At 36.1% G+C, this 120,153-nt stretch overlaps 3 protein-coding genes, 1 long non-coding RNA gene and 1 other non-coding gene across 8 annotated transcripts; 4 read left to right on the top strand and 1 right to left on the bottom strand.

Moving 5' to 3' along the window:
- Positions 1–340: 340 nt before the first annotated feature.
- Positions 341–77,983, top strand: LOC145736954 (carboxyl-terminal PDZ ligand of neuronal nitric oxide synthase protein-like). 4 transcript variants are annotated; one of them, XM_081991513.1, is made up of 11 exons: positions 341–629; positions 682–787; positions 31,996–32,413; positions 47,686–47,757; positions 47,808–47,900; positions 50,477–50,638; positions 62,709–62,877; positions 69,871–70,007; positions 73,501–73,704; positions 73,765–73,914; positions 76,976–77,983. In XM_081991513.1, the coding sequence occupies exons 3-11, from the start codon at positions 32,306–32,308 to the stop codon at positions 77,684–77,686; spliced, it is 1,806 nt and encodes a 601-aa protein (XP_081847639.1). In that variant the 5' UTR covers positions 341–629; positions 682–787; positions 31,996–32,305; the 3' UTR covers positions 77,687–77,983. The 4 variants fall into 4 exon arrangements, with proteins under 4 accessions (XP_081847639.1, XP_081847640.1, XP_081847638.1 ...); XM_081991514.1 differs by lacking the exon at positions 682–787; XM_081991512.1 differs by lacking the exons at positions 341–629; positions 682–787; positions 31,996–32,413; positions 47,686–47,757 and adding exons at positions 62,067–62,176; positions 62,229–62,653.
- TRNAS-GCU (transfer RNA serine (anticodon GCU)) lies at positions 42,364–42,445 on the top strand. Its single transcript has one exon. It is a non-coding gene; the product is annotated as a tRNA-Ser (tRNA).
- A 10,842-nt stretch (positions 77,984–88,825) lies between the features above and the next one.
- LOC145736965 (uncharacterized) lies at positions 88,826–89,522 on the top strand. The gene is made up of 2 exons (XR_014180152.1): positions 88,826–88,967; positions 89,034–89,522. It is a non-coding gene; the product is annotated as an uncharacterized LOC145736965 (long non-coding RNA).
- Positions 89,522–107,109, bottom strand: LOC145737278 (transmembrane channel-like protein). The gene is made up of 12 exons (XM_081991913.1): positions 106,943–107,109; positions 106,642–106,891; positions 106,403–106,591; positions 96,472–96,764; positions 96,226–96,417; positions 95,920–96,168; positions 91,658–91,727; positions 90,912–91,599; positions 90,708–90,858; positions 90,361–90,661; positions 90,081–90,300; positions 89,522–90,036 (listed from the first exon to the last, which is right to left on the bottom strand). Exons 1-12 carry the CDS (start codon positions 107,107–107,109, stop codon positions 89,540–89,542), a joined length of 3,267 nt encoding a protein of 1,088 aa, XP_081848039.1. The 3' UTR covers positions 89,522–89,539.
- Positions 96,663–101,869, top strand: LOC145736960 (pancreatic triacylglycerol lipase-like). Its single transcript, XM_081991529.1, has 6 exons — positions 96,663–96,965; positions 97,020–97,162; positions 100,790–100,925; positions 100,983–101,096; positions 101,148–101,344; positions 101,400–101,869. Exons 1-6 carry the CDS (start codon positions 96,832–96,834, stop codon positions 101,630–101,632), a joined length of 957 nt encoding a protein of 318 aa, XP_081847655.1. The 5' UTR covers positions 96,663–96,831; the 3' UTR covers positions 101,633–101,869.
- Positions 107,110–120,153: the final 13,044 nt, after the last annotated feature.

Below are 120,153 nucleotides of genomic sequence, written 5' to 3'. Positions count from 1 at the left end.
AATGTTAAGATAAATAAAAACCAAGTGAGCTCATTCTGGTTAGGAGTTATGACACTGGAAAACTGGAAAGCGTCATTTTTTAAATGTCAATATGTCAAAAACCGTTGTAGATAGATATAAGAGATATCTTTGAAATTTGAAATCAACTATACAAAAATTCAATAATATACAGGGTGTTCCAATTAAAATAAGTGACAGAAAGATGAAAAGATTTTTCCAGTTTGTGTACGGTGGCTAACCCTGTATACAGAGTGTTTCAAATGAATGAAACTATAAAAATGCAAAAATTGTCAATTAAGTCTGATGGCACTTTATTTTAATAGATTGCGTCCTCTAGCGGACAGTACGGGCAACTGTTTACGGTGTGGGTGAGAGCGCTACTTTACCGGCTGCTGCACTTTGCTAACGCGAACCGTCAGATGTCGCCTCCACTTCTCGTCGTTTACCTCGAAGCAAACCTGTTTGAATTTCGCAAATGTTGGCAAGTTGACAAAAGGCCGGGGCCCAAATGTGGAGTTTGCTCTGAACTTCGGTTCGGTTTGGTGCGGGGCCCAACGAAAACGTAAACCGCTAACATAACCCCAAAAACTCGTGTAGTACAATTTGGTGAATTCGGTTTCAAATCACAGGTAAATCAGGGTTTAAAAGGGTGGTTAAAGTAGTAAAAACGTACTTTTTCAGGACAAAATTTGGTGTATTAATGGCAGCAAAACAAAGTCTATTTTAGTTCACAATAAACAAGCAAAATTCTGAAGGTCCTGATGAAGGTAGAACAAACAGAGAGGAGGTAAGTTAGAATTCATCTAGTTGAAATGCTATAACAGCTTTATCTGTTCATTGTTATGCTATAATACCATTGAATTGAAGAGTGCCTTCTATATGTGTCCTACAGCAAACAAACCAACTTGGTGTTTGTCAAAGTGACGTTTGATTAAAGTAAAAACAGCCTCAAAACCCAATTTCAAGTCATTTTTCATCTCAATTACCCCAAAAAACCGCTTTTTTTTGTTTTCTGTCTTCTTCCTTATAATACCATTAAATTGAAGAGTGCCCTCTATATGTGTCCTACAGCAAACAAACCAACATGTCGGGTGTTTGTCAAAGTGACGTTTGATTAAAGTAAAAACGGCTTCAAGACCCAATTTCAAGTCATTTTTTCATCTCAATTACCCCAAAAAAACCGCTTTTTTTGTTTTCTGTCTTCTTCCTTATAATACCCTAGAATTGAAGAGTGCCCTCTATATGTGTCCTACAGCAAACAAACCAACATGGCGGGTGTTTGTCAAAGTGACGTTTGATTAAAGTAAAAAACGGCTTCAAGACCCAATTTCAAGTCATTTTTTCATCTCAGTTACCCCAAAAAACCGCTTTTTTTTGTTTTCTGTCTTCTTCATTATAATACCATTGAATTGAAGAATGCCCTCTATGTGTGTACTACAGCAAACAACCAACATGGCGGGTGTTTGTCAAAGTGACGTTTGATTAAAGTAAAAACGGCTTCAAGACCCAATTTCAAGTCATTTTTTCATCTCAATTACCCCAAAAAAACCGCTTTTTTTTGTTTTCTGTCTTCTTCCTTATAATACCCTAGAATTGAAGAGTGCCCTCTATATGTGTCCTACAGCAAACAAACCAACATGGCGGGTGTTTGTCAAAGTGACGTTTGATTAAAGTAAAAACAGCCTCAAGACCCAATTTCAAGTCATTTTTTCATCTCAGTTACCCCAAAAAACCGCTTTTTTTTGTTTTCTGTCTTCTTCCTTATAATACCCTAGAATTGAAGAGTGCCCTCTATATGTGTCCTACAGCAAACAAACCAACATGGCGGGTGTTTGTCAAAGTGACGTTTGATTAAAGTAAAAACGGCTTCAAGACCCAATTTCAAGTAATTTTTTCATCTCAGTTACCCCAAAAAACCGCTTTTTTTTTGTTTTCTGTCTTCTTTGTTATAATACCATTGAGTTGAAGAATGCCCTCTATGTGTGTACTACAGCAAACAAACCAACATGGCGGGTGTTTGTCAAAGTGACGTTTGATTAAAGTAAAAACAGCCTCAAGACCCAATTTCAAGTCATTTTTTCATCTCAATTACCCCAAAAAACCGCTTTTTTTTGTTTTCTGTCTTCTTCATTATAATACCATTGAATTGAAGAGTGCCCTCTATATGTGTCCTACAGCAAACAAACCAACATGGCGGGTGTTTGTCAAAGTGACGTTTGATTAAAGTAAAAACGGCTTCAAGACCCAATTTCAAGTAATTTTTTCATCTCAGTTACCCCAAAAAAACCGCTTTTTTTTGTTTTCTGTCTTCTTTGTTATAATACCATTGAGTTGAAGAATGCCCTCTATATGTGTCCTACAGCAAACAAACCAACATGGCGGGTGTTTGTCAAAGTGACGTTTGATTAAAGTAAAAACAGCCTCAAGACCCAATTTCAAGTCATTTTTTCATCTCAATTACCCCAAAAAACCGCTTTTTTTTTGTTTTCTGTCTTCTTCATTATAATACCATTGAGTTGAAGAATGCCCTCTATGTGTGTACTACAGCAAACAAACCAACATGGCGGGTGTTTGTCAAAGTGACGTTTGATTAAAGTAAAAACGGCTTCAAGACCCAATTTCAAGTAATTTTTTTCATCTCAGTTACCCCAAAAAACCGCTTTTTTTTGTTTTCTGTCTTCTTTGTTATAATACCATTGAGTTGAAGAATGCCCTCTATGTGTGTACTACAGCAAACAAACCAACATGGCGGGTGTTTGTCAAAGTGACGTTTGATTAAAGTAAAAACGGCTTCAAGACCCAATTTCAAGTCATTTTTTCATCTCAGTTACCCCAAAAAACCGCTTTTTTTTGTTTTCTGTCTTCTTTGTTATAATACCATTGAGTTGAAGAATGCCCTCTATGTGTGTACTACAGCAAACAAACCAACATGGCGGGTGTTTGTCAAAGTGACGTTTGATTAAAGTAAAAACGGCTTCAAGACCCAATTTCAAGTCATTTTTTCATCTCAGTTACCCCAAAAAAACCGCTTTTTTTTTGTTTTCTGTCTTCTTCATTATAATACCATTGAATTGAAGAATGCCCTCTATGTGTGTCCTACAGCAAACAAACCAACATGGCGGGTGTTTGTCAAAGTGACGTTTGATTAAAGTAAAAACAGCCTCAAGACCCAATTTCAAGTCATTTTTTCATCTCAGTTACCCCAAAAAACCGCTTTTTTTTGTTTTCTGTCTTCTTCCTTATAATACCCTAGAATTGAAGAGTGCCCTCTATATGTGTCCTACAGCAAACAAACCAACATGGCGGGTGTTTGTCAAAGTGACGTTTGATTAAAGTAAAAACGGCTTCAAGACCCAATTTCAAGTAATTTTTTCATCTCAGTTACCCCAAAAAACCGCTTTTTTTTGTTTTCTGTCTTCTTTGTTATAATACCATTGAGTTGAAGAATGCCCTCTATGTGTGTACTACAGCAAACAAACCAACATGGCGGGTGTTTGTCAAAGTGACGTTTGATTAAAGTAAAAACAGCCTCAAGACCCAATTTCAAGTCATTTTTTCATCTCAATTACCCCAAAAAACCGCTTTTTTTTGTTTTCTGTCTTCTTCATTATAATACCATTGAATTGAAGAGTGCCCTCTATATGTGTCCTACAGCAAACAAACCAACATGGCGGGTGTTTGTCAAAGTGACGTTTGATTAAAGTAAAAACGGCTTCAAGACCCAATTTCAAGTCATTTTTTCATCTCAATTACCCCAAAAAACCGCTTTTTTTTTGTTTTCTGTCTTCTTCCTTATAATACCCTAGAATTGAAGAGTGCCCTCTATATGTGTCCTACAGCAAACAAACCAACATGGCGGGTGTTTGTCAAAGTGACGTTTGATTAAAGTAAAAACGGCTTCAAGACCCAATTTCAAGTCATTTTTTCATCTCAGTTACCCCAAAAAACCGCTTTTTTTTTGTTTTCTGTCTTCTTTGTTATAATACCATTGAGTTGAAGAATGCCCTCTATGTGTGTACTACAGCAAACAAACCAACATGGCGGGTGTTTGTCAAAGTGACGTTTGATTAAAGTAAAAACAGCCTCAAGACCCAATTTCAAGTCATTTTTTTCATCTCAATTACCCCAAAAAACCGCTTTTTTTTTGTTTTCTGTCTTCTTCATTATAATACCATTGAATTGAAGAGTGCCCTCTATATGTGTCCTACAGCAAACAAACCAACATGGCGGGTGTTTGTCAAAGTGACGTTTGATTAAAGTAAAAACGGCTTCAAGACCCAATTTCAAGTAATTTTTTCATCTCAGTTACCCCAAAAAACCGCTTTTTTTTGTTTTCTGTCTTCTTTGTTATAATACCATTGAGTTGAAGAATGCCCTCTATATGTGTCCTACAGCAAACAAACCAACATGGCGGGTGTTTGTCAAAGTGACGTTTGATTAAAGTAAAAACAGCCTCAAGACCCAATTTCAAGTCATTTTTTCATCTCAATTACCCCAAAAAACCGCTTTTTTTTGTTTTCTGTCTTCTTCATTATAATACCATTGAATTGAAGAGTGCCCTCTATATGTGTCCTACAGCAAACAAACCAACATGGCGGGTGTTTGTCAAAGTGACGTTTGATTAAAGTAAAAACGGCTTCAAGACCCAATTTCAAGTAATTTTTTCATCTCAGTTACCCCAAAAAACCGCTTTTTTTTGTTTTCTGTCTTCTTCATTATAATACCATTGAATTGAAGAATGCCCTCTATATGTGTCCTACAGCAAACAAACCAACATGGCGGGTGTTTGTCAAAGTGACGTTTGATTAAAGTAAAAACAGCCTCAAGACCCAATTTCAAGTCATTTTTTCATCTCAATTACCCCAAAAAACCGCTTTTTTTTTGTTTTCTGTCTTCTTCATTATAATACCATTGAATTGAAGAGTGCCCTCTATATGTGTCCTACAGCAAACAAACCAACATGGCGGGTGTTTGTCAAAGTGACGTTTGATTAAAGTAAAAACGGCTTCAAGACCCAATTTCAAGTAATTTTTTCATCTCAGTTACCCCAAAAAACCGCTTTTTTTTGTTTTCTGTCTTCTTTGTTATAATACCATTGAGTTGAAGAATGCCCTCTATATGTGTCCTACAGCAAACAAACCAACATGGCGGGTGTTTGTCAAAGTGACGTTTGATTAAAGTAAAAACAGCCTCAAGACCCAATTTCAAGTCATTTTTTCATCTCAATTACCCCAAAAAACCGCTTTTTTTTGTTTTCTGTCTTCTTCATTATAATACCATTGAATTGAAGAGTGCCCTCTATATGTGTCCTACAGCAAACAAACCAACATGGCGGGTGTTTGTCAAAGTGACGTTTGATTAAAGTAAAAACGGCTTCAAGACCCAATTTCAAGTAATTTTTTCATCTCAGTTACCCCAAAAAACCGCTTTTTTTTGTTTTCTGTCTTCTTCATTATAATACCATTGAATTGAAGAATGCCCTCTATGTGTGTACTACAGCAAACAAACCAACATGGCGGGTGTTTGTCAAAGTGACGTTTGATTAAAGTAAAAACGGCTTCAAGACCCAATTTCAAGTCATTTTTTCATCTCAATTACCCCAAAAAACCGCTTTTTTTTGTTTTCTGTCTTCTTCCTTATAATACCCTAGAATTGAAGAGTGCCCTCTATATGTGTCCTACAGCAAACAAACCAACATGGCGGGTGTTTGTCAAAGTGACGTTTGATTAAAGTAAAAACAGCCTCAAGACCCAATTTCAAGTCATTTTTTCATCTCAGTTACCCCAAAAAACCGCTTTTTTTTGTTTTCTGTCTTCTTCCTTATAATACCCTAGAATTGAAGAGTGCCCTCTATATGTGTCCTACAGCAAACAAACCAACATGGCGGGTGTTTGTCAAAGTGACGTTTGATTAAAGTAAAAACGGCTTCAAGACCCAATTTCAAGTAATTTTTTCATCTCAGTTACCCCAAAAAACCGCTTTTTTTTGTTTTCTGTCTTCTTTGTTATAATACCATTGAGTTGAAGAATGCCCTCTATGTGTGTACTACAGCAAACAAACCAACATGGCGGGTGTTTGTCAAAGTGACGTTTGATTAAAGTAAAAACAGCCTCAAGACCCAATTTCAAGTCATTTTTTCATCTCAATTACCCCAAAAAACCGCTTTTTTTTGTTTTCTGTCTTCTTCATTATAATACCATTGAATTGAAGAGTGCCCTCTATATGTGTCCTACAGCAAACAAACCAACATGGCGGGTGTTTGTCAAAGTGACGTTTGATTAAAGTAAAAACGGCTTCAAGACCCAATTTCAAGTAATTTTTTCATCTCAGTTACCCCAAAAAACCGCTTTTTTTTGTTTTCTGTCTTCTTGTTATAATACCATTGAGTTGAAGAATGCCCTCTATATGTGTCCTACAGCAAACAAACCAACATGGCGGGTGTTTGTCAAAGTGACGTTTGATTAAAGTAAAAACAGCCTCAAGACCCAATTTCAAGTCATTTTTTCATCTCAATTACCCCAAAAAAACCGCTTTTTTTTGTTTTCTGTCTTCTTCATTATAATACCATTGAGTTGAAGAATGCCCTCTATGTGTGTACTACAGCAAACAAACCAACATGGCGGGTGTTTGTCAAAGTGACGTTTGATTAAAGTAAAAACGGCTTCAAGACCCAATTTCAAGTAATTTTTTCATCTCAGTTACCCCAAAAAACCGCTTTTTTTTGTTTTCTGTCTTCTTTGTATAATACCATTGAGTTGAAGAATGCCCTCTATGTGTGTACTACAGCAAACAAACCAACATGGCGGGTGTTTGTCAAAGTGACGTTTGATTAAAGTAAAAACGGCTTCAAGACCCAATTTCAAGTCATTTTTTCATCTCAGTTACCCCAAAAAACCGCTTTTTTTTGTTTTCTGTCTTCTTTGTTATAATACCATTGAGTTGAAGAATGCCCTCTATGTGTGTACTACAGCAAACAAACCAACATGGCGGGTGTTTGTCAAAGTGACGTTTGATTAAAGTAAAAACGGCTTCAAGACCCAATTTCAAGTCATTTTTTCATCTCAGTTACCCCAAAAAACCGCTTTTTTTTGTTTTCTGTCTTCTTCATTATAATACCATTGAATTGAAGAATGCCCTCTATGTGTGTCCTACAGCAAACAAACCAACATGGCGGGTGTTTGTCAAAGTGACGTTTGATTAAAGTAAAAACAGCCTCAAGACCCAATTTCAAGTCATTTTTTCATCTCAGTTACCCCAAAAAACCGCTTTTTTTTGTTTTCTGTCTTCTTCCTTATAATACCCTAGAATTGAAGAGTGCCCTCTATATGTGTCCTACAGCAAACAAACCAACATGGCGGGTGTTTGTCAAAGTGACGTTTGATTAAAGTAAAAACGGCTTCAAGACCCAATTTCAAGTAATTTTTTCATCTCAGTTACCCCAAAAAACCGCTTTTTTTTGTTTTCTGTCTTCTTTGTTATAATACCATTGAGTTGAAGAATGCCCTCTATGTGTGTACTACAGCAAACAAACCAACATGGCGGGTGTTTGTCAAAGTGACGTTTGATTAAAGTAAAAACAGCCTCAAGACCCAATTTCAAGTCATTTTTTCATCTCAATTACCCCAAAAAACCGCTTTTTTTTGTTTTCTGTCTTCTTCATTATAATACCATTGAATTGAAGAGTGCCCTCTATATGTGTCCTACAGCAAACAAACCAACATGGCGGGTGTTTGTCAAAGTGACGTTTGATTAAAGTAAAAACGGCTTCAAGACCCAATTTCAAGTCATTTTTTCATCTCAATTACCCCAAAAAACCGCTTTTTTTTGTTTTCTGTCTTCTTCCTTATAATACCCTAGAATTGAAGAGTGCCCTCTATATGTGTCCTACAGCAAACAAACCAACATGGCGGGTGTTTGTCAAAGTGACGTTTGATTAAAGTAAAAACGGCTTCAAGACCCAATTTCAAGTCATTTTTTCATCTCAGTTACCCCAAAAAACCGCTTTTTTTTGTTTTCTGTCTTCTTTGTTATAATACCATTGAGTTGAAGAATGCCCTCTATGTGTGTACTACAGCAAACAAACCAACATGGCGGGTGTTTGTCAAAGTGACGTTTGATTAAAGTAAAAACAGCCTCAAGACCCAATTTCAAGTCATTTTTTCATCTCAATTACCCCAAAAAACCGCTTTTTTTTGTTTTCTGTCTTCTTCATTATAATACCATTGAATTGAAGAGTGCCCTCTATATGTGTCCTACAGCAAACAAACCAACATGGCGGGTGTTTGTCAAAGTGACGTTTGATTAAAGTAAAAACGGCTTCAAGACCCAATTTCAAGTAATTTTTTCATCTCAGTTACCCCAAAAAACCGCTTTTTTTTGTTTTCTGTCTTCTTTGTTATAATACCATTGAGTTGAAGAATGCCCTCTATATGTGTCCTACAGCAAACAAACCAACATGGCGGGTGTTTGTCAAAGTGACGTTTGATTAAAGTAAAAACAGCCTCAAGACCCAATTTCAAGTCATTTTTTCATCTCAATTACCCCAAAAAACCGCTTTTTTTTGTTTTCTGTCTTCTTCATTATAATACCATTGAATTGAAGAGTGCCCTCTATATGTGTCCTACAGCAAACAAACCAACATGGCGGGTGTTTGTCAAAGTGACGTTTGATTAAAGTAAAAACGGCTTCAAGACCCAATTTCAAGTAATTTTTTCATCTCAGTTACCCCAAAAAACCGCTTTTTTTTGTTTTCTGTCTTCTTCATTATAATACCATTGAATTGAAGAATGCCCTCTATATGTGTCCTACAGCAAACAAACCAACATGGCGGGTGTTTGTCAAAGTGACGTTTGATTAAAGTAAAAACAGCCTCAAGACCCAATTTCAAGTAATTTTTTCATCTCAGTTACCCCAAAAAACCGCTTTTTTTTGTTTTCTGTCTTCTTTGTTATAATACCATTGAATTGAAGAATGCCCTCTATATGTGTCCTACAGCAAACAAACCAACATGGCGGGTGTTTGTCAAAGTGACGTTTGATTAAAGTAAAAACGGCTTCAAGACCCAATTTCAAGTCATTTTTTCATCTCAATTACCCCAAAAAACCGCTTTTTTTTTGTTTTCTGTCTTCTTCCTTATAATACCCTAGAATTGAAGAGTGCCCTCTATATGTGTCCTACAGCAAACAAACCAACATGGCGGGTGTTTGTCAAAGTGACGTTTGATTAAAGTAAAAACGGCTTCAAGACCCAATTTCAAGTCATTTTTTCATCTCAGTTACCCCAAAAAACCGCTTTTTTTTGTTTTCTGTCTTCTTCATTATAATACCATTGAATTGAAGAATGCCCTCTATGTGTGTACTACAGCAAACAAACCAACATGGCGGGTGTTTGTCAAAGTGACGTTTGATTAAAGTAAAAACGGCTTCAAGACCCAATTTCAAGTAATTTTTTCATCTCAGTTACCCCAAAAAACCGCTTTTTTTTGTTTTCTGTCTTCTTTGTTATAATACCATTGAGTTGAAGAATGCCCTCTATGTGTGTACTACAGCAAACAAACCAACATGGCGGGTGTTTGTCAAAGTGACGTTTGATTAAAGTAAAAACGGCTTCAAGACCCAATTTCAAGTAATTTTTTCATCTCAGTTACCCCAAAAAACCGCTTTTTTTTGTTTTCTGTCTTCTTCATTATAATACCATTGAATTGAAGAGTGCCCTCTATATGTGTCCTACAGCAAACAAACCAACATGGCGGGTGTTTGTCAAAGTGACGTTTGATTAAAGTAAAAACGGCTTCAAGACCCAATTTCAAGTCATTTTTTCATCTCAGTTACCCCAAAAAACCGCTTTTTTTTGTTTTCTGTCTTCTTCATTATAATACCATTGAATTGAAGAATGCCCTCTATATGTGTCCTACAGCAAACAAACCAACATGGCGGGTGTTTGTCAAAGTGACGTTTGATTAAAGTAAAAACGGCTTCAAGACCCAATTTCAAGTAATTTTTTCATCTCAGTTACCCCAAAAAACCGCTTTTTTTTGTTTTCTGTCTTCTTCATTATAATACCATTGAATTGAAGAGTGCCCTCTATATGTGTCCTACAGCAAACAAACCAACATGGCGGGTGTTTGTCAAAGTGACGTTTGATTAAAGTAAAAACGGCTTCAAGACCCAATTTCAAGTCATTTTTTCATCTCAGTTACCCCAAAAAACCGCTTTTTTTTTGTTTTCTGTCTTCTTCATTATAATACCATTGAATTGAAGAATGCCCTCTATGTGTGTACTACAGCAAACAAACCAACATGGCGGGTGTTTGTCAAAGTGACGTTTGATTAAAGTAAAAACGGCTTCAAGACCCAATTTCAAGTAATTTTTTCATCTCAGTTACCCCAAAAAACCGCTTTTTTTTGTTTTCTGTCTTCTTTGTTATAATACCATTGAGTTGAAGAATGCCCTCTATGTGTGTACTACAGCAAACAAACCAACATGGCGGGTGTTTGTCAAAGTGACGTTTGATTAAAGTAAAAACAGCCTCAAGACTCAATTTCAAGTCATTTTTTCATCTCAATTACCCCAAAAAACCGCTTTTTTTTTGTTTTCTGTCTTCTTCATTATAATACCATTGAATTGAAGAATGCCCTCTATATGTGTCCTACAGCAAACAAACCAACATGGCGGGTGTTTGTCAAAGTGACGTTTGATTAAAGTAAAAACGGCTTCAAGACCCAATTTCAAGTCATTTTTTCATCTCAATTACCCCAAAAAACCGCTTTTTTTTGTTTTCTGTCTTCTTCCTTATAATACCCTAGAATTGAAGAGTGCCCTCTATATGTGTCCTACAGCAAACAAACCAACATGGCGGGTGTTTGTCAAAGTGACGTTTGATTAAAGTAAAAACGGCTTCAAGACCCAATTTCAAGTCATTTTTTCATCTCAGTTACCCCAAAAAACCGCTTTTTTTTGTTTTCTGTCTTCTTCATTATAATACCATTGAATTGAAGAATGCCCTCTATGTGTGTACTACAGCAAACAAACCAACATGGCGGGTGTTTGTCAAAGTGACGTTTGATTAAAGTAAAAACGGCTTCAAGACCCAATTTCAAGTAATTTTTTCATCTCAGTTACCCCAAAAAACCGCTTTTTTTTTGTTTTCTGTCTTCTTTGTTATAATACCATTGAGTTGAAGAATGCCCTCTATGTGTGTACTACAGCAAACAAACCAACATGGCGGGTGTTTGTCAAAGTGACGTTTGATTAAAGTAAAAACAGCCTCAAGACCCAATTTCAAGTCATTTTTTCATCTCAATTACCCCAAAAAACCGCTTTTTTTTTGTTTTCTGTCTTCTTCATTATAATACCATTGAATTGAAGAGTGCCCTCTATATGTGTCCTACAGCAAACAAACCAACATGGCGGGTGTTTGTCAAAGTGACGTTTGATTAAAGTAAAAACGGCTTCAAGACCCAATTTCAAGTAATTTTTTCATCTCAGTTACCCCAAAAAACCGCTTTTTTTTGTTTTCTGTCTTCTTCATTATAATACCATTGAATTGAAGAATGCCCTCTATATGTGTCCTACAGCAAACAAACCAACATGGCGGGTGTTTGTCAAAGTGACGTTTGATTAAAGTAAAAACAGCCTCAAGACTCAATTTCAAGTCATTTTTTCATCTCAGTTACCCCAAAAAACCGCTTTTTTTTGTTTTCTGTCTTCTTCATTATAATACCATTGAATTGAAGAATGCCCTCTATATGTGTCCTACAGCAAACAAACCAACATGGCGGGTGTTTGTCAAAGTGACGTTTGATTAAAGTAAAAACGGCTTCAAGACCCAATTTCAAGTAATTTTTTCATCTCAGTTACCCCAAAAAACCGCTTTTTTTTGTTTTCTGTCTTCTTCATTATAATACCATTGAATTGAAGAATGCCCTCTATATGTGTCCTACAGCAAACAAACCAACATGGCGGGTGTTTGTCAAAGTGACGTTTGATTAAAGTAAAAACGGCTTCAAGACCCAATTTCAAGTAATTTTTTCATCTCAGTTACCCCAAAAAACCGCTTTTTTTTGTTTTCTGTCTTCTTCATTATAATACCATTGAATTGAAGAATGCCCTCTATATGTGTCCTACAGCAAACAAACCAACATGGCGGGTGTTTGTCAAAGTGACGTTTGATTAAAGTAAAAACGGCTTCAAGACCCAATTTCAAGTCATTTTTTCATCTCAGTTACCCCAAAAAACCGCTTTTTTTTGTTTTCTGTCTTCTTCATTATAATACCATTGAATTGAAGAATGCCCTCTATATGTGTCCTACAGCAAACAAACCAACATGGCGGGTGTTTGTCAAAGTGACGTTTGATTAAAGTAAAAACGGCTTCAAGACCCAATTTCAAGTAATTTTTTCATCTCAGTTACCCCAAAAAACCGCTTTTTTTTGTTTTCTGTCTTCTTCATTATAATACCATTGAATTGAAGAATGCCCTCTATATGTGTCCTACAGCAAACAAACCAACATGGCGGGTGTTTGTCAAAGTGACGTTTGATTAAAGTAAAAACGGCTTCAAGACCCAATTTCAAGTCATTTTTTCATCTCAGTTACCCCAAAAAACCGCTTTTTTTTGTTTTCTGTCTACTTTGTTATAATACCCTAGAATTGAAGAGTGCCCTCTATATGTGTCCTACAGCAAACAAACCAACATGGCGGGTGTTTGTCAAAGTGACGTTTGATTAAAGTAAAAACGGCCTCAAGACTCAATTTCAAGTCATTTTTTCATCTCAGTTACCTCAAAAAACCGCTTTTTTTTGTTTTCTGTCTTCTTCCTTATAATACCCTAGAATTGAAGAGTGCCCTCTATATGTGTCCTACTGTAAACAAACCAACATGGCGGGTGTTTGTCAAAGTGACGTTTGATTAAAGTAAAAACGGCCTCAAGACTCAATTTCAAGTCATTTTTTCATCTCAGTTACCTCAAAAAACCGCTTTTTTTTGTTTTCTGTCTTCTTCCTTATAATACCCTAGAATTGAAGAGTGCCCTCTATATGTGTCCTACTGTAAACAAACCAACATGGCGGGTGTTTGTCAAAGTGACGTTTGATTAAAGTAAAAACGGCCTCAAGACCCAATTTCAAGTCATTTTTTCATCTCAGTTACTCCAAAAAACCGCTTTTTTTTGTTTTCTGTCTTCTTATCAAGAAAATGCAGCATTTTGGACCAATCACACACTAAGCCTGTCTGTCAACTGTCATTTGTTACGTCAAAAATGGCGGCGGTTGCCGTTTTCAAATTGAGTTTTTGAATTTATCAAATTTCAGCCTGTTTGTGCGGTTCTTGAACTTTTGTTTGGGCTTCAAAGTTATGTGGGAAACTGTAAGAAAACAAGAGAAAGTACCGGCGTGCCACTTATTTTCCAATTTTCCGGTCTAACGGTGAATCCAATCAACAATCTTCATTCTTATAAACGAACGGAATGCATTTTCCACTTCTAAGTTAACTGGGTAAGGTATTTGACGTCGTCAGACGAGTATTTCCGCTTTGCTACACCCTTTTACGTCTCGGTTTGTTTATTTATAGTTTGGTGCATCCAGTCACTTTCTGGCCTTCTACGTGCTTAGGTAGGCCCTTAAGGGCAAAATCCCCTTAATACAATCTTGTAAAGGATGAAATTGCCTACAACTTTCATTCTTTACATATTTTTGTAGCTCCTTAAATAACGGAGTTACGCTGAGACAAAATAAAGTTACTAAAAAAAAAACATTTTACTGCATCTAGTCAATTTTTGACCCTGTAACTCCTTAAGGAGACCCTTAAAGGCAAAAACACTTTAATACAATCTTGTAAAGGATGAAATTCCCTACAACTTTCATTCTTTACATATTTTTGTAGCTCCTTAAATAACGAACTTACGCTCAGTCAAAATGGAATTATTTAAAAAAAGCACAGTTTGTTGCATCTAGTCAATATTTGGTCTTGTAACTCCTTAAGGAGGCCCTTAAGGGCAAAACCTCCTTAATACAATCTTGTAAAGGATGAAATTCCCTACAACTTTCATTTTTTACCTATTTTTGTAGCTCCTTAAATAACGGAGTTACGTTCAGTCAAAATGGAGTTATTTAAAAAAAACAGTTTGGTGAAAAACACCTTAATACAATCTTGTAGAAGATGAAATTCCCTACAAATTTCATTCTTTACATATTTTTGTAGCTCCTTAAATAACGGAGTTACGCTTAGTCAAAATGGAGTTATTTAGAAAAAGCACAGTTTGATGCACCTAGTCACTTTTTGGCCTTGCAACTCCTTAAGGAGGCCCTGAAGGGCAAAAACATCTGAATACAATCTTGTAAAGGATGAAATTCCCTACAACTTTCATTCTCTACACTTTTTTGTCGCTTCTTAACTAACGGAGTTACACTCAGTCAAAATGGAGTTATTTAAAAAAAAGCACAGTTTGGTGCATCCAGTCACTTTTTGGCCTTGTATTTCCATAAGGACTCCCTTAAGGGCAAAAATACCTTAATACAATCTTGTAGAGGATACAATTTACCACAACTTCCATTCTTTACACTTTTTTTGTAGCTCCTTAAATAACGAACTTACGCTCAGTCAAAATGGAATTATTTAAAAAAAGCACAGTTTGTTGCATCTAGTCAATATTTGGTCTTGTAACTCCTTAAGGAGGCCCTTAAGGGCAAAACCTCCTTAATAGAATCTTGTAAAGGATGAAATTTCCTACAACTTCCATTCTTTACACTTTTTTGTAGCTCCTTAAATAACGGAGTTATGCTCAGTCAAAATGGAGTTATTTAGAAAAAACAGTTTGGTGAAAAACACCTTAATACAATCTTGTAGAAGATGAAATTCCCTACAATTTTTATTCTTTACATATTTTTGTAGCTCCTTAAATAACGGAGCTACACTCAGTCAAAATGGAGCTATTTAAAACAAAAACAGTTTAGTGCACCCAGTCACTTTTTGGCCTTGCAACTCCTTAAGAAGACCCTTAAGGGCAAAACCCCCTTAATACAATCTTGTAAAGGATGAAATTCCCTACAACTTTCATTTTTTACCTATTTTTGTAGCTCCTTAAATAACGGAGTTACGTTCAGTCAAAATGGAGTTATTTAAAAAAAACAGTTTGGTGAAAAACACCTTAATACAATCTTGTAGAAGATGAAATTCCCTACAAATTTCATTCTTTACATATTTTTGTAGCTCCTTAAATAACGGAGTTACGCTTAGTCAAAATGGAGTTATTTAGAAAAAGCACAGTTTGATGCACCTAGTCACTTTTTGGCCTTGCAACTCCTTAAGGAGGCCCTGAAGGGCAAAAACATCTGAATACAATCTGGTAAAGGATGAAATTCCCTACAACTTTCATTCTCTACACTTTTTTGTCGCTTCTTAACTAACGGAGTTACACTCAGTCAAAATGGAGTTATTTAAAAAAAAGCACAGTTTGGTGCATCCAGTCACTTTTTGGCCTTGTATTTCCATAAGGACTCCCTTAAGGGCAAAAATACCTTAATACAATCTTGTAGAGGATACAATTTACCACAACTTCCATTCTTTACACTTTTTTTGTAGCTCCTTAAATAACGAACTTACGCTCAGTCAAAATGGAATTATTTAGAAAAAACAGTTTGGTGAAAAACACCTTAATACAATCTTGTAGAAGATGAAATTCCCTACAATGTTTATTCTTTACATATTTTTGTAGCTCCTTAAATAACGGAGCTACACTCAGTCAAAATGGAGCTATTTAAAACAAAAACAGTTTAGTGCACCCAGTCACTTTTTGGCCTTGCAACTCCTTAAGAAGACCCTTAAGGGCAAAACCCCCTTAATACAATCTTGTAAAGGATGAAATTCCCTACAACTTTCATTCTTTTCATATTTTTATAGCTCCTTAAATAACGGAGTTACACTCAGTCAAAATAGAGTTATGTAAAAAAAGCACAGTTTGGTGCATCTAGTCACTTTTTGGCCTTGCAACTCCTTAAGGAGACCCTTAAGGGCAAACATACCTTAATACAATCTTGTAGAGGATGAAATTCCCTACAACTTTGATTCTTTACACATTTTTGTAGCTCCTTAATACACTTTCTGTCAAGTGATACAAGTTCAAAACAATTATTATTCGAAACTTGGAAAAATGACGGAACCGGACCGTGAAGATGATGGTTTCTGGTCGGTCGAGTACCAATTTTTTCTGCGTTATCTTCGGGTGCGTTGCACCCAAACTGCACCAGAACACCTGACCCCGTGACGATGATAATGACCGCAAAATCAGTCCTACCATCACTATTATTGGCCAAGGTATACCATGTGTGTACCACAGCTGCCCGTCGAGTTTACCCATCTGCAGTTCTTTGCCCTTTGCGCGCGACCATTCAAGGTTCCGTTTCTCACCTTTTTTTCCCACATCCTAGACAAAGATAGATTCCGTATTAACTGTCAAAAGTATAAATTTGACAGGCAGAGTGTTAGAAAATGTGGTTGGGTTCTCTAGAAAACTGTTCCTACCCTGAACTAATCAGAATTTGAAAATTTTAAAAATTGAAATTTTGCCGCCCTTCTACCGCCTCCGGGGGTGGAAGGAAGTGGTGGGGTTTGTTTGCCGTCCCATTATAACCCTACAGCCCAAATTTGAAGTAAATCACTTAAACCGTTAGGGAGATAGAGCAAAAAAACTGTACCACCCCTTCCTCAAAAACGGTTTTCGTCTTGGATTGGCGGCAGTTTAAGTCAGAAAATTTTGAAAAAATTTCTGTGGGTTTTCTGGGCGACTGTTCCTACCATAAAACAGTAAAAGTAAGTATAACGTAATTGCTAGCCTGAAGATTTGATTTGCGCAGCTACGATGCAATATGGCAAAAACGGGCATAAAAACGCTCGTCTTGAGGTTTGAAAACGGTGTTTTCCTCCCCGATTTCGTGTTTTCTTATTATCGCCCGCGGTGGTAACCGTAGAACTTTTTTCTTTCGCGATTTATCGCCGAAAACACAATAAAAGGGGGGAAATTGCCTTTCTGTACTCTGCTCCATCCCCATTCTGCAGCATTATAGTTTTTCTCCAAAATGGATTTGATCCATTGTGAGGTGTATTTTACAATATTTCAGCTTTTTCGTCTAAATTTGATTTGACAAATTTTCCTAATGCTAGGGCGAAAGTGATTTTGGAAAAATGGGATTTTTTGAGTGGTTCAACATCACCGTAGGCCAAAAACTAACCAAAATATTGACAATTAAAATTTTGAGACAGTTTTTAAGAAAATATCGAGTTTCTGGTCCTCAAAATGAGTTTTGTGGAATATCTGCTAAACTAGTAAAGATACGGAAAAAGTTCAAAGAGTAAAAAATGCGTAAAAAAGGTCAAAGACACCGAATCCGGACTCTGAACCGGAATTTTCCCACTGGAACTGTATACAGGGTGGCTCAACTCAACCCATTGCACTATTTTGGCTCACCCTGTGCGTCAGAGGCTACGAAAGTGATTTTGGAGCACTCCACTAGAAAGAGGAGGAAAAATGGGATTTTTTGAGTGGTTCAACGTCACCGTAGGCCAAAAACTAACCGAAATATTGACAATTCAAGTTTTGAGGCACTTTTTAAGAAAATATCGAGTTTCTAGTCCTCAAAATGAGTTTTGTGGAATATCTGCTAAACTAGTAAAGATACGGAAAAAGTTGAAAGAGTAAAAATTGCTTAAAAAAGGTTAATGAAACTGAATCGAGACTTTGAACGGTTAATTTACCACTGGAACTGTATACAGGGTAGCCCAACTTACTATTTTGCATTATTTTGGCTCACCCTGTGCGTCAGAGGCTACGAAAGTGATTTTGGAGCACACCACTGGAAAGAGGAGGAAAAATGGGATTTTTTGAGTGGTTCAACGTTACCGTAGTCCAAAAACTAACCGAAATATTGACAGTTAAAGTTTTTGAGGCACTTTTTAAGAAAATATCGAGTTTCTAGTCCTCAAAATGAGTTTTATGGAATATCTGCTAAACTAGTAAAGATATAGGAAAAGTTCAAAGAGTAAAAAATGCGTAAAAAAGGTCAAAGACACCGAATCCGGACTCTGAACCGGAATTTTCCCACTGGAACTGTATACAGGGTGGCTCAACTCAACCCATTGCACTATTTTGGCTCGCCCTGTACGTCAGAGGCTACGAAAGCAATTTTTGACCACTGCACGGAAAAGAGAAGGAAAAATGTGATTTTTTGAGTGGTTCAACGTCACCGTAGGCCAAAAACTAACCAAAATATTGACAATTAAAATTTTGAGACAGTTTTTAAGAAAATATCGAGTTTCTGGTCCTCAAAATGAGTTTTGTGGAATATCTGCTAAACTAGTAAAGATACGGAAAAAGTTCAAAGAGTAAAAAATGCGTAAAAAAGGTCAATGAAACTGAGTCCAGACTTTGAACCGCAACTTTCCTACTGGAACTGTATACAGGGTGGCTCAACTCAACCCATTGCACTATTTTGGCTCACCCTGTACGTCAGAGTCTACGAAAGTGATTTTGGAGCACACCACTAGAAAGAGGAGGAAAAATGGGATTTTTTGAGTGGTTCAACGTCACCGCAGGCCAAAAACTAACCGAAATATTGACAATTTAAGTTTTGAGGCACTTTTTAAGAAAATATCGAGTTTCTAGTCCTCAAAATGAGTTTTGTGGAATATCTGCTAAACTAGTAAAGATACGGAAAAAGTTCAAAGAGTAAAAAATGCGTAAAAAAGGTCAATAAAACTGAATCCGGACTTTGAACAGCAAATTTCCCCCTGGAACTGTATACAGGGTGGCTCAACTCAACCCATTGCACTATTTTGGCTCGCCCTGTACGTCAGAGGCTACGAAAGTTATTTTGGAGCACACCACTAGAAAGAGGAGGAAAAATGGGATTTTTTGAGTGGTTCAACGTCACCGTAGGCCAAAAACTAACCGAAATATTGACAATTAAAGTTTTGAGGCACTTTTTACGAAAATATCGAGTTTCTAGTCCTCAAAATGAGTTTTATGGAATATCTACCAAACTAGTAGAGATACGGAAAAAGTTCAGAGAGTAAGAAATGCGTAAAAAAGGTCAAAGACACCGAATCCGGACTCTGAACCGGAATTTTCCCACTGGAACTGTATACAGGGTGGCTCAACTCAACCCATTGCATTATTTTGGCTCACCCTGTACGTCAGAGGCTACGAAAGCAATTTTTGACCACTGCACGGAAAAGAGAAGAAAAAATGGGATTTTATGAGTGGTTCAACGTCACCGTAGGCCAAAAACTAACCAAAATATTGACAATTAAAATTTTGAGGCACTTTTTTAAGAAAATATCGAGTTTCTGGTCCTCAAAATGAGTTTTGTGGAATATCTGCTAAAATAGTAAAGATACGGAAAAAGTTCAAAGAGTAAAAAATGCGTAAAAAAGGTCAATAAAACTGAATCCAGACTTTGAACCGCAAATTTCCCACTGGAACTGTATACAGGGTGGCTCAACTCAACCCATTGCACTATTTTGGCTCACCCTGTGCGTCAGAGGCTACGAAAGTGATTTTGGAACACACCACTAGAAAGAGGAGGAAAAATGGGATTTTTTGAGTGGTTCAACGTCACCGTAGGCCAAAAACTAACCGAAATATTGCCAATTCAAATTTTGAGGCACTTTTTAAGAAAATATCGAGTTTCTAGTCCTCAAAATGAGTTTTGTGGAATATCTGCTAAACTAGTAAAGATACGAAAAAAGTTCAAAGAGTAAAAAATGCGTAAAAAAGGTCAAAGACACCGAATCCGGACTCTGAACCGGAATTTTCCCACTGGAACTGTATACAGGGTGGCTCAACTCAACCCATTGCATTATTTTGGCTCACCCTGTACGTCAGAGGCTACGAAAGCAATTTTTGACCACTGCACGGAAAAGAGAAGAAAAAATGGGATTTTATGAGTGGTTCAACGTCACCGTAGGCCAAAAACTAACCAAAATATTGACAATTAAAATTTTGAGGCACTTTTTTAAGAAAATATCGAGTTTCTGGTCCTCAAAATGAGTTTTGTGGAATATCTTCTAAACTAGTAAAGATACGGAAAAAGTTCATAGAGTAAAAAATGCGTAAAAAAGGTCAATAAAACTTAATCCAGACTTTGAACAGCAAATTTCCCACTGGAACTGTATACAGGGTGGCTCAACTCAACCCATTGCACTATTTTGGCTCACCCTGTACGTCAGAGGCTACGAAAGTGATTTTGGAGCACACCACTGGAAAGAAGAGGAAAAACGGGATTTTTTGAGTTGTTCAGCGTCACCGTAGGCCAAAAACTAACCGAAATATTGACAATTAAAGTTTTGAGGCACTTTTTAAGAAAATATCGAGTTTCTAGTCCTCAAAATGAGTTTTGTGGAATATCTGCTAAACTAGTAAAGATACGGAAAAAGTTGAAAGAGTAAAAAATGCGTAAAAAAGGTCAATGAAACTGAATCCGGACTTTGAACGGTCAATTTCCCGCTGGAACTGTATACAGAGTGGCTCAACTCAACCCAGTGCACTATTTTGGCTCGCCCTGTGCGTCAGAGGTTACGAAAGTGATTTTGAAGCATACCACTGGAAAGAGGAGGAAAAATGGGATTTTTTCAGTGGTTCAACGTCCCCGTAGGCCAAAAACTAACCGAAATATTGACAATTCAAATTTTGAGGTACTTTTTAAGGAAACATCGAGTTTCTAGTCCTCAAAATGAGTGTTGTGGAATATCTGCTAAACTAGTAAAGATACGGAAAAAGTTCAAAGAGTAAAAAATGCGTAAAAATACATATTGAAGTATATTATGGAAGTTTCCAGTAATCAAGGAGTGTTATTTCACGTACAAACACCAAAACACGATTATGCAAACAAGTCAACAGGAAACTGAACGTTTCCTGCCTTCTTATTGTTATTCAAGCCGCAAAGTCGATTGGGTAATTTGAATACTTGATCAAACTTGAGGTAATTCATAATATGGCCGTTGCCCCGTCATCAAAATGGTGTGATTCAAAGAAAATCCTTGTGAAACAAGCCTAAACTTCTAAAAGGTCTTGATTATTGTTTATTGAACACTAATATCGAATCTGGCACGCCTAGAACGGTACAATTTTTGGGTTATTTATAATCCCCACGTTTAATAAAGTCGACTAACCGTATCGTTTGTACGATTTTATAACCGTCATCCACTTTGTTCATTATGCAAGTCCTTTTTAAATTTTTATCAAGTTAATATAGAAATGTAGGCGTTTCCTATATTAGTTCTATGCATGTCAATTTTGTTATGTAAATTAGTTGAGATTTCTTCTAATGAAAACTGATAAAATACGTATTTGAAATTGTACGGTAAATAACTAGGGATGAGGTAAAGTATCGATTGGTTTGTTCAGTTTAAAACCTCACCAACCATTTAACTTGGAGTAAAATGCCCAGTAATTCCTAATAACTCTCAATTACCAACCTAACCTAACAATACCCACTAATTTCCTGAATAAACCACAACTGAAAAGTCTAACAAACCTTATAAAATTAAATAAAAAAAAAAAATAAGTAGATTTTAAATGGGACACCCTGTATTTTTTTTTAATTTTTGTTTTCTACCTCAAATTCTAGACATATTTCGTGTATTAATGTCACATCCTCATTCTGAGATATTTACCATTTTACGTGAAAGGTAGTAGCAAAACTGTGGAAATACAATCAATCATTAAGGTCGATTTTCGCTTGCACTAACTGGCCAACATAACGCCAAACCCATTAGGATAGTGGCTGGGTTTCAGGCAAATTTGACCCTTACGAAAATAGTCATTTGCGAAAACAGTTTTTCCTGAAATTTCCTAACAATACGTCGTGGTAGATCTAGTAAGTCACGTGACCGTGTTTTCCTAATTTTCTAAGGTCAAATTAGCCTTTAACCAGTCAAAAATGTTTGTGGTGCACCCTGTAGCTAAACTGTAAATTGCACGTGTATTTGTAGCACTTTGTATATACTTTTATATGTCGATGGACAGTCAATGAAATGAGCTTTCCATTGACGTATAAAAATCGATTGGTTAGTGGTACCGTTTGTTCGCTAGAGGGCGTCAGCGTTGACCAATTTTTTGGGGTATCTTTTTGTTTAATCCTCAAAAACTCGCTTAATTGCACTATTTTTAGTAGAGTTTTATACGTCAATGGACAGCCAATGAAATGAGCTTTCTAAAAATGTTCTTATTTGGGTTGATAGGTTGGACGGTTTAGCCACTAGAGGGCGTCAAAGTTGACTCATTTTTGTATGACGTTTTTGGTGCATCCTTTTGTTCACTCTTGAATAACGCAATTATTTGTAACATTTTTGGCAGAGTTTTATACGTCAATGGATAGCCAATGAAATGAGCTTTCTAAAAATATCCCAACTTGAGTTAATAGGTTGGACGGTTTGGCCACTAGAGGGCGTCAAAGTTAACTCATGTTTTCATGGCTTTTTGGTGCATCCTCTTGTCTAATCCTCAAAAACTCGTTTATTTACACTATTTTTGGTAGATTTTTATACGTCAATAGACAGCCAATGAAATGAGCTTTCTAAAAATATCCAACTTGGGTGAATAGGTTGGACGGTTTGGCCACTAGAGAGCGTCAAATTTGACTCATTTTTTCATGACTTTTTTGGTGCATCCTCTTGTTTAATCCTCAAAAACCCGCTTAATCGCACTATTTTTGGTAGATTTTTATACGTCAATGAACAGCCAATGAAATGAGCTTTCTAAAAATATCCCAACTTGGGTTAATAGGTTGGACGGTTTGGCCGTTAGAGGGCGTCAAAGGTGACTCAATTTTTCATAACTTTTTTGGTGCATCCTCTTGTTTAACCCTCAAAAACTCGGTTAATCGCACTATTTTTGGTAGAGTTTTATACGTCCATGGACAGCCAATGAAATGAGCTTTCTAAATATATCCCAACTTGGGTTAATAGGTTTTACGGATTGGCCGTTAGACGGCGTCAAAGTTGACTCATTTTTTCATGACTTTTTTGGTGCATCCTCTTGTTTAACCCTCAAAAACTCGGTTATTTGCACTATTTTTGGTAGAGTTTTATACGTCAATGGACAGCCAATGAAATGAGCTTTCTAACAATGTTCTTATTTGGGCTGATAGGTTGGACGGTTTAGCCACTAGAGGGCGTCAAAGTTGACTCATTTTTGTATGACGTTTTTGGTGCATCCTTTCGTTCACTCTTGAATAACTCAATTATTTATAACATTTTTGGTAGAGTTTTATACGTCAATAGACAGCTAATGAAATAAGCTTTCTAAAAATATCCGAACTTAAGTTAATAGGTTGGACGGATTGGCCACTAGAGGGCGTCAAAGTTGACTCAATTTTTCATAACTTTTTTGGTGCATCCTCTTGTTTAATCCTCAAAAACTCGTTTATTTGCACTATTTTTGGTAGAGTTTTATACGTCAATGGATAGCCAATGAAATGAGCTTTCTAAAAATATCCCAACTTAAATTAATAGGCTGGACGGATTGGCCACTAGAGGGCGTCAAAGTTGACTCAATTTTTCATGACTTTTTTGGTGCATCCTCTTGTTTAACCCTCAAAAACTCGCTTAATCGCACTATTTTTGGTGGAGCATACTAATGTAACGTCCAGTAATGCCTATTCCCAAGTAATTCCTACACTTTGTACACCATAATGCCCCTAATGGTGGTTTACTCCTGGGGAAACACAAACATGCTTCCCTTTTCGTATATGACCAAATAGGATGCAGGTGGTTCCATTGTATTTGTGCAATATCGCATAAAGCCAGATGGGCAATTTTTGCCCGTTTCGATTAATTGCACCATTTGTGTAATGCGTTTACGGTCCAAGTGTGCAATTAGGTCACCCGGCCTGGGAAATGTTTAGTAGGAATTTATCAAGAATGCTAAATTGCTCAATAAAATTGATATAATTTAGGAAAAAAAACAATGGGCCTGTCCCACAATTTTGTTTTATTTCATAACTACAAAGACGGATTGAAAATATTATACCCGTATTTTTTTGTTTTCAAAAATATTAAGTCTAAATAAAAAAAAAATGATGATAAAAACTACATTAATCTCATGTTTAAAACGCCCGCCGCCGGTGACGTACTACACTATCAACCAATCAGCGACAAGAAGTGAAACAGTTGGCGTGCAACAGCCAATAAAATCGCCCAGAGTTACGTACGTCACATGCGCGCCAAAACAGATCTTTTAAATTTAATGGACAAATTCAAACTAATGTAGGAACATTTACGACCATAATTTTTTCTTCAAGAATATGAAAAATTAGTTTTTTGATCCTATTCTTTCGATTCCAGTCATTAAAACAAAAATTAATCATATGTGGGATAGGCCCATTCAAAACCCTAGTCCGGTCCTGTAGCTTTCCTAACAAGTTTAAAACGCTTTCAATTGTTTTTTTTTTCGGTTCAACTAGTATCAGACTAGCCAGGACCGGCCTTGACCATTATTTTTCATGGCCTCGCTTTTTATCAGAGTTGAACGAACCATACCAACGAGCACCCAACAAGTTTGAATTGTTTGATGAGAGAATGGAACCTGGTTAAGAAAATGTGAACAAACTCCTTAACTCTGGTCTCGTTTGCGTTTAGATGGTTCGATGCACCATCCGACAATTACGCCATATTTTTAAGTGTGCATAGGTTTCCTTGCACCGCACCACCTTCAGGTACTGCCTACTCTCGACCAAACACGTTTGGAACCCATCTTGGTACCATTGGACTTGGGAGAAAGTCCCGTAAACGGTTCGTGTCCTTGACATTCGACCGGGGACGAAAAGTTCTGTTAATTTAAGGATAATTTGGACAATCTGTCAACAGCGCGGTCTCAATCAGATTGCGCCAGTCGTTTATATGTGATACGTATCACGTGATGGAATAATTCAATTTTTGACCTGGCAACACTGTAAAGGTCAGCTGACATTGTCAAAAACAGTCACGTGACCTTCAAAACGCTGTTCAAACTTTGGAAAATTGATAAATTCAATTTGGACAGTTGTACAAACTTAAATAGCAAAATACACGTCACGTGACTTTGATAATTCAATTTTTGAGCTTGCAACACTGTAAAGGTCAGTTGACACCTGTCAAAAACAGTCACGTGACCTTCAAAACGCAATTTAAACTTTGGAAAAATTGATAAATTCAATTTGGACAGTTGTCAGTTTGACAACTGTCAGTTTGACAGTTCAAATCAGTGCTGCCATCTGACGTTAAACGAGTCGTTTGCGTGGGTCTCAGGTGGGACAAAGGAGAATAACTTTTTTTTAAAATTAATTACCGTTTAAACGTTATAAACAAATTGATAAGCAAATATCTATCTTCTGAGGCCCTTTAGGACAAAATCCCATTCTGATGATTTGGTAGCAAATTAAATTTCCTACAATTTTTATTTCTTGACATTTCCTTGAAATTTGCCAATTAACCGAGTTACAGAGGGTTGAATTTTTGTAAATCATTATCAGGACATTTTGTCCCTACTAAACGTTCCCAAGCAAATATCTATCTTCTGAGGCCCTTTAGGGCAAAATCCCATTCTGATGATTTGGTGGTAAATTAAATTTCCTACAATTTTTATTTCTTGACATTTCCTTGAAATTTGCGAATTAACCGAGTTACAGAGGGTTGAATTTTTGTAAATCATTATCAGGACATTTCGTCCCTACTAAACGGTCCCAGGCCAAAATCTTTCTTCTAAGGCCCTTTAGTGCAAAATCCCATTCCGATGATTTGGTAGCAAATTAAATTTCCTACAATTTTTATTTCTTGACATTTCCTTGAAATTTGCGAATTAACCGAGTTACAGAGGGTTGAATTTTTGTAAATCATTATCAGGACATTTCGTCCCTACTAAACGTTCCCAAGCAAATATCTTTCTTCTGAGGCCCTTTAGGACAAAATCCCATTCTGATGATTTGGTAGCAAATTAAATTTCCTACAATTTTTATTTCTTGACATTTCCTTGAAATTTGCGAATTAACCGAGTTACAGAGGGTTGAATTTTTGTAAATCATTATCAGGACATTTCGTCCCTACTAAACGTTCCCAAGCAAATATCTTTCTTCTGAGGCCCTTTAGGACAAAATCCCATTCTGATGATTTGGTAGCAAATTAAATTTCCTACAATTTTTATTTCTTGACATTTCCTTGAAATTTGCCAATTAACCGAGTTACAGAGGGTTGAATTTTTGTAAATCATTATCAGGACATTTCGTCCCTACTAAACGGTCCCAGGCCAAAATCTTTCTTCTAAGGCCCTTTAGTGCAAAATCCCATTCCGATGATTTGGTAGCAAATTAAATTTCCTACAATTTTTATTTCTTGACATTTCCTTGAAATTTGCGAATTAACCGAGTTACAGAGGGTTGAATTTTTGTAAATCAACATCAGGACATTTTGTTCCTGCTAAACGTTCCCAAGCAAATATCTATCTTCTGAGGCCCTTTAGGGCAAAATCCCATTCTGATGATTTGGTAGCAAATTAAATTTCCTACAATTTTTATTTCTTGACATTTCCTTGAAATTTGCCAATTAACCGAGTTACAGAGGGTTGAATTTTTGTAAATCATTATCAGGACATTTCGTCCCTACTAAACGTTCCCAAGCAAATATCTTTCTTCTGAGGCCCTTTAGGACAAAATCCCATTCTGATGATTTGGTAGCAAATTAAATTTCCTACAATTTTTATTTCTTGACATTTCCTTGAAATTTGCCAATTAACCGAGTTACAGAGGGTTGAATTTTTGTAAATCATTATCAGGACATTTCGTCCCTACTAAACGGTCCCAGGCCAAAATCTTTCTTCTAAGGCCCTTTAGTGCAAAATCCCATTCCGATGATTTGGTAGCAAATTAAATTTCCTACAATTTTTATTTCTTGACATTTCCTTGAAATTTGCGAATTAACCGAGTTACAGAGGGTTGAATTTTTGTAAATCAACATCAGGACATTTTGTTCCTGCTAAACGTTCCCAAGCAAATATCTATCTTCTGAGGCCCTTTAGGGCAAAATCCCATTCTGATGATTTGGTAGCAAATTAAATTTCCTACAATTTTTATTTCTTGACATTTCCTTGAAATTTGCGAATTAACCGAGTTACAGAGGGTTGAATTTTTGTAAATCATTATCAGGACATTTCGTCCCTACTAAACGTTCCCAAGCAAATATCTTTCTTCTGAGGCCCTTTAGGACAAAATCCCATTCTGATGATTTGGTAGCAAATTAAATTTCCTACAATTTTTATTTCTTGACATTTCCTTGAAATTTGCCAATTAACCGAGTTACAGAGGGTTGAATTTTTGTAAATCATTATCAGGACATTTCGTCCCTACTAAACGGTCCCAGGCCAAAATCTTTCTTCTAAGGCCCTTTAGTGCAAAATCCCATTCCGATGATTTGGTAGCAAATTAAATTTCCTACAATTTTTATTTCTTGACATTTCCTTGAAATTTGCGAATTAACCGAGTTACAGAGGGTTGAATTTTTGTAAATCAACATCAGGACATTTTGTTCCTGCTAAACGTTCCCAAGCAAATATCTATCTTCTGAGGCCCTTTAGGGCAAAATCCCATTCTGATGATTTGGTAGCAAATTAAATTTCCTACAATTTTTATTTCTTGACATTTCCTTGAAATTTGCCAATTAACCGAGTTACAGAGGGTTGAATTTTTGTAAATCATTATCAGGACATTTCGTCCCTACTAAACGTTCCCAAGCAAATATCTTTCTTCTGAGGCCCTTTAGGACAAAATCCCATTCTGATGATTTGGTAGCAAATTAAATTTCCTACAATTTTTATTTCTTGACATTTCCTTGAAATTTGCCAATTAACCGAGTTACAGAGGGTTGAATTTTTGTAAATCATTATCAGGACATTTCGTCCCTACTAAACGGTCCCAGGCCAAAATCTTTCTTCTAAGGCCCTTTAGTGCAAAATCCCATTCCGATGATTTGGTAGCAAATTAAATTTCCTACAATTTTTATTTCTTGACATTTCCTTGAAATTTGCGAATTAACCGAGTTACAGAGGGTTGAATTTTTGTAAATCAACATCAGGACATTTTGTTCCTGCTAAACGTTCCCAAGCAAATATCTATCTTCTGAGGCCCTTTAGGGCAAAATCCCATTCTGATGATTTGGTAGCAAATTAAATTTCCTACAATTTTTATTTCTTGACATTTCCTTGAAATTTGCCAATTAACCGAGTTACAGAGGGTTGAATTTTTGTAAATCATTATCAGGACATTTCGTCCCTACTAAACGGTCCCAGGCCAAAATCTTTCTTCTAAGGCCCTTTAGTGCAAAATCCCATTCCGATGATTTGGTAGCAAATTAAATTTCCTACAATTTTTATTTCTTGACATTTCCTTGAAATTTGCCAATTAACCGAGTTACAGAGGGTTGAATTTTTGTAAATCATTATCAGGACATTTTGTCCCTACTAAACGTTCCCAAGCAAATATCTATCTTCTGAGGCCCTTTAGGGCAAAATCCCATTCTGATGATTTGGTGGTAAATTAAATTTCCTACAATTTTTATTTCTTGACATTTCCTTGAAATTTGCGAATTAACCGAGTTACAGAGGGTTGAATTTTTGTAAATCATTATCAGGACATTTCGTCCCTACTAAACGGTCCCAGGCCAAAATCTTTCTTCTAAGGCCCTTTAGTGCAAAATCCCATTCCGATGATTTGGTAGCAAATTAAATTTCCTACAATTTTTATTTCTTGACATTTCCTTGAAATTTGCGAATTAACCGAGTTACAGAGGGTTGAATTTTTGTAAATCATTATCAGGACATTTCGTCCCTACTAAACGTTCCCAAGCAAATATCTTTCTTCTGAGGCCCTTTAGGACAAAATCCCATTCTGATGATTTGGTAGCAAATTAAATTTCCTACAATTTTTATTTCTTGACATTTCCTTGAAATTTGCGAATTAACCGAGTTACAGAGGGTTGAATTTTTGTAAATCATTATCAGGACATTTCGTCCCTACTAAACGTTCCCAAGCAAATATCTTTCTTCTGAGGCCCTTTAGGACAAAATCCCATTCTGATGATTTGGTAGCAAATTAAATTTCCTACAATTTTTATTTCTTGACATTTCCTTGAAATTTGCCAATTAACCGAGTTACAGAGGGTTGAATTTTTGTAAATCATTATCAGGACATTTCGTCCCTACTAAACGGTCCCAGGCCAAAATCTTTCTTCTAAGGCCCTTTAGTGCAAAATCCCATTCCGATGATTTGGTAGCAAATTAAATTTCCTACAATTTTTATTTCTTGACATTTCCTTGAAATTTGCGAATTAACCGAGTTACAGAGGGTTGAATTTTTGTAAATCAACATCAGGACATTTTGTTCCTGCTAAACGTTCCCAAGCAAATATCTATCTTCTGAGGCCCTTTAGGGCAAAATCCCATTCTGATGATTTGGTAGCAAATTAAATTTCCTACAATTTTTATTTCTTGACATTTCCTTGAAATTTGCCAATTAACCGAGTTACAGAGGGTTGAATTTTTGTAAATCATTATCAGGACATTTCGTCCCTACTAAACGTTCCCAAGCAAATATCTTTCTTCTGAGGCCCTTTAGGACAAAATCCCATTCTGATGATTTGGTAGCAAATTAAATTTCCTACAATTTTTATTTCTTGACATTTCCTTGAAATTTGCCAATTAACCGAGTTACAGAGGGTTGAATTTTTGTAAATCATTATCAGGACATTTCGTCCCTACTAAACGGTCCCAGGCCAAAATCTTTCTTCTAAGGCCCTTTAGTGCAAAATCCCATTCCGATGATTTGGTAGCAAATTAAATTTCCTACAATTTTTATTTCTTGACATTTCCTTGAAATTTGCGAATTAACCGAGTTACAGAGGGTTGAATTTTTGTAAATCAACATCAGGACATTTTGTTCCTGCTAAACGTTCCCAAGCAAATATCTATCTTCTGAGGCCCTTTAGGGCAAAATCCCATTCTGATGATTTGGTAGCAAATTAAATTTCCTACAATTTTTATTTCTTGACATTTCCTTGAAATTTGCCAATTAACCGAGTTACAGAGGGTTGAATTTTTGTAAATCATTATCAGGACATTTCGTCCCTACTAAACGGTCCCAGGCCAAAATCTTTCTTCTAAGGCCCTTTAGTGCAAAATCCCATTCCGATGATTTGGTGGTAAATTAAATTTCCTACAATTTTTATTTCTTGACATTTCCTTGAAATTTGCCAATTAACCGAGTTACAGAGGATTGAATTTTTGTAAATCAACATCAGGACATTTTGTTTCTACTAAACGGTCCCAAGCAAATATTTATCTTCTGAGGCCCTTTAGGGCAAAATCCCATTCTGTTGATTTGGTGGTAAATTAAATTTCCTACAATTTTTATTTCTTGACATTTCCTTGAAATTTGCCAATTAACCGAGTTACAGAGAGTTGAAATTGTCACGTGACCTTCAAAACGCAGTTTAAACTTTGGGAAATTGATAAATTCAATTTGGACAGTAGTACAAACTTAAATTGCAAAATACACGTCACGTGACTTTAATACGTCAATTTTTGAGCTTGCAACACTGTAAAGGCTAGTTGACATTGTCAAAAACAGTCACGTGACCTTCAAAACGCAGTTTAAACTTTGGAAAATTTGATAAATTCAATTTGGACAGTTGTACAAACTTAAATAGCAAAATACACGTCACGTGACTTTGATAATTCAATTTTTGAGCTTGCAACACTGTAAATGTCAGTTGACACCTGTCAAAAACAGTCACGTGACCTTCAAAACGCAATTTAAACTTTGAAAAATTAATAAATTCAATTTAGACAGTTGTACAAACTTAAATAGCAAAATACACGTCACGTGACGTGTAATAATTCAATTTTTGATCTTGCAACACTGTAAAGGGTAGTTGACATTGTCAAAAACAGTCACGTGACCTTCAAAACGCAGTTTAAACTTTGGAAAATTTGATAAATTCAATTTGGACAGTTGTACAAACTTAAATAGCAAAATACACGTCACGTAACTTTGATAATTCAATTTTTGAGCTTGCAACACTGTAAAGGGTAGTTGACATTGTCAAAAACAGTCACGTGACCTTCAAAATGTAATTTGAAACCTTGAAAAATTGATAAATTCAATTTGGACAGTTGTACAAACTTAAATTGCAAAATACACGTCACGTGAGTGTAATAATTCAATTTTTGAGCTTGCAACACTGTAAAGGCCAGTTGAGACATTGTCAAAAAAAGCTCGAAACTTTCATTCAAATTTCACTTTGACAAACCCACGATAATGAATCATTTGACAGCTGTCAATTGCGCCCCACCAAGGACCGTATAGTTTAGATTGTGATTTTATTTGTAAAGCTTGCCATTAAACACTCACAGTCTAAACTGAAATTAAGCCGAAACCTTCAAAACGACCGATGGCGGCCATGGAAATGTCAAACTGTCAGTTTGACAGTTCAAATCAGTGCTGCCATCTGACGTTAAACGAGTCGTTTGCGTGGGTCTCAGGTGGGACAAAAGAGAATAACTTTTTTTTTTAAAATTAATTACCGTTCAAACGTTATAAACAAATTGATATGTACGCTTTAAATGTAATATGGTAAATAAACAAGTAAATGGCGGTGTTTCGCCCATTTCCTCCTATCTCGCTTATATATTGTATGCAGGCAAACGGGCCTTGTGGGCATTATGGTAACACCCCATTTATTATCTGCTGGATACCGATTTATTGAGATTTATCGCCAAATATGCCCGGTGTATTAGAAATTATTGTCTCAAGACAATAATTTTTCACCTAACCTGCAATATGCGAATTAGTATTTGCCACTTTATAGAGTGAACCAAAAAGTTGTAGTACAGGAAATGAGGTTTTAGGAAAAACAAATAATAAGAACCACCCTGTAGCTGGCATCAAAATGTATACTTCTATTCATTTTTTTTGTTTGTTTCAGGTGAATCAAACCAAAAAATGAATCACTGCGCCCCTACCCACATCAAACGCTAACCATGGTACCCAGTGCATAATGGACGTCAACAGAACAGACCCAGAGAGTACCGCGACGTAATTCAAAGTGGTACTGAAACCACACGAGGAAGTCGATGGGACACAAGTCTGGTGGTCGCGGTGGCCCGAAGCGCTACGCCGTTTGCTCTTTCTCTAGTTAACTGAACGTTCGCTTTGTTTGCCGTTGTCGATTTTTTTCCAGACTAGAAGTGGGTTGTTATGTAATTTTTTTGGTGCAAGTGAAAAGCGGTAGGAAAATGCCTTCGAAAAGGCAGTACGACCTGGTGCAAAACGACGATTACGATACCAGGATACCGTTGCATCCTGAAGAAGCATTCCATCATGGCATCACTTTTCAAACCAAGGTAAACCACCTAGAAGTAGTTGGGTTAGAGGTTTTGTGGGGTAAACCAGTGGGGCATTATAGGGTACAAACTGTAGGAATTAGGGGGCATTACTAGGGAATTGGCAACGTTACTAAGAATAGTACTGGGCATTACATTAGTATTATGGAAACTAGTAATAAAATTGAAAATATCATAAAATAATATTTTCTATACATTTCTCATTTAAATATAAAGAAAATAAATAAAGTTTGGTAATTTCAATGAAATCGGTTGGAAAACAAGGAAGAATTATGAATTTTTTAATTTTACTTTCAAAAATTTTGACTTTCTCTAGCGGCAAAACCGTACCACTAATCAACCAACTTTAATACATCAATAAAAAGCCCATTTCATTGGCTATCCATTGACGTATAAAACTCTACCAAAAATAGTGCAAATAAACGAGTTTTTGAGGATTAACCAAGAAGATGCACTAAAAAAGTCATGAAAAAATTAGTCAACTTTGACGCCCTCTAGCGACCAAACCATCCAACCTATTAACCCAAGTTGGGTGTTTTTAGAAAGCTCAGTTCATTGGCTGTCCATTGACGTATAAAACTCTACCAAAAATAGTGCAAATAAACGAGTTTTTGAGGATTAAACAAGAGGATGCACCAAAAAAGTCATGAAAAAATTAGTCAAATTTGAGGCCCTCTAGTGGCCAAACCGTCCAACCTATTAACCCAAGTTGGATATTTTTAGAAAGTTCATTTCATTGGCTGTCCATTGACGTATAAAACTCTACCAAAAATAGTGCAAATAAACGAGTTTTTGAGGATTAACCAAGAAGATGCACTAAAAAAGTCATGAAAAAATTAGTCAACTTTGAGGCCCCCTAGCGACCAAACCATCCAACCTATTAACCCAAGTTGGGTATTTTTAGAAAGTTCATTTCATTGGCTGTCTATTAAGGTATAAAACTCTACCAAAAATAGTGCAAATAAGCGAGTTTTTGAGGATTAACCAAGAGGATGCACCGAAGAAGTTATGAAAAAATTAGTAAACTTTGAGGCCCTCTAGCGACCAAACCATCCAACCTATTAACCCAAGTTGGGTATTTTTAGAAAGTTCATTTCATTGGCTGTCTATTAAGGTATAAAACTCTACCAAAAATAGTGCAAATAAGCGAGTTTTTGAGGATTAACCAAGAGGATGCACCGAAGAAGTCATGAAAAAATGACTCAACTTTGACGCCCTCTAGTGGCCAAACCGTCCATCCTACTAATCCAAGTTGGGTGTTTTTAGAAAGCTCATTTGATTGGCCGTCCATTGACGTATAAAACTCTACCAAAAATAGTGCAAATAAGCGTGTTTTTGAGGATTAAACAAGAGGATAAACCAAAAAAGTCATGAAAAAATGACTCAACTTTGAGGCCTTCGAGCGGCCAAACCGTTTAACCTATGAACTCAAATTGGATATTTTTAGAAAGTTCATTTCATTGGCTATCCATTGACGTATAAAACTCTTCCAAAAATAGTGCAAATAAACGAGTTTTTGTGGATTAAACAAAAGGATACCCCAGAAAAATTGGTCAACGTTAACGCCCTCTAGCGGGCAAACGGTACCACTAACCAATCGATTTTTTTACGTCAATGGGAAGCTCATTTCATTGGCTGTCCATCGACATATAAAAGTATATACAAAGTGCTACAAATACACGTGCAATTTACAGTTTAGCTACAGGGTGCACCACAAACATTTTTGACCGGTTAAAGGCTAATTTGACCTTAGAAAATTAGGAAAACACGGTCACGTGACTCACTAGGTAATACCACGACGTAATGCTAGGAAATTTCTGGAAAAACTGTTTTTGCAAATGACAATTTTCGTAAGGGTCAAATTTGCCTGAAACCCAGCCACTATCCTAATGGGTGTTGCATTATGTTGGCCAGTTAGTGCAAGCGAAAATCGACCTTAATGATTGATTGTATTTCCACAGTTTTGCTACTAGCACCTAGATTTGGCTTTCATTGTGCTAGGTTTGTGCCAAATATCAGGGCCGTACCGGGAAAAAATTGTTTAAAAAAATTAGAGGGGTAACAGTCAAGGAAAACGTTTAGTTAGCTTTGGAGCCCTCTGGCGGCCAAACGAAGCAACCTATCAACACTGGCGGCCATATTTTTTTTTATCCATCGACATATAAAAGTCTATATACAAAGTGTTGTGTGTGACAATAAAGACAGTTTTGACTGAATTTGACCACTACTACAGTAACCTTCATTAATTCGGTTATTTTGACAGTTACAGGGTGGTGGTTTTTAGAACTGCTATTTTGACCACACTGTATTATATATTTTGACGTTTTTCTGCACCCATTTCTAGAAGAAACCTTGTCTAACGTGACAAAACACAAAAACCAAGAAAAAACCTTTTCTGATGTCCACTTACTAAATTAAAGAGAGACCGAAAATATCAATTTTCACATAAAATGGTAAATATCTCGGAAACGGATACAGATAGGTATATGACATTAATACACGAAATATGTCTAGAATTTGACGTAGAATACAAAAACGAAAAAATATACAGGGTGTCCCATTTAAAATATGCAGCGCAGTTGATATCCACTTCGAGACTCTCGATTTGTGGTAGTAAATCAGGAAGTTAGTGGGTAGGTTAGGTTAGTTATCGGGAATTACTGACACTATTTTGTCAGGAATTATATCTAAAACGTCTGTGACGCGATAAATTGCGTGAAATGTGGCAACGCTGTCCGCAATAATTTTAAAATAAAGGTTTCTCTGGTCCGGATCAATTGGAAAATGAAAAATTAGGCGCGGTTTAAAAATAGCCGACCCGAAATCAGTCGTCCAACATTGGGAAAGTTAAAAAAATATTTATAATTCTCCTCTCGATTTGAAATATAATTTCATTGCCGATTTTTTAACAAATTAATAAAAAATTACATACTCAGGTGGAAAGTGTTTGATTCGTCCATAACTCGCTTATTTGAAACACCCTGTATAAACACACCGTATAACAAAAGAAAGCTAATAGACGGGGCTATCACGTGACGTTGAGCGGGCACGGCTAAGTTGTCCCGTTTACCCGCTAGAGGGCGTCAAAGTTGACTCTCGTTTTTTGCAGTTTTCGTTCAATATCTCAGGAACGTTTCAAGTTAGAGGTCTGAAATATTTATCACAAATGCACCTCGATGGGATGCAACTTTTAACTTCTATACACTTTTTTGGTACCATGCACTGTTTTACGTTGAAAAATTAAAAACTAGAATTGTCAAGAATTTTCAAGGGTGTGGTAGAGCTCGAATCATCTAAGAAAAGGCCACAGGCGTCATCAAACGATGATGTCACGATCTCTGTACGTCTCGCTTTAAATATTGCTGCTCTCGTTACTTTCCAAGTTGTTGCAGCCAGTCAGTGGCGTGCTATTATTTTATCAGTAAAATGAAACATTTTCGTCGTTTTTAATAAAGAAAATAAAAGACAACAAGTTTTTCAAGGGAATGGAAACTCCTTCTGCTTCTTTCTTCATAAATTGTAAGACGTTACTGACGATTTCACGGCCTTGGCTGTATATGATAACACCTTTCTTTCCAACCTTTTTGAAAGACATTTTGACAAAATAACGTTTTTTATTCATAACACTATGTGAACTTCAACTGCGACCATCAACAATACAACCAAAACACCAGACTAAAACGGAACCTAACCTAACCCCCTAAGTCTCCCTGTCCGCCACTACATTTTTTTAAACTTGGCAACACCGTTTAGAGTGCCGGCTAGTAAAAGCATATAAAAAGGTCCAAATGTCCCTGGCCGCTGCCGCATCTGTTTTAATTGTGTCCAAGTAAAAACCGTACTACGTTGCCAAGTGGCTTTTTGACCGCTTAACAATATATTTTCGGGAATATTTTAATAGGACGCCTCTGATTATATCTAATGCGACGGCAACTGTAGAAGGAGAAAGAAATAGTTTTAAAAACTGCGTCATTGATGATGCGGTGGCCTTTTCTCATCTGATTCGAGCTCTACCTTCTGATTTTTTCAGAAAATTTTTTATTTTCAAAATTTACCTCAACTGCCTAAATACCTTCAGGTTAATAGTACAAAAATGATGTAAAGTGTCATTTGTCAAATTTTTTTTTTAAAAGGGTGCCACGCCCTAAAGTGTCAAAATTGACATAATTGCAAGGCAATCTCCGAAACGGTGCCCGTTAGAGCAAAATGGAAGTCAGATTTGTGTTCCCCAGGTGCAAATTAGTTAAAAAAGTCACTTTGATTGAGCAAAATCCAAAATGGTCGCCGTTAGTATAGTAGGCCCAAAAATTCCTAATTTAGATTAAATTTTTGTGCACTTTTCCAGAAAATCGTTCATAAGTCGCTTATTTGAAACACTCTGTATAAAAACACCGTACAACAAAAAAAAGCTAATAGACGGGGCTATCACGTGACGTTGAACGGGCACGGCTAGGTTGTCCCGTTTAGCCGCTAGAGGGCGTGAAAATTCACTCACGCTTTTTGCGGTTTTTGCTCAATATCTCAGGAACGTTTCAGGTTAGAGGTCTGCAGTATTTTACCACAAATGCACCTGGATGGGATGCAACTTTTACCTTCTATACACTTTTTTGGTACCATGCACTGTTTTACCTTGAAAAATTAAAAACTAGAATTGTCAACAATTTTCAAGGGTGTGGTACCTTCTGATTTTTTCAGAAAATTTTTAATTTTCAAAATTAACCTCAACTGCCTAAATACCTTCAGATTAATAGTACAAAAATGACGTAAAGTGTCATTTGTCAAAATGTGATTTTAAAAGGATGCCACGCCCTAAAGTGTCAAAATTGACATAATTTCAAGGCAATCTCCGAAACGGTGCCAGTTAGAGCAAAATGGACGTCAGATTTGTGTTCCCCAGGTTTAAATTAGTTAAAAAAATCACTTTGATTGAGGAAAATCCAAAATGGTCGCCGTTAGTATAGTAGGCCCAAAAAATTCCTAATTTAGATTAAATTTTTGTGCACTTTTCCAGAAAATCGTCCATAACTCGCTTATTTGAAACACCCTGTATAAAAACACCGTATAACAAAAGAAAGGTAATGAATGGGGCTATCACGTGCCGTTGAGCGGGCACGGCTAAGTTGCCCCGTTTAGCCGCTAGAGGGCGTCAATACACTTCTTTGGTACCATGCATGGACCTTGAAAAATTAAAAAAATTTAAGTGAAATTTTTGTTTTTTTGTTTGAATTAATAGCACAAAAATGTAAAAAACCAATAATTTTTGAATTTACAGATTCTCCAATTTTTCCGGAAAATTTTACATCCCTGATAAGTTCTATACGAAAAATCAACGTAAACTTGAATGACGTAATCAGCTTTATGTACGCATTGGATCGGTGGTGGAAAGTGACATTTACGCGGGTGGAAAGTGAGTACTTTCCACCCGGGTGGAAAGTAAAAGCAGGTAATTTCCATCTTTCCACCTGGTTTACACATAAGAAACAACGTTATTACATACCGTCCTGATTGGACATTTTCAAAGCGGAAAAACCGTTTATTTTCGTTGTCTGGCTTCGTCAGAATTTATTTTTGGATTTAGCTGCATCACAGCGACGTCATATTGATACAGGTGAGCGGCCATTTTATTTTTGGAATAGCTCCAGAATTTATTATTTTGTAAATATTGGCGTTGAGAACAAAGCTGGCAATTGGTGGAAGGCCAATTTCCAGTTTTGTGTAACTTTTTCACCCCCGATCCAATGCGTACGTAAAGCTGATTACGTCATTCAAGTTTACTTTGATTTTTCGTGTAGAACTTATCAGGGATGTAAAAATTCCGTGAAATTTTCTGGAAAAATTGGAAAATCTGAAAATTCTAAAATAATTCGTTTTTTACATTTTTGTACTATTAACCTGAAGGTATTTAGGCAGTTGATGTTAATTTTGAAAATTAAAAATTTTCTCAAAAAAATCAGAAGGTATCCCCCTTGAAAATTCTTGACAATTCTAGTTTTTAATTTTTCAATGCCAAACGATGCGTGGTATCAAAAAAGTGTATAGATGGTAAAAGTTGCATCCCACCGACGTGCATTTGTGGTAAAAATTTCAGACCTCTAACCTGAAACGTTCCTGAGATATTGAGCAAAAACTGCAAAAAGCGAGAGTGAATTTTCACGCCCTCTAGCGGCTAAACGGGACAACTTAGCCGTGCCCACTCAACGTCACGTGATAGCCCCGTTCATTAGCTTTATTTTGTTAAACGGTGTGTTTATACAGGGTGTTTCAAATAAGCGAGTTATGGACGATTTTCTAGAAAAGTGCACGAAAATTTAAACTAAATTAGGAATTTTTTGGGCCTACTATACTAACTGCGACCATTTTGGATTATCCTTAATCAAAGTGATTTTTTTAACTAATTTGAACCTGGGGAACACAAATCTGACGTCCATTTTGCTCTAACTGGCACTGTTTCGGAGATTGCCTTTAAATTATGTCAATTTTGACACTTTAGGGCGTGGCACCCTTGCAAAATGACATTTTGACAAATGACACTTTACATCATTTTTATACTACTAACCTGAAGGTATTTAGGTAGTTGAGGTTAATTTTGAAAATAAAAAATTTTCTCAAAAAAATCAGATGGTACCTTTGAAAATTCTTGACAATTCTAGTTTTTAATTTTTCAAAATCAAACGTTGCGTGGTACCAAAAAAGTGTATAGAAGGTAAAAGTTGCATCCCATTGAGGTGCATTTGTGGTAAAATTTTCAGACCTCTAAACTGAAACATTTCTGAGATATTGAGCAAAAACTGCAAAAAAGCGAGAGTCAATTTTCACGCCCTCTAGCGGTTAAACGGGGCAACTTAGCCGTGCCCGCTCAACGTCACGTGATAGCCCCGTTCATTAGCTTTTTTTTGTTATACGGTGTGTTTATACAGGGTGTTTCAAATAAGCGAGTTATGGACGATTTTCTGTAAAATTGCACGAAAATTTAATCTAAATTAGGGATTTTTTGGGCCTACTATACTATCAGCGACCATTTTGGATTTTCCTCAATCAAAGTGACTTTTTTAACTAATTTGCACCTGGGGAACACAAATATGACGTCCATTTTGCTCTAACTGGCACCGTTTCGGAGATGACTTTGAAATTATGTCAATTTTGACACTTTAGGGCGGGGCACCCTTTCAAAAAGAGATTTTGACAAATGACACTTTACGTCATTTTTGTACTATTAACCTGAAGATATTTAGGCAGTTGAGGTTAATTTTGAAAATAAAAAATTTTCTCAAAAAAATCAGAAGGTATCCATCCCCCTTGAAAATTCTTGACAATTCTAGTTTTTAATTTTTCAATGCCAAACGATGCGTGGTATCAAAAAAGTGTATAGATGGTAAAAGTTGCATCCCACCGAGGTGCATTTGTGGTAAAATTTTCAGACTTCTAAACTGAAACATTTCTGAGATATTGAGCAAAAACTGCAAAAAAGCGAGAGTCAATTTTCACGCCCTCTAGCGGCTAAACGGGGCAACTTAGCCGTGCCCGCTCAACGTCACGTGATAGCCCCGTCCATTAGTTTCTTTTTGTTATACGGTGGTTTTATACAGGATGTTTCAAATAAGCGAGTTATGGACGATTTTCTGGAAAAGTGCATCAAAATTTCGCTCAAATTGGGAATTTCTGCGTTCGAGGAGGGTGGTCAAAGTAATTCTGCTAAAGCAAAAACAATTGAATATCGATACAAACATTTTACGTCAAGTAGGCCTAGAATTTGACGTAGATTCCATAAATCGAATAAAAAATTATAAGTTTGTTGCTCAAATTTGGGACACCCTGTATACTGATGGATTATCTATGAAAAAGAATATGCAAATATGTACAGGATTCATATTTAGTATTTTTTTTATAAAATGAAAATTAAATAATTTACAAGGATGTTAAAAATTAATTGAATCACCCTGTAAACTACTCCATTATATTGTCAATAACTCGGTTATTTTGACAATTATAGGGTGGTTCAATATGCCAATTTGTAGCCCTTGAAATTCTCTTTTGACCACCCTGTATAGCGTTTTTACTTAAAACGTCAAATAAGTGAGTTATTTATACTGTTAAAACTGAGTTGTTTGATTTCGACAGTTTTTACTGTGACAGCCCATAACTTTGTTATTTTGACAGTTACAGGGTGGTTCAATATACCAATTTGTAGCCCTTGAAATTCTCTTTTTATCACCCTGTATACCATATATAGTAGAAATGTCACGTTACCGAAAGATTTTATACCGGGAATGTGTTGTCCCCGAAGGGATAAATTTATAAATAATTTTTTTTTTTTAATTTGTATTATTTTGAAAAGTGTTGAGGTTAGGTATACAACATTTTTCAGAAAGTTTCCGGTAATTGTCCGGAAAAAATTGAAAAACCTGAAAATTCAAAAATAATTCGTTTTTTTTAATTAATTAAGTGTGGGTCAGACTGTGACAGTACAGGTGAAAAAGGACACACTCTAAACCACACTTAAGCTTAAAGTACGACGGTTAGATCTTAAATTAACTCATTAGAATGCATGACAAGTTTGACAGTTGTTTTTCCTTTACATCTCCAGGAACCACCGCCCTCTGTACAAGAAAGCCTAGAATGTCACTTTTAATGGCGGCGTTAGCGGTTTTCGTTTTGTACACAAACCTATACAGATGCAGTAGAAAATATGTTTTTTTTAAATTTTTTCGTGTGTTGATTTAGAAGTTGTGAGTGAAAAATCAAAGAACGCTTCATTCCTGATCCAGATATGTATAGATATGGCTTTTTATACCCAATAAAGTCCTGCCAAAGCAAGTTTGGTTAGAACCCTTTGTCCTGGAAAGTACAACAAACTAATGTGAAAACTGCTCAATCAAAGAAAATTTGGAAATCCTTGAATCTAGGTAAGCAAAACTGGTAAATGGGTTTTATATTATCACCAAGACCTTTCTTTTAAAATGTAAACGTGCCAATGGAACTTCTAAAAGCTGTCCTGTTTCTTCAGAGTAAACCTTTGTTGCTCTCAAAATTCAGGCGGCCTCAAAATGTAACTCACATACAGTATGTATGAGGCAATAAGTTTACTGAATGAGAAAGCATATTGTACTGACTATTGTGTTGGAGTAAAATCATTCCAGTTCAAAGCTTTCAACCACTGTTGGGTTCGAACAGGGTCTTTTCTTAAAAATTAATTTAATCATCGAAAAACTCAATTTCCACAATACAAACAAATGCAAACTGTCAACCACTATTTCGGCCATATTTGAATTTTTGGCATGCACCTTCTTGGCTTTCTTGTACAGAGGGCGGTGCAGGAACTTATGATGACAGTGACAGCAGTCAATTTGACACTAAAATGTCATTGGTGTGATACGACCACCATTGAAACTTAACTAAACGTAAATAGAGTGGACATGCGGTCACTTGGTGATTGATTTTTCAAATTAACAGTGCATTTCATTATTCAAATTTATATTCTTTGTCTGTAACAGTACTTTCCTATGAATTCGTGCGTGTTTGCTTTGACTCACACAGTTTCTAAGTATGGGAAAAACACTCAAATAATAAAATAACGCACTTTGTATCTTTGTATTGGCATCTCGACCATAAATCGACTATCCCGCTTCTTTTATCGACCTTCGCATTCCTAAAACGTTAATTCATACTTTAGCTAACGCTTGTTCTGTCATTATATTGCAGCTGCATATTGTTGCGGCCACCTGAACGACCGGATTTAGTTCCGTGCGACCAGAGAAAACTATCGATCTGATTGGTTTGACCATGATCAACTTTTTCTTGACCTGGACAATAGTCATTTACAAATGTTCTGAACTAATTTCAGTTTCACTCTGTTTCCTTTACCATTGTTGGTGATTTACCAATTTCAAATCAATGAAGTGGCACATTATCAGATGTCGAGTATCATCGACAAGAAGAGAATTGTGTCATCAGACGAGGTGGCCGAGTGGTTAAGGCGTTGGACTGCTAATCCAATGGGCTCTGCCCGCGTGGGTTCGAATCCCATCCTCGTCGACTCTTTTTTTTTTTTAATTAAAATTCTGTTAAGGTTAGTTAGCGCAGTCCTGGTTAAAGTAAAACTGTTGGATAAACATGATTAGAGTCAGGATTTCTAGTTTTTTTTGTAAATAATAAGAGCAACCAAACTTTTACATCGAATGTGAATCATTTGAGAGATAAGAAGTATTTTTATAATACAAATTAGGTTATATAGCCTTAGGAGGGTTTCTAGAGGTATCCTGAAGCAAAATAATCTATCGAAATTAAATTTCCTACAATTTTTATTTCTAGACATTTCCTTGAAATTTGCCAATTAACCGAGTTACAGAGGATTGAATTTTTGTAAATCAACATCAGGACATTTTGTCCCTACTAAACGTTCCCAAGCAAATATCTATCTTCTGAGGCCCTTTAGGGCAAAATCCCATTCTGATGATTTGGTAGGAAATTAAATTTCCTACAATTTTTATTTCTTGAGATTTCCTTGAATTTTGCCAAATAACGGAGCTACCTAGCAAGAAAATTACAGTTTAAATCAATAAGTTTAAACGACCCTTAACCTAAAAAAATAAAAATTTTGACATTATACGATCATTTTAAAATTGAATTTATTTGCAGTGTTCACTAAATACAACACAAAAAAACTGGTAATTTCAAAATTCAGGTGGTTCCAATGTAATTTTTTTTTTTCAAAAAGTCACTAGAGTACCCCTTGAGAAAATTTGAAAAAATCAATTTTTTTTTTTATAGCCAAACGGTGACTTTTTTCAAAAAAACATTATATACGATTAATGTGCGTCCTATCAAGACGAGTTTTCGGTAAAAATTTCAAGGTTGTAAATTGTACCGTTTTCGAGATATTTACAAAAAAGTACGAAAAGAAACGACCAACTTTGACGCCCTCTAGCGGCCAAACGGAGCAACTTAGCCGCGCCCGCTAAACGTCACGTGACAGCCCCATTCATTGGCTATCTACGATTTTCTAATGTTTTTATACTGAATGTTTCAAATAAGCGAGTTATTAGCGATTTTATGGTAACGTGCACCAAAATTGTGTTAAAATTACTGTTTTTTGCAGGTTTAAATTAGGATAACATCAACATCAGGACATTTTGTTCCTACTAAACGTTCCCAAGCAAATATCTTTCTTCTGAGGCCCTTTAGGGCAAAATCCCATTCTGATGATTTGGTAGGAAATTAAATTTCCTACAATTTTTATTTCTTGAGATTTCCTTGAATTTTGCCAAATAACGGAGCTACCTAGCAAGAAAATTACAGTTTAAATCAATAAGTTTAAACGACCCTTAACCTAAAAAAATCAAAATTTTGACATTATACGATCATTTTAAAATTGAATTTATTTGCAGTGTTCACTAAATACAACACAAAAAAACTGGTAATTTCAAAATTCAGGTGGTTCCAATGTAATTTTTTTTTTCAAAAAGTCACTAGAGTACCCCTTGAGAAAATTTGAAAAAATCAATTTTATTTTTTTTATAGCCAAACGGTGCCTTTTTTCAAAAAAACATTATATACGATTAATGTGCGTCCTATCAAGACGAGTTTTCGGTAAAAATTTCAAGGTTGTAAATTGTACCGTTTTCGAGATATTTACAAAAAAGTACGAAAAGAAACGACCAACTTTGACGCCCTCTAGCGGCCAAACGGAGCAACTTAGCCGCGCCCGCTAAACGTCACGTGACAGCCCCATTCATTGGCTGTCTACGATTTTCTAATGTTTTTATACTGAATGTTTCAAATAAGCGAGTTACAAGCGATAATCCTGGTTTTTGTTAAACTTGGAAAACCAAACTGAAAATGACAGAAAACTCACTCAACTAACTTGAAACACAATTTGGGCCATAATTTGGGTAATTGGGCGGTTACGGACCTGAAATTTTCAATGAATTTACTAAATTGTACCTACAAATCAGCGCCGTACTGGAACATTTTCAGAAAAAATCCTGTTTTTTAAAACTTGGAAAACGAAACTAAAAATGACAGAAAACTCACTCAACTAACTTGAAACACAATTTGGGCCATAATTTGGGTATTTGGGCGGTTACGGACCTGAAATTTTCAATGAATTTAATAAATTGTACCTACAAATCAGCGCCGTACTGGAACATTTTCAGAAAAATCCTGGTTTTGGTTAAACTTGGAAAACCAAACTGAAAATGACAGAAAACTCACTCAACTAACTTGAAACACAATTTGGGCCATAATTTGGGTAATTGGGCGGTTGCGGACCTGAAATTTTCAATGAATTTACTAAATTGTACCTACAAATCAGCGCCGTACTGGAACATTGTCAGAATAATCCTGGTTTTTGTTAAACTTGGAAAACCAAACTGAAAATGACAGAAAACTCACTCAACTAACTTGAAACACAATTTGGGCCATAATTTGGGTAATTGGGCGGTTACGGACCTGAAATTTTCAATGAATTTACTAAATTGCACCTACAAATCAGCGCCGTACTGGAACATTTTCAGAAAAATCCTGGTTTTTGTTAAACTTGGAAAACCAAACTAAAAATGACAGAAAACTCACTCAACTAACTTGAAACACAATTTGGACCATAATTTGAGTAATTGGGCGCTTACGGACCTGAAATTTTCAATGAATTTACTAAATTGTACCTACAAATCAGCGCCGTACTGGAACATTTTCAGAAAAATCCTGGTTTTTGTTAAACTTGGAAAACCAAACTGAAAATGACAGAAAACTCACTCAACTAACTTGAAACACAATTTGGGCCATAATTTGGGTAATTGGGCGGTTACGGACCTGAAATTTTCAATGAATTTACTAAATTGCACCTACAAATCAGCGCCGTACTGGAACATTTTCAGAAAAATCCTGGTTTTTGTTAAACTTGGAAAACCAAACTGAAAATGACAGAAAACTCACTCAACTAACTTGAAACACAATTTGGGCCATAATTTGGGTATTTGGGCGGTTGCGGACCTGAAATTTTCACTGAATATACCAAATTGAACCAAAAAATCAGCGCCGTACTGGAATATATTCAGAAAAAATCCTGTTTTTTGTTAAACTTGGAAAACCAAACTGAAAATGACAGAAAACTCACTCAACTAACTTGAAACACAATTTGGACCATAATTTGAGTAATTGGGCGGTTGCGGACCTGAAATTTTCACTGAATATACTAAATTGAACCAAAAAATCATGTTTGTCTTGGACTTCAGACGCATGCGCGGCTTCCTTCGAGAACATTCATCATTTTGATTCTTAAAAATCCAACATAATATGGCTTCTTCTGCTGTGGCGAAGGCTGTAGCGTTGATTGAAATTGGTACAAGTTACAGATATGTTAGTAAAATCAGAATCTATCGTAATGAAAGACGTTGAAGACAAACGGGAGAGTATGTGAGGAGACGAGGTCAAGGAAGAAATCGGTCAACCACGCCTAGAGATGACAGAGTCATAGTCTTGCAAACATTATTGAATAAGACAGTACCGCAACTAAGAAGCAAACTGGAAGAAGTGCGTGGAAGAGGACCATTAGCAGAAGGCTTATATAACCAAGAAAGCTCCATTACTCCAGCGACATCATCGTGTGGCCAGACTAGGCTTTGCTAGGGAGGACACAAATTGGGAAAATGATCAGTGTTTTGTTCACAGATGAGAGTCAATTTGGTGTTGATTCCAACAAGATGGAGGGAACTCCCACTTTGGTGGAGGCTCAGTGATGGTCTGGGGGTGGAATGTGCTTAGAGGCACGAACAGAGTTGGTGGTTGTTAATGGAGCTTGAAATGTAATCATTTAACATTCGAAAGAACAATGGCGTGGCCGGCATGTTCTCCAGACATTAATCCGATTGAACATGCCTGGGACATGTTAGGTAGACGATTAAGGTCCCTAATCTCGAACAAGCTGCAGCTGTTCTGGTTGAGATTTGGGACAATCTGTCTTAAGACGTGATTGATAATGTCATCAGAAACATGATGCCCTACAGGTTCTTATATTCTTGGTGTAGTTTTGAATCTTTACCTACATACATATTGTTCGTTAACTTTGGCAGCACAAATTGGGCCACATTACATCTTAACGAAACCTTTGCCAAAGATCCCATAAGATCTAAACGGGTAGTTCAGGACAAAATCATCGAGCAAGTCCCACAATCTGGGTATGGATCTGTCGAGAGTTATCACGACCCAGTGATGTACCTAAGAAGCTAGATCAACAAAGCGACTGCTTAAGGCAGATAATATGGGCGAACGAATACATGCGAAAGGATAGCAAGGTCGGGATCTATAAGACTTGCATCAGGCCAATCATGACAATGGTAAGATGGAGGAGACAAAGAAGAAGATGTTGGGAGGCTCACGTGAGAAGAATGGAAGAGGGAACACTTGAAGGGAAAAGAGCACCCGGAAGACCACCTAAGAGATGGAAGGACACCTCCCAGGAACTGATCCAGAGGAGCCTGCTAACAGATCGCGAGATCTTAAACATGAATAAGAAGAAATTGGACCAGTCCTAAGTCTGGATAAAGTGTAACAAACTCTCAGAGAAACGAAATGAATTTCCTATCCAATTCTAGTGTCCACGTTGTTGAAATTCAGATAAATATCCACCTTTTCTTCGAAATAACCCTGTATTTGTTCTAATAATTAAGATATCAGAGCGAATCAAAAAAAGAAAATGTCCGGAAATGACCAAGCCACAATTTGATGTTATAAAGTCCTTACTTCCTTTACGTCCATGTATATGGCACAAAGACAAACCAATTCTAAAGCAGTTTAAAAGCTTCTAGAACTTAAACTCAAAAAATGATTGCTTTAAACAAAACTAGGTAAAGCATGTCGAATAGAGTCTAGACGTGAATGACAAGCGAATTTCGTCGGTTCTTCTGCACTTTTTATGGTCTATTGCACTGAATTTTGCTTTCATTCATCGTAATCGTGCTCCAGATTACGTTGACAATGCAAAGTGAAGGTCTTGGCCGTAACAATGAAGATTAATGGCGTCAAAACACCAATTGCAGGTCGTTAAACGAGATGGCAACTACCTCAGGTGGTTTGAACTAGATTCGGTAGCGTCTCCTAGAAGTACCTCCACGTTATTGAATGAAAAATGATTACTTGGATTTTTAGTTACAAGCAAAGTTGAAAGTGCTGATTTTGAATTCTGAGGTCATTTACACTGTTTGGCTAGGACTGTTGAAACTTAAAGCTTCATCCATCCACTGCCTGTTAAACTTAACCGTTGATTTGTATTATTTCAGTTTATCGGGATGTTGGACGTTCCAAGACCGACAAGTCGAGTGGAAATTGTGGCCGCCATGCGTCGAATACGGGTGAGTCCACCATTTTTCACTTAACCTCAAAGCTAAAACGACTTTTTCAGTACGAATTCAAAGCCAAAGGGATCAAAAAGAAAAAAGTGCTGTTGGAAGTGTCGGTTGACGGAGTCAAAGTCACCCTTAGGAAAATGAAAAAAGTAAGTTTGACAACCTGGAAATTATGTCCAATTTTTGTGACATTCTGAGTGGGTAGTTTGTGATTGGTCAAACAAAGCAACTTCACCAACTACAAACAATTGGGGTAGTTTAAACACTGCACATCATCGTCAGTGTTGCCAGGTCAATATGTTTAATGGCGGTAGAACATCGTCAAAAATTTCAAGAAAATTTGCATTGCAATCTGCAAGAAAACCTTTCTAAATCCTGATTTTTGCAACTTTTGAGCATGGTTTGACAGTTTTGACATTAGTGACAGTTGTCACGTGATTGTAGAGCACTATTTAGCTGGACGGTCACGTGACAATTGGCAAAATAACTATCATTAACCTCAGAAACATGTTTTAAATCAAATACTGCAAGAAAACGTTGCTAAATCCAGATTTTTGCAACTTTTGAGCATGGTTTGACAATTTTGACGTTAGTGACAGTTGTCACGTGATTGTAGAACACTTTTTAGCTTGACGATCACGTGACAATTGGCAAAATAACTGTCCTAAACCTCAGAAACATGTTGTATATCACATACCGCAAGAGGACGTTTCTAAATCCTGATTTTTGTAACTTTTAAGCACGGTTTGACAGTTTCGACGTTAGTGACAGTTGTCACGTGATTGTAGAACACTATTTAGCTAGACGGTCACGTGACAATTGGCAAAATAACTGTCATACATCTCAGAAACACGTTTTAAATCAAATACTGCAAGAAAACGTTTCTAAATCCTGATTTTTGCAACTTTTGAACACAGTTTGACAGTTTTGACGTTCGTGGCAGTTGTCACGTGATTGTATAACACTATTTAGCTAGACGGTCACGTGACAATTGGCAAAATAACTGTCATAAATCTCAGAAACACGTTTTATAGCAAATACCGCAAGAAAACGTTTCTAAATCCAGATTTTTGCAACTTTTGAGCATGGTTTGACAGTTTTGACGTTAGTGACAGTTGTCACGTGATTGTAGAACACTATTTAGCTAGACGGTCACGTGTCAATTGGCAAAATAACTGTCATACATCTCAGAAACACGTTGTGTATCACATACTGCAAGAGGACGTTTCTAAATCCTGATTTTTGTAACTTTTAAGCACGGTTTGACAGTTTTGACGTTAGTGACAGTTGTCACGTGATTGTATAACACTATTTAGCTAGACGGTCACGTGACAATTGGCAAAATAACTGTCATAAATCTCAGAAACACGTTTTATAGCAAATACCGCAAGAAAACGTTTCTAAATCCAGATTTTTGCAACTTTTGAGCATGGTTTGACAGTTTTGACGTTAGTGACAGTTGTCACGTGATTGTAGAACACTATTTAGCTTGACGGTCACGTGTCAATTGGCAAAATAACTGTCATAAATCTTAGAAACACGTTTTAAATCAAATACCGCAAGAAAACGTTTCTAAATCCAGATTTTTGCAACTTTTGAGCATGGTTTGACAGTTTTGACGTTAGTGACAGTTGTCACGTGATTGTAGAACACTATTTAGCTTGACGGTCACGTGTCAATTGGCAAAATAACTGTCATAAATCTTAGAAACACGTTTTAAATCAAATACTGCAAGAAAACGTTTCTAAATCCTGATTTTTGCAACTTTTGAGCACAAGTTGACAGGTTTGACGTTAGTGGCAGTTGTCACGTGATTTCAGAAGATTATTTAGCTTGACTATGAAGTGACAATTATCAAAATAACTGTCATAAATCTTAGAATCACGTTTTATAGCAAATACTACAAGAAAACATTTTTAAATCCTGATTTTTGCAACTTTTGAACACATTTTGACAGTTTTGACGTTAGTGGCAGTTGTCACGTGATTGTAGAATACTATTTAGTTAGACAATCACGTGACAATTGGCAAAATCACTACCATAAATCTCAGAAACACGTTGTATATCAAATACTGCAAGAAAACGTTCCTAATCCCTGATTTTTGCAACTTTTGAACATGGTTTGATAGTTTTGACGTTAGTGACAGTTGTCACGTGATTGTAGAACCCTATTTAGCTTGACGGTCACGTGACAATTGGCAAAATAACTGTCATAAACCTCAGAAACATGTTGTATATCACATACTGCAAAAGGACGTTTCTAAATCCTCATTTTTGCATCTTTTGAGCACAAATTGACAGTTTTGACGTTAGTGACAGTTGTCACGTGATTGTAGAACACTATTTAGCTAGACGGTCACGTGACAATTGGCAAAATAACTGAAAATCGTCTTGTTTCGAAAACTGTGTTAAAATGTAATTCTTTCAAATTCTACTAAAATTTTGTCAATTCTGACAATAGTGACAGACATCACGTGGTTTTAGAGAATAATTTGGAGTAAGAAAATGACTGTTTTAAGCGCATTTTTAGAATCCTCATTAAATTTCCTATTCAATAAACTGAAAAAGTATATAAAAAGCTTCACAACCTACAAAATGGCAATGACGTAATTAAAAACGGTAGATTATATACAAAAAAAAACAGGAGAACGGTAGAAGAACTAACGGTAGACCTGGCAACATTGACCATCACAGACAACTATTTAACGACAGATTTTGATTGCAGAGACGGCATTGGACGGACGACAAGTCTGTACTATTCCACCACCCCATCTATCGGATATTCTACGTATCGCACGATTCGCAGGACCTGAAGATTTTCAGTTATATCGCGCGAGATGGCGCCTCTAATGTGTTCAAATGTGCCGTGTTCAAAGCCCACAAAAAGGTAAGACACATTGACTACGTACTTATATCCAGCAAATTGAATCCCCTTATTCAAGCCGTAAATCATGTAAATTGTCATAAAATCCTCGATATAAACGACGCGGATTTGACTGGTCAATCCTAAAAAATAACAGGATTGAAACGGTGACATCCATGATGACGATGATGTACGATGTAAACAGGATTGATTTGACATTGACACATTAATTTGACGGACGGTTGTCATTTTTTATTTGAAGTGTGTACTATTAATCTCAAATTACCAAACTTTTTGAGTTTTGTTTGTTTTTACTGCGAAACAGGCTTTCTTGATTTGCCGACAAAGTAAGTTTTTGATAGGTAGTGGATGGTGACAGATGTACTGCGACCTGATTAGATCTATTGTATCCCATCTTCTTCTGCTATCTCAAGGTTTCCTCATAGCAGCCCCTCAAGATTTAGTTCCTTTAGAAATTTCAGGATTTTAAGTGGGTCTGTTCGAGGTATTTCTTCCCCAGCCAGCTGGGGTAATCCCAGTGGGTTTAATCTTCTGTGGCGTACAGCATAACACTCCAGCAAGATGTTGTGGGTGGGTTTCTGGTTCTTCTCCGCAAGACCTGCAGGCACTGTCCTCTTCTAGGCCTAGCTTCCTTAGGTGTTCTCTGAGTCGACAATGACCCGTTAATGCCTTGAGACTAATGTTGCTGAGGTTAATCAGTGTCTTCGATTTTGCTCGGTTAAAATTGCCGAGGAGATATTTGGCCTGCCTCAGTCTCAGTTGCTCTCAGTTCTTCTTCAGCTTTATTAAGTACTTCCTGGACATATGCTTTTCCAAGGCTGTAGAATGGTTCTGGCCCGATCAGTGGCGCTGATGCTCCAGAGTATCTGCTTGTTCGTTTACCCTCTACTCCCAGAGGAGGGTTACCTTGTTGTTCCTAGATCATTGAGCTTTCCTAGGCACTCCAGAACCATCATCGAGTTGATGTTAGCTCAACGCTTTGATGGCTGCTTGGCTATCGGAAAGGATCGCAATTTCGTTGTTCCGGTATTTCCTGTCGAGGTTAAACTGAATACACCTTTCTATGGCGTGAATTTCCGCTTGAAAAATGCTAGGAAACTGGCCCATGGGTTTGGAGTATTTGGACTCCTGCTCCAGTCCCTTCGGGAGTTTTAGATCCGTCCGTATTATGGTATTCTTTCCCAATGTTTGAATGGATTCTCTGCTCCAATCTCTCTTGGTGCTCAGTTCAAAATTGTTTTTCGAAACTAAACTTCCTGATGATTTCGTCCCTTGGGAGATTGGCGAGGTGTGCTCTGCCAGTAGGCAGTGAGTCCCTTGCACTGCGTGCTCTTCTTTTAAATCCAACCTGAGATGTGCTCCCCAAGCAGTTCTTCTCACCATGATGTGGAGCAGTGTGAGGTCGAGAATTACCTCTAGTGCTGCCGTGGTGGTTGATCTCATTGCTCCCGTTATGCAAAGACATGCAGGTCTCTGCACCTTCTCTAATGTTTTCCCAAGTTTTTGTCCTTGAGGCAGATATTTCTCAAGTGCTGGAGTCTTGTTCTCCTGGTGAAAGGTTCCACTGTGGTTTTTGATGAGTTGATTCTCAATCCCACTGATAAACACCATCTTCTGGTGGTCTCTAGCTCCCTTTCTACGAGATCACAAAGGTTCCTTCAGATTTGCCTTTGGGCCATATTGGCTATATCATCAGCATAGCCAAGACAAGTTACTCCGTTCCCGGTAAGAATTCCAAGAAGTCCCTCTACTACCAGACTCCACATTAAGGGTGATAGAACCACTCCTAGGTAAAGTACATTCCTACATTTCTGTGACATTTGTGATACTACTGTTAGATAACAATTACGAATATGTTGTTATCTCTTTCCGCTTATGAATAGTCATCTTTTTTCGATCCTTACGGATCTTTCGCTTTGTCGATGATTGTTCTTAAAAACGGATTACGTAAACGTCTCAGTGGATTGAGTGTAAACGAAACTTAACCGTTTGTTTATTGTCGTCCATCAACGCCCGTTCTTTCGTTTATTATTTTGCGCTAATTTGACAGCGTCCGAACAAAAAGTTTTCGGGAAAAAAATTGATCGACGAGTCGTTTATTTATGATGGGAACCGCGAAAAATAATAAACTGAACGGATTAAGAAGTTGAACTCTGTTTTAATAATTGAATTATCGAAGGTCGCACTGATTTTGTTTGTTTTTACTGTCGAATGCCTTAGTGAAGTCAGAACGGCGCTGTGATACCTTGACCTAGTACAAGTGGTACTAGTACTAGTACATTATAGTGTACAAGCTGTAGGAATTAGAGGGCATTACTTGGGAATTGGTAACGTTACTAAGAATAGTACTGGGCATTACATTAGTATTATGGAAACTAATAATAATATTGAAAAAGTCTCAATTATGTGTATTATAAAAAAAAATATCATAAAATAATATTTTCTATACATTTCTCATTTAAATATAAAGAAAATAAATAAAGTCTGGTAATTTCAATGAAATCCGTTGGAAAACAAGGAAGAATTATGAATTTTTTAATTTTACTTTCAAAAATTTTGACTTTTTCTAGCGGCGAAGCCGTACCAGTAATCAACCAACTTTTATACGTCAATAAAAAGCTCATTTCATTGGCTATCCATTGACGTATAAAACTCTACCAAAAATAGTGCGGTTAAGCGAGTTTTTAAGGATTAAACAAGAGAATGCACCAAAAAAGTCATGAAAAAATGAGTCAACTTTGACGCCCTCTAGCGGCCAAACCGTCTAACCTATTAACCCAAATTGGGTACTTTTAGAAAGCTCATTTTATTGGCTGTCCATTGACGTATAAAACTCTACCAAAAATAGTGCAAATCAGCGAGTTTTTGAGGATTAAACAAGAGGATGCACCAAAAAAGTGATAAAAAAATTGGTCAAATTTGACGCCCCCTAGCGGCCAAACCGTCTAACATATCAACTCAAATAAGTATCTTTTTAGAAAGCTCATTTTATTGGCTGTCCATTGACGTATAAAACTCTACAAAAAACAGTGCAAATCAGCGAGTTTTTGACGATTAAACAAGAGGATGCACCAAAAAGTCATGAAATAATGAGTCAACTTTGACGCCCTCTAGCGGCAAAACCGTCCAACCTATTAACTCAAATTGGGTATATTTAGGAAGCTCATTTCATTGGCTGTCCATTGACGTATAAAACTCTACAAAAAATAGTGCAAATCAGCGAGTTTTTGAGGATTAAACAAGAGGATGTACCAAAAAAGTCATTCAAAAATGAGTTAAATTTGACGCCCTCTAGCGGCCAAACCGTCCAACCTATTGATCCAAATTGGGTATTTTTAGGAAGCTCATTTCATTGGCTGTCCATTGACGTATAAAACTCTACCAAAAATAGTGCAAATTAGCGAGTTTTTGAGGATTAAACTAGAGGATGCACCAAAAAATGTTTGACAAAATTAGTCAAATTTGACGCCTCCTAGCGGCCAAACCGTCTAACATATCAACCCAAATAAGTATATTTTTAGAAAGCTCATTTCATTGGCTATCTATTGACGTATAAAACTCTACAAAAAATAGTGCAAATCAGCGAGTTTTTGAGGATTAAACAAGAGGATGCACCAAAAAAGTGATAAAAAAATTGGTCAAATTTGACTCCCTCTAGCGGCCAAACCGTCCAACCTATTAACTCAAATTGAGTATTTTTAGGAAGCTCATTTCATTGACTGTCCATTGACGCATAAAACTCTACCAAAAATAGTGCAAATTAGCGAGTTTTTGAGGATTAAACAAAAGGATGCACCAAAAAATTTTTGAAAAAATTAGTCAAATTTGACGCCCTCTAGCGGCCAAACCATCCAACCTATTAACCCAAATTGGGTATTTTTAGGAAGCTCATTTCATAGGCTGTCCATTGACGTATAAAACTCTACGAAAAATAGTGCAAATCAGCAAGTTTTTGATTATTAAACTAGAGGATGCACCAAATAAGTGATAAAAAAATTGGTCAAATTTGACTCCCCCTAGCGGCCAAACCGTCTAACCTATTAACCCAAATTGGGTACTTTGAGAAAGCTCATTTCATTGGCTGTCCATTGACGTATAAAACTCTACTAAAAATAGTGCAATTAAGCGAGTTTTTGAGGATTAAACAAAAGGATACCCCAAAAAAATTGGTCAAAGTTTACGCCCTCTAGCGGTCAAACGGTACCACTAACCAATCGATTTTTATACGTCAATGAAAAGCTCATTTCATTGGCTGTCCATCGACATATAAAAGTATACACAAAGTGCTACAAATACACGTGTTATTTACGGTTTAGCTACAGGGTGCACCACAAACATTTTTTGACTGGTTAAAGGCTAATTTGACCTTAGAAAATTAGGAAAACACGGTCACGTGACTTACTAGGTCTACCACGACGTAATGCCTGGAAATTTCAGGAAAAACTGTTTTCTCAAATGACAATTTTCGTAAGGGTCAAATTTGCCTGAAACCCAGCCACTATCCTAATGGGTTTTGCGTTATGTTGGCCAGTTAATGCAAGCGAAAATCGACCTTAATGATTGTATTTCTACAGTTTTGCTACTACCCTATTTTTGACAATCATTGTGCTAGGTTTGTGCCAAATATCAGGGCCGTACCTGCACGATTAAAGAAATTAGAGCGATAACAGTCAAGGAAAACGTTTAGTTAGCTTTGGAGCCCTCTGGCGGCCAAACGAAGCAACCTAACAACACAGGCGGCCATATTTTTTGAAAGCCCATTTTATTTTCTATCCATCGACATATAAAAGTCTATATACAAAGTGTTGTGTGTAGCAATAAAGACAGTTTTGACTGAATTTGACAACTACTACAGTAACCTTCATTAATTCGGTTATTTTGACAGTTACAGGGTGGTGGTTTTTAGAACTGATATTTTGACCACACTGTATTATATATTTTGACGTTTTTCTGCACCCATTTCTAGAACAAACCTTGTCTAACATGACAAAACACAAAAACCTTTTCTGATATCACATAAAATGGTAAATATCTACAGGTGTCAAACACGAAATAAGTCAAGAATTTGACGTAGAATACAAAAATGAAAAAATATACTGGGTGTCCCATTTAAAATAAGCTACAGTTGATATCTACTTCCGGTTAAATCGTTGCAAGTATATTTTCTTATTTTTATTATATTTTTTTAATTTTGTTAGGTTAAGTTAGGTTAATTATCGGGAATTACTTACTATTACTGGCATATTAGGAATTAGTGTACAAAATTGTATTCAGCGGTTCACCCCTCGTTTGACAGTTAGCGTTTTGGTATGTTGTCAACTGTCAAATGTCGTGGCGCAGACTGACTTACGTCATTTATGTCATATGGGTTCAGTTAACCGTTATTCGCTAGTCTTACCGTTGCGCGTGTAGTTTTCCGTGCAAATTACGGGAATTTCCGAATTATTCCTCTCTCTCGGCCGAAAAAAAGTGGAAACTATTAATTTCCCGAGCCTAATTAAGTGAATAAATCGCCGTCAAAATATTTACGCCTATTAAAAATAAAGAAGTTTAAACTTGTCGACGTTTAATGACTTTGGAAAAAAATTATTTGTTTAATTTTGTAACACACATGGCAACGGTTGGGTTAGGATAGGTTTGCAGATTTTTGTTATTAGGGGCTGAAGTCGGTCCTGGAAAGATTATATTTTTCTTCCTTACATTTACCCTGAGGGTGTAATATTCGCGGGGGGCTCCTGCCCTTGAAAAACGTATAGGCCCCCTGTAGAGGATCGTCACGTCCCGCCAGTAAGGGGGCTACAGCAGCCCAGTGTTCTTTACAAAAGCCACCAGGTTGCTGGGGCATAAGTCCCTTATGTCCAGTATGCGCGTAAGAGAAGACAGGACAGCTCATAAGGACATGTCCCAAAGTTTCTTCATCTTCTAAGCATCCCCTACATTCAGGATCCTCAGCAACATCCATCAAAGGTTGATGTCGTCTAAGGTGTTCTTAACCTCCTTCTGTCTAGTCTCAGTAGTTGTTTAGTTTTCAGAGCACTGGGGCCACCCGTGAGTTCCTTGGCCTGTCTCTCTGGAAGTGAGACAATTGCCTGGCCAAGGCCCCCATGGAGCGTGTTGTCGTACTCTTTGAGATCCCAACAAACGGTTCAGGGCTGATGGGCGTCACTTGTGCGCCCAATCTAACCAACCGGTCGGCCTCCTCATTCCCAGGAACATCAGAATGTTCTGGCACCCAGATGAGGCGGATGTCCGGTCACCGTTCTTCAATTGCTTCTGTCTAGTCTCAGTAGTTGTTTAGTGAGTTCCTTGGCCTGTCTCATGCTCGAGGCGGAAGTGAGACAATTGCCTGGCCAAGGCCCCCATGGAACGTGTTGTCGTACTCTTTGAGATCCCAACAGACGGTTCAGGACCGATGGGCGTCACTTGTGTGCCCAATCTAGCCAACCAATCGGCTTCCTCATTGCCAGGAACATCAGAACGTCCTGGAACCCAGATGAGGCGGATGTCGTCTAAGGTGACAATGACCGGTCACCGTTCTTAACCTCCTTCTGTCTAGTCTCGGTAGTTGTTTAGTTTTTAGAGCATTGGGGCTATCCGTGAGTTCCTTGGCCTTTCCCATGCCCGAGGCGGAAGTGAGACAATTGCTCCCAAGGCCCCCATGGAGCGTGTAGTCGTACTCTTTGAGATTCCCAGGAACATCAGAATGTTCTGGCACCCAGATGAGGCGGATTCTTCTTCGTCTTCTTGTGGTTCCTATCCGTTACGGATGTTGGCAATCAGCATGGCGAGCCTAATGCGGAAGAGTTCGGTTGATGTTTTTCCGGTCCACTTCCTGAGGTTATGCAGCCAAGATATTCTTCTCCTTCCTGGACCTCTTCTTCCATCGATTCTTCCCTGGATGATTGTCTGGAGTAAGGAGTACCTGGAGTCGTTTCTCATGATGTGGCCCAGATATTGCAGTTTTCGGATCTTGATGGTGTTCATAATTTCTTTTTGTTTATTCATCCTTCTTAGTACCTCTTCATTAGTGATATGTTCGGTCCATGATATCCTCATCATTCTTCGATAGAGTCGCATTTCGAAGGCTTCTATTTTCTTGGATGTGCTTTCATTGAGTGTCCAAGATTCCGTCCCGTATAAGAGGATAGAAAAGATGTAACATCTGAGAAGTCTCATTTTTGTTTCCAGTGTAAGATCATGGCTTCTGAAGAGTTTCTCGTTCTCGTTTATACGTGTTCCCAGGTACGTGATGTGTGGTACTCTCTCTATTGGTTGGTTGTTGATGGATAACTGGATGTTGTCGATCTTGTTTTTGCTAATGACCATAATTTTGGTCTTTTGTATGTCCAAACCATATTCCTTACTAACTCTTGCTATTTTGTTGATAAGTTGTTGTAGTGCTTGTGGGCTATCTGCGAACACGATGGGCGGATGTTATTTTCCAACTCTTGTGTCTCGAGGATTACCAAGGGAGCTCACCTTCTCGGAACTGAATCCTTGGATGGCTGCCCTGCTATCCGAGCAGATATTAATATTCTATCCAATTAGCGTGCCCCTGTATTATCATTGTGTGGGCCGGTTGGTCAGTGGCGTACATTCGTACTAATAAAGCCATAAATACGCCAAATCCTATAAATAATCGGAACGAAAAGTGTGTATTTTCGGTTTTTAGAGGTGCGATTTTCGCTCCCGCTTTTTGTTTCCAAACAGTTATTTCCATGGCTTAATCGGTACGCTTCGTTTCTAATGTATTCGCTCTCCGATTCTTATGTATTATACGGTGTTATGTGCTGCTGCGTTAAACACTAGAAATAGTGACGTAGTGCGTGACAGTGACACAAATCACGTGTTTTTTTTCTGTGTGCGGAGCTATTTTTGATGTGATTGGCCAAAGTTCAAATTTCAATTACTTTGCAGTGTTTTTTGTGTTGGTTTTGTGTAATTCGGGCACAACTGATTAACAGTTTAAAATTATTATAATTAGTTAGATTTTGGCTTGACACCAAAATTTGGATTTTCTTTGGAAAGCATATTTTCCTTCACCATTTACCTCTTGTTATCAACAATATTTTGTGTTCTAACTGGACTGGAATGGATTCTGTCGAGACTTACGTTTTCTGATACTCTTCATTGTCTTATAAGGTGATTGAGCTGGTATGGTACGCTCCTCCTGGACCTACTCGAATATACACGGTGGTCCAGTTTTAAATGTCAATAATTCACCATCAACAAATAAGTCATTTTCCTTGAAGAATGCTTCTTAAGGAAAATACAGTCCTTCACAGTTCAGATGATACAATTTCGATCAAATTTAGAGCAAGTACTTGTGAAATTAATACCAGGGATGTAAAATTTCTCGAAAATGAAATTTATGGAAATTTTTCCAGAAAATTTTCCGGAAAAATTGGAAAATCTGAAAATTTAAAAAAAATATATTTTTTTACATTTTTTGTACTATTAACTTGAAGGTATTTAGGCAGTTAAGGTTAATTTTGAAAATAAAAAATGTTTACTTGAAATTTCTTGACAATTCTAGTTTTGAATTTTTTAAAGTCAAACGGTGCGTGGTTCCAAAAAAGTGTATAGAAGGATAAAGTTGTATCCCATCGGGGTGGTGCATTTGTGACGAAAATTTCAGAAAGATTGAGCACAAACTGCAAAAAACTAGAGACAACTTTGACGCCCTCTAGCGCCTAAACGGGGCAACTTAGCATTGCCCGCTCAACGTCACGTGATATCCCCATTCATTAGCTTTCTTTTGTTATACGGTGGTTTTATACAGGGTGTTTCAAATAAGCGAGTTATGGACGATTTTCTGGAAAAGTGCACGAAAATTTAATCTAAATTATGGATTTTTTGGGCCTACTGTACTAACGGCGACCATTTTGGATTTTCCTCAATCAAAATGATTTTTTTAACTAATTTGAACCCGGGGAACACAAATCTGACGTCCATTTTGCTTTAACTGGCACCGTTTTGGAGATGTCCTTGAAATTATGTCAATTTTGACACTTTAGGGCGTGGCACCCTTGCAAAATGACATTTTGACAAATGACACTTAACGTAATTTTTGTACTATTAACCTGAAAGTATTTAAGCAGTTGAGGTAAATTTTAAAAATAAAAAATTTTCTGAAAAAAATTTGAAGGTATCACCCTTGAAAATTCTTGACAATTCCAGTTTTTAATTTTTCGAGGCCAAACGGTGCATGGTACCAAAAAAGTGTATATAAGGTAAAAGTTGCATCCCATCTAGGTGCATTTGTGTTACAAATTTCAGACCTCTAACCTGACACGTTCCTGAGATATTGAGCAAAAACTGCAAAAAACGAGAGTCAACTTTGACGCCCTCTAGCAGCTAAACGGGGCAACTTAGCGGTGCCCGCTCAACGTCACGTGATATCCCCGTTCGTTAGCTTTCTTTTGTTATACGGTGGTTTTATACAGGGTGTTTCAAATAAGCGAGTTATGGACGATTTTCTGGAAAAGTGCACGAAAATTTAATCTAAATTATGGATTTTTTGGGCCTACTGTACTAACGGCGACCATTTTGGATTTTCCTCAATCAAAATGATTTTTTTAACTAATTTGAACCCGGGGAACACAAATCTGACGTCCATTTTGCTTTAACTGGCACCGTTTTGGAGATGTCCTTGAAATTATGTCAATTTTGACACTTTAGGGCGTGACACCCTTGCAAAATGACATTTTGACAAATGACACTTTTTACGTATTTTTTGTACTATTAACCTGAAGGTATTTAAGCAGTTGAGGTTAATTTTAAAAATTAAAAAAAATCTGGAAAAAATCAGAATGTATCACCCTTGAAAATTCTTGACAATTCCAGTTTTTTATTTTTCAAGGCCAAACGGTGCATGGTACCAAAAAAGGATATAGAAGTGTAAAGTTGCATCCCGTCGAGAGTCCCATTGTGGTAAAAAATTCAGACTTCTAACCTGAAACGTTCCTGAGATATTGAGCAAAAACTGCAGAAAACGAGAGTCAAATTTGACGTCCTCTAGCGGCTAAACGGGGCAACTTAGCCGTGCCCGCTCAACGTCACGTGATAGCTCCATTCGATAGCTTTCTTTTGTTATACGGTGTTTTTATACAGGGTGTTCCAAATAAGCGAGTTATGGACGATTTTCTGGAAAAGTGCACGAAAATTTAATCTAAATTAGGGATTTTTTGGGCCTACTATACTGACGGCGACCATTTTGGATTTTTCTCAATCAAAGTGATTTTTTTAACTAATTTGAACCTGGGGAACACAAATCTGACCTCTATTTTGTTCTGACTGGCACCGTTTCGGATATGTCCTTGAAATTATGTCAATTTTGACACTTTAGGGCGTGGCACCCTTACAAAGTGACATTTTGACAAAAGACACTTTACTTCATTTTTGTACTATTAACCTGAAGGTATTTAAGCAGTTGCGGTTAATTTTGAAAATAAAAATTTTTTTGAAAAAAATCAGAAGGTATCACCTTTGAAAATTAGTTAAAAAAATCACTTTGATTGAGGAAAATCCAAAATTGTAGGTTGTTAGTATAGTAGGCCCAAAAAATCCCTAATTTAGATTAAATTTTTGTGCACTTTTTCCAGAAAATCGTCCATAACTCACTTATTTGAAACACCCTGTATAAAATCACCGTATAACAAAAGAAAGCTAATAAACGGGAGTATCACGTGACGTTGAGCGGGCACTGCTAAGTTGCCCCGTTTAGCCGCTAGAGGGCGTCAATACACGGTTTTGGTACCATGCACCGTTTGACCTAATTAAAAACTAGAATAGTCAAGAAATTTCAAGTGAAAATTTTCAAAATACACCTCAACGGCCTGAATACCTTCAAGTTAATAGTACAAAAATGTAAAAAAGAATTATTTTTAAATTTTCAGATTTTTCGGAAAATTTTCTGGAAAAATTTCCATAAATTTAATTTTCCAGAAATTTTCAATTCCTGCCAGATTTTAATCCTTTTGAACCATTTTGAAGTAAAAAATACAATAACCCAAGTAGATATTTGTGTCAATTTTGACTAATATCCAGTGAGTGTAGAAAATAAAGACTATCCCCCTATATCAACGCCTCTAAACAATTTTCACATTTATTTCATAAGTACTTGTTCCAAATTTGATCAAAATTGATGGGTGGTTCGGTAGACTATCGAATGGTGAACCATTGACACTTAAAACTGTACATTTGTCCCAAAATACACCCTTTTTGGTCAATTATTGATTGGTTGGACTTTGACAGCTTATAACTGTCATGTCGTTCAATGCTTAAAAGATAGAACAATGAGCAACCGACGCGGTCAGTTAAAAATGACTAAACTGCGACATTCCAGTCTGGATTTGGCCGACCCAGACTGGAACAAAAAGCAAAATGCTGACGTGCTATCCAAAGCAAAAAACAAGCTGTTTCTGTTAAGCGACGCTTTGAAGCACAAAAAGACCGAAGATAACCAAACGCTACCTAAAAGTATGACCCAGTGCACTTTGGACTATTTCTTCAAACATTCCCAGTCTAAACACCACGAAGGTAGGCTTTTCCACCCAATGTTGCGGTTGACTTTAACCAGGTTCAATTCCAGGCTCTAAACGACCATTACAAAAGCAAACTTCTATAGGGTCGCACCCACAAATACGAGTTTCGTCCTTTGAAAACGACCTGGATCAGGTGGAGGGTGGTTTTTTGAATCGGCTACGGCCTGCTACGGTTTGCGTAGACCGGCCCAGCGTAGAACGTAGAAGTGACGCGGAAGCGTTGGCTTTGGAACGTCCCAGGAAGAAATTGAGTTTCAAAGAACCCGAGGTCGACTCAAACTCTTTAAAATCCAAAGGAAAACTACAAAACACGTTGAAATCTTGCGAAAAACTTTTGAAAATCACTTCGAACAGTGAGAATGTCCCTACAAAGAGCGCGTTTACTTTGGGTAAAGGTATCCAAAGTATTGCCGGGTTAGGTTTAACGGTTGTAACTAATGGGGGGCAAAATAGTGAAGACGATGATCTGGAGGTAGTGATTACCTAAAAAATGCTTGTAAAAGTGGGTGAAAATTGTATTGTTACAGAGCCAGGCGATGCGAATCGTCCGGACAGTGGGACAAGCTTTCGAAGTGTGCCATAAGTTGTCGATTAGCGCTCCCGAGGACAATTTCGACGACGAACAGGACACTACGGTGACGCAGGATTTGCTCAGTGATCGACTCAGTGATGTGGCTAGTGACAAACCTAAAAAAGGTAAACGAAAACTGATGCATTCACGTCATAGATAAACAATCCAAACTTCTCCGTTTTTCTCTCTGACTGTACTCAATTTGGTAGTGTTTTTTTAGGTTAGTAGATAGGAAATTTAATGAGGATTCCAAAAATGTGCTTAAAACTGTCATTTTCACACCACAAGTGGGTTTTACAGGCGATTTTGTCCTTGACTGTCCTTTCAAACTGTGTTTCTGTTAGTTCAAACTTTGACACTGTTTTTCTAACTGACCATACTCGATTTTTTAGTGTTTTTTTAGACTATTGGATAGGAAATTTAATGAGGATTCCAAAAATGTGCTTAAAACTGTCATTTTCACACCACAAATGGGTTTTACAGGCGATTTTGTCCTTGACTGTCCTTTCAAACTGTGTTTCTAGCGGTTCAAATTTTGACACTGTTTTTCCAACTGACTATACTCGATTTTTTAGTGCTTTTTAGACTATTGGATAGGAAATTTAATGAGGATTTCAAAAATAGGCTTAAAACTGTCATTTTCTCACTCCAAGTGAGTTTAACAGACAATTTTGTCGCTGACTGTGTTTTCAAACTTTGGCAGCACTTCGCTCGCTGACTGTACCAAATTTAGTGATATTTTTTTAGGCCATTGGATAGGAAATTTAATAAGGATTCCAAAAATGTGCTTAAAACTGTCATTTCCACACCACAAATGGGTTTTACAGGCGATTTTGTCCTTGACTGTCCTTTCAAACTGTGTTTCTAGCGGTTCAAATTTTGACACTGTTTTTCTAACTGACTATACTCGATTTTTTAGTGTTTTTTTTTAACTATTCGATAGGAAATTTAATGAGGATTCCAAAAATGTGCTTAAAACTGTCATTTTCACACTACAAGTGGGTTTTACAGGCGATTTTGTCCTTGACTGTCCTTTCAAACTATGTTTCTGTTAGTTCAAATTTTAACACTGTTTTTCTCTCTGACTGTACTCAATTTGGTAGTGTTTTTTTAGGTTAGTAGATAGGAAATTTAATGAGGATTCCAAAAATGTGCTTAAAACTGTCATTTTCTCACTCCAAGTGAGTATAACAGGCGATTTTGTCCTTGACTGTCCTTTCAAACTGTGTTTCTAGCAGTTCAAATTTTGACACTGTTTTTCTAACTGACTATACTCGATTTTTTAGTGTTTTTTTAGACTATTGGATAGGAAATTTAATGAGGATTCCAAAAATGTGCTTAAAACTGCCATTTTCACACTACAAGTGGGTTTTACAGGCGATTTTGTCCTTAACTGTCCTTTCAAACTGTGTTTCTAGCAGTTCAAATTTTGACACTGTTTTTCTAACTGACTATACTCGATTTTTTAGTGTTTTTTTAGACTATTGGATAGGAAATTTAATGAGGATTCCAAAAATGTGCTTAAAACTGTCATTTTCACACCACAAGTGGGTTTTACAGGCGATTTTGTCCTTGACTGTCCTTTCAAACTGTGTTTCTAGCAGTTCAAATTTTGACACTGTTTTTCTAACTGACTATACTCGATTTTTTAGTGTTTTTTTAGACTATTGGATAGGAAATTTAATAAGGATTCCAAAAATGTGTTTAAAACTGTCATTTTCACATTACAAGTGGGTTTTACAGGCGATTTTGTCCTTGACTGTCCTTTCAAACTGTGTTTCTAGCGGTTCAAATTTTGACACTGTTTTTCTAACTGACTATACTCGATTTTTTAGTGTTTTTTTAGACTATTGGATAGGAAATTTAATGAGGATTCCAAAAATGTGCTTAAAACTGTAATTTTCACACGACAAGTGGGTTTTACAGGCGATTTTGTCTCTCACTGTCCTTTCAAACTGTGTTTCTAGCGGTTCAAATTTTGACACTGTTTTTCTAACTGACTATACTCGATTTTTTAGTGTTTTTTTAGACTATTGGATAGGAAATTTAATGAGGATTCCAAAAATGTGCTTAAAACTGTAATTTTCACACTACAAGTGGGTTTTACAAGCGATTTTGTCCTTGACTGTCCTTTCAAACTGTGTTTCTAGCAGTTCAAATTTTGACACTGTTTTTCTAACTGACTATACTCGATTTTTTAGTGTTTTTTTTTAGACTATTGGATAGGAAATTTAATGAGGATTCCAAAAATGTGCTTAAAACTGTCATTTTCACACCACAAATGGGTTTTACAGGCGATTTTGTCCTTGACTGTCCTTTCAAACTGTGTTTCTAGCGGTTCAAATTTTGACACTGTTTTTCTAACTGACTATACTCGATTTTTTAGTGTTTTTTTTTAACTATTCGATAGGAAATTTAATGAGGATTCCAAAAATGTGCTTAAAACTGTAATTTTCACACTACAAGTGGGTTTTACAAGCGATTTTGTCCTTGACTGTCCTTTCAAACTGTGTTTCTAGCAGTTCAAATTTTGACACTGTTTTTCTAACTGACTATACTCGATTTTTTAGTGTTTTTTTTTAGACTATTGGATAGGAAATTTAATGAGGATTCCAAAAATGTGCTTAAAACTGTCATTTTCACACCACAAATGGGTTTTACAGGCGATTTTGTCCTTGACTGTCCTTTCAAACTGTGTTTCTAGCAGTTCAAATTTTGACACTGTTTTTCTAACTGACTATACTCGATTTTTTAGTGTTTTTTTTTAACTATTCGATAGGAAATTTAATGAGGATTCCAAAAATGTGCTTAAAACTGTCATTTTCACACTACAAGTGGGTTTTACAGGCGATTTTGTCCTTGACTGTCCTTTCAAACTGTGTTTCTAGCAGTTCAAATTTTGACACTGTTTTTCTAACTGACTATACTCGATTTTTTAGTGTTTTTTTAGACTATTGGATAGGAAATTTAATGAGGATTCCAAAAATGTGCTTAAAACTGTCATTTTCACACTACAAGTGGGTTTTACAGGCGATTTTGTCCTTGACTGTCCTTTCAAACTGTGTTTCTAGCAGTTCAAATTTTGACACTGTTTTTCTAACTGACTATACTCGATTTTTTAGTGTTTTTTTAGACTATTGGATAGGAAATTTAATGAGGATTCCAAAAATGTGCTTAAAACTGTCATTTTCACTCCACAAGTGGGTTTTACAGGCGATTTTGTCCTTGACTGTCCTTTCAAACTGTGTTTCTAGCAGTTCAAATTTTGACACTGTTTTTCTAACTGACTATACTGAATTTTTTAGTGTTTTTTTAGACTATTGGATAGGAAATTTAATGAGGATTCCAAAAATGTGCTTAAAACTGTCATTTTCACACTACAAGTGGGTTTTACAGGCGATTTTGTCTCTGACTGTCCTTTCAAACTGTGTTTCTAGCAGTTCAAATTTTGACACCGTTTTTCTAACTGACTATACTCGATTTTTTAGTGTTTTTTTAGACTATTGGGTAGGAAATTTAATGAGGATTCCAAAAATGTGCTTAAAACTGTCATTTTCACACTACAAATGGGTTTTACAGGCGATTTTGTCCTTGACTGTCCTTTCAAACTGTGTTTCTAACAATTCAAACTTTGACACCATTTTTCACCATGACTGTACCGATATGTTTTTTGTTTTTTTTTGGCTATTGAATAGGAAATTTAATGAGGATTCCAAAATGTACTTAAATCAAACATTTTTTGACTAGAAGTGCGATTTTGTCCCTGACTGTCCTTCCGAACTGTGTTTCTTTTAGTTCAAAATTTGACACTGCTTTTCTCCCAGCCTGTACCACATTTTATACGGTTTTTCCAAGTAACTGAATAGGAAATTTAACGAGGATTCCAAAAATGTGCTTAAAACTGTCATTTTCTCATTCTAAGGGGGTTTTACAGGCGATTTTGTCTCTGACTGTCCTTTCAAACTGTGTTTCTGGCAGTTCAAAGTTTGACACTGTTTTTCTAACTGACTGTACTCGATTTTTTCGTGTTTTTTTATGTTAGTAGATAGGAAACTTAATGAGGATTCCAAAAATGTGGATAAAACTGTCATTTTCTCACTCCAAGTGAGTTTAACAGACGATTTTGTCGCTGACTGTCTTTTCAAACTGTGTTTCTGCCAGCTCAAACTTTGGCAGCACTTTTCTCCCTGACGGTACCGAATTTTGTGATTTTTTTTAGGTTATTGGATAAGAAATTTAATGAGGATTCCAAAAATGTGCTTAAAACTGTCATTTTCTCACTCCAAGTGAGTTTAACAGACGATTTTGTCGCTGACTGTCTTTTCAAACTGTGTTTCTGCCAGTTCAAACTTTGACAGCGCTTTTCTCTCTGTCTGTACCGAATACCTATTGTTTTCATTCCATTGGCAATCTGAAGCCAAGCCTTCTTCAAGGCATTATTATCCTTGTGTTGAGCGTGCTTAGAATGTTCCGGATTCATTTGAACCAAGCTTTACGGCTCATCAGAGAGGCTATAGGGCTTGATAACCAAAGAACAAAACCTTCGTTCCAGTATAGTCAACTGGATGCCAGAAATGATAGTTGTTGTGCAACACCTGGTGACATCTGTACTCAACTCTATGAGTTAGAAAGTACAGATGGCGTTCCCAAGTCTAGGAACAGCACCATTAATGCCAACACCGATCTGATTGGTTGAAAATGGTGAGGTTTTGTTTTTTGTTTCACAGAATGTGTGTATTATAGTCATCTTCTTCTTCTTCTGCTGCGTGTCCATCAATGGATGTTTGCGATCACATTTGTCCACTCTTCCTTATTAGGTAACATAGGAATTACACGAAGAAGATCGGCAAATTGAGGTCATGATGTGGGTATAAATACAGCACCAAAAGCACGTACAAATCACCGAACTCTGGGGTCTATCAGCCCTAGCAAAGGAAATAGTGTGGGCATGCAGCAAGAGTTGCCGCATCTACTTACCTCCCTTTGCTAGTACCATAACAACGCGTTTGCCCTCCGTGAACCTTCCGTCTTTTCGATCCTGCTTCCCACATCATGCTCTACGCCATCTTGGCAATCTGGGGGTAAGAATTTCTCAAATAAAGTGGGTTACTTGTGGAAACCTGAGTATTCTTCCCTCTGGGCTACTCCTTACCGTGACAGTATGCATTAGTTCTTGCATTGTCCTCACTCCTGTCCACTGCCTAACGTTGCGGAGCCATGACAGCTTTTTCCTGTCCATTCCTCTCTTCCCCTCAATTATCAATTGCAGGAATTGGTACCTCTTGTTGCGTATTACGTGGCACAGGTATGCTGTTTTCGACGTTTAATGGTGTCTAACAGTTCTTCTTGTCAATTGACAGACCCACATCTCGAATGCTTCCAGCTTGTTCATGATGCTCACCTTCAGTGTCCATCCCTCCATGCCATAAAGCAACACTGCCCAGACATAGCATGATATGATGATGATATTGTTAGATGGGCTCCTTTCGGAGAAGACACTTAGGCCGCTAGCAGGGCCCATTGTGACCCATCACAAGCTGGAGTACCCCTCCAGTTCGGTGGTCCTGACAAAGCCTCCTTGGCCGGGTACCTTGAATATCTAAGGGGTTGATTACAGTCTTACCCTAAAGCTCTTTTCTGATCGTCGCAAGTGCCGGGCACTGTGTGAGAACGTGTATCGGAGTTTCCTCGTCTTCCAGACACAAGCGACATTCCGGATCCTGTGACAGACCCGTGAGAAGTCCTGACACACATATCGGAGGTCCTTTCTGCATAATTCCATCAGGGACTTGTTTCTGGGAAAGAAGCCCATGAGACATCGCGACTGCCGCATGCCTCCGGCCTCCTCCCAAGCAATATCGGATCTTTGCTAGAAGATACGCTCCACAATGGCGGATCCGACCATGCCGGCTAGTCCTACAATAGGTTAGGGCCCTACGGGTCTCTCTTTGGAGCCACGAAGGGCCAACCTGTCCGCCTCCTCGTTTTCCTTAACACCGCAGTGCCCTGGAACCCAAGTTAGACGTACCTTGACCATCCGCGTGAGCGACAAGAGGGTTTTCTTACACTCCAGCACCAGCGCAGACCAGACCTAGCATTTGACAAATCTAATTCTCAAGCCGAGATCAAAATCAGTATTGGTGAACACTTTTTTAGAATTTCATGTGTCTGACAGCCCAATCAAGAGAGAACCAGAGAATCAAGCAATACTCGCCCTATTGCTTGATTCTCATATGTTAGGCTTGAGTTTTCAAATTCTTGTGGCTGTCTAGTAATTATCATGAATTTAGTCTTCTTGGTGTTGATATTGAGGCCCATTCTTACTGCATTCCCCGACTGTCCCAAGCATATCCCGCAAATCCTCCCTGTTATCTGCAATTAGAACTGTGTCGTCCGCATAACGAATATTGTTGACCCATACACCATTCACCTTCTAGGGCTTCCTGAAAGATGGCTTCAGAATATAAATTGAAGAGAAGTGGGGAGAGAACACACCCTTGTCTGACCCTTCTACAAATTGGTCTTGCTTCTGTGAGATCGTTACCAACTCTGACTTCAGCCCTTTGGTTCCAGTATAGGCATTGAATGCAACGGATGTCTTTCTGGTCCAATCTGTTCTGGATTTGGATCAGTTTATGATGTTGGACTCTGTAGACTCTCTCAGCATTATGATCGTTGCCAAAACCTCGTCTGAATCCAATTTCTTCCGCACTTTATTGACATTCTCTAGTGGATCTCAAGGAATATCTTCAGTGTGTGACTCCTGAGGCTGATTAGTCTCACATTTGACAAATCACTTTAGTCGAAGCTTATTTATTATTTAGAAATTCAGGTGCTATCCAGGCTTATAAATTAATCATCAAATTAGGCCGCTCAAAGCTAATTAATTGGCATAATCCAGACGGAAGTAGGTGCTCCAGAATTTTTAACGCGTTTTACGATCAAAGCCTGTTACGAATCGGCCGTTAAACGGCCATAAACGTAAGAAGGAAACATTAAACTTTGCATACTTTACGATCCCGAAATGGGATAATAATTAGAATTTAACGTTTTTTTAAAGCTGGAATTAGATATTGGTAAAGTTGGTGAGTGTTAACTGATGTTTGTTAATATTTTAGAGGTGGATTCGTTACAACCAGACGAATGTAGTTTAAAAGACTCTTACCTGGACAACAGTATTAAAAGCAGGAAACCCCCACCCCAACTGGATATTCTACCCCCACCGCCTCCTAACGCACGGAAGTCGTCGCCATTGGTAAGTCTGAGGTTAAATTTGCAATCAGAAAATTGGAATGGATCCAAACTGGAAAAAGGCTTTACAAATGATTCATTTACGTTGGGAAAACAAATCGATCGATCATTTCGGAGCTATTTCCAATCCCAAATCCAGTTAATGGGTGCAAATGCAACTAATTCAACGTCAAAAAACTCATTTACAATGATTGCTTTCCAATGGATGGCAGTCTTAAAATCAAAATTTGTGTGATTATACACGGCAAACAAGGATAGTTGAATATTTAAAAGTATCAATCACAAAGTACATGTTGATTTACACAACTATTGCACTTGTGGACTATTCAGACATGTTATCTGGAAAAAAACGTTTATAGTAAATTTGGAACGCAGTCATGGTGGAAATCGCCTTTTAGACCAATCAGCGCGGCGCTATTTGACGTATCACCTTGCAACTGCGTTCCAGCTTCCTTTTTTTTAAGCCCTACTAGGCTATTTTATTTATTCAATAGAGAGTTCTGCGTTATAATTTTAACGGTAATCAAAAATTATTTTCTGATGATGATTGTTTTCAATAGTAATATGTTAACTGTATTGCCTAAGCCTAAAACCATTTTTTTTAGGAAAATAACCATAAAATACTTGAAAGCTGTTTCTTGTAAGGGCATACAAGTCTAAATGCAAGATTTTCTAAAATTTTACATGCACGAAACGTATTTTGTGGACTATATCCCGAATACAATTATACTGTCTTATAATATAACTTTTTTCTAGTTCAAATTTTCGGTAATTTTCTGGAAAAATTGGAAAATTCAAAAATAATTTGTTTATTACATTTTTGTACTATTAACTCGAAGGTATTTAGGGAATTGAGGTTAATTTTGAAAATAAAAAACGGTCAAACGATGCATGGTACCAAAAAAGTGTATAGAAAGTAACAGTTGAGCAAAAGCTGCAAAAAAACGAGAGTCAACTTTGACGACCTCTAGCGGCTAAACGGAACAACTTAGCCGTGCCCACTCAACGTCACGTGATAGCCCTGTTCATTAGCTTTCTTTCGTTGTACGGTGATTTTATACAGAGTGTTTCAAATAATCGAGTTATGGACGATTTTCTGGAAAAGTGTACGGAAATTTAATCTAAATTAGTGATTTTTTGGGCCTACTATACTAACGGCGACCATTTTGGATTTTTCTCAATCAAAGTGATTTTTTTAACTAATTTAAACCTGGGGAACACAAATCTGACGTCCATTTTGCTTTAACTGGCACCGTTTCGGAGATGACTTTGAAATTATGTCAATTTTGACAATTTAGGGCGTGGCACCCTTGCAAAATGACATTTTGACAAATGACACTTTACATCATTTTTGTACCGTTAACCTGAAGGTATTTAAGCAGTTGAGGTTAATTTTGAAAATAAAAAATATTCTGAAAAAAATCAGAAGGTATCTTAAGATTCTTGACAATATTAGTTTTTAATTTTTCAAGGTAAAACGGTGCGTGGTACCAAAAAAGTGTATATAAAGTAAAAGTTGCATCCCATCGAGGTGCATTTGTGGTAAAAATTTCAAACCTCTAACCTGAAACGTTCCTGAGATACTGAGCAAAAACAGCAAAAAACGACAGCCAACTTTGACGCTCTCTAGCGGCTAAACGGGACAACTTAGCCGTGCCCGCTCAACGTCACGTGATAGCCCCGTTCATTAGCTTTCTTTTGTTATACGGTGGATTTTTACAGAGTGTTTCAAATAATCGAGTTATGGACGATTTTCTGGAAAAGTGCACGGAAATTTAATCTAAATTAGGGATTTTTTAGGCCTACTACACTAACGGCGACCATTTTGGATTTTCCTTAATCAAAGTAATTTTTTTAACTATTTTCAAGGGAAACACAAATCTGACGTCCATTTGCTCACACTGGCACCGTTTCGGAATTTGCCTTGAAATTGTGTCAATTTTGACACTTTGGGCGTGGCACCCTAGCAAAATGACATTTTGACAAATGACACTTTACATCATTTTTGTACCGTTAACCTGAAGGTATTTTAGCAGTTGAGTTTAATTTTGAAAATAAAAAAATTTCTCAAAAAAATCAGAAGGTATCACCCTTGAAAATTCTTGACAATTTCAGTTTTTAATTTTTCAAGGTAAAACGGTGCGTGGTACCTAAAAAGTGTATATAAAGTAAAAGTTGCATCCCATCGAGGTGCATTTGTGGTAAAAATTTCACACCTCTAACCCGAAACGTTTTTGAGATATTAGGAAAAAACTGCAAAAAATGAGAGTCAAATTTAACGCTCTCTAGCGGCTAAACGGGACAACTTAGCCGTGCCCGCTCAACGTCACGTGATAGCCCCATTCATTAGCTTTCTTTTGTTATACGGTGGTTTTATACAGGGTGTTTCAAATAAGCGAGCTATGGACGATTTTCTGGAAAAGTGTACGGAAATTTAATCTAAATTAGGGATTTTTTGGGCCTACTATACTAACGGCGACCATTTTGGATTTTTCTCAATCAAAGTGATTTTTTTAACTAATTTGAACCTGGGGAACACAAATCTGACGTCCATTTTGCTTTAACTGGCACCGTTTCGGAGATGACTTTGAAATTATGTCAATTTTGACCCTTTAGGGCGTGGCACCCTAGCAAAATGACATTTTGACAAATGACACTTTACATCATTTTTGTACCATTAACCTGAAGGTATTTAAGCAGTTGAGGATAATTTTAAAAATAAAAAATTTTCTGAAAAAAATCTGAGGGTATGACCCCTGAAAATTTTTGACAATTCTAGTTTTTAATTTTTCAAGGTAAAATGGTGCGTGGTACCAAAAAAGTGTATATGAAGTAAAAGTTGCATCCCATCGAGGTGCATTTGTGGTAAAAATTTCAAACCTCTAACCTGAAACGTTCCTGAGATATTGAGCAAAAGCTGCAAAAAAACGAGAGTCAACTTTGACGCCCTCTAGCGACTAAACGGGACAACTTAGCCGTGCCCACTCAACGTCACGTGATAGCCCCGTTCATTAGCTTTCTTTTGTTGTACGGTGGATTTTTACAGAGTGTTTCAAATAATCGAGTTATGGACGATTTTCTGGAAAAGTGCACCAAAATTTCGCTCAAATTGGGAATTTCTTCTTTACAGGAGAGTGGTCAAAGTAAGACTGCTAGAGCAAAAATAATTGAATATTGATACAAACATTTTACATGAAGTAGGTCTAGAATTTGACGTAGATTCCAAAAAGCGAATAAAAAATTATAAGTTTGGTTTGTTGCTCAAATTCGGGACAAATTTGGGTATACTGATGGATTATCTAGGAAAAAAGTAGACGCAAACATCTACAAGACTCATATTTGTTTTTTTTTCCTATAAAATAATGAAAACAAGTCACAAGGATGTTAAAAATCTAGACAAAGGGTAGTTTGTGATTGGTTTTCAGCTTGACCAATCACAATTTGCTCCTAGTGTCATCAATCAATAACGTCTTACTGAACTATAATCAATGCGACAGCGCGCCGAGACGTACGCAGCGCCACACAGCGAACAATTCGTTAACTCAACGGGGACCACGCCCACCCTGCCACCACCTGGTGGCGCTCTATCCGCCCACCACGAGATCCAGCTGCTCCGCGAGCAACTCGAGCAACAACGGCAACAAACTCAGGCTGCGGTCGCGCAGCTGCAACTCGCGCGCGAACAAATGCAAGCCGAACAGGTATTCTCATAACCAATCGCGGTGATCTAGTTGACTTTGACCGTTTTTGCTGCGTTTTAGACGGCCAGAATGGAGGCGCAGGCGCGCACCCATCAACTCCTGGTGCACAACCGGGAGCTGCTCGATCACATTGCCGCTCTAGTGGCTCATCTGCAAGGAGGCGACAAGCTGGAGAAACCTTCCACTCCACCCCACGTGACCATGCCTCAGGTTAGTTGTCGTTTTTTGCGTTGTTGCCGGTTTTCTCTAATAAAATTGATGTTGTTGCCAGCTTGATTTAATTACCTACTGGCTGTTGCTCGCGCCCTCTGGTTTTGATAAAGATCACATTTATATAAGAAAATTTTGTTGATTTTTATGCAGGAATTTACAACTAGTTTTGCTTCTAAGTTCGGAACCATCTAATTCTAGAATTTTTTGGAAGCTTCTAGACTTTTTTGATGTCTTTTGGGAGCTTCTAGACTAGATGAAGTGCATTTGGAAGCTTATGGACTGTTCTTAAAGTTTTTAGAAGGCTTCCGACTGTTTTAGAAGCATACGGAAGCGTTTAGACTGTCTTGAAATGTTTTGAAAGCTTCTAGACTAGTGAAGTGCATTTGGAAGCTTATGGACTGTTCTTAAAGCTTTTAGAAGGCTTCCGACTGTTTGAGAAGCATACGGAAGCTTTTAGACTGTCTTAAAATGTTTTGAAAGCTTCTAGACTAGTGAAGTGCATTTGGAAGCTTATGGACTGTTCTTAAAGCTTTTAGAAGGCTTCCGACTGTTTTAGAAGCATACGGAAGCGTTTAGACTGTCTTAAAATGTTTTGAAAGCTTCTAGACTAGATGAAGAGCATTTGGAAGCGTATGGACTGTTCTTAAAGCTTTTAGAAGGCTTCCGACTGTTTTAGAAGCATACGGAAGCGTTTAGACTGTCTTGAAATGTTTTGAAAGCTTCTAGACTAGATGAAGTGCATTCTAAAAGCTTTTAGAAGGCTTCCGACTGTTTGAGAAGCATACGGAAGCGTTTAGACTGTCTTGAAATGTTTTGAAAGCTTCTAGACTAGATGAAGTGCATTTGGAAGCGTATGGACTGTTCTTAAAGCTTTTGGAAAGCTTCCGACTGTTTGAGAAACATACGGAAGCGTTTAGACTGTCTTGAAATGTTTTGAAAGCTTCTAGACTAGATGAAGAGCATTTGGAAGCGTATGGACTGTTCTAAAAGCTTTTAGGAGGCTTCCGACTGTTTTAGAAGCATACGGAAGCTTTTAGACTGTCTTGAAATGTTTTGAAAGCTTCTAGACTAGATGAAGAGCATTTGGAAGCGTATGGACTGTTCTAAAAGCTTTTAGGAGGCTTCCGACTGTTTTAGAAGCATACGGAAGCTTTTAGACTGTCTTGAAATGTTTTGAAAGCTTCTAGACTAGATGAAGAGCATTTGGAAGCGTATGGACTGTTCTAAAAGCTTTTAGGAGGCTTCCGACTGTTTTAGAAGCATACGGAAGCTTTTAGACTGTCTTGAAATGTTTTGAAAGCTTCTAGACTAGATGAAGAGCATTTGGAAGCGTATGGACTGTTCTAAAAGCTTTTAGGAGGCTTCCGACTGTTTTAGAAGCATACGGAAGCTTTTAGACTGTCTTGAAATGTTTTGAAAGCTTCTAGACTAGATGAAGAGCATTTGGAAGCGTATGGACTGTTCTAAAAGCTTTTAGAAGTCTTCCGACTGTTTTAGAAGCATACGGAAGCTTTTAGACTGTCTTGAAATGTTTTGAAAGCTTCTAGACTAGATGAAGAGCATTTGGAAGCGTATGGACTGTTCTAAAAGCTTTTAGGAGGCTTCCGACTGTTTTAGAAGCATACGGAAGCTTTTAGACTGTCTTGAAATGTTTTGAAAGCTTCTAGACTAGATGAAGAGCATTTGGAAGCGTATGGACTGTTCTAAAAGCTTTTAGGAGGCTTCCGACTGTTTTAGAAGCATACGGAAGCTTTTAGACTGTCTTGAAATGTTTTGAAAGCTTCTAGACTAGATGAAGAGCATTTGGAAGCGTATGGACTGTTCTAAAAGCTTTTAGGAGGCTTCCGACTGTTTTAGAAGCATACGGAAGCTTTTAGACTGTCTTGAAATGTTTTGAAAGCTTCTAGACTAGATGAAGTGCATTTGGAAGCTTATGGACTGTTCTTAAAGCTTTTAGAAGGCTTCCGACTGTTTTAGAAGCATACGGAAGCTTTTAGACTGTTTTGAAAGCTTCTAGACTAGATGAAGAGCATTTGGAAGCGTATGGACTGTTCTTAAAGCTTTTAGAAGGCTTCCGACTGTTTTAGAAGCATACGGAAGCTTTTAGACTGTCTTGAAATGTTTTGAAAGCTTCTAGACTAAATGAAGAGCATTTGGAAGCGTATGGACTGTTCTAAAAGCTTTTAGAAGGCTTCCGACTGTTTTAGAAGCATACGGAAGCTTTTAGACTGTCTTGAAATATTTTGAAAGCTTCTAGACTAGATGAAGTGCATTTGGAAGCGTATGGACTGTTGTAAAAGCTTGTAGAAAGCTTCCGACCGAAGCATACGGAAGCTTTTAGACTCCGTTGAAATTTTTTGAGAGCTTCTATACTAGTCGAAGATCATTTGGAAGCCTTTTAGAGTGTTCTAAAAGCTTTTGTAAGCTTCTAGACTGTTTTGTAAGGTTTTCGACTACTTGAGAAGCATTTTGGAGTTGCTGTAGTATTTTAAAACGTTTTTAGACTACTTTAGGATCATTTGGAAGGTTTCTGGAGAGTTTAGAAAGCATTGAAGGTTTTGGACTGCTTTTAAAGCATTTTAAAACTTATGGAGGGTTCAAAAACTTATGGAACTGCTTTAGAAACATACCGAAGCTTTTAGACTCCCTTGGAATTTTTTGAGAGCTTCTAGACTAGTTGAAGATCATTTGGAAGCCTTTTAGAGTGTTCTAAAAGCTGTTGGAAGCTTCTAGACTGTTTTGGAAGACTTTCGTCTGCTTGAGAAGCATTTTAGAGTTTCTGTAGTGTTTTAAAACCTTTTTAGACTACTCCTACAAGGAGTCCCGGGTTTTTCCTCAATTTTGGGTCAAAATCTTTCAATTATTTAAAGTTGTCAGAACGGAAATAGTTAGTTAGGGCTTTTGTGCGTAATTATGCAAGTGAAGTTCCGGCTGTCTAACAATAGCGCTTGTCCAAATAACCGAGTTGTTAACGAAGCAAGCTAACCTAACCTAAACCTTAAAGGTAAGTTTCTGCGCTCCGTAAAAACGTGTGTCCTAATTAAAGTTGGGGTTTTAGGCTTCTTCAGACCCACTACAAGCCTTAGGTAACTCGCCATTAAGGACCACCTTTAACCCAGGAGGGTTGTTTAACTTTTCCTATCCGACCCAATTGGACGGTAGTTTCGAGTCTCAACTGTTGCAAAGAATGGGAAGTTACCCACCTTTGAATCCGTACGGTTACCCTTCGCCCACGCCCTACCTAAGCCAGCCTTACTACAATCAAACCTTGATGCCCTTACAAGCCTACGCAACATTGCCGAGAACCTATCCTAGCGTGGAACGGTCCCGGCACAGCGAACCGAGACAAATCTACTCGATGCAACAAAACGACACGAACAACAATCAACATCAAGAGTATCAGCAATACGGAATGCAACGGAGACACTCTTTGCTCAACCTGAACGAGGAGCCACAAAAAAGAACGCTGCAAGTCAACCAGGACAGCAATCAGAGAGCTTCACCGAAACCATCCGAAGGGCTGATCAAGCCCTTGAGTCAGGTGGGGACTTTGACAACCACCGATTCGGAAGGGCGGGTAAGGGTGATTGTACCGGTGCCGTCAAATTCGGAAGAAGGGGACAAACTGTCCGATTTGAGGATTAGCGACGAGCTGAGATTGATGAACGGTCCGGGAATATCCAGGTCTGCAAGTGAACGGGTGCCAAATAGGAGCGAATTGTTGTCGCAGGTTCAGAGAACCATGTGGGCGAGGCACACTACGAAATAACGGTCTAAATCGAAGAGAGATCACATTTATGGTGATTAACTTACCAAATAAACTCCACCTCAACCAGGACAGTGATTTTTTTTTGGGAAATGTGTTTTGTAGCTCTACGTCAGAAATCAGCTCCTTTTGACTTATATATGACAGTTGTCATATCAAACTAGAACACCCTGGGGTGGATCTGTACGTCACAACTGTCAAAGTACGTGACGTAAAGCTGTAAAGTTTATATTGTTTTGGTTATGAAAACCCAGAGCTGTAGACTTAAAACTTTATATTTAAAACTTTTTTTTTTTTAAACTTTATTTTTTTTTATTTTAGTCAGTTTTGAAGTTTTTTACTTTGCTTTCAACTTTTCTAGTCAACTTTCAGATTTTTGACTTTGTTGTCAACATTTTTAGTCAATTTTCTAGTTTTTGACTTTCTTTTCAACATTTTTAGTCAGTTTTCAGGTTTTTGAGTTTGGTTTGATCATTTGTGGCAAAATTTCAATTTTTTTACTTTATTTTCAACTTTTCTAGTCAACTTTCAGATTTTTGACTTTGTTGTCAACATTTTTAGTCAATTTTCTAGTTTTTGACTTTCTTTTCAACATTTTTAGTCAGTTTTCAGGTTTTTGAGTTTGGTTTGATCATTTGTGGCAAAATTTCAATTTTTTTACTTTATTTTCAATATTTCTAGTCAACTTTGTAGTTTTTGACTTTATTTTCAACATTTCTAGTCAGTTTTGAAGTTTTTTACTTTGCTTTCAACTTTTCTAGTCAACTTTCAGATTTTTGACTTTGTTGTCAACATTTTTAGTCAATTTTCTAGTTTTTTACTTTCTTTTCAACATTTTTAGTCAGTTTTCAAGTTTTTGAGTTTGTTTTGATCATTTGTGGCAAAGTTTCAAACTTTTTACTTCATTTTCAACTTTTCTAGTCAACTCTCATGTTCTTGACTTTGTTTTCAACATTTTTAGTCAATTTTCTAGTTTTTGAATTTCTTTTCAACATTTTTAGTCAGTTTTCAGATTTTTGAGTTTGGTTTGATCATTTGTGGCAAAATTTCAAATTTTTTACTTTATTTTCAATATTTCTAGTTAACTTTCTTGTTTTTGACTTTATTTTCAACATTTCTGGTCAGTTTTGAAGTTTTTTACTTTGCTTTCAACTTTTCTAGTCAACTTTCAGATTTTTGACTTTGTTGTCAACATTTTTGTCAATTTTCTAGTTTTTGACTTTCTTTTCAACATTTTTAGTCAGTTTTCAGGTTTTTGAGTTTGTTTTGATCATTTGTGACAAAGTTTCAAATTTTTTACTTTATTTTCAACTTTTCTAGTCAACTTTCAGATTTTTGACTTTGTTTTCAACACTTTTAGTCAATTTTCTAGATTTTGACTGTCTTTTCAAAATTTTTAGTCAGTTTTCAGGTTTTTGAGTTTGGTTTGATCATTTGTGGTAACATTTCAAATGTTTTACTTTATTTTCCACTTTTCTAGTCAACTTTCATGTTCTTGACTTTGTTTTCAACATTTTTAGTCAATTTTCTAGTTTTTGACTTTCTTTTCAACATTTTTAGTCAGTTTTCAGATTTTTGAGTTTGGTTTGATCATTTGTGGCAAAATTTCAAATTTTTTACTTTATTTTCAATATTTCTAGTCAACTTTCTAGTTTTTGACTTTATTTTCAACATTTCTAGTCAGTTTTGAAGTTTTTTACTTTGCTTTCAACTTTTCTAGTCAACTTTCAGATTTTTGACTTTGTTGTCAACATTTTTAGTCAATTTTCTAGTTTTTGACTTTCTTTTCAACATTTTTAGTCAGTTTTCAGGTTTTTGAGTTTGGTTTGATCATTTGTGGCAAAATTTCAATTTTTTTACTTTATTTTCAACTTTTCTAGTCAACTTTCAGATTTTTGACTTTGTTGTCAACATTTTTAGTCAATTTTCTAGTTTTTGACTTTCTTTTCAACATTTTTAGTCAGTTTTCAGGTTTTTGAGTTTGGTTTGATCATTTGTGGCAAAATTTCAATTTTTTTACTTTATTTTCAATATTTCTAGTCAACTTTGTAGTTTTTGACTTTATTTTCAACATTTCTAGTCAGTTTTGAAGTTTTTTACTTTGCTTTCAACTTTTCTAGTCAACTTTCAGATTTTTGACTTTGTTGTCAACATTTTTAGTCAATTTTCTAGTTTTTTACTTTCTTTTCAACATTTTTAGTCAGTTTTCAAGTTTTTGAGTTTGTTTTGATCATTTGTGGCAAAGTTTCAAACTTTTTACTTCATTTTCAACTTTTCTAGTCAACTCTCATGTTCTTGACTTTGTTTTCAACATTTTTAGTCAATTTTCTAGTTTTTGAATTTCTTTTCAACATTTTTAGTCAGTTTTCAGATTTTTGAGTTTGGTTTGATCATTTGTGGCAAAATTTCAAATTTTTTACTTTATTTTCAATATTTCTAGTTAACTTTCTTGTTTTTGACTTTATTTTCAACATTTCTGGTCAGTTTTGAAGTTTTTTACTTTGCTTTCAACTTTTCTAGTCAACTTTCAGATTTTTGACTTTGTTGTCAACATTTTTGTCAATTTTCTAGTTTTTGACTTTCTTTTCAACATTTTTAGTCAGTTTTCAGGTTTTTGAGTTTGTTTTGATCATTTGTGACAAAGTTTCAAATTTTTTACTTTATTTTCAACTTTTCTAGTCAACTTTCAGATTTTTGACTTTGTTTTCAACACTTTTAGTCAATTTTCTAGATTTTGACTGTCTTTTCAAAATTTTTAGTCAGTTTTCAGGTTTTTGAGTTTGGTTTGATCATTTGTGGTAACATTTCAAATGTTTTACTTTATTTTCCACTTTTCTAGTCAACTTTCATGTTCTTGACTTTGTTTTCAACATTTTTAGTCAATTTTCTAGTTTTTGACTTTCTTTTCAACATTTTTAGTCAGTTTTCAGATTTTTGAGTTTGGTTTGATCATTTGTGGCAAAATTTCAAATTTTTTACTTTATTTTCAATATTTCTAGTCAACTTTCTAGTTTTTGACTTTATTTTCAACATTTCTAGTCAGTTTTGAAGTTTTTTACTTTGCTTTCAACTTTTCTAGTCAACTTTCAGATTTTTGACTTTGTTGTCAACATTTTTAGTCAATTTTCTAGTTTTTGACTTTCTTTTCAACATTTTTAGTCAGTTTTCAGGTTTTTGAGTTTGGTTTGATCATTTGTGGCAAAATTTCAATTTTTTTACTTTATTTTCAACTTTTCTAGTCAACTTTCAGATTTTTGACTTTGTTGTCAACATTTTTAGTCAATTTTCTAGTTTTTGACTTTCTTTTCAACATTTTTAGTCAGTTTTCAGGTTTTTGAGTTTGGTTTGATCATTTGTGGCAAAATTTCAATTTTTTTACTTTATTTTCAATATTTCTAGTCAACTTTGTAGTTTTTGACTTTATTTTCAACATTTCTAGTCAGTTTTGAAGTTTTTTACTTTGCTTTCAACTTTTCTAGTCAACTTTCAGATTTTTGACTTTGTTGTCAACATTTTTAGTCAATTTTCTAGTTTTTTACTTTCTTTTCAACATTTTTAGTCAGTTTTCAAGTTTTTGAGTTTGTTTTGATCATTTGTGGCAAAGTTTCAAACTTTTTACTTCATTTTCAACTTTTCTAGTCAACTCTCATGTTCTTGACTTTGTTTTCAACATTTTTAGTCAATTTTCTAGTTTTTGAATTTCTTTTCAACATTTTTAGTCAGTTTTCAGATTTTTGAGTTTGGTTTGATCATTTGTGGCAAAATTTCAAATTTTTTACTTTATTTTCAATATTTCTAGTTAACTTTCTTGTTTTTGACTTTATTTTCAACATTTCTGGTCAGTTTTGAAGTTTTTTACTTTGCTTTCAACTTTTCTAGTCAACTTTCAGATTTTTGACTTTGTTGTCAACATTTTTGTCAATTTTCTAGTTTTTGACTTTCTTTTCAACATTTTTAGTCAGTTTTCAGGTTTTTGAGTTTGTTTTGATCATTTGTGACAAAGTTTCAAATTTTTTACTTTATTTTCAACTTTTCTAGTCAACTTTCAGATTTTTGACTTTGTTTTCAACACTTTTAGTCAATTTTCTAGATTTTGACTGTCTTTTCAAAATTTTTAGTCAGTTTTCAGGTTTTTGAGTTTGGTTTGATCATTTGTGGTAACATTTCAAATGTTTTACTTTATTTTCCACTTTTCTAGTCAACTTTCATGTTCTTGACTTTGTTTTCAACATTTTTAGTCAATTTTCTAGTTTTTGACTTTCTTTTCAACATTTTTAGTCAGTTTTCAGATTTTTGAGTTTGGTTTGATCATTTGTGGCAAAATTTCAAATTTTTTACTTTATTTTCAATATTTCTAGTCAACTTTCTAGTTTTTGACTTTATTTTCAACATTTCTAGTCAGTTTTGAAGTTTTTTACTTTGCTTTCAACTTTTCTAGTCAACTTTCAGATTTTTGACTTTGTTGTCAACATTTTTAGTCAATTTTCTAGTTTTTGACTTTCTTTTCAACATTTTTAGTCAGTTTTCAGGTTTTTGAGTTTGGTTTGATCATTTGTGGCAAAATTTCAATTTTTTTACTTTATTTTCAACTTTTCTAGTCAACTTTCAGATTTTTGACTTTGTTGTCAACATTTTTAGTCAATTTTCTAGTTTTTGACTTTCTTTTCAACATTTTTAGTCAGTTTTCAGGTTTTTGAGTTTGGTTTGATCATTTGTGGCAAAATTTCAATTTTTTTACTTTATTTTCAATATTTCTAGTCAACTTTGTAGTTTTTGACTTTATTTTCAACATTTCTAGTCAGTTTTGAAGTTTTTTACTTTGCTTTCAACTTTTCTAGTCAACTTTCAGATTTTTGACTTTGTTGTCAACATTTTTAGTCAATTTTCTAGTTTTTTACTTTCTTTTCAACATTTTTAGTCAGTTTTCAAGTTTTTGAGTTTGTTTTGATCATTTGTGGCAAAGTTTCAAACTTTTTACTTCATTTTCAACTTTTCTAGTCAACTCTCATGTTCTTGAATTTCTTTTCAACATTTTTAGTCAGTTTTCAGATTTTTGAGTTTGGTTTGATCATTTGTGGCAAAATTTCAAATTTTTTACTTTATTTTCAATATTTCTAGTTAACTTTCTTGTTTTTGACTTTATTTTCAACATTTCTGGTCAGTTTTGAAGTTTTTTACTTTGCTTTCAACTTTTCTAGTCAACTTTCAGATTTTTGACTTTGTTGTCAACATTTTTGTCAATTTTCTAGTTTTTGACTTTCTTTTCAACATTTTTAGTCAGTTTTCAGGTTTTTGAGTTTGTTTTGATCATTTGTGGCAAAATTTCAAATTTTTTACTTTATTTTCAATATTTCTAGTTAACTTTCTAGTTTTTGACTTAATTTTCAACATTTTTAGTCAATTTTCTAGTTTTTTACTTTGCTTTCAACTTTTCTAGTCAACTTTCAGATTTTTGACTTTGTTGTCAACATTTTTAGTCAATTTTCTAGTTTTTGACTTTCTTTTCAACATTTTTAGTCAGTTTTCAGATTTTTGAGTTTGGTTTGATCATTTGTGGCAAAATTTCAAATTTTTTACTTTATTTTCAATATTTCTAGTTAACTTTCTAGTTTTTGACTTTATTTTCAACATTTCTAGTCAGTTTTGAAGTTTTTTACTTTGCTTTCAACTTTTCTAGTCAACTTTCAGATTTTTGACTTTGTTGTCAACATTTTTAGTCAATTTTCTAGTTTTTGACTTTCTTTTCAACATTTTTAGTCAGTTTTCAAGTTTTTGAGTTTGTTTTGATCATTTGTGGCAAAGTTTCAAACTTTTTACTTCATTTTCAACTTTTCTAGTCAACTTTCATGTTCTTGACTTTGTTTTCAACATTTTTAGTTAATTTTCTAGTTTTTTACTTTTTTTTCAACATTTTTAGTCAGTTTTCAGATTTTTGAGTTTGGTTTGATCATTTGTGGCAAAATTTCAAACTTCTTACTTCATTTTCAACTTTTCTAGTCAACTTTGGCCAAAATTTGACAGTTCTGAGGTAGATGACAGGTGTCATGTGGTACTAAGACATCTTAGAATTGTCATAATTACGTCACATTTCTCAAATCCACTCGCCCTTAGCTATAAAGTTTATTCAAGAAAGCACCGTGTTTCAGACTTTAAACTTTATAGTTCTACTGCCTGTTTTGACATAGTTTGACAGTTTTGACGTACATGACAGATATCACGTGATATTAGAAACTTTTAACTTGGACATGTGCGTTAGAGCATCGACCATAAAGCTATGCAAACCGTGCTGTGCTCTGTACTACACAAAATTTGTTTCACACTCTGAATGTTACAGCTCTACGTCAGAAATCAGTTTTGTTTGACATTTTTGACTTATATATGATAGTTGCCATATCAAACTAGAACACCCTGGCGCCAATCTGTACGTCACAACTGTCAAAGTACGTGACGTAAAGCTGTAAAGTTTATATTGTTTTGGTTATGAAAACCAAGAGTTGTAGACTTTGAACTTTATAGTTCCAGCGCCTGTTTGGCCAAAATTTGACAGTTCTGAGATAGATGACAGGTGTCATGTGGTACTAAGACATCTCAGAATTGTCATAATTACGTCACATTTCTCAAAACCACTCACCATGAAACTATAAAGTACACCATCGTGGTTAGTAGAAACCAAGTGTTTTAGACTTTGAATTTTTTTATTGTACCTTCCAGTATAGGCAATATTTGACAGTTTAGTTAACATTTGTGGCAAAACTGTCAAAATACCAACGAAAAAGCTATAAAAACCGTTCTGGGTCTTGTACTACAGAAAATTTGTTTCACGCTCTGAATGTTATAGCTCTACGTCAGAAACCAGTTTTGTTTGACATTTTTGACTTATATATGACAGTTGTCATATCAAATTAGAACACCCTGGCGTCGATATGTACGTCACAACTGTCAAAATACGTGACGTAAAGCTGTAAAGTTTATATTGTTTTGGTTATGAAAACCAAGAGTTGTAGACTTTGATCTTTATAGTTCCAGCGCCTGTTTGGCCAAAATTTGACAGTTCTCAGGTAGATGACAGGTGTCATGTGATACTAAGACATCTTAGAATTGTCATAATTACGTCACATTTCTCAAATCCACTCGCCCTTAAGCTCTAAAGCTCATTCAAAAAAGCACCGTCTTTCAGACTTCAAACTTTATAGTTCTACTGCCTGTTTTGACATAGTTTGACAGTTTTGACGTACATGACAGATATCACGTGATATTAGAAGCTTTTAACTTGGACATGTGCGTTAGAGCACCGACCATAAAGCTATACAAACCGTGCTGTGCTCTGTACTACACCAAATCTGTTTCACGCTCTGAATGTTATAGCTCTACGTCAGAAACCAGTTTTGTTTGACATTTTTGACTTATATGTGACAGTTGTCATATCAAACTAGAACACCCTGGCGTGGATATGTACGTCACAACTGTCAAAATACGTGACGTAAAGCTGTAAAGTTTATATTGTTTTGGTTATGATAACCCATAGTTGTAGACTTAAAACTTTATATATCTAGCTCCTGTTTGGCCAAAATTTGACAGTTTTCAGGTAGATGACAGGTGTCATGTGGTACTAAGACATCTTAGAATTGTCATAATTACGTCACATTTCTCAAATCCACTCGCCCTTTAACTGTAAAGCTTATTCAAGAAAGCACCGTATTTCAAACTTTAAACTTTATAGTTCTACTGCCTGTTTTGACATAGTTTGACAGTTTTGACGTACATGACATTTCAGACTCCGAGTTTTAATACTCCTATACGTCATGAACCGGCAACGTTTTGACATTTTTGACATTTATATGTCATTGGGCTTGGTTTATTGGCCTTTTACTGATGTAAAAAACTTTTACTTTAATGCACTCTAACTGTTATACTATTTTGTATTCTATTGGCGTTTGAAGGTAAGAGATACTCCCTCTGGTGATCAGTTTTAAAAACACGGTTTCCAGGCCTCTCCAGCTGTCATTTCTTCGTTTGCATACGTTTTTTGGTTTCATAATCATAAACTGACATGAGTGTCATATTATTTATAATGTTATGTTAGAAATCGGTCAGATTTTTGTTTGTATGCTTTTATATTATATAATTTCGTTTAGCTGTAATTGTTAACTTTTTCTAAGTCCACGCTAAGGCTCAGTTTGTCAACATCTGGTTACACTAGGAAGTCACGAGCATATTGGCGTATATATTTCTAATAAACTTAAATATTTTTTTTGTGGTAGTCATTTGTTATTCCAGTTGCACCTTAAAGAGCTTACTTTGATGTGTCCGGCCCTGGACAGCAGTACAAGGGGATTTGCATGTTAATTAAATCCAGGACAGATCAATGATAACAAACAATGTACTTTGAATAATCAAACTTAACAGACTCTCTGTTTGCACTATACAGGGCAGAAAGTGGAGTTTAACAAATGTTGTATTAAGTTGAAAAATTGATACTTTTTGGACAAAAAATCAATATTTTTGTTTTATTCCACCACTGTGCCATTCTAAACTTAATTTAGAAGATGTTTGCTCTCTTACAACATTTTCGTATCTTTAACCGTTTTCGAGATATTCGACCAAAACTATTTGCAAGTTACTCGGATCAAAACTGTCACTTGAATTTTCAAAATTGAGTATCTCCGTCATTTTTTCAGTTACAGGGTGAGTAAACCGTGCAAAATAAAGCTCGTTTCATGCTTTATCCTGCCATACCAGTCACTTGGGTGGTTCCCGTCAAATGTGTACAGGGTGTGGCAAGTTAGGGGCCTTTTACAGGGTGCAAAGTCACAGTAGCAGATTGTTCACTTATTTTAAAACATTTTAGCCTTCCATCAAATTTGTCGTTCATTTAACCGTTTTTGAATTATTTGACATTAATTACAGGGTGATTGAATGACTTTTTGACTTTCTTTTCAACATTTTTAGTCAGTTTTCAGGTTTTTGAGTTTGTTTTGATCATTTGTGGCAAAGTTTCAATTTTTTTACTTTATTTTCAGCTTTTCTAGTCAACTTTCATGTTTTGGACTTGGTTTTCAACATTTTTAGTCAATTTTCTAGTTTTTGACTTTCCTTTCAAAATGTTTTGTCAGTTTTCAGGTTTTTGACTTTGTTTTGATCATTTGTGGCAAAGTTTCAAATTTTTTACTGTATTTTCTAGTCAACTTTCATGTTCTTGACTTTGTTTTCAACTTTATTTTCAACTTTTCTAGTCAACTTTCAGGTTTTTGACTTTGTTTTCAACATTTTTAGTCAATTTTCTAGTTTTTGACTTTTTTTCAACACCTTTAGTCAATTTTCTCGTTTTTAACTTTCTTTTCAATATTTTTAGTCAGTTTTCAGGTTTTTGAGTTTATTTTGATAATTTGTGGCAAAATTTCAAATTGTTTACTTTATTTTCAACATTTCTAGTCAACTTTCAGGTTTTTTTACTTTATTTACGACACATTTAGGTAACCAATTTCAAGTTTTTGACTTATTTTCAACATTTATAGTAATTTTTAAGGTTTTTTACTTTGCTTTCAACTTTTCAAGTCAACTCGCATGTTATTGACTTTGTTTTCAACATTTTTAGTCAATTTTCTAGTTTTTGAATTTCTTTTCAACATTTTTAGTCAGTTTTCAGTTTTTTGAGTTTGTTTTAATCATTTGTGGCAAAATTTCAAATGTTTTACTTTATTATCAACTTTTCTAGCCAGCTTTCATGTTCTTGACTTTGTTTTAAACATTTTTAGTCAATTTTCAAGTTTTTGAGTTTGTTTTTGACATTCATGGTAAAGTTTTAAATTTTTGACTTTATTTTCAATTTTTCTAGTAAACCTTCAGGTTTTTTACTATATTTACGACATATTTAACCAATTTCAAGTTTTTGACTTTGGTTTCAACTTTTCAAGTCAACTTTCATGTTCTTGACTTTGTTTTCAACATTTTTAGTCAGTTTTCAAGTTTTTGAGTTTGTTTTGATCATTTGTGGTAAAATTTCAAGTTTTTTACTTTATTTTCAATATTTCTAGTCAATTTTCTGGTTTTTACTTTATTTTCAACATTTCTAGTCAGTTTTAAAGTTTTTTACTTTGCTTTCAACTTTTTAAGTCAATTCTCATATTCTTGACTTTGTTTTCAACATTTTTAGTCAGTTTTCTAGTTTATGACTTTCTTTTCAACACTTCTAGTCTACTTTCAGGTTTTTTACTTTATTTACGACACTTTTAACCAATTTCTTGTTTTGACTTTAAAACTGACTATAAATGTTGAAAATACAGTTTTTTACTTTGCTTTCAACTTTTCAAGTCAACTTTCATGTTCTTGACTTTGTTTTCAAAATTTTTAGTCAGTTTTCAGGTTTTTGAGTTTGTTTTGATCATTTGTGGCAAAATTTCAAATTTTTTACTTTATTTTCAATATTTCTAGTCAACTTTCTAGTTTTTGACGTTATTTTCAACATTTCTAGTCAGTTTTAAAGTTTTTTACTTTGCTTTCAACTTTTCAAAACAACTCTCATGTTCTTGACTTTGTTTTCAACATTTTTAGTCAGTTTTCTAGTTTATGACATTCTTTTCAACATTTCTAGTCAACTTTCAGGTTTTTGACTTTATTTACGACATTTTTAGTCAATTTCAAGTTTTTAACTTTCTTTTCAAAATTTTTAGTCAGTTTTCAGGTTTTTGAGTTTGTTTTCATCATTTGTGGCAAAGTTTCAAAATTTTTTACTTTAATTTCAACTTTTCTAGTCAACTTTCATGTTCTTGACTTTGTTTTCAACATTTTTTAGTCAATTTCCTGTTTTCAAACTCAATTTTGAAACCGGAAATAAGTTTCACATATAATCCTCTAATACTTTCCCCATTTAGCCGACTCTGTAGCTCTTACTTTTACCGAGATCCCAATACATGTAGAACTAATTTGGGACACACTGTATAGTATATTAAATAAAAAAAATTCCAAAGCTACAAATTGATATATTGAACCACCCTGTAACTGTCAAAATAACCGAGTTCGTGTCAGACACGCGACTATTATAACGACGCTTCACGTGCAGACCCAATTTGACGTCATGATGACGTGTACTTTGACATTTGGTTTAAAATATTGTTTTGTTGTTCTCTCTGATCTGTCAAAACTTTACTTTGAGGTTAGATCAGGACAGAACTGTTTAGTTGCTTAAGGTCCGGTTGTACAATCACAGTTTAAAGACTAGTTCAGTTGAATTGTGACTGTGTTACTTAAACTTTTCCATATGAATTGCAATGGCTGTCAAAGTGACGTAAGGGCCTAAACAACCTCAATATAAGTACAAACACTTTTCTCATCGTGGAAATCTCAATTGCAGCTTTCGTCGACAGCCAAAGTGGAACGTTGGTTCGAACTGCTAGAGCCTTTGTCCATATCCCGTCCGGAAAGCGGCTTTGTGTCCTGCCAGGACGAGTTCGACGACGAAAAAGACATTTTAGAAGGCACCCGCAATCTGTTATCGAAACTGAGCGCCCGGAAACAGCGCAAACTGCTCGGCCTCAAACTGGGCAAAGTCACAACCTTCTGACGTATACGACAAGGGCTCCAGCGATTTTTCAGTCGTTTCAGAGCCATTTAGTACACACATCTTATAATTGAGGAACTTAATTATAATCATGTTTAAACGTGGAGATTGCGTAGCCAAATGTACAGACCAATAGCCCTTAAAAGGGCCTATAATGTTAGGTACAAAGGCTGAATTGTAAAGTCCTTACTAAACTTTTAAGTATTTATTTCTATTATAGTGTGACTGACTAATCTATAACTTCCAAATGAGTGGCATATATAACATTATAAATAACACAGATTTTTATATTTATTTCTTCACTCACTCCCTTCAAGTGGAAAGTTTAGGATAGTGTGGACACTATCTTCTTCCTTAACTTCTGTATCCTCTGAAGTTGATTTGTCGCTGCCGCTCTGCTCCACGATCATCTGTCTGTCCTTTTCCCTTTCAACCAAGTCCCCTACATCCTCGTCTATTGCTGTTGTTTGTTTTTTTAGCATGCACTTCACTCTTAAACCGTCTTCGTGGGAATCTTCACTGATGGTGATTACGGGAATGTTATCAGACTTGGTGGAGGAGGAGGAGTCTTGGCGTGGACTGGGCACTGTCACCTCCTTGGGTTCTGAGTTTTTTTGGCTGTTTCTCCTTGTAGACCACTTGTGGATAATCGCTTGAAGGGCGTGGGCTTCCCCGTGTCCTTTAGTGTCGTAGGGTAACGATTCGTGCTGATCAGTGTCGGTGGCTTGGTCCTGTTCTTCTTCAGACGTCGACTGGGGCTTCCCCAAAGCTTTCTTGATCAGTTTGCTGAAGAAAACTACACACAAGTTTAGTTTAACTAGACTGTCATTTTGTACAAACCTTTTCCTTTGTTCTCCTTTTCTTCCTCTTCGTATTGTACAGCATCGGATTCCAGTCTAGTGTCATCGCAACTTCGATTGTTGGGCAGGTTGCCTAAGAGTTGTTTCCACTTGGAGAACGGTGTTTGGTCGCACGATCCCCCAGAACCTGCACGACGTCGTCTGTCAGCCAATTGAAACATTTTCCTCCTCTCCTCAGTACGTTCACGTCTCAGCTGAATCTAAGTATCACACACACACAGAATATTTCATTAAATCCCACTAATTTAAACGCACAACACCTTAAGGTCGTTATTAGCCTCCCTTAAGGCTCCGGTCAAGCTGAGAAGGTAGTAGATAATCAGCACCAACAACAGTAAGAGTGGTATAACAATGGCAGGGGACACTATAACATCAAGCACCGTGTGCATGGTGGGGGATAAATTGGTGCGGATGGTTTTAGTGAAAATGTGCAGGATTTTCTTGTAGCCGGAAAAAGGACCACAATGCCAGGAAGGTTCAATCCACACCACCGCATAACCAACGGGCAACACGCACAGAAACAGCATCAGAAGCAACAGAGCGTAGTAGAAGTTGTTGGACCTAAAAAAGTAGATTAACTCGAGTTTTTTAGTTTCAATTCAGTTACCTGGAAGCCCGGAAGATTATTTCGTGAGGGACGTTGCACGTTAGGACAGCCCAGGCCCTTAAATACATGAGTAGGTACAGTTTGATGACGTTTAAGACCACCAAACCAGGAGAGAAGAACATACCCATCCACACCATACCTTGGTTGTTTACTGCAATAAAAATGTAACTAACTAACACCCATTTGGTTTTGGAAACTTGCTACCTAAATGCAAAATGTTTTCTGCCACCTTAAAGTCTCCATATTGGGGAAACTTTTTCTCCAAATCCCAGCACCAGCACCGGTTCATGTACCGTACGAATATTCCCCTGAAAAAATCCATAACCAACACTGAAATACCGCAAACAAACAAGTCCATCACGGTTAACTTGATCAGTTCCTGTCCGAACATGGTTTCCCAACAGTGATTCCTCAATTTGGAGCTCATAGTGTAGTTCAGTCGGTTCAGTTTGTTACGAAACTCCAGCTCTGAACTTGTGGTGGTTTCCAGAAGGTTCGTGCACAATTCCAGACAGTAATTTGTTGTTGAATCGAATCTCTGGGCTTCAGTGGGCCAACTAGTGGTAGTGATGGGTGGTTCTGTGGTTAAGTTATCAAACGATGACAGGAGCCAGTTTAAATAGTCTGTTTGTGACTGAAATGGGTCGAGAAAGTCGCTCAAATATGAGTCTGGAGGTGTGGTGTCGTTCCAGTAGGTGGCGTTGCTTTCCACTAGTGTGGTGACTAAATTCTCGCTCAGTTGACTTAGTGAAGACAGGGGCGTGGTTGAGGGGGGATGGACAAAGTCAGTGCAAGCGCACTGGACTAGTTCACCTACTTCACTTGGTGGGACAGGACTTTCGGTGGTGATGAGTTCGGAGATGTTGTGCTTGATGTTTTGCAGAGTGCCAGTCTAAACAATTACCACTTTAAACTGGTAAGAAAGTACCAAGAAAAATGCTGGAAATTACCATGTTGTTGATCTTGTCAAAGAGCGCAAAAATCAAGGAGTACAAGTTTAAAAGATTCAAAAACATTATCCTGCAAAACAACCCCAATTAGAGTCCCACAAAGAGACTTTATTCCATAAAGTATCGATTAAAATACAGGAAATTTCAGGAAATTTGATACACTACAGGCTGTCCCAAAATTGAGATATTTGAGTACCTTTGAGGTGACATTTTCCATATAGTTTCTACGTAATGTTCTGGGTACGTTTCATGTAGCATATCCCGGGTCGATATTCAGCTGTGTTGAGCCAATTTTCACGCCCTCTAGCGGCTAAACCGGACAACTAAGCCGTGCCCACTCAACGTCACGTGATAGCCCCGACGTCACAGAGACTGTTAACGTCTAAAACTTGACAGAATTGTCCGAAAATCGTCAAATACAGTCAATCACAGTTTTTCTGTTTTGGAGTTGTCAAAATTGACTTTTTAGGCATTTCTGCGGTCTTTAAGTAGTCAAACGACGTCACAGAGACTGTTTGTATCTAGAAATTGTCAGAAATTGCGTCATAAGGAGTGAAAATTGTCCGAAAAGTGTCCAATACAGTAAAAAATTTTTTTCTGTGTTAGAGTTGTCAAAATTGACTTTTTAGGCATTTCTGCTGTCTTAAAGTAGTCAAACGACGTCACAGAGACAGTTTGTATCTAGAAATTTTCAGAATTGACGTCATAAAGACTGATAAATGTCCGAAAATCGTCAAATACAGTTAATCACAGTTTTTCTGTTTTGGAGTTGTCAAAATTGACTTTTTAGGAATTTCTGCTGTCTTTAAGTAGTCAAACGACGTCACAGAGACTGTTTGTATCTAGAAATTGTCATCAGAAATTGCGTCATAAGGAGTGAAAATTGTCCGAAAATTGTCAAATACAGTAAAAAAATTTTTTCTGTGTTAGAGTTGTCAAAATTGACTTTTTTGGCATTTCTGCTGTCTTTAAGTAGTCAAACGACGTCACAGATTGTTTTCATCAAGAATTTGTCAGAAATGACGTCATAAGAACTGAAAATTGTCCGAAAATCGTCAAATACAGTCAATCACAGTTTTTCTGTTTTGGAGTTGTCAAAATTGACTTTTGAGGCATTTCTGGTGTCTTAAAATAGTCAAACGACGTCACAGAGACTGTTTTCTCTAGAAATTGTCAGAATTGACGTCATAAAGACTGAAAAATGTCCGAAAATCGTCAAATACAGTCAATCACAGTTTTTCTGTTTTGGAGTTGTCAAAATTGACTTTTTAGGCATTTCTGCTGTCTTTAAGTAGTCAAACGACGTCACAGAGACTGTTTTCATCAAGAATTTCTCAGAAATGACGTCATAAGGACTGAAAATTGTCTGAAAAGTGTCCAATTCAGTAAAAAATGTTTTTCTGTGTTAGAGTTGTCAAAATTGACTTTTTAGGCATTTCTGGTGTCTTAAAGTAGTAAAACAACGTCACAGAGACTGTTTTCTCTAGAAATTGTCAGAATTGACGTCATAAAGACTGAAAAATGTCCGAAAATCGTCAAATACAGTCAATCACAGTTTTTCTGTTTTGGAGTTGTCAAAATTGACTTTTTAGGCATTTCTGGTGTCTTAAAATAGTCAAACGACGTCACAGAGACTGTTTTCATCAAGAATTTGTCAGAAATGACGTCATAAGAACTGAAAATTGTCCGAAAAGTGTCCAATACAGTAAAAAATGTTTTTCTGTGTTAGAGTTGTCAAAATTGACTTTTTAGGCATTTCTGGTGTCTTAAAATAGTCAAACGATGTCACAGAGACCGTTTTCTCTAGAAATTGTCAGAATTGACGTCATAAAGACTGAAAATTGTCCGAAAAGTGTCCAATACAGTAAAAAATGTTTTTCTGTGTTAGAGTTGTCAAAATTGACTTTTTAGGTATTTCTGCTGTCTTTAAGTAGTCAAACGACGTCACAGAGACTGTTTTCATCAAGAATTTGTCAGAAATGACGTCATAAGGACTGAAAATTGTCCGAAAAGTGTCCAATACAGTAAAAAATGTTTTTCTGTGTAAGAGTTGTCAAAATTGACTTTTTAGGTATTTCTGCTGTCTTTAAGTAGTCAAACGACGTCACAGAGACTGTTTTCATCAAGAATTTCTCAGAAATGACGTCATAAGGACTGAAAATTGTCCGAAAAGTGTCCAATACAGTAAAAAATGTTTTTCTGTGTAAGAGTTGTCAAAATTGACTTTTTAGGCATTTCTGGTGTCTTAAAATAGTCAAACGACGTCACAGAGACTGTTTTCATCAAGAATTTGTCAGAAATGACGTCATAAAGACTGAAAATTGTCCGAAAAGTGTCCAATACTCCCTAGGGAGGAAAATGTTTTCAGTCTCTCTGGACCCTAATTCTTGAAAGCAGGGAACGATATTCTCAAGAGAATTTTTGATAGAATGTGACTGGACAAGCTGAAAATAGCGGATTCCTGTCACATTCTAGGGTCTTTGATTATTTCTTTCCCTCGTTTCAAGAATACGCACCCAGGGGGCACTTATTTTACTCCCTAGGGAGGAAGATGTTTTCAGTCTCTCTGGACCTATAATTCTTGAAAGCAGGGAACGAAATTCTCAAGAGAATTCTTGATAGAATGTGACAGAACAAGCTGAAAATGGCCGGATTCCTGTCACATTCTACAGGTCTTTGATTATTCCTTTCCCTCGTTTCAGGAATACGCACCCAGGGGGCACTTTAACTCCCTAGGGAGAACATTTTTTACTGTATTGGACACTTTTCGGACAATTTTCAGTCCTTATGACGTCATTTCTGACAATTTTTAGATACAAACTGTCTCTGTGACGTCGTTTGACTACTTTAAGACAGCAGAAATGCCTAAAAAGTCAATTTTGACAACTCCAAAACAGAAAAACTGTGATTGACTGTATTTGACGATTTTCGGACATTTTTCAGTATTTATGACGTCAATTCTGACAATTTTTAGACGAAAATAGTCTTTGTGACGTCGTTTGATTACTTTAAGACAGCAGAAATGCCTAAAAAGTCAATTTTGACAACTCCAAAACAGAAAAACTGTGATTGATTGTATTTGACGATTTTCGGACATTTTTCAGTCTTTATGACGTCAATTCTGACAATTTCTTGAGAAAACAGTCTCTGTGACGTTGTTTGACTACTTTAAGACACCAGAAATGCCTAAAAAGTCAATTTTGACAACTCTAACACAGAAAAACATTTTTTACTGTATTGGACACTTTTCGGACAATTTTCAGTTCTTATGACGTCATTTCTGACAAATTCTTGATGAAAACAGTCTCTGTGACGTCGTTTGACTACTTAAAGACACCAGAAATGCCTAAAAAGTCAATTTTGACAACTCCAAAACAGAAAAACCGTGATTGACTGTATTTGACGGTTTTCGAACATTTTTCAGTCTTTATGACGTCAATTCTGACAATTTCTAGATACAAACTGTCTCTGTGACGTCGTTTGATTACTTTAAGACAGCAGAAATGCCTAAAAAGTCAATTTTGACAACTCCAAAACAGAAAAACTGTGATTGACTGTATTTGACGATTTTCGAACATTTTTCAGTCTTTATGACGTCAATTCTGACAATTTTTAGAGAAAACAGTTTCTGTGACGTTGTTTGATTACTTTAAGACACCATAAATGCCTAAAAAGTCAATTTTGACAACTCTTACACAGAAAAACATTTTTTACTGTATTGGACACTTTTCGGACAATTTTCAGTTCTTGTGACGTCATTTCTGACAAATTCTTGATGAAAACAGTCTCTGTGACGTCGGGGCTATCACGTGACGTTGAGTGGGCACGGCTTAGTTGTCCGGTTTAGCCGCTAGAGGGCGTGAAAATTGGCTCAACACAGCTGAATAATGATGAAATTAGCGGATTTCTGTCACATTCTACAGCTCTTTGATTATTCCTTTCTCTTGTTTCAAGAATGTCACACCCAGGGGACACTTATTTTACTTCCTAGGGAAGAAGATGTTTTCAGGCTTTCTGGGCCCTAAATCTTAAAAGCAGGGAGCGATATTCTCAAGAGAATTGTTGATAGAATGTGACTGGACAAGCTGAAAATAGCGGATTCCTGTCACATTCTACAGCTCTTTGATTATCCCTTCTCTAGTTTCAAGAATACGCACCCATGGGGCACTTTTACTCCCTAGGGAGTAAAAGTAAGTGGTATCCGAGCATTTGTCTGAAATTCCCTGAATTTCAATCCACACTTTACGGACCCACTGTTATACCGAGCCAATTGGAGCATCAACTGCGTTCTGGGATGAAACTGTTCGGCGAATCCCAACACTTCAAACATCATGGGAAAGAAAAAGGTGATTAAGGTCATCACCACGGTGATTTCGTTCTGCCTCCACACGGTACTGTTGGCCTCCTCGTCGTTTGATCGGGCCACCACCACCACCACGGCGTAGGCAGAGCAGGTGTGCAAAGCCAGAACTAGACTGTTCACCAGCACTCTGATGCAAATCACTTTCCAACTGAAAAAGTTGAAGTTGGAAAACCCGAAAAAAAGAGTTTAAAAAACAAAACCAGACTTGCGCGATTCTCTTTTTTTCTCGGCTTCTTCCAGCAAAGCCTCCTTGAACCCCATTACAATAGATGCCACCCGATTATGGGCGGTTTCGGCGTTGCCAATCATATAATCCCAGGCTGTGAATAGTTTCCAGCTGAAGATACACTCGTCGTCTTTTTCCGACAGTTTTGACATTCTGGAGTTTTCTGCCATTCTAGAAATTCACTAACTTTAGCTTGTTGGGCTGTTTTTTGAGGGAAAAACCAACTTTCTTAAAGTGGCTACAAAACTGTAGGCGTAGACAATCAGTCCGGTGATAAAGTAGGCGAAAGGCAGCCTATATCCAGTGCTGGAGCCGTTAAAAGTGTTGAAAATGGCTGAATCGTTGTAGTCACGATTGGAATACCAACCGTAGAACAGGGGAGAGTACTTAAAAACCCCCTCAAAGTTCCACAAGGTGAGGAAATTGGTGGAATTGTACTTTTCCTCGCTCAGCACGTACTTTCGGTCGATAATCGCATCCGATATTTTGCCCAACCTTGTAGTGTCTGCCGTTATAATCTAAACAACAAATTAACAAGGTTTTTGCCAAATCAACACTATTTACTTAACAAACAGAGTGTCAAATATGTGGTTTGTGTTGCTCCTGTGTTGTGTAGGGTGTAAACCTTCTCATTCGTTATTCTACCCCGTCGTGAACATGTCCACCCTGTATAACTATCACCCCCCTGAAAGTGACGTCACTTTCTTTTTATACCAGTAGTAAGTTATATGTCACTTTGTGCTAGTACAGGTTAAGTTTGCTTTTTTCACCAGCCGGAACTTGTCCCAACCTATCCAAATTTGGGTGGACGACCCAACATGTTTGGAGCAATTGGACCCCAGCCTGGACACTAAAGTTCTTATACACGGTTGGTCGCATAAAAGGGACGTGCCCTGGTTGGTTGAAATGCGTGAAGGTAATACGTTACAAGATACTTCCCAGGATTTTCTTAAATTCCCTCTACCAATAGAAACAAAATTGAATTAGTCAAACATGTGCAGTATATGCGTCCAGTTTGTGATTGGTCAAAAAAGTGCTTTTTCTGACCAATCACAAACTAGATCCATCGTGCTGGGATCTACGCAAATGCTTCACATTTGGTTAGTTTTGATTGGCATGAAAGTTTGTAAGAAAGCTTCAAAAAAGCACAAAACTCTTTCAGACATTTTTCACTTTTTTTTGAGAAGTTTTCGAAATTTTTTGAAACTGCTTTAGAAAATTTTCAAATTTTTTTTGAACTGCTTGAGGAGCATATTTGGAAGGTTTTGGACAGTTCAAAGAGCGTATTGAAGGTTCTGGAATGATTTAGAGGAATCTTTTAGACGGTTCTAGAATTTTTTGGAAGATTTAGACCTTTAAATCTTTTGGGAGCTTCTAGACTAGATGAAGAGCATTTGGAAACTTTTATACTGTTCTAAAAGCTTTTGGAAGGCTTCCAACTGTTTTAGAAGCATACAGAAGCTTTTAGACTGTTTTGAAAGCTTCTAGACTAGATGAAGAGCATTTGGAAACTTATCGACTGTTCTAAAAGCTTTTGGAAGGCTTCCGACTGCTGCAGAAGCATACAGAAGCTTTTAAACTGTTTTGAAAGCTTCTAGACTAGATGAAGAGCATTTGGAAGCTTATGGACTGTTCTAAAAGGTTTTGGAAGGCTTCCAACTTCTTCAGAAGCATACAGAAGCTTTTAAACTGTTTTGAAATCTTCTAGACTAGATGAAGAACATTTGGAAGCTTTTAGCCTGTTCTAACAGCTTTTGGAAGGCTTCCGACTGCTTTAGAAGCATATAGAAGCTTTTTTAGACTGTTTTGAAAGCTTCTAGACTAGATGAAGAGCATTTGGAAGCTTTTAGACTGTTCTAAAAGCTTTTGGAAAGCTTCTGACGGTTTGAGAAGCATTTTGAAGTTTCTATAGTGTTTGAAAACCTTTTTAGACTACTTTAGGAGCATCTGGAAGGTGCTTGATCAGTTTAAAGAACATTGAAGGTTCTGGACTGCTTTTAAGGCATTTCAAACCTTCGTAGATGGTTCTAGAAGTTTTTGGAAGCTGTTAAACTGCTCTAGAAGCATACGGAAGCTTTTAGACTGTTTTGTAATGTTTTGAGAGCTTCTCTAGACTAGATGAAGAGCATTTGGAAGCTTATGGACTGTTCTAAAAGCTTTTGGAAAGCTTCCGACTGTTTGAGAAGCATACAGAAGCGTTTAGACTGTTTTGAAACCATTTGGGAGCTCCTAGACTAGATGAAGAGCATTTGGAAGCTTTTAGACTGTTTTAAAAGCTTTTAGAAGGCTTCCAACTTTTATAGAAGCATTCGGAAGCTTTTAAACTGTCTTGAAATGTTTTAAAAGATTCTAGACTAGATGAGGAGCATTTGGAAGTTTTTAGACTGTTCTAAAAGCTTTTGGAAAGATTCTGGCTGCTTTAGAAGCATACAGAAGCTTTTAGACTGTCTTGTCATGTTTTAAAAGCTTCTGGACTGGATGAATAGCATTTGGAAGCTTTTAGACTGTTCTAAAAGCTTTTGGAAGGCTTCCGACTGCTTTAGAAGCGTACGGAAGCTTTTAGGCTGTTTTAAAAGCTTTTGGAAATCTTCCGACTGTTTGAGAAGCATACAGAAGCCTTTAGACTGTCTTGAAATGTTTTGAAAGCTTCTAGACTAGATGAAAAGCATTTGGAAGCTTTTAGAAAGCTTTTGACTGTTTTAGAAACATGCGGAAGCTTTTAGACTGTCTTGAAATGTTTTGAGAGCTTCTAGACTAGATGAAGAGCATTTGGAAGCTTATGGACTGTTCTAAAAGCTTTTGGAAGGCTTTCGACTGCTTTAGAAGCATGCGGAAGCTTTTAGACTGTCTTGAAATATTTTGAGAGCTTCTAGACTAGATGAAGAGCATTTGGACGCTTTTAGACTGTTCTAAAAGCTTTTGGAAGGCTTTCGACTGCTTTAGAAGCATACAGAAGCCTTAAGACTGTCTTGAAATGTTTTGAAAGCTTCTAGACTAGATGAAGAGCATTTGGAAGCTTTTAGAAAGCTTTTGACTGTTTTAGAAGCATACGGAAGCGTTTAGACTGTCTTGAAATGTTTTGAAAGCTTCTAGACTAGATGAAGAGCATTTGGAAGCTTATGGACTGTTCTAAAAGCTTTTGGAAGGCTTTCGACTGCTTTAGAAGCATACAGAAGCCTTTAGACTGTCTTGAAATGTTTTGAAAGCTTCTAGACTAGATGAAGAGCATTTGGAAGCTTTTAGAAAGCTTTTGACTGTTTTAGAAGCATACGGAAGCGTTTAGACTGTCTTGAAATGTTTTGAAAGCTTCTAGACTAGATGAAGAGCATTTGGAAGCTTATGGACTGTTCTAAAAGCTTTTGGAAGGCTTTCGACTGCTTTAGAAGCATACAGAAGCCTTTAGACTGTCTTGAAATGTTTTGAAAGCTTCTAGACTAGATGAAGAGCATTTGGAAGCTTTTAGAAAGCTTTTGACTGTTTTAGAAGCATACGGAAGCGTTTAGACTGTCTTGAAATGTTTTGAAAGCTTCTAGACTAGATGAAGAGCATTTGGAAGCTTATGGACTGTTCTAAAAGCTTTTGGAAGGCTTTCGACTGCTTTAGAAGCATACAGAAGCCTTTAGACTGTCTTGAAATGTTTTGAAAGCTTCTAGACTAGATGAAGAGCATTTGGAAGCTTATGGACTGTTCTAAAAGCTTTTGGAAAGTTTCTGGCTGCTTTAGAAGCATACAGAAGCGTTTAGACTGTCTTGAAATGTTTTCAAAGCTTCTAGATTAGATGAAGAGCATTTGGAAGCTTATGGACTGTTCTAAAAGCTTTTGGAAAGCTTCCGACTGTTTGAGAAGCATACAGAAGCCTTTAGACTGTCTTGAAATGTTTTGCGAGCTTCTAGACTAGATGAAGAGCATTTGGAAGCTTATGGACTGTTCTAAAAGCTTTTAGAAGGCTTCCGACGGTTTTAGAAGCATACAGAAGCTTTTAGATTGTCTTGAAATGTTTTGAAAGCTTCTAGACTAGATGAAGAGCATTTGGAAGCTTATGGACTGTCCTGAAAGCTTTTGGAAAGCTTCCGACTGTTTGAGAAGCATACGGAAGCGTTTAGACTGTCTTGAAATCTTTTCAAAGCTTCTAAACTAGATGAAGAGCATTTGGAAGCTTATGGACTGTTCTAAAAGCTTTTGAAAAGTTTCTGACTGCTTTAGAAGCATACCAGAAGCCTTTAGACTGTCTTGAAATGTTTTGAAAGCTTCTAGACTAGATGAAGAGCATTTGGAGGCTTATGGACTGTTCTAAAAGCTTTTGGAAAGCTTCTGACTGCTTTAGAAGCATACGGAAACTTTTAGACTAACTTGAAATGTTTTGAGAGCTTCTAGAATAGATGCAGAGCATTTGGAAGCCTCTAGATTGTCTTGTCATGTTTTAAAAGCTTCTAGACTAGACGAAGAGCATTTGGAAGCTTTTAGACTGTTTTGTAAGCTTGTGCAAGACATTTTGGAGCTTCTCAAGTGTTTTTTCAAATAAAAAAAAATCGAACAAATTTAGTTATGGCCAAAACCCGACTGTGGAACGTGATAGTGGTGGATTGGGCCCCATTATCCCACGCTGTTTACGTGGAAGCACGCGTCCACACCCCCGTCGTGTCCAAACAGGTTTTCCGACTACTTTCCAGTTTAAACAGGTCAGTCCCAAATTAGCACCTCTATCCCACACATATACTAACCTAAAAACACAACAGGTTTACAGGTATTAACATGTCCAGAGTGCACTTAATTGGACACAGTATGGGGGCTCAAATAGCGGGGTACGTAGGCCTGAAAGTCCAGAAAACCGCCATGAGAAAGGTTGGTAGGTGAGTTTTGAAAAAATGTGGATATTTCAGGATTGTGGGGGTTGCAAACAGGATTACAGGTTTGGATCCAGCTGGACCCCTTTACGAGTGGCCCCACATGGAGTATTTGGACGAGGTTTTGGATCCTACGGACGCTGATTTTGTCGATGTAATTCACACTAACGCTGGCCGAATTGGCAGTGTACTACCTGGGGGACACTTGGACTTTTATCCAAACGGAGGAGAAATACAGCCCGGATGTGAATCTTGTGAGTTTTTTACTAAAAAACTGCAAAAGTGGAGGAAAATCGGTGTTTTTTTTAGGGTCTTGTAGTCATATCAGAGCGACTGAATACTGGACAGTATCGATAAAGAACCCCTCCTTATTCCGGGCTTTCCTCTATTCCGATTGGCTGTTGTATCGCAATGTCACGTGGTACCCAATGGGTATCGCAGCTAACAAAAGCTTCCCCCATGGTACTTACTACCTTAAAGTTGATTTAGAGTTTAAAAATTACTTGGAAAAGGAAACTACAATCAAAGACAGCTTGGAGTGATTAGGTGTTTTATTGGTCCAGTATTATGGGTTGCCTAAAATGCCTTAAATCATCAGAATCTCTAATTCAACTCTAGTAATACTAAAAATCTACTAAAAAACAGTGTTTCTGAAAGTTTCAAAAGAAGTGGCAATCATACTCTAACAAATTATGAAAACTGCAAAAAAATTTGGTTTATTACCATTAATATGGAGTTTAAAAGTTAAAATATTGAAGTTTGGCAACAGTGACAATACCCAAAAAATTTTGGCCAAAAAAAATGTTTATAACAGACAAAATTAACCATTTTACCCAAATTTTGTTTAATTTGCACTGTTCTGTTTAACCCTTAATAACTCCTTTATTTGACCGACAAGCTACATAAATTTATATGTCGATGGATTGCCAATGAAATGAGCATTTCAAAAATATGGCAGCTTTGGTTGATAATTTGTATGGTTTGGCCGCTAGAGGGCTTCAAAGTTGATCAATCTTTCTTGTTAAATTTTTGTGCACTGTTTTATTTGAACCCAAATAACTGCCTTATTTGACTGCCACTGTATAAACTTTTATATGTCAATGGATTGCCAATCAAATGGGCTTTCCAAAAATATGACCGCTTTGGTTGATAATTTGTATGGTTTGGCCGCTAGAGGGCTTCAAAGTTGACCAATCTTTCCTGTTAAATTTTTGTGCACTGTTTTGTTTAACCCTTAATAACTCCTTTATTTGACTGACAAGCTATATAAATTTATATGTCAATGGATTGTCAATGAAATGAGCTTTCCAAAAATATGGCCCCTTTGGTTGATAATTTGTATGGTTTGGCCGCTAGAGGGCTTCGAAGTTGACCAATCTTTCCTGTTAAATTTTTGTGCACTGTTTTGTTTAACCCTTAATAACTCCTTTATTTGACCGACAAGCTGTATAAATTTATATGTTGATGGATTGCCCATGAAATGGGATTTTCAAAAATATGGCCCCTTTGGTTGATAATTTGTATGGTTTGGCCGCTAGAGGGCTTCAAAGTTGACCAATCTTTCCTGTTAAATTTTTGTGCACTGTTTTGTTTAACCCTTAATAACTCCTTTATTTGACTGACAAGCTATATAAATTTATATGTCGATGGATTGTCAATGAAATGAGCTTTCCAAAAATATGGCCCCTTTGGTTGATAATTTGTATGGTTTGGCCGCTAGAGGGCTTCAAAGTTGACCAATCTTTCCTGTTAAATTTTTGTGCACTGTTTTGTTTAACCCTTAATAACTCCTTTATTTGACTGACAAGCTATATAAATTTATATGTCAATGGATTGCCAATGAAATGAGCTTTTCAAAAATATGGCCGCTTTGGTTGATAATTTGTATGGTTTGGCCGCTAGAGGGCTTCAAAGTTGACCAATCTTTCCTGTTAAATTTTTGTGCACTGTTTTGTTTAAACCTTAATAACTCCTTTATCTGACTGACAAGCTATATAAATTTATATGTCGATGGATTGTCAATGAAATGAGCTTTCCAAAAATATGGCCCCTTTGGTTGATAATTTGTATGGTTTGGCCGCTAGAGGGCTTCAAAGTTGACCAATCTTTCCTGTTAAATTTTTGTGCACTGTTTTGTTTAAACCTTAATAACTCCTTTATCTGACTGACAAGCTATATAAATTTATATGTCGATGGATTGTCAATGAAATGAGCTTTCCAAAAATATGGCCCCTTTGGTTGATAATTTGTATGGTTTGGCCGCTAGAGGGCTTCAAAGTTGACCAATCTTTCCTGTTAAATTTCTGGGCACTGTTTTGTTTAAACCTTAATAACTCCTTTATCTGACCGACAAGGTATATACATTTATATGTCGATGGATTGTCAATGAAATGAGCTTTCCAAAAATATGGCCCCTTTGGTTGATAATTTGTATGGTTTGGCCGCTAGAGGGCTTCAAAGTTGACCAATCTTTCCTGTTAAATTTTTGTGCACTGTTTTGTTTAACCCTTAATAACTCCTTTATTTGACTGACAAGCTATATAAATTTATATGTCAATGGATTGCCAATGAAATGAGCTTTTCAAAAATATGGCCGCTTTGGTTGATAATTTGTATGGTTTGGCCGCTAGAGGGCTTCAAAGTTGACCAATCTTTCCTGTTAAATTTCTGGGCACTGTTTTGTTTAAACCTTAATAACTCCTTTATCTGACCGACAAGGTATATACATTTATATGTCGATGGATTGTCAATGAAATGGGCTTTTCAAAAATAAGTCCCCTTTGGTTGATAATTTGTATGGTTTGGCCGCTAGAGGGCTTCAAAGTTGACCAATCTTTCCTGTTAAATTTGTGTGATCAAAAAAAATAGAAAATCCCATAACCTTGAAAATTTTCAAATTTCAAAAAAATTTCAAAAAGTTGGAAACTTTTCAAAATAACGGAAAGGAACACGTGATCATAAACGTCACGTGAGGGTTTTTGAAAAAATGACAAATATGAGACTTTTGACCATTTTGACGACTTTATTCAATTTAAATTCCAAAAAAATTGAAATCACGTGACTTTCCAACCATTTCACGATTTTTAAAATTTTCAAAAATTTGTGCAATTTTAAGGTCAGGTGACTTTCTGCCATTTTTATTTAAAAAAAATTGAAATCACGTGACTTTCCAACGTTTTGACAGTTTTAGGAAATCAAAAAATTTGGTTTTTTTTACAATATTTCTCATATCTCAAAGTCACGTGACGTTTTTTGAAAGTTTGTTGAAAAAATTTCAAATATGAGACTTTTCGCCATTTCGACGACTTTATTCAATTTTATTTAAAAAAAAAAATGAAATCACGTGAATTTTCAACGGTTTCACAATTTTTAAAAATTTCAAACACTTGTGCAGTTTTAAGGTCACGTGACCTTCTGCCATTTTCGGGGGTTGTCAATGTTTCTATTTTTTATGATCACGTGTTCTTTTCCGTTATATTGCAAAGTTTCCAATTTTTTGAAATTTTTTTGAAATTTGAAAATTTTCAAGGTATGGGATTTTCAATTTTTTATGATCACGTGTACCTTTCCGTTATATTGCAAAGATTCCAACTTTTTGAAATTTTTTTGAAATTTGAAAATTTTCAAGGTTAAGGGATTTTCTATTTTTTATGATCACGTGTTCCTTTCCGTTATATTTGAAAAGTTTCCAAATTTTTGAAATTTTTTTTGAAATTGTTGAAAATTTTCAAGGTTAAGGGATTTTCTATTTTTTATGATCACGTGTTCCTTTCCGTTATATTGCAAAGTTTCCAACTTTTTGAAATTTTTTTGAAATTTGAAAATTTTCAAGTTTATGGGATTTTCTATTTTTTATGATCACGTGTTCCTTTCCGTTATATTGCAAAGTGGCCAACTTTTTGAAATTTTTTTGAAATCGTTGAAAATTTTTAATGTTAAGGGATTTTCTATTTTTTATGATCACGTGTTCCTTTCCGTTATTTTGAAAAGTTTCTAAATTTTTGAAATTTTTTTAAAGTTACATGATTTCGTCCGCAATTTAAAGAATTTTTGAATTTTTTTTTTTAAATATAAAATTTCATTTCATTTTGATTTGAAGTTTTCAATTTTTGTAAAATTTTATAAAAAATAATAAAAATTTTCAAAAAACTCAATGTCTGCAATAGTTAATAATACGTTTATTTAGCAAATTTGCTATAAGGAATACAGAGATAAGTAAATATGTAAATAAGTAAAAATGTAAAAAAGTACAGTGTAAAATCAATTAAAAGCTAAAACTAAACACTTAAATATCTAAAAAATTGACTACAAAATTTGAAAATAAACTTAAAAAAAGATAAATTTACTTGAAAATGTCAATACTGATAACAAAAATTGAAAATTGACTGCAAAATTTGAAGATCAATGTAAAAAGAAAGAAATTTACTAAAAAACGTCAAAACTGGTAAAGAAAATTGAAAATTGACTACAAAATTTGAAAGTCAACTTAAAAATAGAGAAATTTACTTGAAAACGTCATAATTGATAGTAAAAATTGAAAATTTACTACAAAATTTGAAAATCAACTTAAAAATAGAAGCATTTACTTGAAAAGGTAAAAATGCAAAATGAAAATTGAAAATTGACTACAAAATTTGGAAATCAACTTAAAAATAGAAAAATTTACTTGACAATGTCAAAACTGAAAAGGAAAATTTAAAATTGACTACAAAATTTGAAAATTCACTTAAAAAAAGATAAATTTACTTGAAAACGTCAAAACGGAAATTGAAAATTGAAAATTGACTACAAAAATTGAAAATCAACTTAAAAATAGAAACATTTACTTGAAAAGGTAAAAATGTAAAATGAAAATTTAAAATTGACTACAAAATTTGAAAATTCACTTAAAAATAGAAAAATTTACTTGAAATTGTCAAAAAGGATGACAAAAATTGAAAATTGACTACAAAATTTAAAAATTAAGTTAAAAATAGAGAAATTTACTTGACAACGTCAAAACTATAATAATAATTGTTGATAAAGTAATGTAACTGTGTGTAATAATAAAGTTGGTTGAAAACATTTAAAATCAAACCACTTTCGGTAAGCAACACTGTGTAACTTGTGTATGTTTGGTTGCCTAAACTTTAACATTCCAAATCCTAACTACAAATGGAAACACACCCGTAAAAGCCGAAGAGGGTTAATTGAGCCACCCTCTCACGCCTTTTTAATCAAACAGAGAGTCCATCGACTCTCCTAGCAATTTCCATTCTAATTGAATTATTAGAACTTGTTGATATATTTTGATAAATCAATTGTTAACTTACCTCCGGTATAGTAACGAAGGAAATAATGGCTACAGCGATGACAATGTTGACCCAAAACAACCAACGTAAAAAAATGAAATAGGAAGCCACCACCGACCCAAAATGGGACTCAATTTCCTTGATTTTCAATTCCCAGGGGATGAACCACATAGACATGTTGGTTAGTTCCCTTTTCCATTTCTGCCATTTCTGGAATGGAAGGTTTTGGTGCTAAACTGCCCACCATCCCATTCACTCACCTTAATCAGCACAATATTCCATCTGGCCAGCATATCTTTGGTGGAATGACTTTGAGCGAGTCGTTCTTGCAATTGACCCTCGTGCTTCTTAATGTAACTTTTAGCCTGCACCACCAGTCTCAATTTCTTTCTCATGTTCCACGGTTGCATCTTGACGTTGCTCAGAACCTCCTTGTGCAACCTGATGTTCTCGAAAATCTCCTCCTGAGCCACCTCGTTCACTGCGTGCTCGTCCACGGTGATTGCGGTGCTGGAAATGAACGTTTCCGTACTGATGAAGCCCTAAAGGAGGAAAACGTACTCGCCCGAACTGGTGGTGAACACCGAGGACCTACGACGGTCCGGATTTGAGGTTTCTGCACCAAAAGGGCTGCTCGTTCTTCTCGTTTGCTTCTTTGAGCGTTTAGTGGAAGCGCGACGTTGTATGATGGCGTTTACGCTGGCCGAGTAGTCTTCCTCGTCGGACATGTTATTGTCTTTTTTTCGGTAAAAAAAAATCACAAAAAACACTTTGTATACAGGGTGGTCCAGTTTTAAATGTCAATAATTTTTTTTTACATTTTGTCCCTGACTGTTCAAACTGTCTTTCTGGTAGTTCAAATTTCGACACCGCTTTTCTCACTGACTGTACCAAATTTTGTAGTGTTTTTTCAGGTTATTGAATAGGAAATTTAAAGAGGATTCCCAAAATGTTATTAAAACTGTCATTTTCTCACTCCAAGTGGGTTTTACAGGCGATTTTGTCCCTGACTGTCCTTTCAAACTGTGTTTCTGGCAGTTTAAACTTTGACACCGCTTTCCTCACTGACTGTACCAAATTTTGTAGTGTTTTTTTAGGTTATTGGATAGGAAATTTAATGAGGATTCCAAAAATGTGCTTAAAACAGACATTTTTTCACTCTAAGCGGGTTTTACAAGCGATTTTGTCTCTGACTGTCCTTTCAAACTGTCTTTTTGCTAGTTCAAATTTTGACACCGGTTTTCTCCCTGACTGTACCAAATTTTGTAGTGTTTTTCAGGTTATGGTATAGGAAATTTAATGAGGATTCCCAAAATTTTCTTAAAACTGTCGTTTTCTCACTACAAGTGGGTTTTACCCGCGATTTTGTCATTGACTGTCCTTTCAAACTGTGATTCTAGCAGTTCAAATTTTGACACCGCTTTCCTCACTGACTGTACCAAATTTTGTAGTGTTTTTTCAGGTTATTGGATAGGAAATTTAATGAGGATTCCCAAAATGTTTTTAAAACTATAATTTTCTCACTCCAAGTGGGTTTTACCAGCGATTTTGTCCCTGACTGTCCTTTCAAACTGTGTTTCTGGCAGTTCAAATTTTGACACCGCTTTCCTCACTGACTGTACCAAATTTTGTAGTGTTTTTTCAGGTTATTGGATAGGAAATTTAATGAGGATTCCCAAAATGTTTTTAAAACTATCATTTTCTCACTCCAAGTGGGTTTTACCAGCGATTTTGTCCCTGACTGTCCTTTCAAACTGTGTTTCTGGCAGTTCAAATTTTGACACCGCTTTCCTCACTGACTGTACCAAATTTTGTAGTGTTTTTTCAGGTTATTGGATAGGAAATTTAATGAGGATTCCCAAAATGTTTTTAAAACTATCATTTTCTCACTCCAAGTGGGTTTTACCAGCGATTTTGTCCCTGACTGTCCTTTCAAACTGTGTTTCTGGCAGTTCAAATTTTGACACCGCTTTCCTCACTGACTGTACCAAATTTTGTAATGTTTTTTCAGGTTATTGGATAGGAAATTTGATGAGGATTTCCAAAATGTTCTTAAAACTGTCATTTTCTCACTTCAAGTGGGTTTTACAGGCGATTTTGTCTCTGACTGTCCTTTCAAACTGTCTTTTTGGTAGTTCAAATTTTGACACCGGTTTTCTCCCTGACTGTATTAAATTTTGTAGTGTTTTTTCAGGTTATTGGATAGGAAATTTAATGAGGATTCCCAAAATGTTTTTAAAACTATCATTTTCTCACTCCAAGTGGGTTTTACCAGCGATTTTGTCACTGACTGTCCTTTCAAACTGTGTTTCTGGCAGTTCAAATTTTGACACCGCTTTCCTCACTGACTGTACCAAATTTTGTAATGTTTTTTCAGGTTATTGGATAGGAAATTTGATGAGGATTTCCAAAATGTTCTTAAAACTGTCATTTTCTCACTTCAAGTGGGTTTTACAGGCGATTTTGTCTCTGACTGTCCTTTCAAACTGTCTTTTTGGTAGTTCAAATTTTGACACCGGTTTTCTCCCTGACTGTATTAAATTTTGTAGTGTTTTTTTAGGTTATTAAATAGGAAATTTAATGAGGATTCCAAAAATGTTCTTAAAACTGTCATTTTCTCACTTCAAGTGGGTTTTACCAACGATTTTGTCATTGACTGTTCTTTCAAATTGTGTTTCTGGCAGTTCAAACTTTGACACCGCTTTCCTCACTGACTGTACCAAATTTTGTACTGTTTTTTCAGGTTACTGAAAAGGAAATTTAATGAGGATTCCGAAAATGTTCTTAAAACTGTCATTTTCTCACTTCAAGTGGGTTTTACAGGCGATTTTGTCCCTGACTGTCCTTTCAAACTGTCTTTCTGGTAGTTCAAATTTTGACACCGGATTTCTCCCTGACTGTACTAAATTTTGTAGTATTTTTCAGGTTATTGAATAGGAAATTTAATGAGGATTCCCAAAATGTTCTTAAAACTGTCATTTTCTCACTCCAAGTGGGTTTTACCAGCGATTTTGTCATTGACTGTTTGTTCAAACTGCATTTCTGGCAGTTCAAATTTTGACACTGCTTCTCTTACTGACTGTACCAAATTTTGTAGTGTTTTTTTAGGTTATTGGATAGGAAATTTAATGAGGATTCCCAAAATGTTCTTAAAACTGTCATTTTCTCACTTCAAGTGGGTTTTACAGGCGATTTTGTCCCTGACTGTCCTTTCAAACTGTCTTTCTGGTAGTTCAAATTTTGACACCGGATTTCTCCCTGACTGTACTAAATTTTGTAGTATTTTTCAGGTTATTGAATAGGAAATTTAATGAGGATTCCCAAAATGTTCTTAAAACTGTCATTTTCTCACTTCAAGTGGGTTTTACAGGCGATTTTGTCCCTGACTGTCCTTTCAAACTGTCTTTCTGGTAGTTCAAATTTTGACACCGGATTTCTCCCTGACTGTACTAAATTTTGTAGTATTTTTCAGGTTATTGAATAGGAAATTTAATGAGGATTCCCAAAATGTTCTTAAAACTGTCATTTTCTCACTCCAAGTGGGTTTTACCAGCGATTTTGTCATTGACTGTTTGTTCAAACTGCATTTCTGGCAGTTCAAATTTTGACACTGCTTCTCTTACTGACTGTACCAAATTTTGTAGTGTTTTTTTAGGTTATTGGATAGGAAATTTAATGAGGATTCCCAAAATGTTCTTAAAACTGTCATTTTCTCACTCCAAATGGTTTTACAGGCGATTTTGTCATTGACTGTTCTTTCAAACTGTGTTTCTAGTAGTTCAATTTTTGATACCGCTTTCCTCACTGACTGTACCAAATTTTGTAGTGTTTTTTCAGGTTATTGAATAGGAAATTTAATGAGGATTCCCAAAATGTTGTTAAAACTGTAATTTTCTCACTTCAAGTGGGTTTTACAGGCGATTTTGTCATTGACTGTTCTTTCAAACTGTGTTTCTAGTAGTTCAATTTTTGACACCGCTTTCTTCACCGACTGTACCAAATTTTGTAGTGTTTTTTCAGGTTATTGAATAGGAAATTTAATGAGGATTCCCAAAATGTTCTTAAAACTGTCATTTTCTCCCTTCAATTGGGTTTTCCTGCCTGTTCTGTCAAACTGTGTTTCTGGCAGTTCAAACTTTGACACTCCTTTTCTCGCTGACTGTACCAAATTTTTTAACGTTTTTTCACGTTTTTGGATAGGAAATTTAATGAGGATTCCAAAAATGTGGTTAAAACAGACATTTTTTTACTCCAAGTGAGTTTTACAAACGATTTTGTCTCTGACTGTCCTTTCAAATTGTCTTTCTAGTAGTTCAAACTTTGACACAGCTTTCCTCACTGACTGTACCAAATTTTTTAGTGTTTTTTTAGGTTATTGGATAGGAAATTTAATGAGGATTCGAAAAATGTGCTTAAAACTGTCATTTTCTCACTTCAAGTGGGTTTTACAGGCGATTTTGTTCCTGACTGTTCTTGTCAATGTCAAAATGACTCCATGTCAACTTATTTTTTGATTGACTATCGAAGAGTGGATTATTGACATTTAAAACTGGACTATCCTGTACAGGGTGGTTCAAATTGATTGTAGGATAATTCAAGAGTGGAAAGTACACTGACCATACAAATCTTTTTTTAATTTTAAAATTTTCCAATTTTACCGGAAATTTTCTGAAAAAAATTTCCATAAATTTAATTTTCTGGAAATTTTACATCCCCGCTTATAAGGTTACTGGGGCATTCCATTATGCAGTTATAGTGCAGTCTAACACAATTACAAAACCGGTCACGTGACTATAGACAATTGTCAGATAATTCGGTTGGTCGGCCATCTTGAGTTCTCCAACTGGTCACGTGACAGTTGGATTGCGCGGCAATTCACTTAAAATTTCAATTTCCACATTGAAAACCACCACGTCAAAATCCAAAAAATGGCGGCGCTATTGTATGTCAAGCAGCCATCTTGGATGTTCATTTTGACAGAAAACCAGTCACGTGACAGCTCGACTTTTAGAAAATACACAACTGTACAACTGTCAATTTTTTTGGTCACGTGACAGATTTTACCAACAAAGCGTCAAATTTGAATAGTTTGCAAGGTATTTAGAAAAAAAAATCAAAATGACGCTATTCATCACTAATTATTGTCTAGTCAGCCATCTTGAATTTCTAAAAGTGAACACGTGACTGATAATGGAAAAAAACACAAATGATACATTCAAATTCTTTGAAATTTAGTGTTGTTCTACAAGAATTGATTGCATTGAACAGCCAAAATTGACACATATGGACAAAGCTGATGTCAAATCAAAAATCAAGATGGCGCTAAATGTTGGTCGGCCATCTTGTGTTTTCCAACTGGTGACAGCTGGATTGCGCGGCAATTCACTTGTGAAATTGTATTTATTTGCAAATGACATTTCCAAGCTTGTTAGCCGTTGAAAACCACCACCACTTAGAAACCAAAAGATGGCGCTATATGTCAGTCAGGCAACCATCTTGGATGGTAATTTTGACAGAAAACCAGTCACGTGACAGCTCGACTTCTAAAAAACACACAAACAACTGTAATACACTTGCAATTGATTGAATTTGTCCAAATCTTCTAAAACTCGCGGTTAGTTTAACCTTTTGAAGATGGCGCTATTGTGTTGACCACGTGGTTACGTTAGTCACGTGACGGGCGTTTTATCGTTCTTATCAATTTTATTAACTTAAGAAAAACACTCTCTAAACCTGTCAAAACCTTGCAGCTACACTATTTTGGTATCGACATGACAAACACGGGTCACGTGACGCTGTGTGTGTGTGTGTGCCTCGCGTGAAGATGGCGCTACAAGTCAAAAACCGATTAGTGCCAGAGCGTCACGTGACCCGTGTTTGTCATGTCGATACCAAAATATTGTAGCTGCAATCGAAAACTGTATGAGGGCGCTACAAGTCAAAAACCGTTATTTTAAAATTCTAGATTGTCAAAGTTAAAATTTGGCGAATTGCTGTCGGTTGAAAAATCAAAGATGGCGCTACATGTCAATCGGCCATTTTGGATTATCAAACTGTCACAAATTGGTCACGTGACGGGCGTTTTATCGTTCTTATCAATTTTATTAATTTAAGAAAAACACTCTCTAAACCTGTCAAAACCTTGCAGGTACACTATTTTGGTATCAATATGACAAACATGGGTCACGTGACGCTCTGTGTGTGTATGTGTCTCGCGTGACGAATATAAATCAAGGCCATCTTGAACTGTCATCAAAATTGGTCACGTGATATTTTCTATTTAGTGACGTTTTGTGCAATTAATTGTTTTTTAAATCAAAACATTCATTGTTTGTAAAAAGTTGATAAAGTAAAACTAAGATGGCGCTACAAGTCAAAAACCGTTATTTTAAAATTTTAGATTGTCAAAGTTTTGATTTAAAAAACAATTGTTTGCACAAAACGTCACTAAATAGGAAATATTCCCAATTTTTTTTGTAAATATCAGTCACGTGACCAATTTTGATGACAGTTCAAGATGGCCTTGATTTTCTAAGACATTTTTCCATAAAATGTCAGTCACGTGACAATTTTCAAATTCAAAATGGCGCACTTAGTTAAAGCCCTTCTGGGGCTCGTTCTCTACCTCTTTTCCAAGGAAATTCTCCATGGAAACCATCACAATAACTAGAACAAGACACGACAATTTTGACATTTAATAATCCAATATGGCCGATTAGTGCCAGAGCGTCACGTGACCCGTGTTTGTCATATTGATACCAAAATATTGTAGCTGCAATCAAAAACTATATGAGGGCGCCACAAGTCAAAAACCGTTATTTTAAAATTCTAGATTGTCAAAGTAAAAAATTTGGCGAATTGCTGTCGGTTGAAAAATCAAAGATGGCGCTACATGTCAATCGGCCATTTTGGATTATCAAACTGTCACAAATTGGTCACGTGACAAGTCGAAAAATGTTAGTGGCCATTCAAAAGTTTGTAACCTTTCAATCATTGACAGTATTCTAATTTGACATTAGTGCAAAATTCAATCGGCCATTTTGGGTTTTAAAACTGTCACAAAACTGGTCACGTGATCTGACAATTCACTGCAAATCTTCGTTATGGGTCGTTAAAGTGGTTGTCAGCTTTCAGTCAAATTCAGACCTGAAATCGAGCAGAAATTTGAGCATAATTTTCGTGCACTTATCGAGAAAATCGTGTATAACTCGCTTATTTGAACCATCCTGTATATACGAGCCGTATAAGGAAAGAAAGCTAATGAATTGTGCTTTCATGTGACGTTGAGCGAACACGGCTAAGTTTCCCGGTTCGGCCGCTAGAGGACGTCAAAGTTGATGTTTTGTAGTTTTTACTAAATATCTCAGGAACGCTTCAAGTTAAATATTTAAAGGGAGAATTTATTTTTCAATTTTTCAAATAAACTTTCACTGATTAAGACTCCTCCAGGTTAGTGATACAAAAGTGACGTAAAGTGTTATTTGTAAAAATGTCATTATTCAAGGGTGTCACTGATAACCGTCAAAATTGACATAATTTCCAGCTCATGCCCAAAACGGATGTCAGGGTAATATAGGGTGTCCCAAAAAAGTGAAAAACAGTTTTTAGTTTTCAGGAAATATCACCAAAAACTGTGTAAAAGGCAAAAATTGTCAAAACTGTCAAAAAGCTTGATTTTGAGGCCCTCTAGCGGTCAAACTATCACAACAATGACCTTTCTTGAATGCGCCTTTGGTCTGCACTATATTTTACCTTCAGTTCCATTTAACTCTATCAACTATAGTTTCTGAGATATCAATGCTAATTAGGGCCTGTTATCTCCGAAAGGGGGCACTTTTCAACTATAGATAGTTTATATGACACTTTGGCGGTTATTTTCATGTACTTTCCCACCCTTCTGGTATCCTACAATCAATTTGGACCACCCTTTTGTACTAGATGATTTACCTTTGGGTTTTTCAGGTTGACTCCTATTTAGGTCCATTTTAGGTGATTCGTGGGCAAACTTTACCGATAATCGATCAACCGAGGGTTGCGGGGATACCAATTTTTTCTGAAATTTTCAAAAAATTTTGCTACAATACCACAACAGTCGTTAATTCAAATTTCCGCTAAAAGTCCACCTCAAAAAATCACTGAAAACCACCTGCAAGGTGGAGAAATGCCAAACAACACACTATAACATGATCACGAACATTACTAGACAGAAAGCTGGACTATAGTAACGCAATCATATATTTCTTATATCACGGCAGGCGTCAAAGTTGGAAAAGGGTGTAAATACAAAATGAAGGGTTGTAATTTAATCAGAAAGACTTTGAACACGCATCTTGGGACGCACCCTTCATTTTTTCTCTCCTAATAATTCTTCTGTTTTCATCTTAATTAAATAGAGAGAGGAAACCCACACACACATAGAAATTGATGGCACCCTGTAGAGTGAAAGCGTTAAATTAAGACGAATTGTGTTACAAGTTAGCGGGTGCATGCACTTTTGTTCTTAAAGGGTTGGTCAGACACATTTTTTTCGTTAGTCACGTGATTTTAGAATAAGATTTAGCTAGACGGTCACGTGACAATTGTCAAAATAACTGTCATAAATCTTAAAAACATGTTTTATATCAAATACTGCAAGAAAAGTTTCTAAATCCTAATTTTTGCAACTTTAGAGTATAGTGTGACAATTTTGACGTTAGCGACAGTTGTCACGTGATTGTAAAACACTATTTAGCTAGACGGTCACGTGGCAATTGTCAAAACAACTGTCATACATTTCAAAAACACGTTTTATATCAAATATTACAAGAAAACGTTTCTAAATCCTGATTTTTGCAACTTTAGAGCATAATTTGACAAATTTTGACATTAGTGACAGTTGTGACGTGATTATAGAACACTATTTAGCTAGACGATCACCTGACAATTGTCAAAACAACTGTCATAAACCTCAAAAACACGTTTTGTATCAAATACTACAAGAAAACGTTTCTAATCCTTGATTTTTGCAACTTTAGAGCGTAGTTTGACAATTTTGACGTTAGTGACAGTTGTCACGTGATTTTAAAACACTATTTAGCTAGACGGTCACGTGGCAAATGTCAAAATAACTCATACATCGCAAAAACAGGTTTTGTATCAAATACTACAAGAAATCGTTCCTAATCCTTGATTTTTGCAACTTTAGAGCGTAGTTTGACAATTTTGACGTTAGTGACAGTTGTCACGTGATTGTATAACACTACTTAGCTAGACGGTCACGTGACAATTCTCCAAATAGCTGTCATAATTCTCAAAAACACGTTTTACATCAAATACTGCAAGAAAACGTTTCTAAACACTGATTTTTTCAACTTTAGAGTATAGTTTGACAATTTTGACATTAGTGACATTTGTCACGTGATTGTAGAACACTATTTAGTTAGACGGTCACGTGACAATTGTCAAAATAACAGTCATAAATCTTAAAAACATGTTTTATATCAAATACTGCAAGAAAACGTTTCTAATCCCTGATTTTTGCAACTTTAGAGCATCGTTTGACAATTTTGACATTAGGGACAGTTGTCACGTGATTGTAGGGCACTATTTAGTTAAACGGTCACGTGACAATTGACAAAATATCTGTCAAAATTCTCAAAAACACGTTATATATTAAATACTGCAAGAAAACGTTTTCAAATCGTGATTTTTGCAACTTTAGAGCATAGTTTGACAATTTTGACGTTAGTGACAGTTGTCACGTTATTGTAGAACACTATTTAGCTAGACGGTCACGTGACAATTGTCGAAATAACAGTAATAAATCTCAAAAACACGTTTTATATCAAATACTGCAAGAAAACGTTTCTAAACACTGATTTTTGCAATTTTAGAGCATAGTTTGACAATTTTGACGTTAGTGACATTTGTCAGGTGATTGTATAACACTATTTAGCTAGACGGTCACGTGGAAATTGTCAAAATAACTGTCATAAATCTCAAAAACACGTTTTGTATCAAATACTACAAGAAAACGTTTCTAAACACTGATTTTTGCAATTTTAGAGCATAGTTTGACAATTTTGACGTTAGTGACAGTTGTCACGTTATTGTAGAACACTATTTAGCTAGACGGTCACGTGACAATTGTCGAAATAACAGTAATAAATCTCAAAAACACGTTTTATATCAAATACTGCAAGAAAACGTTTCTAAACACTGATTTTTGCAATTTTAGAGCATAGTTTGACAATTTTGACGTTAGTGACATTTGTCAGGTGATTGAATAACACTATTTAGCTAGACGGTCACGTGAAAATTGTCAACATAACTGTCATAAATCTCAAAAACACGTTTTGTATCAAATACTACAAGAAAACGTTTCTAAACACTGATTTTTGCAATTTTAGAGCATAGTTTGACAATTTTGACGTTAGTGACATTTGTCAGGTGATTGTATAACACTATTTAGCTAGACGGTCACGTGGAAATTGTCAAAATAACTGTCATAAATCTCAAAAACACGTTTTGTATCAAATACTACAAGAAAACGTTTCTAAACACTGATTTTTGCAATTTTAGAGCATAGTTTGACAATTTTGACGTTAGTGACATTTGTCAGGTGATTGAATAACACTATTTAGCTAGACGGTCACGTGAAAATTGTCAACATAACTGTCATAAATCTCAAAAACCCGTTTTACATCAAATACTGCAAGAAAACGTTTCTAAACACTGATTTTTGCAATTTTAGAGCATAGTTTGACAATTTTGACGTTAGTGACATTTGTCAGGTGATTGTATAACACTATTTAGCTAGACGGTCACGTGGAAATTGTCAAAATAACTGTCATAAATCTCAAAAACACGTTTTACATCAAATACTGCAAGAAAACGTTTCTAAACACTGATTTTTGCAATTTTAGAGCATAGTTTGACAATTTTGACGTTACTGACAGTTGTCACGTGATTGTAAAACACTATTTAGCTAGACGGTCACGTGGAAATTGTCAAAATAACTGTCATACATTTCAAAAACATGTTTTATATCAAATACTACAAGAAAACGTTTCTAATCCTTGATTTTTCCAAGTTTAAAGCATTGTATGACAATTTTGACGTTAGTGACAGTTGTCACGTGATTGTGGAACACTATTTAGCTAGACGGTCACGTGACAATTGTCAAAATAACGTTTTATATCAAATACTGCAAGAGTAAGATTAGGTTTTCATCTTAATTAAATATAAAGAGGAAACACACACACACACACATAAAAATTGATTGCACCCTGTAGAGTGGAAGCGTTAAATTAAGACGAATCGTGTTACAAGTTAGCGGGTGCATGCACTTTTGTTCTTAAAGGGTTGGTCAGACACATTTTTTTCGTTAGTCACGTGTTTTAGAATACTATTTAGATAGACGGTCACGTGACAATTGTCAAAACAACTGTCATACATTTCAAAAACACGTTTTATATCAAATACTACAAGAAAACGTTTCTAATCCTTGATTTTTGCAACTTTAGAGCGTATTTTGACAAATTTTGACGTTAGTGACAGTTGTCACGTGATTGTAGAACACTATTTAGATAGACAATCACGCGAAAATTGTCAAAATAACTGTCATACATCTCAAAAACACGTTTTATATCAAATACTGCAAGAAAACGTTCTAAACCCTGATTTTTTCAACTTTAGAGCATAGTATGACAATTTTGACGTTTGTGACAGTTGTCACGTGATTGTAAAACACTATTTAGCTAAACGGTCAGATAGAAATTGTCAAAATAACTGTCATAAATCTCAAAAACACGTTTTACACCAAATAGTGCAAGAAAAAGTTTCTAAATCCTAATTTTTGCAACTTTAGAGCATAGTTTGACAATTTTGACGTTAGTGACGGTTGTCACGTGATTGTAGGACACTATTTAGTTAAACGGTCACGTGACAATTGACAAAATAACCGTCAAAATTCTCAAAAACACGTTTTGTATTAAATACTGCAAGAAAACGTTTCTAATCCTTGATTTCTACAACTTTAGAGCATAGTTTGACAATTTTGACGTTAGTGACAGTTGTCACGTGATTGTAGAACACTATTTAGCTAGACGGTCACGTGACAATTGTCAAAAAAACTGTCATACATCGCAAAAACACGTTTTGTATCAAATACTACAGGAAATCGTTCCTAATCCTTGATTTTTGCAACTTTAGAGCGTAGTTTGACAGTTTTGACGTTAGTGACATTTGTCAGGTGATTGAATAACACTATTTAGCTAGACGGTCACGTGAAAATTGTCAACATAACTGTCATAAATCTCAAAAACCCGTTTTACATCAAATACTGCAAGAAAACGTTTCTAAACACTGATTTTTGCAATTTTAGAGCATAGTTTGACAATTTTGACGTTAGTGACATTTGTCAGGTGATTGTATAACACTATTTAGCTAGACGGTCACGTGGAAATTGTCAAAATAACTGTCATAAATCTCAAAAACACGTTTTGTATCAAATACTACAAGAAAACGTTTCTAAACACTGATTTTTGCAATTTTAGAGCATAGTTTGACAATTTTGACGTTAGTGACATTTGTCAGGTGATTGAATAACACTATTTAGCTAGACGGTCACGTGAAAATTGTCAACATAACTGTCATAAATCTCAAAAACCCGTTTTACATCAAATACTGCAAGAAAACGTTTCTAAACACTGATTTTTGCAATTTTAGAGCATAGTTTGACAATTTTGACGTTAGTGACATTTGTCAGGTGATTGTATAACACTATTTAGCTAGACGGTCACGTGGAAATTGTCAAAATAACTGTCATAAATCTCAAAAACACGTTTTACATCAAATACTGCAAGAAAACGTTTCTAAACACTGATTTTTGCAATTTTAGAGCATAGTTTGACAATTTTGACGTTACTGACAGTTGTCACGTGATTGTAAAACACTATTTAGCTAGACGGTCACGTGGAAATTGTCAAAATAACTGTCATACATTTCAAAAACATGTTTTATATCAAATACTACAAGAAAACGTTTCTAATCCTTGATTTTTTCAAGTTTAAAGCATTGTATGACAATTTTGACGTTAGTGACAGTTGTCACGTGATTGTGGAACACTATTTAGCTAGACGGTCACGTGACAATTGTCAAAATAACGTTTTATATCAAATACTGCAAGAGTAAGATTAGGTTTTCATCTTAATTAAATATAAAGAGGAAACACACACACACACACATAAAAATTGATTGCACCCTGTAGAGTGGAAGCGTTAAATTAAGACAAATTGTGTTATTAGCGGGTGCATGCACTCGTTCTTACAGGGTTGGTCAAACACACTTTTTGGCTCACCTTGTACAAAATAGAAACAAAACCATACTGAGGCAAAATCCAATTATACTCTGAATTCATAACACTGCAATATCCATACGAATTTGTCCTGAAGGGATTGAAAAACCAAAAAAAAAATAAAAATTAATTAAAGGGTGCAAAGGGACTAATTGGACCGCACCAATCCGTTAGAAAGCTCAACAAAGATAATTATTATTAATGTGAATGGTGGCGTGACCGTAAATTATCCGGAGATTTTTTAATCTTGTTGGATTTATTTAATAAAAAGCGTGTGCATGTTATTGTAAAATACATATAAATCATCAAATCCCCCACCTGATTGGGCTGACAATCTGGCAGTAAAAATTTGGGCATGTCGGAGCGTAGAATCCCTGAAATGCCCTCCCTGACTCCCTGATTTGGTTCTGGTTGATCCATCCCAGTTTTGAAGCCT

Source organism: Ips typographus, linkage group LG13 (genome assembly GCF_016097725.1).
Source record: "Ips typographus isolate SLU linkage group LG13, UJ_Ityp_2.0, whole genome shotgun sequence".
Lineage (NCBI taxonomy): Eukaryota > Metazoa > Arthropoda > Insecta > Coleoptera > Curculionidae > Ips > Ips typographus.
Note: the sequence above shows the minus strand (reverse complement) of the source record. Positions and strands in the feature narration are given on the sequence as shown.

Bases quoted from the DNA above. Each gene is read 5' to 3' on its own strand.
- LOC145736960 (XM_081991529.1), top strand. From the start codon at position 96,832: ATGTGGTTTGTGTTGCTCCTGTGTTGTGTAGGGTGTAAACCTTCTCAT. The intron at 97,163-100,789 runs GTAATACGTTAC...GAACAAATTTAG, and splicing joins GTTGGTTGAAATGCGTGAAG to TTATGGCCAAAACCCGACTG. The intron at 100,926-100,982 runs GTCAGTCCCAAA...AAAACACAACAG, and splicing joins CTACTTTCCAGTTTAAACAG to GTTTACAGGTATTAACATGT.
- LOC145736954 (XM_081991511.1), top strand. From the start codon at position 61,933: ATGAGCAACCGACGCGGTCAGTTAAAAATGACTAAACTGCGACATTCC. The intron at 62,177-62,228 runs GTAGGCTTTTCC...GTTCAATTCCAG, and splicing joins CCAGTCTAAACACCACGAAG to GCTCTAAACGACCATTACAA. The intron at 73,705-73,764 runs GTATTCTCATAA...GCTGCGTTTTAG, and splicing joins AACAAATGCAAGCCGAACAG to ACGGCCAGAATGGAGGCGCA.
- LOC145737278 (XM_081991913.1), bottom strand. From the start codon at position 107,109: ATGTCCGACGAGGAAGACTACTCGGCCAGCGTAAACGCCATCATACAA. The intron at 96,418-96,471 runs GTTGGTTTTTCC...GTGAATTTCTAG, and splicing joins TTTGTAGCCACTTTAAGAAA to AATGGCAGAAAACTCCAGAA. The intron at 96,169-96,225 runs GTCTGGTTTTGT...CAACTTTTTCAG, and splicing joins AAAAAAAGAGAATCGCGCAA to TTGGAAAGTGATTTGCATCA.